This window comes from Cetorhinus maximus, chromosome 10 (genome assembly GCF_964194155.1).
Source record: "Cetorhinus maximus chromosome 10, sCetMax3.hap1.1, whole genome shotgun sequence".
Classification (NCBI taxonomy): Eukaryota; Metazoa; Chordata; class Chondrichthyes; order Lamniformes; family Cetorhinidae; genus Cetorhinus; species Cetorhinus maximus.
The window spans coordinates 18,134,964-18,272,712 of NC_135888.1; the positions used below are offsets into that span (position 1 = coordinate 18,134,964).

At 46.1% G+C, this 137,749-nt stretch overlaps 2 protein-coding genes across 4 annotated transcripts in view; one reads left to right on the forward strand and one right to left on the reverse strand.

The window, feature by feature from the left end:
- Positions 1-33,922: 33,922 nt before the first annotated feature.
- Positions 33,923-94,141, reverse strand: slc27a4 (solute carrier family 27 member 4). Of its 2 annotated transcripts, none has more exons than XM_078550088.1 (12): positions 94,052-94,141; positions 83,030-83,424; positions 61,038-61,199; positions 58,973-59,042; positions 53,660-53,751; positions 51,396-51,505; positions 48,981-49,190; positions 47,735-47,861; positions 44,933-45,070; positions 41,890-42,054; positions 35,255-35,401; positions 33,923-34,455 (listed from the first exon to the last, which is right to left on the reverse strand). In XM_078550088.1, exons 1-12 carry the CDS (start codon positions 94,138-94,140, stop codon positions 34,298-34,300), a joined length of 1,863 nt encoding a protein of 620 aa, XP_078406214.1. In that variant the 5' UTR covers position 94,141; the 3' UTR covers positions 33,923-34,297. The 2 variants fall into 2 exon arrangements, with proteins under 2 accessions (XP_078406214.1, XP_078406213.1); XM_078550087.1 differs by lacking the exon at positions 94,052-94,141 and adding an exon at positions 93,638-93,836.
- Positions 94,142-122,217: 28,076 nt separating this feature from the next.
- Positions 122,218-137,749, forward strand: part of golga2 (golgin A2) — a 75,659-nt gene continuing 60,127 nt past the window's right edge. Inside the window, exons 1-6 of one of the 2 annotated variants that reach the window (XM_078550085.1) lie at positions 122,218-122,356; positions 126,490-126,615; positions 131,039-131,125; positions 135,108-135,251; positions 135,907-135,947; positions 136,766-136,829. In XM_078550085.1, coding sequence (XP_078406211.1) covers positions 122,309-122,356; positions 126,490-126,615; positions 131,039-131,125; positions 135,108-135,251; positions 135,907-135,947; positions 136,766-136,829 — 510 coding nt within the window. In that variant the 5' untranslated portion in view covers positions 122,218-122,308. The remainder of the gene's footprint in view (positions 122,357-126,489; positions 126,616-131,038; positions 131,126-135,107; positions 135,252-135,906; positions 135,948-136,765; positions 136,830-137,749) is intronic. The other variant, XM_078550086.1, reaches the window with a different exon arrangement.

The following is a 137,749-nucleotide window of genomic DNA, read 5'->3' on the forward strand; positions in this document are numbered from 1 at the left end:
TACTCAAAAGAGGCTAGATACTAAATGCTGGCAGAATATTCGTTCTGTTGGAGAGGGTGGGGGCGGGCATCAGAACTGAACTTAGTCCAGTCCTCACCCTCAGACACTTTGTAGCAGGAGTCAATGAATTAGAAGTGGAAACCATCACAGATTTTTCAGTTCCTTTGCATGGGGACAGTAAAGACAGCTCTAATGGCCCCTTATAGCTCTTGGTCCATCTAGGATTGTTCCTTGTGGTGCATTGAGTGAGTTTAGACTATCTTTTTATTGGTTCACCCATGACCCAGTCAATTTGAATTCTCACAGAAATCCTCCAAGGAATCGAACAAATCAAGGCCTTTATTGCAGGATTTAAACCTGGCGGAAGAGAGTACAACGACAATTTGTATTTATATAGTGTCTTCAATAAAATATTCCAAGACACCTCGCAGATGAAGGATGTAGTTTTGAAGGGAGTGTCTTAAAAGAGGAAAGGGAGGTAGTGAGGTTCAGGGAGGGAATTCCAAAACTTAGGGCCTTGACAGCTGAAGGCACGGCCATCAATGGTGGAGCCATTAAAATCAGGCACGCTTAGGAAACCAGAGTTAGAGGAATGCAGAGATCTCAGGGTTGTGGGACTGGGGCTGATTACAGAGATAGGGAGGGGTGAGGCCATGGAGCGATTTGAAAACAAGGATGAACATTTTAAAATTGAGGCATTGCCAGACTGGGAGCTAGCTTGGGTCAGCAAACAAAGAGGGGGGGATGGGCGAACAGTGTGTTGTGCTGTTTAGAACACAGGCACAGTTTTGGATGACCTCAGGTGTTTGGAAGGTAGAATGTGGGAGGCCAGCCACACGTTCGTTCCAGCAGAAGCCACCTAATCACCGTCAGGAGCAGGAACCCGGGTCTGATTTTCCCAAACTTGGGTCGAGTTTTCACTTCGGGGCAGGAAACAGGAGTTGGGACTGTTTCCAGGTCTTGAAATCACCTCAGGGCAGGGTGGTGGGGGAGGAAGCTGCCACTGAACTGGAATTTTGACCGGGATGCGCCCTTAATTGACAGAGAGAGGTTCCTGGTCCAATTAAAGGTGGCAGCTAGGCTCCTGAAGCTGAATGGCCAATCAGAGGCCTTCCAGCTTAAGAGTAGCCACCAGCTGCAGTAAAGGGTAAGTAACTGAGAGGGTGCTTCAACATGAAGGTGCCCTCTCAGCAACTTATTTAAAAACTCAATTGAGAAATAGAGAAGGCAGCCAGACCAACACTGTGTGTAGGGAGGGTAGAGGCGGAATCCCCCTGTAGGGTGGCCTTTGTCTGCAGCCCAAACCAGCCAGAGGGGAGGGCCTGCCTGGAGCACTGCCCCCCGCCCCCCGCGCCCGGCCTGTACCTGGGGGCACACCTCCAAGAAGTTAAACTGCTCCCCGCCACTTTGGTCTCTGTCAACTGCCCTTAACAAGCTTCTTAAGGAGCTTAATTTGTGGCTCACCACGGCAAAAATGGTCAGTGACGGGAATGGGGAAACAGAAAGCTGGCCAACGGCGGAACACCCAGGCCCTGTCCGCCTCCATGTCCAACCTCAGCAGGGCCCAAACATTCTGTTGTAGCACACGTACTGTTCCAATGTTCTCTCTAAGCTGCTGCGTGGGTGTGTGGCCATGTAGTGCAACAAACAGGAGCCATGCAGCCAATGTTCCCCTTTAACATACACAGCTACACAACAATCTTATACAATACAGACTGCAGAGGAAAATCAACTGGCACCCCAGCATTTTTTATTCATTCATGGGATGTGGGCATCACTGGCTGGGCCAGCATTTATTGCCCATCCCTAATTGCCCTTGTTCAGAGGGCATTTAAGAGTCAACCACATTGCTGTGGATCTGGAGTCACATGTGGGCCAGACCAGGTAAGAATGGTAGATTTCCTTCCCTAAAGGGTATTAGTGAGCAAGATGGGTTTTTACAACAATGGTTTCATTAGACTTTTAATTCCAGATTTTTTATTGGATTCAAATTCCACCATTTGCCACGGCAGCATTCGAACCCAGGTCCCCAGAACATTACCCTGGGTTACTAGTCCAGCAACAATACCACTGCGCCATCACCTCCCCTTAGCTAAACTTAGCACCTGGCAGCTTTGTGGCTCACATAGGATCTGGGTGCGATCCACAGAAAATTCTGGGAATGGAATTTTTCTAATCCCAAACCAGGAAGGAGCAAGAGCATGTCAAAGATAACAAGACTAAGGAGGGTTGAAAGCTGGTTTCATGGACAAGGTTTATATTCCCTTGTGTTTAGAAGATCAAAGGGTGAACTAATTGACGTGTTTAAGGATTAATTTTGATAGGATAGATGGAGAGTGTCATGAACCCTGAACTTTACAATGTGATTACGTTTTGAAGTGTCCCTTTAACTTAAAGTAAAACAGATGGCTCCGAAAAGGGGGTGGTGAATTCCTGGTAAAGACGTCAGTTCGGAGGAACAACCATGTGATATCAGGTTGCCCATTGAGGTGTGGAGTGGCAGCTTTGAGCACCTTTCACGGGATCTCAGAACAAAGAAGAGCTGCTGCTGAATGGCAGCGGGAGAAAGACTGCTGCTCTGGAGAAACAGGGACCACTGTGTTAAAGATCAAGCAGGACGCTCTTGAGAGTTTGGTTTCTGTTCAAAAGCAAAGGGAAGAGAACAGATGGGATTCTTGAAGGTTTAAGGAATGGGAAGCCATCGATGTGTGCCTTGCTGGTGATAATCAGATCCAGAAAACTCAGAGTAGGACGATTGTCAAAGGACACTGGAAGTTTCATCTTGGCTTGGCGGGGAGTGGTGACCCTCTGCTGGAGAGCTGGGAGTGACTTTGAGATGGTTCCTTTAATGCTACACTTCTGCCAGAAGTACAAGATAGAGTAAAATGATTTTGTTTGACATATTTCAGTTGCGTTAGTTAGTTAATGCAAAATTTACCTTTTTCTTTAGCTTGCTGTACCTGTTGCCTGTTAATTAGTGTTTGTTCTATGTTGATTTTAGTTTTTTTGTTGCACTAGAAGCCTTAAAAAGTGAAATCTTGTCCATCGGTTTATTTTCATTGTCATTGAAAATTTGAAAACTGCAACTGATAGATTTTAGACAAGCGTATTCAGGGTCACGGATCCAAGTTGGGTAGATATGGTTAAGATGCAGATTAGCTATGATCCCCTTGAATGGCAGAACATGCTTGAAGGCTAAATAGCCTACTTCTGTCCATATATCCCTGATCAAAACTTCGCTAAGGTAGTAGACTCTACAATTGCCTAATTGTGAATGGGACAAAAATAAACCAAGATCCCATCACCTGATGTGTGTCATTGCCTATGAGGGTGGTGAAAGCGGAGACAATCAATTATTTCAAAAGGAAATTGGATGGGCACTTGAGACAAATAAATGTGCAGGGCTACAGGGAAACAAGCGGGAGAATGGGATAAATTGGATTGCTGTACAGAGGGACAGCATGGATTCGATGGGTGGGCTGAATAGCCGTCTGTGTTGTTATAACTCCAATCACAATGTGGGTTTGTCAATGTTTGGTGTCAAGAGGATCGAGTAAGGCTGTGAAGTCACCCACAGCTCAGTAGGCAGACATAAAGATAGCTCCTTGAATGGAATACTGGAGCACAGTTAACACCAGTGGAACTGTAACTGGGGCATGTTGCAGCTCACTGCCAATGGCAACAATGCACTTTTTATATGCATGTTGTTTTCTGGAGTTATGGATAGTGATGGTAGAGGCTCCAATGTCCTTTCCACCACATGGCTGACCAGCAATCTCTCACACTCTTACCGCCTGCCATTGATGAGTGTTGGAAGGATTTGCAGGTTGACACTCAGCCTGTTTGGCTGCGTTATGAATGCATCTTTCTGGGGTGGGACTCCAACCCAAAGCTTCTGGCTCAGAGGCGGGGACATGACCCACTGCGCCAAGACTCTGGGGTAGAACTGTAGCCTAATATAAAATTAAATATCCACCTTACAGCGAGCAAGTGTGAATGTTTTTTCTGTATATTAGAAAGGATTTACTGTGGGGACACAATAATCAAATGTCAAACCACAGCAAATTTGTCATTTTTTTAATTTGACTCTCGATGGCTGGGATCCAAAAGGCAAAAACGGGAAATAACTTCTGTCAGTTTGTGTGGGAAAAATAGACCTGTGTGTTTTTTTATTTCTCTCTGTTTGACCCTGACCATGAGCCATGACAAACAGGGGTACAGTCTCTTTAAAATGTCGCAGGAAACATTTGAATTGCAGATCCCCTGCACCACTGGCTTCTGTCAGAGATGCGGGACCATTTGTAGTCTCCCTGTTCATGTGCTAATTGACAGTGAAGCATGCAATGGGCCTCGCTGACCTCTCCGCTTTGCGCAGTTTAAACTGAATAAAAATAAAGGATTAGAGGAAGCCTTAGAACTCCGAATGACACCAACAAGCCCTTCGAAATGCAGGAAGTGGCTCAGTGGGAGCCTCTTGTGTTCACAATGAATTCTATTTTCTAATTAAAGCAAACTGGTCAAACAAAGGACTTTAAAAAATAAACCACTTAACCCAGGCAGCTTTTTAAAAAAAAAACTGGTGTTCTCAAGGGTCAAGAAGACTGATGTTTAGGGATCTCTGTAAAAGTGTACAAAATAGTGAATGGATAGTATGTTTGTCAGAAATATTTATGCCAAAGTCTAGGCCTGAATTGTTCTTAAAACCAGTTTCACTGAGTTATCATCTAAAGTAAAAAGACTGTATAATGTCAGCTAATCTCTGTGCTCCAGGTAGCAAGTCCTGACCTAGTAGCTCTCCCCCATTTCAATACCCCTATTAGGTCACCTCCTTGGCCTTATTTTTTCAAGAGAAAAGAAACCAGCCGATCAACACTTTCCTGATTGTGTATACCTGTGCATTTCTGGTATCACCCTTGTAAATCTTCACTGTATCAAAAAGAATAAATGACAAGGTTTTGTGACAATGCAAAGTTTCTGGGGCCCTAAAATATCCCTTCGATCCCCAATAAACGTGACTTATCCTGTTCCTTTGCCCCATGTGACCCATTTGTTGGAAAGCCATTTTAATTTTCCAAAATTCCCTGGATTCAGGGAAGGTGCCGTTAGATTCCGAAATAGCAAATGTAACTCTTTTATTCAAAAAGGGAGGCAGACAGAAAGCAGGAAACTACAGGCCAGTTAGCCTAACATCTGTCATAGGGAAAATGTTGGAAGTTATTATTAAAGATGTTAGAAAAATTTAAGACAGTCAGGCAGAGTCAACATGGTTTTGTGAAAAGAAAATCATGTTTAACCAATTTATTGGAGCTCTTTGAAGGAGCCACATGTGCTGTGGATAAAGGGGAACCGGTAGATGTACTGTACTTAGATTTCCAGACAGGCTTGGCTTGTATCCACAGGCATTTAGAGGATTAAAAGGAGATGAAACATATAAGATCCTGTGCGGTTTTGACAGGGTGGATGTGGAGAGGATGTTTCCTCTTGTGGGAGAACCTAGAACTAGGGGCCACTGTTTAAAAATAAGGGGTCGCCCATTTAAGACAGATGAGAAATTTTTCCCTCAGAGGGTTGTGAGTTTTTGGAACTCCCTCAAAAGGCAGTGGAAGTAGAGTCCTTGAATGTTGTCAAGGCAGAGGTAGATAGATTCTTGATAAGCAAGGGGGTGAAAGGTTATCGAGCATAGGTGGGAGGTTGCAATCAGATCAGCCATGATCTTATTGAATGGTGCAGCAGGCTCGAGGGGCCGAGTGGCCTACTCCTGCTCCTAACTTGTTTGTTTGTATGTATGTCCATTGGATGCCATTAAACCCTGGAGGATGTGGGATTCATATTTTAGAATTACAGAATCAGACAATACAAAAAGAGGCCATTCAGCCCATGATGCCCACATTATCTCTTTGAACGAGCTGCCTAGTTAATCCCACTCCCCTGCTCTACCCTTCAGGCCCTGCAAATGTTTCACTTTCAAGCATATTTCCAATTACCTTTTGATAATTACTGTTGAAATGATTTCTACCACCCTGTCAGGAGTGTGTACCAGGTCCGGACAACATGCTCTGCTAAAGAATTAGCCTCATCTCCTCTGCGGTTATTTTGTCTATTACCTTAAATCTGTGTCCTCTGAGGGTGCCGGCCATGGTTTAATGGTAGCACACTTGACTCCGATCAGATGCTCATGGGCTGGAGCTCCATCCCAAAGACAGAAACAAATAATCTAGGCTGACATTTCAGAGAAGGAATGCTAGTGGTGTGCTGCCGGCTCTCCTGGGTGGATGTAAAAGATCTCATTGTGTTATTTCAAGATGAGCAGTGGCATTCCCCTAGTATCCTGGACGACATTTATCCCTTAATCAACATCACTAACAACAGATTATCGGGCCATTTAACTGATTGCTGCGAGTGGAATCTTGCTGTTTACAGATTGCTTTCTGCATTTCCCTACATTACACCAATGACAACACTTCAGAAATATACTTAAACGGCTGTGTAACACTTTGGGACGCTCTGTAGTCATGAAAGGCACTCTATCGCTGAAGGTCTTTCTTTTCCTTTATCCTTCCTTCTGTCTCAGAGATGGGAGGTTGACCACCGAGCTACGGCTCACACACGTCTTTATTGACAAAAGAAAAATTCTTATTTGATGTTTTCAAAAGCACCGTAGTGATTTTGGGAGTTTGGATTTATATCGGCTTGCTATAAACTCCCCTCCCCCACCACCCCCCCGCTCCCCAGCATGGGCACCCTGGTAGCAATACCCATTGTAATGGTGAGTTTTACAGCCCCAATAGCAGCAGGTTTAATAACCCACCTACCGGGACAGCAGTCAGGATGTGAGACAAAAAACACGAGAAAATGCTGGAAATAGTCAGCCGGCCAGGCAATACCTGTGGAGAGAGAAAGAGAGTTAATGTTTCAACTTGATGACCTTGCATCAGAACACAAAAATGTTAGAGATGTCAGAGCTGTGATCTATTATTTCATTCATGGGATGTGGGCATCGCTGGCTGGGCCAGCATTCATTAACCATCCCTAATTGCCCTTGAGAAGGCGGTGGTGAGCTGCCCTTTTGAACCGCTGCAGTCCATGTGGTGTAGGTACACACACACTGCTGTTAAGAAAGGAGTTCCAGGATTTTGACCTGGCGACAGCGATATATTTCCAAGCCATGATGGTGAGTGTCTTGGAGGGGAACTTTCAGGTGGTGGTGTTTCCACGTGTCTGCTGCCCTTGTCCTTCTCGATGGTAGTGGTTGTGGGTTTGGAAGGTGCTTCTAAGGAGGCTTGGTGAGTGTCTGCAGTGCATCTTGTAGATGGTACACACTGCTGCCACTGTGTGTTGGTGGTGGAGGGAGTGAATGTTTGTGGATGGGGTGCCAATCAAGCGGGCTGCTTTGTCCTGGATGGTGTCAAACTTCTAGAGTGTTGTTGGAGCTGCACTCATCCAGGCAAGTGGAGAGTATTCCATCATACTCCTGACTTGTGCCTTGTGGATGGTGGACAGGCATCGGGGAGTCAGGAGGTGAGTTACTCAGCGTGGGATTGCTAGCCTCTGACCTGCTCTTGTAGCCACAAGATTTATATGGCTAGTCCAGTTCAGTTTCTGGTCAATGGCACCCCCAGACTGTTGATAGTCGTGGATTCAGCGATGGTAATTGGCAGTGTATTCCGATTCCAACCACCCTCTGGGTGAAAATATTTTCCTCAAATTCCCTCTAAACCTCCTGCCCCTTACCTTACTGCCCCCTGGTTATTGACATCTCCGCTAAGGGGAAAGGTTTCTTCCTATCTACCCTATCTATTCCTCTCATAATTTTGTATACCTCTATCAGGTGCCCCCTCAGCCTTCTCTGCTCTAAGGAAAACAGCCCTAACCTATCCAGTCTCTCTTCATAGCTGAAACGCTCCAGCCCAGGCAACATCCTGGTGAATCTCCTCTGCACCCTCTCCAGTGCAATCACATCCTTCCTATAGTGTGGTGACCAGAACTGCACACAGTACTCTAGCTGTGGCCTAACTAGCGTTTTATATAGCTCCAACATAACCTCCCTGCTCTTATATTCTATACCTCAGCTAATAAAGGCAAGTATCCCATATACCTTCTTAACCACCTGTGCTGCATCCTTCAGGGATCTCTGGACATGTACACCAAGGTCCCTCTGATCCTCTGTACTTCCTAATGTCCTACTATTCGTTGTGTATTCCTTTGTCGTGTTAGTCCTGAGTTGTAGCTTCACCTCATTTTTAGATATGCCTGGTGCTGCTCCTGGCATGCCCACCTGAATGCTTCATTGAACCAGGGTTGATCCCCTGGCTTGATGGCAATGGTAGAGTGGGGGATTTGCCAGGCCATGAGGTTACAGATTGTGTTCGAGTACAATTCTGCTGCTGCTGATGGCCCTCATGGTTGCCCAGTCTTGAGTTGCTGGATCTGTTCAAAATCTATCCCATCTAGCACGGCGGTAGTGCCACACAACACGATGGAGGGTATCCTCAATGTGAAGGCAGGATTTCATCTCCACAATGACTGTGCGGTGGTCACTCCTACCAATGCTGTCACAGATAGATGCATCCTGCATCAGGTAGATTAGTGAGGATGAGGTCAAGTATGTTTTTCCCCCTTGTTGGTTCTCTCAGCACCTGCCGCAGACACAGTCTAGCAGCTGTGTCATTTAGGACTTGGCTAGCTCGGTCCATAGTAGTACGGTCTGTAGATTGTACAGACACTCTTGGTGATAGGCAACTCCTTCCCAACTGTATGCCACTGTGCCACTACCTCTGCTGGGCCTGTCCTGCCAGTAGGACAGGACACACCCAGGAATAGTGATGGTGGTGCCTGGAACATTGTCTGCAAGGTATGTTTCCTTGAATATGGCTATGTCAGGCTGTTGCTTGACTAGTCTGAAGGACAGCTCTAGCACTAGCCCACAGATGTTTTGCAGGGTCAACAGTTGTCATTTCCGGTGCCTAAATCAAAGACTTCATAGCAGTTTGATGCAACTGAGTGGCTTACTAGGCCACTTAAGAGTCAACCTCATTGCTGTGGGCCTGGAATCACATGTAGACCATTTCCTTCCCTAAAGGGAGCATTACTGAACTTGATGGGTTTTTACTTTTTTTTTATTCCATATTTTTATCAAATTCAAATTCCACCATCTGCTGTGGTGAGATTTGAACCCAGGTCCCAGGCATCCTGGTCCAGTGATGATACCACTGCCACCACCTCCCCACAATCTAAATGGCAGAACAGGCACAAGGTGTGGAATGGTCTACTCCTTATCCTTAATCCAATGAATGTAGCTTGTATGGCTCAGTACTAACCCAGGTCAGACAATTGGCCACTTAGACACCTGGAGAAAATATTGATAAAATCTAGAGGGCTTTGGGATGGTGGGGGAAAGCTGCAGTATTGATTTACTTCCAAGCATTCCCTCTGAATACTGACACACTCCCCTGGATCCCGTGTTAATATTGACACACCCCACTGGTCCTTGTGCGAATACTGCCACATTCCCCAGGATCCAGTGTGAATATGGACATCATCCCCTGGATCCAGCGTGAATACTGACACACTGCCCAGATCCAGTGCGAATACTGACATACTCCCCGGGATCCAGTGCAAATACTGACACACTCCCTAGCTCCAGAGTGAGTACTAACAAGCTCCCCTGGATCCAGTATGAATACACTGACACACTCCTCAGGATCCAATGTGAATACTAACACACTCCCCTGGATCCAGTGTGAATACTGACATACTCCCCAGATCTAGTGTGTATACAGACACACTCCCCAGGATCCAGTGTGAATACTAACACACTCCTCAGGATCCTTTGTGAATATTGATACAACCCCCAGGATCTAGTGTGAATACTAACACATTCCCCAGGATCCAGTGCAAACATTGACACACTCCCCTGGATCCAGTGTGAATACTGACACACTCCCCAGGATCTAGTGTGAATACTGACACGCACCCTGGGATCCAGTGTGAATACTGACACACTCCCCAGGATCCAGTGTGATTACTGACAATCCCCAGGATCCAATGTGAATACTGACATAATCCCCAGGATCCAGAGTGAATACTGACACACTCCTGAGGATCCAGTGTGATTACTGACACACTCCCCAGGATCCAGTGTGATTACTGGCACAACCCCCAGGATCCAGTGTGAACAGTGACACACTCCCGAAGATCCAGTGTGATTACTGACACACTCCCCAGGATCCAGTGTGAATACTAACACACTCCTCAGGATCCTTTGTGAATATTGATACAACCCCCAGGATCTAGTGTGAATACTAACACACTCCCCAGGATCCAGTGCAAACATTGACACACTCCCCTGGATCCAGTGTGAATACTGACACACTCCCCAGGATCTAGCGTGAATACTGACACGCACCCTGGGATCCAGTGTGAATACTGACACACTCCCCAGGATCTAGTGTGAATACTGACACGCACCCTGGGATCCAGTGTGAATACTGACACACTCCCCAGGATCCAGTGTGATTACTGACAATCCCCAGGATCCAGTGTGAATACTGACATAATCCCCAGGATCCAGAGTGAATACTGACACACTCCTGAGGATCCAGTGTGATTACTGACACACTCCCCAGGATCCAGTGTGATTACTGACACAACCCCCAGGATCCAGTGTGAACAGTGACACACTCCCGAAGATCCAGTGTGATTACTGACACACTCCCCAGGGTCCAGAGTGAATACTGACACACTCTCCAGGATTCAGTGTGATTACTGACACAACCCCCAGGATCCAGTGTGAATACTGACACAATCCCCGGGATCCACTGTGAATACTGGCACACCCCCCAGGATCTAGTGTGAATCCTGACATACTCCCCAGCATCCAGTGTGAATACTGACACACTGCCCAGGATTGAGTGTGAATACTGACACACTCCCGAGGATCTAGTGCGAATACTGACACACTTCTCTCGATCTTTTGTGAATACTGACACACTCCCCAGAATCCAGTACGAATATTGACATACTCCCCAGATCTAGTGTGAATGCTGACACACTCCGCAGGATCCAGTGTGAATACTGACACATCTCCAGGATTAGTTCGAATACTGACGCACTCCACCGGATCCAGTGTGATTACTGATACAACCTCCAGGATCCAGTGTGAATACTGACACACTCCCCAGGATTCAGTTCGAATACTGACACACTTCCCAAGATCCAGTGTGAATACTGACACACTCCCCAGGGTCCAGTATGAGTACTGATACACTCACTGGGGTCCAGTGTGAATACTGACATGCTTCCCTGGATCCAGTGTGAATACTGACACACTCCCCAGGATCCAGTGTGAATACCGATACACTTCCCTGGATCCAGTGTGAATACTGACACACTAACTGGGATCCAGTGTGAATACTGACACACTCCCCTGGATCAAGTGTGAATACTGACACACTCCCCAGGATTAGTTCGAATACTGACGCACTCCACCGGATCCAGTGTGATTACTGATACAACCTCCAGGATCCAGTGTGAATACTGATACACTTCCCAGGATTCAGTTCGAATACTGACACACTTCCCAAGATCCAATGTGAATACTGACACACTCCCCAGGGTCCAGTATGAGTACTGATACACTCACTGGGGTCCAGTGTGAATACTGACATGCTTCCCTGGATCCAGTGTGAATACTGACACACTCCCCTGGATCAAGTGTGAATACTGTCACACTCCCCAGGATCCAGTGTGAATACTGATACACTTCCCTGGATCCAGTGTGAATACTGACACACTAACTGGGATCCAGTGTGAATACTGACACACTCCCCTGGATCAAGTGTGAATACTGACACACTCCCCAGGATCCAGTGTGAATACTGATACACTTCCCTGGATCCAGTGTGAAAAATAACACACTCCCCGGGATCTAGTGCGAATACAGACACACTTCTCTGGATCCATTGTGAATACTGACACACTCCCCTGGATGCAGTGTGAATACTGACACACTCACTGGGATCCAGATCCCCAGGATCTAGTCCAAATATTGACACACTCCCCAGATCTAGTGTAAATACTGACACATTCCCTGGGATCCAGTGTGAATACTAACACCCTCCTCTGGATCCCCTGCAAATGCTGACACACTCCCCTGGATTTCCCACAAACACTGATCTATTCCCCTGAGATCCCCACAGCACTCCCCCATCCCCCCGCCCCCTACAAACATGGCAGAACCTCAGGAAACACTGTCCTAACTTGCCAAAGGCAATGCCAGCTGCTCTAAGGAAAGCAGATGACACGATGGATACAAATTGGATGACCTCTGGGATCTCCTGAAATCCCCTTATTGAACCCTGCCTGGTCCAGGGACCCCGCTTTGCAAAGCGATGTGCTAAGGTATTCCAACACCCTCTCGTGTCGAGCTGTTGTTGTACTGAAGGAATTAGCTTTTATTCTGTTTTGCGCAAGAAAGTCACAGCAGAGAGAGGAGAGGCGCTTTCAATGCGTGAAATTGCTGATGAAAAGTGCTGTGTGATCAAGCAACTCTGATAGCTTCATTCGCTCAGTGTTCAATGTAACATGTCATAATGCCATTACGCAGCGTGTAAAAAGGCAAGGGTTCATTTTGCTATAGATCCAACAGAGATCATTTCTGCCATTTATTTCCCCTCCAAATGCTCCATTTGTATCATTAGGCATAGGAGTTGGCCAGTCTGCTCCTTGAGCATGCTCTCCCATTCAGTTGAATCCTGGCTGATTACAGTTACAGATTTATGTCAGTGTTAACGCTCCTTACCAGCCTCCTCCCACCCTGGCTTCACCTCATCCCATCAGCATATCCTTCTATTCTTCTCTTCCCTGTGTGCTTAGCCTGTGAATGCATCTATGCTATTCACCTCAATGACTCCCTCTGGTAGCGTGTTCCACAGCCTAACCTTTCTCTGAGAGAAGAGGTTTCTCTGGAATTCCTTATTGGTTGTATTAGTGACTGTCTTGTATTTATGAATCCTAGTTTAGGATTCCCCCACCACCACTCTACCCTGCCCCCACAAATGGAATTTACCCACCTTAAATCAACAGAGCCAACAAAGCACTTCTGCTGTGTAGTCGCTGTTCTCATGTAGGAAACACAGCTGTTAATTTACACAACAACCTCCCACAACCAGGAATGAGATAAATGACCAGATCATCTATTTTGATTGAGGGATAAATATTGGCTAGGCCACCGGGGAGAACTCCCCTGCGCTTCCTCAAAATAGTGACAAGCTGTGTATGCCTCTGTGTGTGTGTGTGTGTGTGCGTGCGTGCGTCCATCTATGTGTATGTGCATGTTCCCGTCTGTGTGTGTGCTTGTGTCTATGTGTGTGTGTATTTGTGTGTGTGTCTGCCTGCCTGTGTGTATATATGTGTGTGTGCTTGTGTGTGTATTTGTCTGCGTATGCGTGCACTTGTCTGTCTGCATGTATGTGTGTTTACACACATGTGTTTGTATGTGATGATGTGTGTGCATGTATGTGTGTCTATGTGTGTGTATGTATGTATCTATGTATGTGCATGTGTGTGTATGTGTGCCTATGTGCATGTGTGTGTGTCTATGTGTGTGTGTATGTGTGTCCAAGTGCATGTGTGTGTATATATTTGCTTGGCTATGTGTATATTTGTCTGGCTATGTGCATGCATTTGTGTGTGATGATGTGTGTGCATGTATGTGTGTCTATGTGTGTGTGTATGTGTGTCCAAGTGCATGTGTATGTGTGTGTGTGTATATATTGTGTGTCTATGTGTATATTTGTGTGTTTGTGTATGTATTTGTGTGTCTATGTGTGTGTGTGCAATTGTGTTTGTGTGTCTATGTGTGTATGTGTATTTGTGTGTGTGTGTGTGTCTACGAGTCTATCTGTGTGTGTCTGTGTATGTGTGTGTGTATATTGTGTGTCTATGTGTATGTGTGTGTCTATGAGTCTATCTGTGTGTGTCTATGTGTGTGTGTGTGTGTGTATATTGTGTGTCTATGTGTGTGTGTGTGTGTGTGTGTGTGTGTGTATATATTGTGTGTCTATGTGTGTGTGTGTGTGTGTGTATATGTTGTGTGTCTATGTGTGTGTGTGTGTGTATATATTGTGTGTCTATGTGTGTGTGTGTGTGTATATATTGTGTGTCTATGTGTGTGTGTGTGTGTATATATTGTGTGTCTATGTGTGTGTGTGTGTGTATATATTGTGTGTCTATGTGTGTGTGTGTGTGTGTGTATGAGTCTATCTGTGTGTGTCTATGTGTGTGTGTGTATGAGTCTATCTGTGTGTGTCTATGTGTGTGTGTGTGTGTGTGTATGAGTCTATCTGTGTGTGTCTATGTGTGTGTGTGTGTGTGTGTGTATGAGTCTATCTGTGTGTGTCTATGTGTGTGTGTGTGTGTATATTTGTGTTCAGCTCCTTAAGCCTCTTCCACCATTCACTGAGTTCATGACCGATCTGTATCTGTATTGCCTGCCTTGTTCCTGTAACTCCTCGTACCATTGCCTAAAAAAAAATCCATCAATCTTAGTTTTGAAGTTGTCATTTAACAATGCTTTGTGTGGGGGGAGTAGAGAGTTCAGATTTCCATCACCCTTTGTGTGATGATGTGCTTCCATCACCCCTGTGTGGCCGGGCTCTAATTCTACATTGTTTTGAGGAAATCTACCCTTAAAACTGGAGTGAGGGGGATATTCTAATTCCAAACACTCTACTCCTCCAAATATTCTTTGAACAGAACCTATTATTTGTTGCCAGAAATATGATTTTGTCTGTTATTGATTGCAGCAACATAGATGGGTCATCACATACTTTTATTGAAGAGGGCCACCCTCTGGTGGCGATGGACAGGATATCCAGACAGGCACTGCCACACTTCTCACATGCTTCAGCAGCATCGGTCCACCCTTAAAGCCCAGAAACTATTCGAGTTATTGATTATTATTAACAGTACTGTTCATGAGAATCTATAAGTCTTATCATCAAATTTGTTTTATTAAGTCTGATTATTAATTAAAAATAAACAGTTTGCCCTTTACAGAGTCACTCCACACTGCAGAGGAATATTTCAGTGGTTTTTTTTTCATATTTGTCCATGGGATGTGGACATCGCTGGCTGGGCCAGCATTTATTGCCCATCCCTTATTACCCTTGAGAAAGTAGGTGGTGTGTTATCTGTGGGACAGTGGTACCTCTAATGCGTGTTACCTCTATAAATTGGTGCGAAATTAAAATGTTTCACCGGTGTTCTCCCAGTCCGCTCTGTGGGTGGGCTCACCACGTGAAGGATCAGCCCTGATGCTCAGTCAGCGGGGTCAGTGGTGGGGGTACAATGATTGGGTTTAGGGTCCCTGCGCTGAGAATGTTGGGGGAAGAATAATGAAGCCAGTGGCCATCGCTGGGAGATAAGTGTGTGTGTGTGGCTGTCAGATGAGGACAGGATTGGAGTCCTTCGTTTCAGGGGGCTAATAGGGCCAAGATTTGGGTAGAACCCAGAATCAAGTTAAAGATCCTGGGGGGGGCGGGGGGATATAGATGGGGGAAAAAATGTGGAATGGGGGCAGTTGTAGGTGTAGCCAGTGCAGTACTGAGAGTGCTACGCTGTTGGAAGTGCCACCTTTCAGATGAGACATTAAACTCTCCTCTCTGGTGGACATAAAAGATCCCATGGCACTACTTCAAAGAATATGAGTTCTCCCCAGTGTCCTGAACAATATTGATCCCTCAAATAGCATCATAATAAACAGGTTATCTAGTCGTTACTGTTTTTGGCAGCTTGTCCAGCACAGATTGGCTGCCACGTTTCCTACATTACAACAGTGAATACACTTCAAAAGTACATCGTACGTCATTGGTTGTAACGTGTTTTGGAATGTCCTGATGTCATGAAAGGGTGCTATATAAATGCAGGCCTTCCTTTAAGTGTCACATTCTTTTTCAAACAGGTAGTGCCATCAGATTGGGCGCTGCTCACCATCTAACATTAAGTCATGTTGGTACCATAGGCCAATCAGATCCTAGAAAATAGGGCTTGCGCGCTATGTTCAACAGCTAACAAATGTACTTCAATATTTTTAATACCAATTGGGCAGCAGCTCTTCAGTCTCCCAGCTCTGTTGTATGACGGAGTGTGAGAAGCTGTGCTTATGCCTGTAACTCCCCAAGCAGCAAATGAGCTTTCCTGGTTTCCTGAGGTTCGATACCTCATTGGAAAAGCCATTAAAAGAGAGAGAGAGAGACAGAGACAGAGAGAAAATATCAGGATTGCAAAGGTCAACAATGAACACCGCCAAGTTTCACAGCTGGAGATTTTCAAACAATTTAATCACTGTCTTATAATATTGATGCATTTGTTCGAATTGAGTTGGTGAGCGTATGGTTAAAAGGCCGCAGGGCAAGTATTTTGCCAAGATCTTTCCAAAAGCGATTGAGCTACGAGGAGTAATTTTATTCCGTGCTCCCCCTGCTTTTTTTTCTGGTGTTAGCAACCTTTGTTGGTAAAGCACTCCACATTGACAATGGCCTTTCACTTCATAACCGTCAAGAAATAAAATGTTATTACCGGGGGCGGGTGGTGGTGGGGGGGAGGGGTGGGGGGGTTGGTGGGGGTGGGGGAGGGTGGTGGGGGAGGGGCGGGGGGGGGGGGTGGTGGGGGTGGGGGAGGGGCGCTTTGATTGCCACACACTGAAATGAGCCTGGCTGTGAAGCAGGGATATAGGATTGGGAGGTGCAGTGGGTTAGCGGGCTGCCTTGGGACCTCGGTTTGACCCCAGAGCAGAGTCGTGCTGATGAAAGCTTTCTCTCCATCGACCGCGTGGACTCCGAAAGAGGCTGCGGCTGGCCAGTGATCCCGGTGCCTGTGAACTCAGAGCGAGAAACTGCTCCCCAAATTGGGGGTCTCAATGAGGTGGTGAGTCTGGGAACGGGAAGTACCATTCTGCTGCACCAGGGGGTGCTCTTTTGAGTGACCATTGACCTTTATTTAACCCTGTCTAGATACCTGATCTGGAAGTACTGACTCCTGTCACACATATACACACACAAAATACACATCATATTCTGACTACAAACAGCTGCTGAAAAACCCAATACTTGGTAGGGGATGTCTCAAAATGGTTGACACAGAGCTGGACCTGGAGCAGGTAGGGAGAATGGTGCAGAGTGAAGGTTGGCAGAGGGTTCGAATCCCACCACGGCAGATGGTGGAATTTGAATTCAATAAATATCTGGAATTAAAAGTCTAATGGTGACCATGAAACCATTGCTGATTGTTGTAAAAACCCATCTGGTTCACTAATGCCCTTGAGGGAAGGAAATCTGCCATTCTTACCTGGTCTGACCTACATGTGACTCCAGACCCACAGCAATGTGGTTGACTCTCAAATGCCCTCTGAACAAGGGCAATTAGGGGTGGGCAATAAATTCTGGCCTAGCCAGTGATGCCCACATCCCATGAATGAATAAAAAAAAGGGGGATGATATTGGCATAGTCAACAAGAATGGCAGGGGAGATCCAGAAGGCAGGAGGGGTGGGGCTGAAAAAGCAGCCACCAAGAGAGTTGCCAACCCTCCAGTATTTGACCTGGACTCACCAGGAATTGAAAACCAATCTCTAGGACACTGCTGTGTGCAAACCTGAAAAAAAAATCATCGGGACATTAAAAAAGATTGTCTTTTTTGTCACTTTCTTTGAACATTTCTCTTTTCAGGAGGTAAAAATATTGAAAATGGGGAGAAAAAGAGCTGTTTTGGTGTCAGTCAAACATCATCCGATTGGGTAAGGAGTCTTTTTGCTTTCCAATTGGCGTAGGGAGGCAGAGTGTCACAAGGAGGGATGTGTTGGCTGAATAATGGCTGGAGTGTGGGGGGCAAAATCATCTGATGAAACTTCCAGAAATACATTCAATCACAGTTGGCAACTCTAGCCGCCAAACTGAGGAAGTGGGGAGAAACAGAGGAAAGCGGGTGTAGGCCAGCACAGTGAGGAAGAAGGTGCTATAGGGATGAATAGGTCCATGGGGACCAACCAGCTCCACGCAGTGAGTCTTTGGGGCGATACCGTGCCTGTCTCACCATTTCAGTGTGAAAGTGACGATGGAACTGGACGATCTTCATGCCCTTCCGCACCCTAACCATTAATCCATAGTCTGTCAAATATACGCAGCACTGTCAGTCTTAGAGTGAGCCGAGAATACGGAACACAAGAGGGGAGGAGGAGACAGTGAGAGCAGCCTGATACAGACTCCGACATGGTTGAACAGCGAGAGCCAGGAGCAATCTAGAACTCACACAGGAAGGTGGAAGTCAGCCAACTGGTGCTTACAGTCTCATCATCTCAGCTGAGGAATTATATTAATAAGAGAGAAGGAGAGATTCCCACCGGACAGCGGCTGCATTTTAATTCATTTCTTTTTAATTCTAATGGCAGTGAATGCACAGAGGCTCAAGTCAGCACCACAGATCAGTCTGTGGATTGAGTTTGAAGAGGCGTCATTTATCTCTGGAGCTATTCCAAATTCCAAACTCATCTGGTCTGTCTGCTCTTCCAAGAATTATTAGTCAACTTCTTGTAGTTCAGCTGATTGTTCAATGCTACAGGAAGATGGTGGGGGGGGGTAGTTGGAGGGGGGGTGGGGTGGGCTGGGGATGCGACTTTCTTTATCCTAACTCTTTCACCTCCTTACTCAAACTGAGAGCCCTGATTTGTGCTGAGGCACAGACCCACTTCCCCCCACACTGCCAGCTTACGCAAGTCACTGTTCTTCACACACAAGGCCCTGTGCTAAATAAGCTTGTTCCCCCCTCTTCTTCCCATCCCGACTTCCCCTGAGCACGCACACTGACTGCTGTTTCAATACTGGATCAAGTAAGGAGTTACTCTGCAAACTCACTCTGTTCATTCATTAGTGGTGGCAGCGGGAGACGGTGGTGTGGGGGTGGCCAAGAGCCTTGGGAGGCCTGAGCGGGACACAGGTGGAAGACTCACTCCACATTTCAGCCAGTTTGAACCAACTCCTGAGGCCTACCTCACCTCATCCTTCCTGAACACCAAACTTACCATCATCAACAACAACCTCTATTTAGCACCTTTCGTCATTAACACAATAAACTCTCTGAGTCAAATCCCAGAGGAGCCGCCTTCAAATTTGGGTTAAGCAGAACATTGTGATAGATAGCCAAGAGGATGGTCTGACTCTATGTAACCCAATGTGCCTTTAAGAACACATTACTTTCTGTTTTTCAGATTCAAATAAAGGATCACACAGTAAAGGAGTGAAAAAATCTTTATTCCATTTGTTCATAGTTTACGTTGTATTGACCTTGAGAAACATTGGGAGTTAGAACCAGAAAATCTTTATCTGCTTCGTGTGTGGTTTCCGGACGTGCGGGACACAGTCGGCCATGTCACCAATGCAGTCGAACATGTTTTTGGTGTTTTTGTGCTGCAGTGTGAAATCCTGGAGCCACAGCCTTCATAGCATCAACTAGGGAAACAGGTGGGTATTCTTCAGGAATCTTCCGGGTCATTGGCTTCCTCAGCTGAAGAACGTACAGCATCTACGATTGTATCACCTGTTAGTTCCGTCATGTGTCGTATGTAAATGTCCCATGGCTGTCTCTGCCGAATTCCCCATACCGGCCCCCCTGCAGGTGAGCCTCGTCATCGGGATGGCTGGTTTCACACTGCCCCTCCTCATTCTCGTTGTCTTGTGCGGCCGTAACCTGTTTGAACCCAGCGTGGTTGAAGCAGTTTACGATTGTGCCTTCCTTCACCATCTTCCAAGCCTTTTGCAGCATCAACATGGCCCCTGGTACAGTTAGATTGTATTTCTGTTTCATATCGGTGACCTCAATAAGCTGAGAGATCAGCTGCCATTGGTAGTGGATTTCCAAGTTTCTCATCGACCCCTGATCTATTGGCTGAAGCTTGATGGTGTTGGGAGACGAGAACATCAACTTAATGCTCTTGAGACCGGCGATGTTGAATGTGTGGGGCAGTTGTCCATGATGAGGGCAGTCTTCATTTTCTTTCATTGATACATTGTTCACTTTCCTGACCCATTCCTCAAAAATACTGGCAGCCATCCAGGCAGTTTTATTTGCCTCGTCCTGTGTGGGGAGTGTCTGGACCTTGGCAAAGCACTGTGGCGTCTGAGACTTTCCTATCATGAGAAGAGGCAGCTTTTTGGCGCCATCTATGTTGGCACAGGCCAAAGCAGTGAGGCGTTCCTTGCCCCGCTTTCTGCCATGACACATGTGCCTCTTAAACATCATAAGAGTGGTCTGGAAAAAGACGGTAAAACAATGCGGTTTCATCCACGTTAAAAATGTCTCGTGGTGCATAGTTGTTCAAGACGTGATCAAGGCCACTTTGGAGACAAACATCTGTCATTGCAGTCGTAAGGTCAGAGCCCTCACCACTTACCGCACGGAAGATGATGCCATGCCTTGTTTCGAATCAGTCCAGCCATACATTGCTGCAGGTGAACTCCCTGTGGCCTAGCTGCTTCTCATGGAGACTCCCCTTTCCTTCTGATTGGACCGGAGCCGGGAACATTCTCTGATCGGGCTGCCTTGGACCATGTTAGCAGAGTTTCTTTAATGCCTGGATAGGCGGCCGTCCTCATCTTCCTCCTTGCTGGGGAGATATCCGCTTGTCCAAACGTTCCAGGATGTTCTGCTTGGTTTTCAGAATGGTGGACAAGCTCAATGGTGAAACCTTCCGTTGTTTTGCGATGTCTGTTTTCTGCTCCACGCCACAGTTTTCCACTTGCTCTATCAGTTTCACCTTCTCTCTCGATCGACAACACTTTTAACTTGCGTTTAGGTCCAGGCTCTCAGCTTTGATTGTCTGGCATGGTCACATGACCCTTGATTTCAGCATTATTTCTCAAGTTCAGCAAATCCGGATCAACCGCTGTGGAATTTTGGGATTGTTCTATTGCTTTTGCTATTTTGCCGATGGGAATTGCTGGTAACTTTTGTGTCAACTGAATTTGACTCCTCATGATTTCACTGGACCCCAAGGAGCACTTCACAGGCACATTGTAAAACAAAATATGGAATCAAGTCACATAAGATATTAGGTCAGATGACCAAAACCTTGGTCAAAGCGGTAGGTTTTAAGGAGGAAAGTGAGGGAGAGAGGCAGAGAGGTGTAGGGAGGGAATTCCAAGCTTAGGGTCCGGGCAACTGAAGGCACGGCTGCCAATGGCGGAGCAATTATTACTGGGAATGCACAAGAGGCCAGAATTAGAAGAGGGTAGATATCTCAGAGGGTTGTGGGGCTGGAGGAGATTACAGAGACAGGGAGGGCGAGGCCATGGAGAGATTTGAAAACAATGAGAATTTTCAAATCAAGGCGTTAGTTGACCAGGACCCAATATAGGTCCACGAGCACAGGGGGATAGGGGAATGAGACTTGGAGCAAGTTAAAGGAGCCTTGGCAGCCATGCCTCCTAATGTCCACCCAAACAAGCAGGCTTGTCCCCAGTTTAAGGCCTTGTCTACAGGAAGGTATCTCAAACAATGCAGCATTCCCTTAGAAACACACTGAGTGTTGGCCAAATTTTAAGCCCAAGGCCCAGCACAGGGCATGGGCCAATGTAAGATGGATCAGATGCAGAGCTCAGCTGAGGGGGACAGTAATATTCCTGGACTAGTAATCCAAAGACCCGGGCTAAAATTCCAGAGACAAATAAACTCAAATCCCACCACAGCAGCTGGGGAAATTTAAATTCAATGAATAAATCAGGAATGAAATGCTAGTTTCATTAATAATGATCATGAAATTACTGGATCGTCGTAAAAACTAACCTGGTTCGCTATTGTCCTCTAGGGAAGGAAATCCATTGTCCTTACCTAGTCTGTCCTACATGTGACTCCAGACCCACAGCGAGTGGTTGACTCCTAACTGCTCTCTGGAATGGCTGAGTAAGCCACTCAGTTGTACCAGATCACCACAGGATGAAAGAGGGCTTTGGGTGTACCTACATCATATAGCATGCAAAGCGGTTCACCGCTACCCTCTCAAGGGAAAATAGGGATGGCCAATAAACGTTAGCCTTGCCAGCAATGCTCAAATCCCAAAAATGAATCTTAAAAAACGTTTCTTCCACTCTGCCCAGACAGAGTTTTTAAACCTCTATACTCAGCATTGTGCCTGCTTATGCACTTTGGCATCACTTTCTGTGCCACCCACCTTGTTCTGACAACATCAACCTTTGTCCGCTTGGGGCAGCTTTGTGCTGTGGACATGTGTTCAGATCATTTCCGTGCTGTATTAAATTAAGCTGATCCCTGGGATGAAATGATCTTATGAGGAAAGGTTGAGCAGGTTGGGCCTATACTCATTGGAGTTTAGAAAACCGAGAGATGATGTCATTATGGAAACATACAGGTTTCTGAGGGGACTTGACAGGCGAGATGCTGAGAGAATATTTCCCCTCCTGGAGAAATCTAGAACGAGGGGGCACAGTTTCAGAATAAGGGCCCTCCCATTTAAGATGGAGATGAGAAGGAATTTCTTCTATAGAACCATAGAAAAGTTAAGGAGCAGAAATAGGCCATTCAGCCCATTGTGTCTGCGCCAGCCATAAAAAAAGAAAACAGAAGCTAGCCCTCATTTTAATCCCACGTTCCAGCACCTGGCCCATAGCCTTGCAGGTTACAGCGCTTCAGATGCAGATCCAGGTACCTTTTAAATGAGTTGTGCATTTGAGCCTCAACCACCAACTCAGGCAGTGAATTCCAGATGCCTGACACTCTCTGGGTGAAAATTCTTTTCTTCATGTCCCCTTTAATCCTCCTACCATTCACCTTAAATCTCTCAGAGGGTCGTAAGCGTTTGGGATTCTGTTTCCCGGTGAGCAGTGGAGGCTGGGTCATTGAATATATTCAAGGCTTAGTCAGACAGATTTTCGATCGACAAGGGAGTCAATCAAGGGTTATGGGGAGTGGCAGTCAGGAAAGTTGAGTTAAGGTCACAATCAGATCAGCCATGACCTTATTGAATGATGGAGGAGGCTCAATGGGCTGAATGGCCTACTCCTGCTCCTATTTCTTATGATTTTATGATCTAAACATTCCCTGGGCAGTACGGCCTGTGTCAGATGCAGAATTGGGCTCCCTTCCCCTGCTCCATTAATGATTCCAAATTCAGTGCACCACTTCCTGCTGCATCAATGTTACATTTACTGCTTCCAGTCCAGTAATACTCGCAGGCTGAATGATTCAGACCACGTAATAGTGCTGAATTATCGACTGGTGAAAACTAAACCCACAAGAAGCTGAATAGAGAATGTCCAAGCTCATTAACGTTAGGACACTTATAACATCTGAGAGAAGATATACACCCTATTATTCTGAGCTTTCACTTATCACCTATGATTTACCCACACCGAATGAGTAATCATTCCAATCACATTGTACTGACCAAGCTGGGAAAGCTCCTACTGCAATAGTATATACGACACATAAGGCTACATTATTGCTTATTCCTGTGGGGATTTACTCTATATCATGTACTGCTGCATAATCAGTGGCTGCAAGGTCAACAGGGGGCGATTGCTGAGGACTAACTGCAAGCTGCACACGGAAAAAAAATCAGAGGATGTGGGCTAGTGCGTCCACAGTGAATTCGACCAGTCATTGGTAAATTGTGGCTCTCCTCGCAGCCAATGGAAGGGAAGCGTTCTCTTCAGTTGCCATGCAGGATAACATCAGAACAAGCATAGCCAAGACAGAGGATCCTGAAGCCTTACCCCTCTGCGCTTCCCCTTGAATTATTATGAGTATTATTTAAATGGTGACGGAGTATTATTTAAAAGGTGATATATTGGGAAATGTGGATGTATAAAGGGATCTGGGTGTCCCTGTACACTAGTCAATGAAAGTAAATAGACAGGTGCAGCAAGCAATTAGGAAGGCAAATGGTATGTTGGCCTTCATTGCAAGAGGATTTGAGTTCAGCAATAGGGATTTCTTACTGCAGTTATACAAGGCCTTGGTGAGACCACACCGGAGTATTGCGTGCAGTTTTGGTCTTGGGAGTGCAGCGGAGGTTCACTAGGATGATAGCGGGGATGGCAGGACTGTCGCATGAGGAGAGATTGGTCCGACTGGGCCTGTATTCACTAGAGTTTAGTAGAATGAGAGGGGATCTGATTGAAACATATAAAATTCTAACAGGGCTAGACAGACTAGATGCAGGGAGGATGTTTCCCCTGATTGGGGAGTCTAGAACCAGGGGCCACAGTCTCAGGATACGGGGCAGGCCATTTAGGACTGAGATGAGGAAAAGTTTCTTCACTCAGAGGGTGGTCAACCTGTGGAATTCTCTACCACAGAAGGCTGTGGAGGCCGGGTCACTGAGTGTATTCAAGAAAGAAATTGATAATTTTTTGGATATTAGGGGCATCAAGGGGTATGAAGAGAAAGCGGGAATATGGTGTTGAGAAAGAGGATCAGCCATGACCATATTGAATGGCGGAGCAGGCCTGAAGGGCCAAATGGCCTACTCCTGCTCCTAGTTTCTGTGTTTCTACCAATGGCAGTTGGTTTGAAGGGCTAAGTAACTTACTGATGTCCCTATATCCCTGGCCAAAACTTAGCCACGGTAATAGAGGGGACGCTAAAATTGATTCACTGTGGGTGGGGGATAAAATAAGCCAAGATTCCTTCACCTGTTTGGTCTCATTGCCAGAGAGGGTGGTGGAAGTAGAGGCGATGAATGATTTCAAAATGAAATTGGATGGGCACTTGAGGGGAAACAAACCTGCAGGGCTTCAGGGATAGAGTGGGGGAATGCGACTGACTGGATTGCTCTACAGAGAGCTGGCATGAACTCGATGGACAGAATGGCCTCCTTCTGTGCTATAATGACTCTATGTCACAGCACTGAAGGACCTCTTCTAAAAATGCACTGGAAAGAGCAGGAGTAGACCATTCGGCCCATCAAGCCTGCTCCACCAGTCAATAAGATGATGGCAGATCTGAGGTGGCCTTAACTCCGCTTTCCTGCCTGTCCCCTCATAATCTTTGACTCCCTTGTCAATCAAAATCTTTTTTTATTCATTCAGGGGATGTGGGCTTCACTGGCAGGGACAGCATCTATTGTCAATTCCTAGTTGCCCTTGAGAAGGTGGTGGTGAGCTGCCTTCTTGAATCGCTGCAGTCCATGTGGTGTAGGTACATCCACAGTGCTGTTAGGAAGGGAGTTCCAGGATTTTGACCCAGCGACAGTGAAGCGACAATATATTTCCAACTCAGGGAGGTGCGTGACTTGGAGGGGAACTTCCAGGTGGTGGTGTTCCCATCTATCTGCCCTTGTCCTTCTGGATAGTAGTGGTCCATGGTTTGGAAGGTGCTGTCTAAGGAGCCTTGATGAATTGCTGCAGTACATCTTGTAGATGGTACAGACTGCTGTTACTGTGTATCAGTGGTGGAGGGAATGAATGTTCGTGGATGGGGTGCTTTGTCCTGGATGGTGTCAAGCTTCTTGAGAGTTGTGGGAGGTGCACTCATTCAGGCAAGTGGGGAGTATTCCATCACACTCCTGACTTGTGCCTGGTAGATGGTGGACAGGCTTTGGGGAGTCAGTTGGTGAGTTACTCTCCACAAAATTCCCAGCCTCTGACTTGCTCTTGTAGCCAAAGTATTTATATGGCCAGTCCAGTTCAGTTTCTGGTCAATGGTAACCCCCAGGATGTTGATAGTGGGGAATTCAGTGATGGTAATGCCATTGAACATCAAGGGGCGATGGTTGGATTCTCTCTTGTTGGAGATGGTCATTGCCTGGCACTTGTGTGGCACGAATATTACTTATGACTTGTCAACCCAAGCCTGGATATTGTCCAGGTCTTGCTGCATTTGGACATGGGCTGCTTCAGTATCTGAGGAGTCAAGAATAGTGCTGAACATTGTGCAATCATCAGCGAACATCCCCACTTTTGACCTTATTGAAGATGAAGCAGCTGAAGATGGTTGGGCCAAGGACACTACCCTGAGGAACTCCTGCTGTGATGTCCAGGAGCTGAGATGACTGACCTCCAACAACCACAACCATCTTCCTTCGTGCTAGATATGACTCCCAGCCAGTGAAAATTTCCCCCTGATTCCCATTGACTCCAGTTTTGCTAGGGCTCCTTGATGCCACACTTGGTCAAATGTGGCCTTGATGTCAAGGGCAGTCACTCTCACCTCACCTCAGGAGTTCAGCTCTTTTGTCCATGTTTGAACAAAGGCTGTAATGAGGTCAGGAGCTGAGTAGCCCTGGCGGAACCCAAACTGAGCGTCAGTGAGCAGGTTATTGCTAAGCAAGTGCTGCTTTATAGCACCGTTGATGTCCCCTTCCATTACTTTACTGATGATCGAGAGTAGACTGATGGGGCGGTAATTGGCCAGGTTGGATTTGTCTTGCTTTTTGTGTACAGGACATACCTGGGCAATTTTCCACATAGCCGGGTAGATGCCTGTGTTGTAGCTGTACTGGGTAGGGGCGCGGCAAGTTCTGGAGCACAAGTCTTCAGCACCATTACTGGAATATTGTCAGGGCCCATGGCCTTTGCAGTATCCAGTGCCTTCAGCCATTTCTTGATATCATGTGGAGTGAATTGAATTGGCTGAAGACTGGCATCTGTGATGTTGTGGACCTCCGGAGGGGGCCGAGGTGGATCATCCACTCGGCACTTCTGGCTGAGGATTGTAGCAAATGCTTCAGCCTTATCCTTTGCACTGATGTGCTGGGCTCCTCCATCATTGAGGATGGGGATATTTGTGAAGTCTCCTCCTCCAGTGAGTTGTTCAATTGTCCACCACCATTCATGACTGGATGTAACAGGACCGCAGAGCTTAGATCTGATCCATTGGTTGTGAGATCGCTTAGCTCTGTCTATCACTTGCTACTTATGCCGTTTGGCATGGAAGTAGTCCTGTGTTATAGTTTCACCAGGTTGACACTTCATTGTTAGGTATGCCTGGTGCTGCTCCTGGCATGCCCTCCTGCACTCTTCATTGAACCAGGGTTGATCCCCTGGCTTGATGGTAATGGTAGAGCGGCAGGATATGCTGGGTCATGAAGTTACAGATTGTGTTCGAGTACAATTCTGCTGCTGCTAATGGCCCACAGCGATGGTGGAGTCTGGGACATTATCTGTAAGGTATGGTTCCGTGAGGATGACTATGTCAGGCTGTTGCTTGACTAGTCTATGAGACAGCTCTCCCCAATTCTGGCACTAGCCCCCAGATGAAGGAGGACTTTGTGGGGTCAACAGGGCTGAGTTTGCCGTTGTCTTTTCCAGTGCCTAGGTGCCTTTTCCATTGCCTTTTCTGTGACTTTGTTGCAGTTTGATACAACTGAGTGGCTTGCTAGGCCATTTCAGAGGGCATTTAAGAGTCAACCACATTGCCATGAATGTGAAGTCACATGTAGGCCAGACCAGGTAAGGACGACAGATTTCCTTCCCTAAAGGACATTAGTGAACCAGATGGGTTTTTACGACAATCGACAATGGTTTCATGGGTCATCATTAGACTTTTAATTCCAGGTTTTTATTGAATTCAAATTCCATCATCTGCCATGGCGGGATTCGAACCTGGGTCCCCAGAGCATTACCCTGGGTCTCTGGATTACTAGACCAGTGACAATACCACTACACCACCGCCTCCTCTAACTCAGGCTTGAATATATTCAATGACCCAGCCTCCACTGCTCTCTGTGGAAGAGAATTCCAAACACTAATGACTCCCTGAGAGAAGGAATCCCTCCTCATCTCCACCTTAAATGGAAGAGCCCGTATTTTCAAACTGTGCCCCCCTAGTTCTAAATGCCCCACTGGGGGGGAAACATTCTCTCAGCATCCACTCTGTCAAGCCCCCTCAGAATCTTACATGTTTCAATAGGATCAGATCTCTCTTCTAAACTCCAATGCGTTTAGGCCCAACCTGCTCAGCCTTTCCTCATAAGTCAACATCTTCATCCCAGGAATCAACCTCGTGAACCTTCTCTGAACTGCTTCCAATGCTAATAGAATCCCTGGTTAACTAAGGAGACTAGATCTGCACATAGTACTCTAGATGTAGTCTCACCAATGCCCTTTGTGATACTTTAGCATCTGACCTGTGTTTTAATTGCAAGCAGTTAATGTTGACAGTGGGTATTAAAAGTAAAAAGGCCTTCCTTTTCTGAACAGCAAGCAGGACACGTGTTGTTTTCAGAAAAGGCAAGTAGTTAAATATTTGAAAGTCAAAAATTTTAAAAGGGTTTGTGGCCAAGTGTGAGGATATGGGACCAATTGGAGAACTTTTTCCCAGAGCTGGCACAGGTGCGATGGGCTGAATGGTCTCGGGGCTGTAAACCTCAGGGATTCTATCCGACGCGGATGCAAAAGTTTTTGAGTCGGAGCAGGTGGAGCCAGTCCAAAGGAAGACACAGAGCGGGACGGGGAGGGTCATTTTAACCCACGTTAGTGATAGTGAACTGGCCGCTCGTATCACACCGTGTTCTTCACCACAGTCTCTCACCTGGTGGTACCGAGTAACCCCCACCGGATGGAGCAAGAGGCGAACTAGTGCACAGGCAACTGGCTACAAGCTCGAGAGACAACCTCCCTCTGTGGCTTTCAAGGTCCCGGAGGGCAGTCGGTTCGGGCCCTTCTTTAACCCATTGCTTCCTGGACACACAAGGCAGGGTTTTCGGGTCATCGGGCGGGCAGGCCCGGGAAACAGCCGCCTGAGATCGGTCCCCGACCGCGATTTCACGCCGACTGGCCAATTAGCGGCCGGCCAGCGTGAAAGGCGCGCTAAGCTCAGCGCTGCCGGGGTGGGGTGGGCGGGAGCCCCAGGGAGCTGAAGAATTTAAAACACAAATAGAAAGGTTACGAAATGCTAGAAAATAATGTCCCCCACATAGGAATCACTCGCCTGAACATATAGATAATAAAGATTCTGTCAACACGTTTTTATTTTTTAAAATCAATCTTGGAAGCCTCATCCTGCCAGTGGGTGAGGTTTCCTCAAAATCCAAAGGCTGCCGTGATAAATCGCTCCTAATTAGTATGTTAATGGTCTTAATAGGCCTCTTAATTGTTGGTGGGCATGCTGCCGACTCTCCCGTGCGCCCGCCGAGCGAAATATCGCGCGAGTGCGCGACGATGTCAGCACGCTCGCCCGACGTCATAAAATTCTGCCCACGGTGATTCCAACCCCGAAATGATCTGTGAGAGCCGGAGAGGACACCAAAGCGGTTGCCATGGGAGATGGTAGGAAGCCACTCTGCCAGGTGAGGGAGTAGATTTGAGAAGCTGGGGCCAAGGCAAATTACAGAAGTGGAGGAGAGGGCGCTTTTCACGTGTCGTGTGCTGCAGCTGACCCGAGAGCGTCTGATGCAGATTCTGTTGCTAGGGAAGCAGAGGTGAGTTTAATTTGCCCCATGTCTGCCATCTTGGTCAACGCAACATTTACCTCATCCTAAAATAAGTCATTCCAACAGGAGACACACAGGTATAAGCACTGTATTTGGTTTCCAGTGCTGTCACCTCAATCAGGATTATATTCTCTACCCCTTTACTCTGTCTTATTTGTTCATGAGGTCAACCTCGCTGCTCATTTGACAACAGCAATTTGCATTTATATGGTGCCAATAATGAGAAAATGTTCCAAGATGCTTCACAGGAGAGTAATCTAACAAAAACTGACACCAAAGGAGCATTAGAATTAATAGGGCAGGTAACCAAAAGCTTGGTCAAAGCGGTAGGCCTTATGGGGCATCTTCTTTTTAATCCTTTCATGGGATGTGGGCGACACTGGCTAGGCCAGCATTTATTGCCCATCCCTAATTGCCCTTGAGAAGGCGGTGGTGAACGGCCTTCTTGAACCGCTGCAGTCCATGTGGTGTAGGTACACCCACAGTGCTGTTAGGGAGGGAGTTCCAGGATTTTGACCCAGCGAGGGGGAAGGGGGAGAGAGGCTGAGACATAGCGGAGGGATTTCTAGCCCTTGGGGCCTAGGCAGCTGAAGGCACGGCCACCAGTGGTGGAACGATTAAAATCAGTGATGCTTAAGAGGCCACAATTGGAGGCGAGCAGAGATTTAGGACAGTTGTGGGGCTGGAGAAAGTTAGAGAGAAAGGGAGGGGTCAAAGCCATGGAGGGATTTGAAAACAAGGATGAGAATTTTAAAATTAAAGCGTTGCCAGGCTGGGAGCTCAATGTAGGCCAGTTGTGAGAAATGGAGGTTATTCTTTTTAATATTTTGTAGAATATTGTGTTATTCTGTAAAGAAGGCATTATGTCTGTGTAAATGATTTAATTGAGCTGGGCAGAGGTTACTAGGAGACAGGTTGTCTGTGGAGTTTGAAACAGGAAAGGATAGAGGTGTTAGATTTGAGGTACAAGTGAATAGGTTAGACCCAACATTTGAATTTTTAGATAATTTGAGAGTTTGTTTGAATATCAAAGGGAAGTCAGAGGAGACAGGAAATATGTGTGCACCTTGCATGAGTTCCATAGGTAAGTAGAAGTGGGGTATTATATTTTATTGACCCGAAAACAAAGACAAAATAGAAATAGGAAAGATTTTATATTTGGAAGGATTTAAGTTTCAAAGAGGTGTGAGAACAATGGAACCTGAGATGAAAGGGGAGAAAAGGTATTTTCGAGTCACTGTGGTGAGCTGTTGAGGTAGAGCTGGGAGCTGAGCTGTGAGATGTAGCTGTTAGCTGTAGCTACCGGCTGGGAGAAGATGCAGTTTGAATCAACCATCCATTTAAGCCAGAAAAGTCTTAGGCTACAAGAAGCAGATTTGTTCTGAAGTCTTGGGTTTCCACAGCAGAGTGAAAGAGAGCTAGAGATCATGTGGTATGCCTTCATTAAAGCTACAGCAGTGTGCCTTGAGTAATATTACTGATTTTTACAGTTAAAATCTATAAGTAAGTGTTGCCTGGAAGGCGTTTACTTGTGGGTCTGATCAATTAGGGAGTCCTTTGGGGGAACGTTTTGTAAGACTAACTTTATTTAAGCACACAAGCTTACAGTTGCACAAGTTTTCTTTTCTTCTTGTTAATAAAACTTTTACTTTTAATTTTCAAAATCCTAAAAGTGTTACTGGATTTCTTGCTGCTGGGATCGGTACATCTTCTTCTCATTTTCAGAATACAAAAAAAAAAAGTATGGCCTGTAGGGAAAAGTTTCCCCCTGGGGTTTGGTTTGCACAGCAATTAACATCGGCTGTGTTAACACAGTGAACTACACTATAGTGAGGTAAATTATAGAAGGGGTTGAACACCAGTGCACTAAATTTCGCCGGTGCTCAATCCAGACCTCATCATACTAGGTACTCACTGAGCATGATTTAGAACAAAGGCCTTTGATTGCTGAAGAGGTTCTACTGCAGGCTGGCACCCCCATACCCGCACAGTGTCGCCCAGTGGCAAGATTTGAGTAATGCAAATGCATTGGATGATGCAGAAACGCAAATACCGCCTCCTTTAACTGCACCTTCCCTGATTCCCGCTGGGTTGGCTGTCCAGCTGATGGTGACAACCTTCCCGCCTAGTGCTCCTTGGGAGCAGATTTGTGTAGCAGGCCCTTACCCACTAGAATGCCCCAACTCATCTCCCTTTCATCAGAAAATAGGGGATCTTCCATCCCATCAGACCGTTCACATTGAAGCTGCCATGAGGAGTGAAACTCCGAATCTCTCTGCGCCTTGTCCTGGCCCATCCCAGGATCTTGCAATAACTCCAACCAAAAAAGTCCGAGAAACCTTCACCATCTCGGGAGAGATCGAGGCCGGGCTCCACAGTGCAGGAGATCACGGGGTCCCACAGTGCAGGAGATCACGGGGTCCCACAGTGCAGGAGACCAGGGGGTCCCACAGTGCAGGAGACCACCAACAATGAAAGGAAGATTCACAAGAACGAAGAGATGGAGTAGGCCATTCGGCCCCTCGGGCTTGTTTCACCATTCAATAAGGTTGCTAATCTGACTGTGACCTCAACTCCACTTTGTTATCTCCTCCCCCCCAACCCCCGCATAACCCTTGACTCTCTAGTCTATCAAAAATCTATCTAACTCAGCCTTGAATATATTCAATGACCCAACCTCCACTGCTCTCTGGGGAAGAACATAGGAGCATAGAGTGCCACACATTCCTCTGAGAGAAAAAGTTTCACCTCATCTCCGTCTTAAATGGATGAGAGCCCTGATTTTTAAACCGTGTCCCCAGTTCTAGACTCCTGCTTCAAGGGCAAAACCTGTCAAGTCCCCTCAGAAAGATCACCTCTCATTCCTCTAAACTCCAGTGGGTATGGGCCTGATCTGTTCAACCTTTCCTCATAAGATAACCCTTTGAGTGAACAAACTTCTCCTCATCTCTGTCCCAAATGATCGACCCCTTATCTGTGTCCCTGTGTTCTAGACTTTCCAGCCAGGGAATTTCATCTCTCTGCACCTAGCCTGTCAAACCCTCTAAGAATTTTATATTGTGTCACAGTGTCACTGAGATCACCTCTCATTCTTTTAAGCTCCAAAGAATATAGATGCATTCTATATGTCTGTTGGAGTCATACCTAGCACAAAGGAAGATGGTTGTGGTTGTTAGAGGTCAATCATTAGTCTTGGGACATCACTGCAGGAGTTCCTCAAGGTAGTGTCCTAGGCCCAACTATCTTCACCTACTTCTTCAATGACCTTCCTTCCTTCATAAGGTCAGAAGCAGGGATGTTCGCTGATGATTGCACAATGTTTAGCACCATACGTGACTCCTCAGGTACTGAAGCAGCCCATGTCTAAATGCAGCAAGACCTGGACAATGTCCAGGCTTGGGCTGAGAAGTGGCAAGTAACATTCATGCCCAATTGCCAGGCGATGACCATCTCCAACAAGAGAGAACCTAACCATCACCCCCAACACTGAATGGCGCTACCATCGCTGAATCCCCCAATATCAACTTCCTGTGGTTTACCATTGACATACAAACATATGAATTAGGAGCAGGAGTAGGCCACTCAGCCCTTTGAGCCTGCTCTGCCTTTCAATAAGATCATGGCTGAACTGATTGTAACCTTAACACCGCATTCCCTCCTATCCTCGACCAGGAACTGAACTGGACTAGCCATATAAATACTGTGGCTACAAGAGCAGGTTAGAGACTGGGAGTAACTCACCTCCTGACTCCCCAAAGCTTGTCCAACATCTACAAGGAACAAGTCAGGAGTGTGATGGAATACTCTCCACTTGCCTGGGTGAGTGCAGCTCCAAAAACACTCAAGAAGCTTGACACCGTCCAGGACAAAGCAGCCCACTTGATATGCACCCCATCCACCAGCTTAAACATCGACTCCCTCCCCACCGACACCCAGTGTGTGGCAGCAGTGTGTACCATCTACAAGATGCACTGCAGGAACTCACCAAGGCTCCTTCGACAGCACCTTCCAAACCCACGACCTCTACCACCTAGAAGGACGAGGGCAGCAGACACATGGGAACACCACCACCTGCAAGTTACGCTCCAAGTCACTCACCATCCTGACTTGGAAATACATCGCCGTTCCTTCACTGTCACGGGGTCAAAATCCTGGAACTCCCTCCCTAACAGCACTGTGGGCGTACCTACACCACATGGACTGCAGCGGTTCAAGAAGGCGATGGGCAATAAAATTGCCGGCCTAGCCAAAGATGCCCACATCCCACGAACAAATAAACAAAGATCTACTCGATCTCTGCTCAGAGGACAGCTCTCTCATCCCAGGAAGCTACCCAGTGAATCTTTGCTGCACAAGGCAAAATATATCCTTCCTTAGGTACGGAGTCTAAGTTTGGACACATCCCTCCCTGCACCCAGGATCAATAAGTTTAAAGGTGGTAACGGACCAAGACTGAGTGATATTTCAGCGGGAGATCAAATCGTGACAGCCCATCTCCCCTTTCGGATCCTGTTTAATTACATTTTCAAACACTTGAGGATGCTATACAGAGCTCTGAAGAAGAAACAAATAAATAAAACGCTCCATCCCAATTGAAGATCACCAAACCAAACGACACAGACAATAAAAATTAACTGTAATTCTCTTGTGCAAAATTGTGATAACTGCTCTTCATAAATTACTAGCAAATCTGTAATAAACTTAGATAAAGAAAAATAATGGAAATCTCTGTAAAGTTTCTGTACATGCAAATCTGGTCAAGTAACAGAACTGAATTAATTATCCCTTTTGCTTTTTATGGCTACTGACAGCAGTAAGGGTGAGGTAAACATATATTTATAGATATATCCATTTTTAATCACAGCTTCTGTTTCCCTGACTGGATGCTTTTGAAGAGTTCTTCGTCCAAAGGGACATACTTCTGTTGTTTCTGATCCAGGAGATAAAGTCTGTCCTTAATGACTCTGGGGTCAAATCCTTCCTTTCTCATGTCTGTTTTTTGGAATTTGAATGTTCCTGGGAACATGAAGGAAAAATGAAACGTCAGAGTCGGGAAAGCAATTACTTAACGTTAGCTGTGGCTCAGGAGCACGCGGGTCTCAGAGTCAGGAGATTGTGGATGCAAGCCCTACTCCACAGACCTGATCTAGGCTTGACACTCTGAGGGGCACTGAGGGAGTGCCGCACTACTGAAGGAGTGCCGCGCTGTCCGAGGGGAAATACTGAGGGAGTGCCGCGCTGTCCGAGGGGAAATAATGAGGGAGCGCCACGCTGTCCGAGGGGAAATACTGAGGGAGTGCCGCACTGTCTGAGGGGAAATACTGAGGGAGCGCCGCGCTGTCTGAGGGGAAATACTGAGGGAGCGCCGCACTGTCCGAGGGGAAATACTGAGGGAGCGCCGCACTGTCTGAGGGGAAATACTGAGGGAGCGCCGCACTGTCCGAGGGGAAATACTGAGGGAGCGCCGCACTGTCCGAGGGGAAATACTGAGGGAGCGCCGCACTGTCCGAGGGGAAATACTGAGGGAGCGCCGCGCTGTCCGAGGGGAAATACTGAGGGAGCGCCGCGCTGTCCGAGGGGAAATACTGAGGGAGCACCACACTGTCCGACTGGCAGCACTGAGGGAGCGCCGCACTAGTGAAGGAGCGCCGCACTGTCCGAGGGGCAGTACTGAGGGAGCGCCGCAATATCTGAGGGGCAGTACTGAGGGAGCACAGCACTGTCGGGGGTCCAGTACTAAGGGAGCGTCGCACTGTCAGAGGGTTAGTATTGGGGAAGCGCTGCAGAGTTTCCGTCCGTTGGGAGAGCCTGGTACCTGTCTTGCTCACTGCTGGCAGTATCCGCAGGAACACGGGCCGAGCATATGGAGGCAGAGCCACCTCGAGGTCTGTGTAGAAGGTCTCCAAGTCTATCTGATTGTTGGGGTCTGCTATGGCGGCCATTCCAGTTTTACCTTCTGCTCCTAAAGCAGTTGGGTGGAAAACAGAGAGGGTCAAATACTGCATCATTGAGAGATCTACTCAAAAGTTTCAGTGCGGGTAAATGATCAAAACTGACCAATCACAGGATCTGTGTTACTCCTTCAGTTGCAGACGATCAGAAGATCATGGGAACACCACCAACTGCAAGTTCCCCTCCAAGCCACTCACCATCCTGACTTGGAAATATATCACCGTTCCTTCACTGTCGCTGGGTCAAAATCCTGGAACTCCCTCCCTAACAGCACTGTGGATGTACCTACACCACATGGACTGCAGCGGTTCAAGAAGGCAGCTCACCACCACCTTCTCAAGGGCAATTAGGCATGGGTAATAAATGCTGGCCTAGCCAGCAACGCTCACTTTGCAAGAAAGGATAAGAAGGAAATAAGACCATGAACACTTCTGAGTGGAAGTTATGTTAATTCCAAGACTTCAAAAACTCGCAGCACACCACCATCTGCTGGTCAGGGTCCACAACTACAATGAGATGAGTGATAGCAAAATTCAACAAATGCCAATTGATAAGTGTGAACAAAAATTGTCACAACAGCATGTAAGGTGTTGGACAGCGAATGAGAAACTTGCGCGAGTTTATTTTCATAATGTATACAATCATTTCTGCTCAAAATATGTCCCACCTTCTTGTTTTACACAGGAGCTAGCTATCCAGAGAGCAAATATTGACAAGGTGGGTTATTAAAAATGGCAGATTAACAGGGCTGCTTGTTAAAGATGGAGGATTGACATGGGGGTTATTAAAGACGGAATATTGACATGGGGGTTATTAAAGATGGGGGATTGATGGGGGGGTTATTAAAGATGGGGGATTGATGGGGGGGTTATTAAAGATGGGGGATTGATGGGGGGGGTTATTAAAGACGGAACATTGACAGGGTGGGTTATTAAAGATGGGGGATTGACGGGGTGGGTTATTAAAGATGGGGGATTGACGGGGGGTTTATTAAAGATGGGGGATTGACGGGTGGTTTATTAAAGACGGAACATTGACAGGGTGGGTTATTAAAGATGGGGGATTGACAGGGTGGGTTATTAAAGATGGGGGATTGACGGGGGGTTATTAAAGATGGGGGATTGACGGGGTGGGTTATTAAAGACGGAACATTGACAGGGTGGGTTATTAAAGATGGGGGATTGACGGGGTGGGTTATTAAAGACGGAACATTGACGGGGTGGGTTATTAAAGATGGGGGATTGACGGGGGGGTTAGTAAAGACGGAACATTGACAGGGTGGGTTATTAAAGATGGGGGATTGATGGGGGGGTTATTAAAGATGGAGGATTGACGTGGGGGGTTATTAAAGATGGGGATTGACAGGGGGGTTAATAAATACGGATGATTCACGGGGGGGGTTATTAAAGATGGGGGATTGACGAGGTGAGTTATTAAAGATGGGGGATGGACGGGGGGGTTATTAAAGATGGAGGATTGACGGGGGGGGTTATTAAAGATGGGGGTTTGACGGGGTGAGTTATTAAAGATGGGGATTGACGGGCAGGGTTATTAAAGATGGAGGATTGACAGGGGGGTTATTAAAGATGGGGGATTGACAGGGGGGTTATTAAAGATGGAGGATTGACAGGGGGGTTATTAAAGATGGAGGATTGACGGGGGGGTTATTAAAGACGGAATATTGACAGGGGGGGTTATTAAAGTTGGAGGAATCACCGGGTGAGTTATTAAAGATGGGGGATTGACGGGGGGGGTTATTAAAAATGGGTGATTGACGGGGGGGTTATTAAAGATGGGGGATTGACGGGGTGGGTTATTAAAGATAGGGAATTGACAGGGTGGGTTATTAAAGATGGAGGATTGACGGGGGGGTTATTAAAGATGGGGGATTGACGGGGGGGTTATTAAAGATGGAGGATTGACGGGGGGGTTATTAAAGATGGAGGATTGACGGGGGGTTATTAAAGATGGAGGATTGGCAGGGGGGTTATTAAAGATGGGGGATTGACGGGGGGGGGGTTATTAAAGATGGAGGATTGACGGGGGGGTTATTAAAGATGGAGGATTGACGGGGGGGGTTATTAAAGATGGAGGATTGACAGGGTGGGTTATTAAAGATGGGGGATTGACAGGGTGGGTTATTAAAGATGGGGGATTGACAGGGGGGGTTATTAAAGATGGGGGATTGACGGGGTGGGTTATTAAAGATGGAGGATTGACGGGGGGGTATTAAAAATGGGGGATTGACGGGGGGTTATTAAAGATGGGGGATTGACGGGGGGGTTATTAAAGATGGAGGATTGACGGGGGGGTTATTAAAGATGGAGGATTGACGGGGGGGTTATTAAAGATGGAGGATTGACGGGGGGGTTATTAAAGACGGAGGATTGACGGGGGGGTTATTAAAGATGGGGAATTGACAGGTGGGGTTATTAAAGATGGAGGATTGACATGGTGGGTTATTAAAGATGGAGGATTGACGGGGGGGGGTTATTAAAGATGGAGGATTGACAGGGTGGTTTAATGGGCTCACTCTGTCCTCAAAAGGAGGATTTCCACCTCTTGCATTTACAGGAAAATCATGATACCCTCTTTACCCACACACAGTTATGTAAAAATTACACACAAACAGGACATGTTGTGCTTATCCTCCACACAAGCAGTTGTCCTAACCCCATTTGGCCGTTTCTTATCCCTCTTTCCTTGAACACGTATCTAATCTATTCTTAATGATTGATATGTTCTCTGATTCAATCACTCACTCTGGCAATGCATTCCACAGCCTCACTCTCCCTGTAAATAAAGGTCTCCGTCCTAAATCTCTGACATTTCATCTGATATCCAAGGCCTGAACCTCACACTTGGCATGAACAACGAGTTGTTGGGCCCGGAAGCGGACGCAAAATGCCCTTCCGCCTGCCATCAGCCCCCAAACACAACTCCACAGTTAACAGGCGGAGAGTGTGAAACACGCACTGACTGAGGAAGCCTCAGCGCTGCCGAGGGGGAGGGATGAGGGCGGGTGCCAACAGAAATGAGGGTGCGGGTGGGCGATTCTAGCGAGTCCCCTGAAGGCAGACAGCTCCGCTGCAGAGCTGCCTCAGGGAGCTGCAGACCTGGACAGATTCAATGTCAAGAAGAAAATGCAGCAAACTGTGTCTGTGCAGCACATTCAAGCAGCTGACGGCAGAACTCAGCAAACATCAGCCCCAGGTAACTTTTTTTTTAAATTACATTTCACCCCGGGCATTTCATCCCGTCCTCGGATGAGGCTTTGTTAAAAACCCGCCTGCCCCTTTTACTCGTGCGACGATTACTGAATCGCATGGGCAACGTAAAATCGTGGACAATAGGGGTTTTAATGGCCTCAGTTGGCCCTTTAATTGTTGGCACCGATTCCCGTGTGCGCCCGCTGACCTCACTATTGCTCACTTGCGTTATGACATCGGGACACATGCCTGTGCAATTTCACGTGAATTTGGGTTGGGCGCGCGCCCATCCCATCAACATAAAGTCCTGGCCTATGTCTCCTTTCTCCAGCCCCTTTCAGTCTGGAGGTAAATATAACTTAACCCTATTGGGGATTGGTGCTCTGTTTTACCCCCCATCTCATTTTACGCCGCTTTAAAGTCAATGGAATGCGAAACGAGGGGCTTTGGTGACTGAGAGTGTCAAACAGGTGCCTGACTCAACCTGCTCTGTTTCCACTGGGCAGGTTAGGTTAAAGCAAACGTCTCTTTGTAGATATACTCAGCCCTATCCCTTCTTCATTTTAAATACCTTTTCAAGTCCAATGAAAACACACCCAATTTTCTAGGTTACGATTCTGTATAAGAAGGAGAAAGAAGAAATCCTTTAACCTCCCCTTCGCCCCACTCTCCCACCACCACCCACACAAGCATACTTCCCACTGAGGGTCTCTGAGTAGGGATCAGGAGCAAGAGCTCTGCCCAAATGGTCTCCTTTCTCATCAAGATGCACAGAGACCAATTTTGTTACTGTCCCGCCCCTATAGTGGAGTCAGGTAACTGGAGCCTGAGGCCTTCTGGTTGTGTCACTAGCTTAAACCAGCCCAGTCAGAAGAGCAGCATGTGCCTTAAAAGGGCTAAGTAATCAGCACCAACTCCTTTCACACCGGGTTCCTCCACTGAATCTAAAAGAATATTAGGGAGTAGAAGTCCTGCTTCAGTCAGACAAAGCCCTGGGTCGAATGTGCCTGGTGTACTGTGCGCAGTTCTGGGCACTACACCTGAGGAAGGATATATTTTCCTTGGAGGAATGCAGTGTGGATTTACAAGAATGTTACCTGGACTCCAAGGATTAAATTACATGGAGAGATTACACAAACTAGGGCTATTTTCTTTGGAATTTAGAAGGGTAAGGTGTGATATGCTGAAAGTTTTCACGGTATTAAAGGGTACGGCTAGTTTCTCTCTTTCAACCCTATTTCCACTGGTTGGGTCGGGGGGAGGGTCTAGAACTAGGAGGTCATAGTCTAAAAATTCGTGACAGACCTTTCGGGGATGAAATTAGGAAACATTTCTTCATACAAAGGGTGGTGGAAGTTTGAAACTCTCTTCAGCAAATGGCAATTGATGATAGATCAATTGTAAATTGTAAAACTGCGATTGATAGATTTTTGATAACCGAAGTTCTTAAGGAATATGGTGACATAGCTGGAGTCAGGTCATGATCTCATTGAATGTCGGAACAAGTGTGAGGGACTAAATGGCTTCCTCCTGTGCCTATGTACCTATGTTTCCAATGAAGAGGGGGCCTTCGTATTAATCCTCTGCCCAATTTTCTCCCCTCCTCTCCTGGAGGCTGTAACTGATACGAACACATGAATTAGGAGCAGGAGTAGGCCACTCGGCCCCTCGAGCCTGCTCCACCATTCAATGAGATCATGGCTGGTCTGAATGTAACCTTAATCCCATCTTCCTGCCTAGCCCCGATAACCTTTCACCCCCACTGTTCATCAAGAATCTATCTAGCTCTGCCTTAAAAATATTCAAAGACTCTGCTTCCACCGCCTTTTGAGGAAGAGAGTTCCAAAGACTCACAACTCTCTGAGAGAAAAAATTTCTCCTCATCTCTGTGTTAAATGAGCGACCCCTTATTTTTTAAACAGTGACCCCTAGTTCTAGATTCTCCCACAAGAGGAAACATCCTCTCCACATCCACCCTGTCAAGATCCCTCAGGATCTTAAAGGTTTCAATTAAATCATCTCTTACTCTTCTAAACTCCAGTGGATACAAGCCTAGCCTGTCCAGCCTTTCCTCATAAGACAACAATCCCATTCCTGGTTTTAGTCTAGTGAACCTTCTCTCAATTGCTTCTAACACATGTACATCTTTGTTTAAATAAGGAGACCAGTACTGTACACAATACTCCAGATGTGGTCACACCAATGCCCTGTACAACTGAAGCATAACCTCTCTACTTTTGTTATCAATTCCCCTCACAATAAATGATAACATTCTATTAGCTTTCCTCATTACTGCTGTACCTGCACACTTGCCTTTTGTGATGATGGTGTACAGGCTCCGACTGCCCTTCACCTCCTCCCCAAAGCAGGTGATCTGCAAGCTGTGTGTCATATATTAACCTTTGTTGACATTTATTACAGGAAGGATGGAGTATAAAAGTTGAGAAGTCTTGCTACAACCGGTCAGGGCATTGGTTAGATTGCACCCAGAGTGCTGTGTACTGTTTTGGTCACCTTATTTAAGGAGGGATATAACTGCATTGAAAGAGGTTCAGTGAAGGTTCACTTGGCTGATTCCTGAGATGAAGAGGTTTGCCCTATGAGGAAAGATTGAGTAGATTGGGCCTATGCTCATTGGAGTTTAAAAAAATGAGATGTGATCTTATTGAATCTTATTGAAACATGTAAGATTCTGAGGGGCTTGACAGGGTAGACGCCAAGAGGATGTTTCCTCTCATGGGAGAATCTAGAGCTGGGGGTACAGTTGAAAAATAAGAGGTCTCCCATTTAAGATGGAAACGAGGTGGAATTTCTTCTCTCAGAGGGTTGTCAGTGTTTGGAATTCTCTTCCACAGGGAGCAGTGGAGGCTGGGTCATTGAATATATTCAAGGCTGAGCTAGGCGGAATTTTGATTGGCAAGGGAGTCATAGGTCATGGGGAAGACAGGCAGGGAAGTGGAGTTAAGGCCACAATCGTATCACCCATGGCGGCGCACGCTTGAGGAGGCAAATGGCCTACTCCTGCTCCTATTTCTTATGTCCATATATTAATGTGCTATTCCACTATGGCAGGCATCACCACAGGGCCCCTCACCCGACATCGATCCACACACCTCCCAGCAGTGACCAACAGGTGGCGATCAAATGTCATTGGTGTGTGGTGGTGGGAGGGGGGGTTGGGGAGGGAAGGTCAGCGTTCGGCTGCCGGTAATGCGCTGAGGCTAAAGTAGGGCCACAGAAGCCCACCTTGAGTGACACAAGCGCACACACGTGTAAACTAAACGCTTACCTGGCACCTCAACCCCGTACACCACAACGTCGGCCATGCCGAGAATCCGACTGAGAGTCCCCTCGACCTCGGTGGTTGACACGTTCTCGCCTTTCCAACGGAAAGTGTCCCCTGTGCGGTCTCGAAAATACATGTAGCCATAGTCGTCCATGACCAGGACATCACCTGTTCGCAAGAGGGGAAAGTAAGAACCAGTGGTTAGGGTCGGACCCTGATAATCAGCAAGGTGTCGACAATAAATCCAATCCACACGACTGATTCCGATTTGGAACGCAAGGCTGCCTGATCGGGCGGCGGAAGCCAATTCAATAGGAGCTTCCAAAAGGGTATTGGATAAATACTTGAAGGAGGAGGGAGCTCGGGGAAAGAGCCGGGGAGGGGGCTAACTGGATTGCTCTTTGAAAGACCCTGCACAGACTCTGCTGTACTCTTTCACCTTTCTAATAAGGGATCAAAAACAAGGGGTCACAGCTACAAAGTGCAAGCTCGAGCCTCAAATGCCTGTTCATGTGTATTCACCAAGTGTCTCAGCAAACTTTTTCAACAGGCCAAGCAGTCCTTGGTTAGATGCAGCACGTTAGCAATCACCCCGCCCCCCTCCGCCCCCACTCCACTAGATGGGCTGAAAGGACCATGAACAATAAGGTAAGGCAAAGTATTAAGCCAGCACAACAAGATCTAAATGTTGAGAGAGGTCAATGCTCTTCTAAGATGAACTGGGTAACATCGTTCTTACTGTGTTAATAGCTTTAATTTGTCAAAACTATTGAACGCAAGAGGTGCACTTTGTTCATGAGTCCGTTTGTTAACTGTGTGGCTGCTATATTTTTGAAATCCATTTATAAAATATATTTATTATACATCGCTTTGATTCCGTCTCCTTCAGAAGTTAAACATAAGAGATTTCGGACAAAGTGCGGGAGAAACCTTTTCATACAGGGACTTGGGGAATTAGCAATATTTTTCTTTATTTTTTCATGGGGTGTGGGCGTTGTTGGCGAGGCCAGCATTTGTTGCCCATCCCTAATTGCCCTTGAACTGAGTGGCTTGCTAGGCCATTTCAGAGGGCAGTTAAGTGTCAACCACACTGCTGTGGGTCTGGAGTCACATGTAGGCCAGACCAGGTAAAGGGATATTAATGAATTTTCACAACGATCTATGATAGCTTAATGGTCACCACCACTACTGAGACTAAATTTCCATTTCAGATTTTTTTGATTAATTGAATTTAAATTCCACCAGCTGCCATGGCGGGATTTGAACCCTGTCCCCGGAGGATCAGCCTGGGCCTTTCGGGTTACTAATCCCAGTGACACTACCACTACACCACCATCCTCTGACAGGGTGACTACCAAAGCAGCAACATTAGATTTGATTGGTGGGTGACGGAAATGTGCGAATTGGACGAGTAAATGTAACCATTTGCTCACAAGAATTAGGAGCAGGAGGAGGCCATTCGGCCCATTGAGTCTGCTTCACCATTCAATAAGATCATGGCTGATCTGATTGAGGCCTCAACTTCACTTTACTGTCTGGCCCTGAGTAACCCCTGATTCCCTTGTCGATCAAAAATCTGTCCAACCCAGCCCTGGATATATTCAATGACTTGGCTCCACTATTCACTGGGGAAGAGAATTACACAGACCTAATGACCCTCTGAGAGAGAAAAAATTCTCCTCACCACAGTCTTATGGGAGACCCCTCATTTTTAAACTGTATCCTCCAGCTCTAGGCGGCGGCACAGTCGCATGGTCACTGGACTGGTGATCCAGGGTCAATGCTGAGGCGCTACTCCCCCATGGATGGAGAGTCTAGAACTGGGTCCCTGTCCCAGGATAAGGGGACGGCCATTCGGGACCGAGAAGAAGAGAAATTTCAACATTTTTGGAATTATCTACCCCATACCCGCGGAGCTGCCTCGGGGAGATTGAATCGATGTTCCAAAAATAAAATAAAAGGTTTAAAAATTTATTTAAACACGTCCCGCATGTTTTTATATTTACGGAAAATGTTTTATTTGTTGAATAAAAGCTTTAGGAAGCCTCATCCCGCTCGTGGTTGAGGTTTCCCTGAAAATCGTGGAGGCCGCTAGGGCTTTTTGCCCGCCCGCCCGCCTGCCGACCTTAAGGTTGGACGGGCAGCATTAGCGATCACAATGATGACTTCGTTGACGGCCTCAATAGGCCGTTTACATTCCGGCAGGCGCGAAGCCGAACGAAACATCGCGGGACTGCGCGATGACGTCGGGACGCACGGCCGATGTCATCGCGCGTCGTTTTACGTGTCGGAGTGTTGGGCTTGCCCCTGCCCTAAGGGAATGAAGGCGCCTGGGGATTTGGATCGGAGGGCGGAGCTGAGGTGGAACATTAGCCATGATCATATTGAAAGGAGGAGCAAGGCTGGAGGGGGCATATGGCCTACTTCTGCTCCTAGTTCCATTCTACAGCAACAACTTATATTTATACGCTGCCATTAATGCAATAAAACATCCCGAGCGTGATAACACTGGAGCGTGATAAAAAAACAAAGTATGACACCAAGCCATATAAGGAGATATCGGGGCAGGTGAGCCACAGTCTGGTCAAAGAGGCAGGTTGTGGAAGGCGCTACATAAATGAAAGTTCTTCCTTTCTCTCTCTGCTGGGAACTGAGCTGAAATTCCTTCAGACTTGTTTTGCACAGGGTTCCTTTAGAGCTTCATAAGTCTGAGCTGCATTGAAGTTTGAATTACAGAAGGGAATGGGCGGTGCACTGACTCACCTTCCCTCTCAATTCCCCCTCTTCCCGAGGGATTTTTGACACTCACCCATTCTTTCTCAAGCCATTCCCCATTGCAGCTTCTAACTTTTGACTCGACCAAAACCCGCCAGTGAAGATTACAGGCCGACTGACGGTGAAGCACCAAATGGCAGCTCGCCGGAGGTCAGCTTTCAGCCCCCCTGGGGTTGGGAAGGGGAGGGGTGGGGTGGGGGCGAGGAGTTAGTGGAAACCTCCAAATATCACCCACCACCCCCCCACCCCCAACTTCCCCTCGGCCTCTTACCCGAGAGGTAAGCTGCATCTCCCTTCTTGAACACGTCGTGAGCGATCTTTTTGGTTGTTGCTGTCTCATTCACGTACCCGTCAAACCTCCGCAAGGGGTCGTTCTGGACAATCCGGCCCACCAGCTGGCCCGGCTCACCTGAGGAGAGGGAAATAAAAGCTGCCGGTCAGACTGCGGCCCTGAAAACCGCTGTCACTCCTGCTGAAAGGGCGACAGAGGGTGGGGCTTGCCCTGCTTATCAATTCCCTCCTGCTTTAAGGGTCTGTCCGAATCACTGGCCTTATGAGGGTTGTGTCATTTTAAAGCTGCAAGTTAAAGAAATCTTTCTCTTTCAGAAAAAAGGCCTTCCCCTTATTTTTGTTTCTTTCGTTCATAGGGTGTGGCTGTTGCTGACAAAGCCAGCATTTCGTTGCCCATCCCCAATTTCCCTTGAGAAGGCGGTGGTGAGCCGCTTTCTTGAACCGCTGCAGGCCCTGTGCTGTAACTGTGGAGTTCCAGGATTTCGACCCAGCAAAAGTGAAGGAACGGCGATATAGTTAAAAGTCAGGATAGTGAGTGACTTGGAGAGGGGAACTTCAAGGTGGTGGTGTTCCCATAGGTCTGCTGATCCTGGCCTTCTAGATGGTAGCGGTCGTGGGTTTGGAAGGTGCTGTCTGAGGAGCCTTGGTGAGTTGCTGCAGTGCATCTTGTAGATGGTACACACTGCTGCCACTGTGCATTGGTGGTGAAGGAAGTGAATGTTTGTGGATGTGGTGCCAATCAAGCGGGCTGCTTTGTCCTGGATGGTGTTGAGCTTCTTGAGTGCTATGGGAACTGCACTCATCCAGGCAAGTGGGGAGAGTATTCCATTACACTCCTGACCTGTGCCTTGTAGATGGTGGACAGGCTTTGGGGGGTCAGGAGGTGAGTTACTCGCCGCAGAATTCCCAGCCTCTGACCTTCTTGTCACCACTGTATTTATAGGACTGGTCAATTTAGGCCGGGATTTGACATTTGCAAATTGGTATTGCTGCTGTCCCGCGCGTGCATAAAATCCAGTGCGATCGGGTCGCGATCCTGGCGCCAACACGTCAGTTTCCCGGAATACAGTAGGCAGCCCACCCTCCATTTTGAGAAAAAAGCCAATAATGAGCAATTGAGCTTTGTTGACAAGCCAACTGACCTGAACACTGTGCTGCCCGCGCCGTAATGGGGTTGGCACAGGCAGGTGGACGAGAGTGGGGAATCCGCCCTTTTCACCATCTGGGGTGAAAAAGTAGGAAGGCGGGTACATCTTTTGGGGACATGCCCTGTCTGCATTGGGGCTCCTCCCACCCCCCCTCCCCTCCCCCTCCCCCCTACCCCCCTCCCCTCCCCCCACCACCCCCTCCCCTCCCCCCCACCCAGCTACCCTCCCCCCCACTCCCCACCCCCACCGCCCAAGATGATAACCTCCTTTGTGCCTTCCTTGGGGTGCCTGATCCCTCCCTGCCCAAAGCTCCCAAATCTACCTTAGCCTGGGTCCTCCAGGGTCTATTATTCTGTTTTTTCCCTGGGCCTGGTTGCAGTCCCAGCAGCACCCACTACTGTGTTCTGCCAAGCTGCCAGCCAATCAGATTTAGAGGTGGGTGGGGTGCTGACCAACCTGTGAGAGTTTGGGTGGGAGGGGGGGTGGTGGTATGGGGGAGCAGGGTGAGGTGGGTGCAGTGTGGACAAGAGTGCATTACACGCCTGCACAAAAACCAAGCATCAAATATATGGGACAGATAGCGTCCCGGCTGCAAACAACCCAGGACACAAGACACCCGCCTGAGATCCGGGACGGTCCCATAAAATCCATGGTGACCCCGGTTACCACCGTGAGTCAGGCTTTTTTTTAAGTGGTCGGTTTGCGAGTAATATGCGCCCCACCCCCTCAAGATAACTCACCCCTAAGTTTCTGGTTAATGGTCATCGCCAGATGATTCTCTATCATCCTCTAGCCCCTAATCCATTGCCAGGGGGTGGAAAGTGTTCCAATGTTCTGGTACCTAGCTTAAATGTTTCATTTTATCATGTGTGAATCTAGATTGTCTATTCGACTGAGTGTGGCATCATGGCAGACCCTGCTCGTGTCAGCACACATGCACGCACACATACGCAAGTACATGCACACACATGCATGGACACAGATGTGTGTATGCACGCATACACATGGACACTCATACATGTGCACACAAACACACACGCATGCACACTCATGCCTGTGCATACATACACACACGCATGCACACTCATGCCTGTGCATACATACACACACACACGCATGCACACTCATACCTGTGCATACATACACACACACGCATGCACACTCATACCTGTGCATAAACACACACGCATGCACACTCATACCTGTGCATACATACACACGCATGCACACTCATACCTGTGCATACATACACACACACGCATGCACATTCATACCTGTGCATACATACACACACACGCATGCACACTCATACCTGTGCATACATACACACACGCATGCACACTCATACCTGTGCATACATACACACGCATGCACACTCATACTGTGCATACATACACACACACGCATGCACACTCATACCTGTGCATACATACACACACACGCATGCACACTCATACATGTGCACACAAACACAAGTGCACACACACTCAGACAGGTGCGCACGTGGACACTCTAACTCAGCACAATCAGGGGATTTTCTCTTTTAAACGCCAAGACGATTTTAATCATATTTTGGCCAATAACTGATAGACTGTAAAAAGCAGTTGCTAAGTTACTCGATGCTGTTGGGATACCTGGTTTACAGGAGATGCAGACACCATCAGGGCCTCGAATCAGCTCCATTGTGTCCTCATCTACCTTAACTAATCGGATTGGGTAGACAAAGGGAAGAATGCGGCTATTAAATCCACAGGCACCAACCTACAAAGGGAATAAGAGACAATTAACTTTAAAACTACAGCCTGGCATCCCGCGGTTTCCAGACAAACACACAATTCCCGAGGCTCCACACATGAACCACCAATACATAAACCTCAGGCATCCCATCCTATTGCCCACAAACCAAAGGCTGGAACTTCTCAGAAGCCACTTTTGCAGAGTCCCATCAAGCGGAGACCAATTCCCTCATGACAGCAACAATAAAGATATCTGTGCATTTTCACAGCGTATTGTCACTTGGTTGCAGTGCTTTTTGATAAAACACACACACTAATCTGATTGAAAGTAGCCTCGTATTGTGGTCCCACTCCCGTGAAAATGGGAGCAAACTGAAATCCAGAGTCCAGACACAGGCTGAGTTACTTAAAATATTTATTCCCAACTTGCATTTATATAGCGCCTTTAACATGGTAAAATGTCCCAAGGTGCTTCACAAGAGTCGAGTTAGACAAAAATTAACGTTGAGCCAAAAGGAGAAAGGTCACCGGAAGCATTGTCAAAGAGGTTGGATTTAAGGGGGATCATAAAGGAGGAGAGAGCGGTGGAGAGGTTTAGGGAGGGAATTCCAGAGCATTGGGCTTAAGTAACTGAAGGGACGGCCGCCAATCACAGGATGAAGGGAGTGGGGAATGCGCAAGAGGCCAGAGCTGAAGGAGCGTAGAGTTCTCCAGAGGGTCGACGAGATCTGGTTTCAAAGGGTCTGTGTGGGGGAGGAGGGGAAATGCAGTTTGCAGGAAGCAGATTTAGGAGGAGCATTGGGAAGCATTCCTGTACAGAGAAGCACAACAGTTGGAATGAGTTATAAAATATTACAAATTATTTACAGCGCAGAAACAGGCCAAACTGGATGGGCACTCAAGGGAAATAAGCTCGCAGGGCTACAGGGATACAGCGAGGTAATGGGACTGACTGGATGGGCTCTGCAGAGAGCAGGCATGGACTGGATGGGGCCGAATGGCCTCCCTCTGTGCTGTTACGTCTCTATGAGATCTTTTTGGTGAATTGGAAACCTGTTTTTTTTATTTTTAAACACCCACAATCGTTCATTATGTCTGGCCCCTCGCCCAACGCCGCCCCCACGCGTCCCGTCTTTCACAGCACCTTGTTGTCAAAGTTCCCCAGGCTGCAGTTACACTCCGTGGCCCCGTAGAACTCGGCCACCTGCGGGATGTGGAAGCGGGAGGTGAAATCCTCCCAGATGGAGGGACGCAGGCCGTTCCCGAGGGCCATGCGCACGCAGTGCTGTCGCTCCACACCCCGCACGGGTTGGCTCAGGAGATAGCGGCAAATCTCCCCGATATACTGGACAATCTGTGGAAAGAAACAGAGGGGGGAGCGGGGGCACCAGTGAATCGGCTGGCATTAAAAAAACGACAGACACGACTGAAGCGGAACAGCACCAATGTGGTTGACTCTTAAGCTGCCCTCTGAAATGCCCATCGTTTGAAGGGCAATTAGGGATGGGCAACAAACGCTGGCCTGGCCGGCGACGCCCACATCCCATGAAAGAATAAAGAGAAAAAAAAAAATCACTTTCAGGAGCTTGATACGCTACAGCAGGACCCCTGGGATGAATAAGCCGAATCCTGGAAGAGGGGCTATTATTTGCCCTGAGGTTGAAGCAGCACACCGGAAACCTTACTGGCTGGTTTGGTGGAGGATTTTAGAATTTTCAAAAGAATTGATACCATAGGATGGAGAAAGAGTGACTTTTCCCATTGGCGTGGGAGACTCTAGGACAAGGGGACATAACCTTAAAATCTAAACTGGGCCATTCAGGAGACGAGTTAGGAAACACCTCTTCACACGATGAACGGTAAAAGTGGGGAAACTCTCTCTCACAAGAAGCAGTAGATCCCAGCTAGTCCAAGGTTATTAAGGGGCAGGAGCCAAGGTGGGGAAGCGGAGTTAGGATACAGATCAACCATGTTCTCCTCAAGGCTGCTCCGCCATCCAATAAGATCATGGCGGATCTGATCTTGGCCTCAACTCCACTTTGCTGCCTCTCCCCTATCACCCTTGACCATCCCTCCCCCCCCACACACTCCCACCCCACCTAGCCCACTATAGTTCAAGAATCTGTCTATCTCAGCCTTGAATAGTTTCAATGACCCAGCCTCCACAGCTCTCTGTGGTAGAGGATTTCATAGGTTAATGATCCTCTGAGAGAAGGATGGTAGAATGGGGCTGAGGGGCTGAATGGCCTTCTCCTTTTCCCATGTTCCTAACTAAGAGATTGTGGGATAAAGCTGTAACATTCCTGTTCTGTGGCAGCAAAGTGCCTGTAGAACTCTAATTAATTCCGCCCTTACACTGTGCTGTGTTTGTGATATTATAATCTCACTGACAAAGATGATATCTGTTAAATGGAGAGCTGAGGGCCGGCTCAACAATGGTGCCCTCAGGGTGAACTCTACAGACAAGGCGTGAAGTAATGCAGTCTCCTCTACATTGGAGAGACCAAACACAGACTGGGTGACCGCTTTGCGGAACACCTTCGGTCTGTCCACAAGCATGACCCAGACCTCCCTGTCGCTTGCCATTTCAACACTCCACCCTGCTCTCATGCCCACATGTCCGTCCTTGGCTTGCTGCAATGTTCCAGTGAAGCGCAACGCAAACTGGATGAACAGCACCTCATCTTCCAACTAGGCACTTTACAGCCTTCCAGACTGAATATTGAGTTCAACAATTTCAGATCATGAACTCTCTCCTCCATCCCCACCCCCTTTACAATCCCCCTTTTTCCAATAATTTTTTTTTTTTAACAACTATTTTTTTCTTTTCCCTCCTATTTTTGAATTTATTTCGATCTATTGTTTCATCTCCACCTTTTAGCCCATTTCAATCCCTTCCCTTCACCCCACCCCCACTAGAGCCATCTGCCACTAGCTTGTTTCCCTTAATGTCTCCATTAGCACATCTTTTAGAAAATATCACTACCGTCAACACCCCTTTGTCCTTTTGTCTATGACATCTTTGGCAATCTCTTCTTGGCCTCCACCTATCACTGGCCCCTTATCGAGCTCTCCTGTCCCACCTCCTTCTACCAGCTTATATTTCATCTCATTTCTATACGTCTTAGTTCTGATGAAGGGTCACATGGACTCAAAACGTCAACTGTATCCCTCTCCGCAGATGCTGTCAGACCTGCTGAGTTTTTCCAGGTATTTTTGTTTTTGTTGTGAAAGTAATATCGTCTGGTTCACGGAGCACAGAACTGAACTGAGCAGGTCACGAGGGTGTGGGACAATGTGAGTGGCATTGCCATTCCAGTGCCCCCCACCTCAGTGCCCCGGGGTCTGTGTTTATGGGGGTATAAAGGGCAGATAGGGTCAGAGACGCAATAAAAGCCTTCAACAGAGTAGAGGGGGTTTAAGCTAGAGTCCATTTCAAACTGCCCAAGATCAAGGGGCAGAGTGACCTCCCCTCTGTTGTAATTTTTCTATGATTTTGATAAGCCCGAGGGCGTCAGAGTCAAACCGGGATCGCCCTCTGCACAGAATGCTGACTCACCGTGCACCTGTACTTGACACAATCATCCCAAAAGCGAGAGGCGGAGAACTTTTTCCTGATTACAACAGTCAATCCGTGGAGAAGGCTCTGCCCTATCCCCACGATATTCCCTAGAAAAGCAAAAATGACTGGATCAGCGACACGGGATTCAGTTTCTAACCGCGAGGGTGGCTATGCCGGCTGGATGTAAATCCTGCAGCCGTCAGCACATATTTCTCCTGGATAATCCGGTATGCCTTGAAACTCCAGGGCATGGAATGTTGGCAACCCGAGATCCTGTTGGCTGGTCGCACTGGTTGGAACAGAGCGATACAAGCCAAGACGTTCAATCCCCCAGTCAGGAGAATATAAGAAGAGCAGAAGTTGGCCATTCGGCCCCTCGAGCCTGCTCCACCATTCGATAGGATCGTGGCTGATCTGATCTTGGTCTCAGCTCTACTTTCCAGCCTATCCCCACCACCCATGACCCTCCCCCGCCATAGTTCAAGTATCTGTCTATTTCGGCCTTGAATAGATTCAATGACCCAGTCTCCCACAACTCTCTGAGGTAGAGAATTTCAAAGATTAAATTATCCTCTGAGGGAAGAAATTCCTCCTAATCTCCATTTTAAATGGTAGATTCCTTGTGCTGAAATTATGCCCTTTAGTTCTACATTCACGCATGAGGGGGAACATCCTCTTAGCATCTACCCCATCGAGCCCCCTCAGACATCTGCATTGAGTTCACTGTTCTTATCCACGGACTACAAGGACCTGGCGCCCACGGTGGGAGGTTTTATATATTTGGCGAATGTAAATCCCCAAAGCCAAGCGATAGCCTCCTCATTTGCTGAGTTCAAGGTGATTAGTCCACCACTTAGTCTGTAGAGGGGACGCTCCTTAGGAATGTACAGCATTGTTTGAGTCTTTCCACAAGTGCATAAGGGGTTTGTACTGAGACCCCAGCGGTGGAGGTTGGCTGCACAGGGACCCTGGCCTGTCTTGAACCTATTTAGCAAGGACCACCCTCGCTGTGGTGGTTCAAGGCCTGCCATTTCAACAGATGGGGTTTGTCACAAGGAACTTGTTAGTGACTTCCAGTGTTTCCCATTCCTTGATCCAAAGGACGTTCTGCTGGTAGACCTTGCTCAGGAAGGGGGCTCCATCTGAGGCGCTGAGATGGAAGGTGAGCAGTAGGTGGGTTGAACGGGTCATTGTGGAGTGGGAAGTGAGGTGCAGTGCCAATGGGATCAACCAGCTTGTGGGTTTTCACCAGTTGACAGATGTATGGGGAGGGGTTGGGGTGTGATATTTGCGAGGACAGGAAACGGGGGAAGGGTGTTGAGTGGAGAGTTCCAGTTATGATGCACATGTTGCATTGGATTGAATGTCAACAGGATGCGTGTGTGATGATGTGTGGCTGACAGGTGCATAGTACTCTGCTGTGGGCTACGATAGGGCAAGTGCTGAGGCCCCGTGTAGATGCAGCAAGTTTAGTTAGGTTGTTTCTGGTTTTGACCTTTGCTGCTGTTTTCTTCAAATGTCCCTGGAAGGATAAGATCCTATCTAGAGTCACTCCCAAGTATGTTGGGTTGGAATCGTGCTTTCGTCTCTGGCCATCCAAGTAGACAAGCATTTCTTTTTTGGCACTGGTATTACAGAGCTGGAACACACTGGATATGGTTTTGGAGGGATTTGGCGTGAGGTGGGGTGGTGGTGCGGGGGTGGTAAATCAGGCAGTAACTCCACATGAAAAGCACCTGCAGTGGGCCTCAACCATCACTCCTGACTGGGACAGGCATCGCCGTTCCTTCATGGTTGCTGGGATCAGTATCCCAGAATTCCCAAATTCCCTGCCTTGCACCATTGTGGGACGACCATTGTCACGGGGACTGCAGCGGTTCCAAACAGAAGGCTTGCCAGCAACCTCTGCAAGGGCAACAAAGGATGAGCAATAAATGCCAGCCTTGCCAACGTTTCTCGGAACCCACAAACACGTGTTTACAAAAGGCTTTCAGCAGAGGGTGGGAAAAAAAAAAGACAAGGGATAAAAACTTCCATTATTTTTAGAAATCAGTTGAAGTCAGATTTCAGAGAAAGTGGTCTCGGTTCTAAATGGCATGGTGCTATAAATGAGAACGCTATGTTTGGGTTCCAGTATTCGCTGAACGGCTGCAGATTATTTAGGTGAGTGGCAGTGTTTACTGGTAGCGCTGTACTGCCTCCCTTCCTGTGTCCCCCCCAAACCCTCCAACCCCTCCTCCCGCAACCCTCGCCCAGGTTACCTGCCGAGTGGTAGAGAGGCAAACAGTCATAAACAATGTCATCCGCACGCATACGGTAACCATAATAAACCAAAGCTGCCATTCGGTAATACCTGGAGGGAGACAGAAAATTTAGGATGCGATTTAAATTCTCGAATATTGCTGAAAAGAGATACATGTTATCGGAGTTTTTCATCCATTCGTCAGGATAAATGCAAGAATACCAAATTTCAAACGACCACAACAATTTATACTAGAGGAGAAAAGGGTGCTGATTGGCTGGCAAGTCCACTCTGATTGGCTGAGGTGTTGCCATGGTGAAAGCAGCGGGGAACGATCGGCTCCCCAAGCTCCCTGGTAATTCAAAAAAAGACGCAAGGCTTGAGCATGTCCCTTTTGTTTGCAAAGGACGGGTCCCTGTGTATGATTCAAATGATCAAATGCAAATCCTTCCAGAATGTTCTCCATCTGTCTCGGCTGCATCGCATTAGTAGAGTTTGCGCGGTGAGGTGTGCCAATTATAGGGGATGGGGAGCTACAGGCAACATCAGGTGTCAGCTCAATGGTAGCAGCCTTGCCTCCTGAGTCAGGAGGTGAGATTTGAATGCCAAGTCTAGACTGGCATTCCCAGTGGGCTGCTCTAGTGTCTGAGGTGTCATCTTTCAGATGGGACTTTAAACCGAGGGCCTGCCTGCCCTCTCGGGTGGACTTAAAAGCTCCCATGGCCCCTACAGGAAGAAAATGAGGTATCAATGGGGTATACAAGATTGTGACAGATTTAGATGAAGTAAAGTTGTTCCCATTAGCTGATGGAACAAGGACTAAGGGTCACAGATTTAAGGTTTTGGGCAAGTGGGGAATGTGAGGAAGGACCTTATAACACAGCGAGCGGTAATGACCTGGAACTCGCTGCCCGCGAGGGTGGTGGAAGCGGAGATGATCAATGATTTCAAAAGGAAATTGGGTGGGTACTTAGAGTCATAGAGACATAGGGGTCTACGGCACAGAAAAAAACCCTTCGGTCCATCGAGTCTGCACCGGTCAAACAAGCACCTAACTATTCTAATCCCATTTTCCAGCACTAGGCCCATAGCCTTGTTTGCCATGGCATCACAAGTTCACATCCAAATACTTCTTAAATGTTATGAGGGTTTCTGTCTCTACCATCCTTTCAGGCAGTGAGTTCCAGATTCCCACCACCCTCTGGGTGAAAAAATTCTTCCTCTCATCCCCTTTAAACCTCCTGCCCCTTACCTTAAATCTATGCCCCCTGGTTATTGATCCCTCCACCAAGGGGAAAGTTCCTTCCTGTCTACCCTATCTATGCCCCACATAATTTTATACACATCAATCATGTCCCCCCTCAATCTCCTCTGCTCCATGGAAAATAACCCCAGTCTATCCAATCTCTCCTCATGACTAAAACTGTCCAGCCCAGGCAACATCCTGGTAAACCTCCTCTGCACTCTCTCTAGTGCAACCACATCCTTCCTATAATGCAGATTCCAGAACTGAACGCAATACTCTAGCTGTGGCCTAATCAGCGTTTTATACAGTTCCAGCATAACCTCCCTGTTCTTATATTCTATGCCTCAGCTAATAAGGGCAAGTATACCATATGCCTTCGTAACCACCTTCTCTACCTGTCCCACTACCTTAAGGGACCGATGGACATGCACACCAAGGTCCCTCTGCTCCTCGGTACTTCCCAGGGTCCTACCATTCGTTGTGTATTCCCGTGCCTTGTTTTCCTGCCCAAGTGCATCACCTCACACTTATCTGGATTAAATTCCATTTGCCACTGATCAGCCCATCTGACCAGCCGTCTATATCCTCCTGTAATCTAAGGCTATTTTCCTCACTATTTACCATCCCAACAATTTTCGTGTCATTCGCGAACTTACTGATCAACCCTCTTATATTCAAGTCTAAGTTGTTTATATAATACCACAAACAGCAAGGGACTCAACACCGATCCCTGTGGAACCCCACTGGACACAGGCAACCAGTCACATTGAGGGAAATAAATCTACAGAACTAAGAGGATAGCTGCTGGCTGGATTGCTCCACCGAGAGCCAACATGGACTCGATGGGCCAAATGTCCTCCTTCTGTACGGCAATGACTCTCTGACTTGAAAAAGGTGTTTCTCGCTGGTATCCTCGCCAATATTTAACACCATTAACCCTTCCCCCTCACCAAACCCCACTTTCCCCCCCACCGCCCCCCCCCACCGCCCCAACAATAACCAACATAATTAAAAACAGATTATTTGGGTCATTACCCCAATAATAACTCCCCGCTAGCCCCCGCCTCACCCCCCGTGGGAAACATTGGGGCCTTTATGCTTTTCGTTCCCGAAGTAACCAGGCGACAAGCGCAAAGCAGTGCAGATCTTCTTCCAGCCTACAGGTGGCAGACTGCTCCCAGCAACAGGAATAAAGTGGCAAGGCAGATTTGTCAGACCCTTGACATGGTCTGGCCGTCAAGTGAGAGCGGCTTCTCACGCTATCAGAAGAGGCACCTGCTGTTGCCGGACTGTCAACAGTAGCTGTACAGGTGCGCATGGGAACGAAAGCAACCCCTGAGAATTGGCAGCTCAAGGTCACTGAGGGAATTCTGCTGCGAGCTCATCTGCTCTCCCTGTCGGAAGAACAACAGAAGGAGGGAGGCAGCTATGAAGGGAAGGCAAGCCACCGGAAGAGGGAAAAAAATAAAATCGTAGAACGGTTACAGTACAGGAGGCCATTCGGCCCATCGTGTCTGTGCCAGCGCTCGACAAGAGCAACTCACCTAGTCCCACTCCCCTGTATTTTACTCACAGCCCAGCAAATCTTTTCGCTTCAGATTATTATCCAATTCTCTCTTGAAAGCCACGGTTGAATCTGTCTTCACCACACTCTCAGGCAGTGCATCCTAGATCCTAATCACTCGCTGCGTAAAGTGTTTTTCCTCACATCGTCGTTGCTTCTTCTGCCAATCGGCTTAAATCGTTGTCTTCTGGTTCTTGACACTTTTGCCAATGGGAACAACTTCTCCCTATTTCCTCTGTCCAGACCCCTAACGATTTTGAATACCTCTATCAAACCTCTTCTCAACTTTCTCTTCTCCAAGGTAAACAGTCCCAGCTTCTCCAATCTATCCACGTAACTGAAGTTCCCCATCCCTGGAACCATTCTCGTGACTCTTTTCTGCACCTTCACCAATGCTTTCACATTCTCCCGAAAGTGTGGTGCTCAGAATTGGACACAATACCAGACAGATAAACCCATCCTTCTCACTTGACTTGGACAAGAGCGGAGCTGAACTCCTGCAGCGTGTCATTCCTGGCCTCCTTATTTCTATTTGTCTCCCTAAAGTTGCTTCAGTGGCTCATCCAAATGGCCTTCACTGCAGCAGCCTATTCGACTGTGATGGTCATCGCAGAGGAGCACCGTACAGTGGTTGCCTTACAACCCACACCCCCTCCCCAGGTATGGCATCCTCATCAGAACCCCTGTGGGTTTCCCCATCTAAGCTGTAGAGTGCTGAGACCGACTGTGGGACCACATGCCCTTCCCTCCACTATCTCTGGCACCCCGGGTTGGTGATCAGTTAAGCCTGTGTACACTCAGAACCTACAGAACCTGCACGGCTCAGTTACTCACTGTCTGTGCCCAGCTTGGCTATGGCAGTGTGCCAGCCAAGTGCTTCTTTCAAATGATCGTGAGTGGATTGGACAAGTTACCTTGAGGAGACAGTCAGCGAGATGCATTCCCAAAAGATGAAGCATTCCCCCCATCCCCCCAGTGCGGCACCTCCCACGGAAGCTGCACGTCAACAGCCTCAGCGTATCCAGTAGGGCGTGCAGCCTTTTAACCAGCAGAGGCCGTCGAATGAGGCACTGTCTTTATTTCACTTCAGGCCCGTGCTTTCCCAGTCAGTGGCCTCTCCCCTCAGTCTGAGGAAACGAGAGGTGGATTATTGCAGTCGACAACAGCTTGGAAACTTTTCACGAATTATCACCTCGGGGTTTTGTTTTCACCCGTAAGCTGAGAGATTCCTGACCCACTTCCTGTACCCGCTCTTCCAGAGTCGGCAAGCCTTCAGCTTTCAGGAGATGCCACCATTTACCATGTCCTTAATAAAACTCTTCCTCCAAAACCTCTGCGTGCTTTAAAACAAAACAAAACCTCTGACCTGGACCTTCACCCACCTACCAGAATCCCTAACTCGCTACAAGAGCGGTTTTAGATGGACAGGAGTCACCAACTGACAAAGCCGTAAAACATACGTAAGGACGATCTGATAGGGGTCTTGAAGCTTCACAGAATCACACAGTGCAGAAGGGGCCCTTCGGCCCATCGAGTCTGCGCCGACACGTGAGAAACACCTGACCTACCTACCTAATCCCATTTACCAGCACTTGGCCCACAGCCTTGAATGTTATGACATGCCAAGTGAGAAGGATTTGACAGGGTTGGATGTGGAGAAGATGTCTCCACATGTGGGGTGGCAGGGTAGAGACCAGAACTAGAGGTCATCAATATAAGGCAGTTGCTAATAAATCTAACAAGGGAATTCAGAAGAAAAACCCTTTACCCAGAGAGTGGTGAGACTGGGGGACCCGGTACCACGAGGGGGAGTTGAGACGACCAACATATAAGCAATTAAGGGGAAACTCTGGCCGGAATTTTCTGCTCCTGTTGGTGTTGGGCGTGAGTGGACAATATGGTGAGGAGGCCAAGGGTAGGTTTTATGCAGGTACAGACTTATTGAACTTAAGGCTGGTTTCTGTACTGTAGATTTGAAGTAACCTGCATTTATATCGCGCCTTTAATGTGTTCAGGACGCCACAAAGCCTCTCTCAGGCAATGTAGTACTTCTGAAGTGTCATCACTGTAAGGTAAGGAGAAACAGCAGCCAATTTGCACGCAGCAAACTCTCACAAACAGCAATAAAACAAACTGCCAGTTCATCTGCTCCCAGCGATGTTGGTAGAGGGATACATATTGGCCAATAGATACTGGGGAGAACTCCCTCGCTGTTCTTTTAATAGTGCCGTGGGATCTTTTACTGCCAACCGGGAGGGCAGGCATGGCCTCAGTTTAACGTCTCAGCTGAGAGACGGCAGCTCCGACAGTGCGCCAGACGTGTAGTCGCTGTGCAGTGAATTTAAAACAAACCTTAGAAACAAATCTTGTGGTTCAAAGGTTGAGGGGTAGAGTACAGGGGGCCGAGACAGCAGCGGTATTTGAAATAGAGTTGGAGGTCAGGCTGAGTGAGTTCGAGCGCTACGGTGGTGAGCCTGATGGGTCAGTTGGTCTTTTGACATCTTTAAGACATGGGTCCTTACCTGCTGTGGACAACAATAGCTGCCTTGGGCATGCCGGTTGTTCCTGAGGTGTAGATATAAAACAGTCGATCTACAACAAAAGATACACATTCACATGGGAGCGGAAATAACCACTTAAAATCATAGAATGATGCAGCACAGAAGGAGGCCATTCGGCCCATTGTGCCTCTCTTGTAGAGCTGCCAAATTAATCCCACTTTTCTGCTCCTTTCCCAGGTTTGCAACCTTTCTTTCCCTTCAAGTGTTTATCTGGTTCAATTTAGCAAAGTTACTATTGAATTAGTTTCCACTGCCCTTTCAGGCAGTGCATTCCAGATCACAACTCACTGCATAAAAATGCTTTTTGAATTCTTTAATGGGGCAAACATTTGTTGCCCTCGAACCGAGTGGCTTGTTCGGCCATTCCAGAGGGCATTTAAGAGTCAACCACATTGCTGGTGGGTCTGGAGTCACGTGTAGGCCAGACGGCAGATTCCTTCCCTAAAGGACGTGAGTGAATCAGGTGGGTTTTTACACATCACAGTCACCATTACTTGGACTAGCTTTATAAGCACAAATTTATTTTACTGATTGAATTTAAAAATCCACCAGTTGCCATGATGGGATTTGAACCCCTAACCCCAGAACATTAGGCTACACCACAGGAGCACTAGGCCATTGTCATTACCACTATCTCCCCCACTACTTTCATGTAATGCCTCTGTTTCTTTTGCCAATCACCTGAAACCAATGCTTCTGCTACCATGAGCAGTTTCCCTTTTATTTACCAATTTATTTTCCTTCACGCTTTTAAACGCCTCTATCAAATCTCCTCTTCTCTGCACTGAGGGAAATATTCTCCCAGCGTCAGTGGAACCTTACCAAGCAGGAGAGAGCGGCAGGAGATGGGGATTCCCACTCCTGCTTTTATTTAAAGCCCTTTCACACACTGACTGCAAGTTAGGTCAATAAAGTAATCTTCAAGGGTTTGATTTTCCCTTCAGGATGTACAGTCAATCAATCCCCCTTAATTTAGGGTCCCTTTAATTAGCATCTGTTATGTGGGGTTGGGGGGTGGGGTGGGGGAGTTGAGTAATATAATTGATTCTCTTTTCTCTATTTTTTCAGGGTCTGACAAGAGTTAAGCACGTCCCTTTTCAGCTGTAACTCTTTCGAGTACATTCACAGTTCTTGACTTTTTTTTTCCGGGAGTGGGACATGAACCCACAACCTTCTGACTCAAAGGTGAGGGTGCTATGATCTGAGCCACAGCTGACACCTCGTAATATAATTGATGGTAGCCAGTTTAGGGCATCTTGGTAATTAAGCTTGTTATAGAAACAAAGAATTGGGCCGATGTGATTGAGGTTTGGAAGATAACGATGAGAGTTTGTGCTCACGTTGACAATCTGTTCCAATTAAATTGGTGAGGGAAGATCAGGGAGTCACAATTTGAAGATGTTTAAAGCCAGATCTGGGTCAGATATCATGTGGTGGGGCCTTTTCCCAGAGACTGGTGGGCCTGTGGAACAGGCTCAAAAACAGAAAATGCTGGAAAAACTCAGCAGGTCTGACAGCATCTGTGGAGAGAGGAACAGAGTTAGCATTTCGGGTCCATGTGTCATACAGGCTCCAAACGTTAACACTGTTTTTCTCTCCACAGATGCTGTCAGACTTGCTAAGATTTTCCAGCATTTTTGGTTCTTGTTTTAGATTTCCAGCATCCGCAGTTTTTTGTTTTTAATCTGGGGAACAGGCTGTTGGCTTGCACAGTGGACACTGGCGTTCCTTCCGTCGGGAATGGGGGCGTTCCTGGCTGGGTTGGGGATTCCTGTTCACGAGAAGTATGTACATTAATCAGGGGCCAGAGGGGATCTCTTCGACTAGCTTCCATCGCGTACAGGATCGGCCAACCATCCCCCCCAAATTGGCCTGGGATTTTTAATCTGCTTCCTCATCCCTCCCAAGAAGTCACATGGTTTTGGGATGGATATATATTGTCATATACAAGACATCAGGATTGGATGGGATAGGCTGCATTGGTCTCAGGGTCTTTTCCTTTCTGTCGTTGTTGGTATGATTGTACCTGTGAATCCTCGATTCTGGAGTGGGCGGGGAGGGCGCGTTGACGTGGCCTCCAGTAAACGATCAAGGTTTTCCGTACCCGGGAGCACCTCACTGGCGTTCCATTCTCCAGAGCAGTACAGGTACATGGATTTCCCCAGCAGCTTGTGGATCTCCTTCAGGGCTGGTCAAAAACAAAGGGGAAGTCGGAGAGACGCTTAATATTAGGTATTCATCCCTATTCACCAAGTCCTCCTCCTGATCCCGGACATCTCCACAACCCTCACTCCCAGGGGACCAACTGCTGGTTTAATCCTCCTGCCACTGTCTGATCCCACTCTGCACAGTGGGTCACACACACACACCCTACCCATACACACACACACACACCCCCACACACACACCCTCCACACACACACACACCCCCACACACACACCCCACACACACACCCTACTCATACACACACACACACACACACACCCACACACACACCACACACAAACACACACACCCTACACACACACACCCACACACACACACACCCTACACACACACACACCCCACACACACACACCCTACACACACACCCCACACACACACCCTACACACACACACCCCACACACACACACCCCACACACACACACACCCTACACACACACCCCACACACACACACACACCCCACACACACACACCCTACACACACACACACCCCACACATACCCCACACACACACACCCCACACACACACACACACACACCCTACACACACACCCCATACATACCCCACACACACACACCCTACCCATACACACACACACACACACACACCCTACACACACACACACACCCCACACATACCCCACACACACACACACCCTACACACACACACACATCCCACACACACCCTACACACACACACACACACTCACACACACACCCTACACACACACACACCCCCTACATTAGCACTTGTCAGCGAGATCGTTTTTGAAGGAGCAAAATACCGTGGATGCTGGAAATCTGAAAATGCTGAAATTCCAAAGAAGAGTCATTCCCTCTTTCTCCACAGATGCTGACAGACCTGCGGAGTTTTTACAGCATCTTTTGTTTTTATTTCAGATTTCTGACATCTGCAGCATTTTGCTTCTAATTTTAGTGTTTATTTAAGAAGCGCAGGTGGATTATTTGTGCTATTGATTTCTCTCGTCGCTAGCTAATTTTAAAGGCACCTTTATCTTTGCGATCCCAAGAGAGTGGTGTTCAGATGTAAGCTCGTGATCTTGCTGTGTCACAGGCTGGCAGAGGGCCTGCGTTCCTGCTCTTGGAAGAGGTGACGATTAACTTGTTGTTAAAAAAGAAAAGGAACAGATTCCCCCGAGATACTTAGAATGGGGAGTCAGGGTTGCGCACTCTCCAGCGCTGAGTGGTGCAGCTATCACTGAGGCCATTGATAATACAGGAAGGGGGCCGAGAGCGAGGGATTGCTCTTATTTTCAATGGGCATCCTTGAGTGGGTCCCACTGCTTTTGTGGTATATGGGGAGCTGTCAAATATGCACATTCCGGGATTGAGCCCAATGGCCCACAAGACAGCAACAAACAACATGGAGACCAAACTCCAACATCACATGATATAACTTCAGCCAGAAGTGCCGAGTGGATGATCCATCTCGGCCCCCTCCGGAGGTCCCCACCATCACAGACACCAGGCTTCAGCCAATTCGATTAACTCCACGTGATATCAAGAAAAAGCTGAAGGCACTGGATACTACATAGGGTGTGGGCCCTGACAATATTCCGGCAATAGTACTGAAGACTTGTGCTCCGGAATTTGCCGTGCGCCTAGCCAAGCTGTTCCAGTACGGCTACAATACTCGCATCTACCTGGCTATGTGGAAAATTGCCCAGGTATGTCTTATACACAAAAAGCAGGACAAATCCAACCTGGCCAATTACCGCCCCATCAGTCTATTCTCAATCATCAGTAAAGTAATGGAAGGGATCATCAACAGTGCTATCAAGCGGCACTTGCTTAGCAATAACCTGCTCACTGACACTCAGTTTGGGTTCCACCAGGGCCACTCAGCTCCTGACCTCATTACAGCCTTTGTTCAAACATGGACAAAAGAGCTGAACTCAAGAGGTGTGGTGGAAAGCTCCCCGCTGGTTGGAGTCATACCTAACACAAAGGAAGATGGTTGTGGTTGTTGGAGGTCAATCACCTCAGCTCCAGGACATCACTGCAGGAGTTCCCCTGGGTAGTGCCCTAGGCTAAACCATCTTCAGCTGCTTCATCAATGACCTTCCTTCCATCATAAGGTCAGAAGTGGGGATGTTCGCTGACGATCGCAAAATGTTCAGCACCATTCGCGACTCCTCAGATACTGAAGCAGCCCATGTCCAAATGCAGCAAGACCTGGACAATATCCAGGCTTGGGTTGACAAGTGACATTCACACCACACAAGTGCTATCTCCAACAAGAGAGAACCTAACCATCATTCAATGACATTACCATCGCTGAATCCCCCACTATCAACATCCTGGGGTTACCATTGACCAGAAACTGAACTCAACTAGCCAGATAAATATAGTAGCCACAAGAGCAGGTCAGGGGCAAGGAATCGTGCGATGAGTAACTCACCTCCTGACTCCCCAAAGCCTGTCCACCATCTACAAGGCACAAGTCAGGAGTGTGATGGAATACTCCCCACTTGCCTGGATGAGTGCAGCTCCAACAACACTCAAGAAGCTGGACACCATCCAGAACAAAGCAACCCACTTGATTGGCACCACATCCACAAACATTCACTCTCTCCACCACCGACGCACAGCAGCAGCAGTGTGTACCATCTACATGATGTGCTGCAGAAACTCACCAAGGCTCCTTCGATGGCTCCTTCCAAACCCACGACCACTACCATCTAGAAGGCCAAGGACAGCAGACACACGGGAACACCACCACCTGGAAGTTCCCCTCCAAGTCACTCACCATCGTGACTTGGAAATATATCGCCATTCCTTCACTGGGTTAAAATTCTTCACTGGGTTCAAATCCTGAAACACCCTTTCTAGCAGCACTGTGGATGTACCTACACCACATGGACTGCAGCAGTTGAAGAAAGTAGCTCATCACCACCTTCTCAAGGGCAATTAGGGATGGGCAATAAATGTTAGCCTAGTCAGCGACATCCACATCCCGTCAATGAATAAAACAAACCTTAAGCCATGTTCCCACTGGGAGAACACTGTTGATGTCAACCGCACACCCCCTCCTTCCGTCAGCCAGAGAGATTCCTCTGAATCTCCCAGGCAGCCATTAGGACCCTCTTGAAAGGTGAAAGTGCAAAGTCAGTTCTTCGTGCTTGTAATGAAAGGAATCACATGCTGTCAGCTGCCAAAGGGTACCGCACTAACAGGTAAAAGGGGAGAGCCCTTTTCATTTATTCTTTCACCGGGTGTGGGTGGCGCTGGCTAAGCCAGCAAATATTGCCTATACCTAATTGCCCTTGTGAAGGTGATGAGCTGCCTTCTTGAACCGCTGCATGTCCACGTGTGGTAGGTACACCCACTGGTGCCCAGAGTGTGGCACACAATGGCCACAAGCCTATATCTGAACACCCCACTTTGCAGTAGTCAGCAAATATAAAAGTGCCTCAAGAATGTGAAGATTAGGAGCAGCGATAGGTGATTTGGCCTTCTCCATCATCAATAAGATCATGGCTGATCTTCTACGTCAACTCCACTCCCCTTAATCCCATATCCTCTGATTCCCTTTCTGTCCAAAAGAAGTTAACAAGAAAAACTAATAGGACAAAAATGAGATCTCACAAAAGCATTCAAAATCTTGAGAGGTTTTAATAAAGCAAACCAGGGAAATCTATTTCCACTGGTCAGTTAAAAATTATAAGTAAAAGAACAAAGGGAGGGGTCAGGAGGCGAAAAAGCAGAATTGGAAAAGATGCAGGAAAAGAGCAGAGAGATAGGACTGAGGAGCTGGCAATGGGGAGGTCTTGTGGCGCAATGGGTAGTGTCTCTGTCTCTGAGCCAGAAGCTCTAGGTTCAAACCCCACCCCAAGGCTTGATGGCATTGGAAGGTGTGTTCATAAGGTGGCTGAACAGAGTATCAATGTGGAAATCTCTCCAACGTACACACACCAAAGGCAGGTGGTAAGAGTGGGAGAGGTTCCTGATCAGAGATGTGATGGAAAGAATGTTGGAGCCTCTACCATCATGCTCCAGGCTACAATGGGCACGTAAAAAATGCACAGCAACTCATGACTCCCTGGGTGAGCTGTCAGACACCAGCACCACGCTGGTAATGGGTTGTGAAATTCTTTGGTTCCATCCTCATAAGCTTTTCTTTCCAGGAATAACATGGCAACCCTGAAAAATCTCGGACGTTTCTTTTACAAAACGAGCCAGCAGACTGACAGAGAAAGAGAGTCCCGCATAGAGAGGCAAAGATGCAATAAACACGGGAGAGGTTGAGGAGGCCGGCAATTTGACTTCTTGTTTGTAATTCGTAACCCTTACACCCCAAGCAGATGGTTTGTGAAAAGGCAGCTTTTTAATTGGGATCTATTGGTGGGGCCTACCCAATACCAAGCTCTCAATTAAACCCTGACATTTCAAAACACTGCCAACACTCATAAGCAGGCTCAACAGTTTGAGTACTGGGTTGTAGCAGGGAGGAGTCAACACAAGTGCCCAGCTCTCAGAGCCTCCCTGAACCCTCCCATTCTCACCTCAGTGTTGCATGCTCGACAGTGAGGCAGTGGAGGTCAGAACTGCAGCCAATCTTTACACGTTTTATGAGCTTTTATTTACAGAAACACACATTACAAGCATGTGCTTCCTAACCCAACAACCACAGTTTCTGTCTGTTCCTATATATAGCACAAGTGATGCCCAGCACCTTTTTTAAAAAATTCATTGAATTGCCAGCATTTATTGCTCATTCCTAATTACCCTTGTTCATTGCTGTGGGTCTGGAGTGACATGTAGGCCATACCTTATAAGGACAGCAGATTTCCTTCCCTCAAGGGTATTTGTGAGCCAGCTGGGTGTTTACAACCTTTTCCGTGGTGGGATTCAAACCCGGGTCCCCGGAACGTTACAGGGGGTCTCTGGATTACCAGTCCAGTGGCAGTACCACTGCACCACCACCTTCCTCTGAATACAGCTAAACACTAACTAATATACAATTATCATTCCGGGTCAATCCCAGTAGATTTGATCCCTGAACCAGGAAATGCTGGCCTTTGCTGGTGGTGTGAAACACAAGCTAATCGGGCTGGCTGCCCTTTGTGCATCCCACCTGACTTTGAATGGAAGTCAATGGAAAGGTGAGATTGATTGTGGCATTGATGAACGACTGAGCCAATAATGCCCATTTTGCGCCCCTGCTATAGATGAAAATTACCCTCTGTGTGTAAACTAGGCCGAGGCCTTAGTACTGAAAGTGGAATCAATACCACACCTTTCTAGATCCCTATAGAACCAATACTATGGAGCTCCACCATATTTAAACATTCATTCACAGGCAAAGCCAGCTTTTATTGCCCATCCCTAAGTGCCCCTCAGCAGGCCCAACTGACTGACTCACAAAGCCATTTCAGAGGGTAGTTAAGAAACAACCATATTGCTGGTGCCCTGGAGTCACATATAGGCCAGACCATATAAGATCAGCAGATTTCCTTCCTTAAAGAACATTAATTAATGATTCAGATGAGTTTTCAAGACAAGTCGATTGTTTCATGGTCACCATTAATGATACTAGATTTTTATTCCAGATTTATTTAATCGAATTTAAATTCTCCATCTGCGTGGCTGGGATCCAGTCTCTTGATCATTAGTCCAGGCCTCTGGAATACTGATCTAGTAACATAACCAATGTGCTACTGTTCCAAATGTATTTTCTGCATTTTGTGAGAACAGTAAATGAGTACATACTTTACTTTACCAGAAGTACCTAATTGGCTGTCAAGTACCTTGGAACATCCAGAGGTTGTGAAAGATGCTATATAAATGCAAATTCTTTCTTTTTTTTATATAAGAACACAAGAAGTATAAGCAGCAGGAGACCATATGGCCTGTTGAGCCTGCTCCACCTTTCAATACAACCATGGCTGATCTTGCACTTCAACTCCACTTTCCTGCCCACTCCCCATATCCCTTCTTTCCTTGAGAGACCAGGAATCTGTCTATCCCAGCCTTAAACGTATTCAACAATGGACCATCCCCAATCCCCTGGGGGATTCACAACTCTTTGAGTGAAGTAATTTCTCCTCATTTCAGTCTGAAAAGGTCGGCCCCTTATCCTGAGACTGTGCCCCCGTGTTTTAGATTCCCTGACCAACGGAAACAATCTGTGTCTACCCTATCAAGCCCCTTCAAAATCTTGTATCCTTCAATGAGATCACCTCTCATTTTTCTAAATTCCAGAGAATAGTGGCCCAATTTACTCATCTCTCATCATAGACAACCCTCTCACCCCAGGGACCAATTCAATGAGCCTTCACTGTACAACCTCCAATGCAAGTATACCCTACCACTTGCCTGGACAAGTGCAGCTCCAACAACACTCAAGAGAGCTGACACCATCCAGGACAAAGCAGCCCGCTTGATTGGCACCCCTTCCACAAACATTCACTCCCTCCACCACCGACGCACAGTGGCAGCAGTGTGTACCATCTACAAGATGTTCTGCAGCAACTCACCAAGGCTTAGATAGCACAATGGAGCATTCAAAACCCATGACCGCTACCTCCTAGAAGGACAAGCGCAGCAGACACCTGGGGACACCACCACCTGCAAGTTCCCCTCCAAGCCACTCACCATCCTGACTTGGAAATATATCGCCATTCCTTCACTGTCGCTGGGTCAAATCCTGGAACTCCCTCCCTAACAGCACTGTGGGTGTACCTATGCCACATGGACTGCAGCAGTTCAAGAAGGCAGCTCACTACTGCCTTCTCAAGGACAATTAGGGAAGGACAATAAATGCTGGCCCAGCCAGAGGCACCGACATCCCATGAATGAATTTTAAAAATGGAGACCAAAACTGCACACAGTACTCCATATGCTGTCTCACCAAAGTCCTGTACAATTGCAGCAAGACTTTTTTATTCCTCTACTCCAATCCCCTTACGATAAAGCCCACCACACCATTTGCCTTCCTAACTGCTTACCGTACCTGCAAGGTAACTTTCTGCGTTCCTTGTACAAGCGCACCCAAGTCCCTTTGAACATCAACATTTACAAGTTTCACACCTTTTAAAGAAACATTGAAAATATTTAATTTGTACACTGTCCCAACACTAAAGCTGAGAATACATATTAAGGTGTACTGGATGCAGGTGGATATCTGGTATTAAGCAGGAGTTGGGATGCAGCAATGAGGCTTTGCTGCACTGGGTAATGGTCCTAGAGCTTGGCTGAAATGGGGTGGGAGCCTTTGAGTTTTAGCAGCACACTGTCAGGGCTGCTGGGGTTTGGCACTGGGGGGGAAATCCTACCCATTTGTCTCCCTCTCAGTTTAATTATACTCTGGGAAGTATTTATAAGTCAGCAGTCAACAGAAGTTACAGCAGCTGTATAATCTGTATCCTGTCATTTTCTCACCCTCATTTACGTAAACTGAGACAGACTATTCATAGAGCCAACGTGTTATATAATGAACGTGAACTATATAAACTTCGGATTTTCTTAAAAGAGTATTTTTTAAAACACATCAGAAATTTCAACGATTACCACTTTAAACTCATTCAATTCCAGGAGAACAAAGTGTGAAGTGTTAATATATCGATACTGGCCATTCTCATCACAAAATATTCACACAGAAAGGAAATACAGCACCTTCATAATCTCAAGACATCCCAAAAGCTCTTGACAGCCTTTCGAGTATGTTGGGAATGTAGTCACTGTTGTAATGAAGGAAACACTGCAGCACCTTAAGCTCCCCTCAACATCAATATGACAATGACCAGATAATGTTTTTCTTGCCGTGATGTTGATACATATTGGCCAGGAAATCTCCCAAACCCTTCTTCCTTCAGTGCTGTGGCATCTTTTATGTCCACCTGAGTGGGCAGACAGGACCCTCAGTTTAACATCTCATTGACAGACAGCCCTTCCAACAGTGCAGCACTCCTTCGGTACTACACCGGATTGTCGGCCTAGATTGATACACTCAGTTATCTGGAGTGGGATGTAAACTTACAACACTCTGATCCAGACATGAGAGTGTTACCAACTGGGTCACAGCTGACACTCAGCATTTTCCATCACGGTGTGCTGACATCAAGGTGTTTCATTATTAAGGCATGACAGAGAAAGTTAAGGTTTCTCTCTATACAGCTTACACAGTAACTCAATACTTGGGTCGCAGGTTCCTGTGAAAAAATTCCATGTAAACATTACCCTGGAGACTCCAGTTACTATTACTGATCATCACCCTGTAGTGTGAGTTGCTGCCTGCTGTTAGCCGACTAGGTTTTAATGAAGTCCCAGATTGAAAATGGTTCACTTCCTGAGTACAGGCTTTGCGTGGACCGGGAGGGCACTCCACCCACTTTACACCCAGTTCAAATAGAAGCGGAAAATACACCAGCACCCCCGCCACCCCCCCCCCTCCCCGAATCCTTGCAAGCTCAAAGGAAAATAAAAAGGCAATCGAGTCCTTTGTACTGCTCCCTCCGGTTGATTCCCAGCTCAAGCCCGTTCAGGGAGACCTTCAATTCTTGTTCCACACTTTCCCTCCCGGTTTAATTTTGTTTTCAGATTCTTTTCTTGGGAGACAGTGGTGTAGTAAAAATGCCACCAGACTAGCAACCCAGAGACCCAGGCTAATGCTCTGGGGACATGGGTTCAAATCCCATCCTGGGAGCTAGTGGAGTTCAAATCAATGAGTAAGTCTGGAATTGAATGCTATTCTCATTAATGAGGACCATGAAACCATTGTCGATTGTTGTAAAAACCCATCTCATTCACTAATGTCCTTTAGGGAAGGAAATCTGCCATCCTTACCTGGTCTGGCCTACATGTGACTCCAGACCCAAAGCAATGTGGTTGGCTCTCAACTGCCCTCTGAAATGGCCTAGCAAGCCACGCGATTAGGGACAGAAAACAAATGCTTGCCTTGCCAGCAATGCCCACATCCCGTGAAAGAAAAAAATTCCTACTAATTTCCTGAAACGTGTTGCTGCTTCTGCTGCCTTGAGTTTTACTCCAGATTGGGAGTGCTTCACTGCTCCAGTTACACAAGTGTTACCTCTGTCTACAAGTCATTTCTCCCTCTACCCCAATTCCTGCCCCTCCCATCTAACACAGCCGCTTACTGCTCCCCCATTCTGCAACATCGCCCCCCACCCACTTTGTATTCCTCTTGTATCTCAGAGCTTCCTTCCACCCCCACTACAACTTCATGTCCTTCAGGCCTCCTCTCTTCTATGCTCCACAACGATCTCTGCTCCCACATCCCCAGTCTTCTCGCAGCTCTTCTCTCCGGCAATTCAGCAATATTTGAAGACGTATTCCCCACTCCCATTTGCCTCCCTGCCCCTCTGCCCTGCAGTCAATAGCGTGATCCCTTTGTCCTCACAACACAGTATATCATTTAGAATGAACGTGAGTAATGCCATGGCAAATCTGCTGAAGAGAGATGTTTATCTCTTCGAAACCAGCTCAAGCGGAACAGGTGAAACTCCAATTCCTGTCTGCTAGCTGCAAGCTGCCTACTTCAAGTGGCTTTGCAACAATCTCAGCTCAATTCCTACAGGATCTGTTTCAACACGGTAGTACTAGCCAGAATAAATAGGAACTAACACAGAGAAAGACCGAAGGAGGACTGGTGCAGGAAACAGGCAATGTTGCATTCATTCTGAGGCTTAGTGGAACAGTAGTATCGTGGTAATGTTACCAGACTCATAATCCAGAGGCCTGGGCTAATGCTCCAGACACAAAAGCTCAAAGAATCCCATCACGACAACTGGGAGAATTTAAATTCAAATTAATAAATCTGGAATAAAATGCTAGTCTCATTGATAATGATCGTAAAACTACCAGATTGTTGTAAAAACCCATCTGGTTCACTAATGTAATTTAGGGAAGGACATTTGCCAACCTTACCAGGTCTGGCCTATGGGTGACTCCAGACCCACAGCAATCTGGTTAACTCTTAGCTGCCCTCTGCAATGGCTTAGCATGTCACTCAGTTGTATCAGACAGCTACAGAGAAGAGTACTGTGGGTGTATCTACACCATATGGAGTAAGGCAGTTCACCTTCTCAAGGGAAATTGGGGTAGGCAATAAGTGCTGGCCTTGCTAATGATGCTCACATCCCAAGAATGAATAAAAAACAGAGCTCCACAGGCACCAACTGCCCTCCAGTATTATGTATTTTTCCTAGCTCAGTTATATACAACAGTCACAGATCCTCTGAGACGAAAGGTTGAGGGTTCAAGGCCCGCTCCAGAGACTTGGACACATAATCAAAAAAATAATCAGCCTTCGGCTAGGTGCACAAGAAAGGGGAAATAAAACATCATCCTTAGCTAGACTAGTAGAGCAATAGAGAATTGTGTTGCTGCTGTATAAAACCTTAGTCAGACTCCATCCAGAGCACCCTGTACGGTTCTGGTCACCTAACATTATGAAAGATATTATTGCTGCAACCATATTTAGACCAAGTGTAAGCTATAATAATTAACAAAGTTGGGCTTTTTTTTTGGAAAGGAGACTTAGAAGTGATCGAAGAGTCAGAAGAGAGTTAACAAGACTAATCCAGGAAAACAGTCAGCTGTGGGGATGCTCAATTCCCACAAGATAAAAATGAAGAGGCTAGAAGGGGAGTACAGCAAATTTATTTTTGTCAGCCAATGGACACAGACAACCTCCTGCATCTAGTGACACATGAGACAGACAAAGCACATGCTTAAGTCTGTCTTCCACAGCTTCTTTTTAACTGGAACAGGTCACTCGCCTGAAGCTATGGCTTGAGGTACTCCACTCCACATCAAGCACATCTGACCAGGAGTCTCTCCCCCTCTTACAACTGCCATTGGTGAGTCGGAAGGGTTTGCATGTTGCTAATCAACCTGTTCAGCTGCATTGTGGACACGCCTTCCTTGACCACCAAGTCCTGGAGTGGGACTTGAACCCAAAGTTTCTGGCTTAGAAGAGGGAGGCCACCCCACTGCATCACATGACCTCCTCCAAAGGACATCTATAATGGAATAAATTAAAGGCAGTCAATTAGCTGTGTTTCTGGAGAGAGGTTGGTGGATATGGTGAAAAGGTGGGTAGATGATGCCCATCTATCAAAAGACTTATTGGGAAGAACAGCTTTTCCTGATCCTAATTGTGGGAACTGTAGTCCCCTATAAATAGCGTTTCTTCCCAAACAGCATGACAGGAAGTCCAATGATCCAGAGTTAATGGTGTTGCTTGCTAGTGTTTGAAATGATTAAGCAGAAACAAAAGCACAACATTTTTGAAATGCTGCCAACATATCATCACATCTCAAATGTTCCAAGCCCTTTTCAAATTGAATGGTGCAATGGTAACACTGGCAGAATTGCTGGTTCAGCTCTTCACCCTGTGTTGCTGGTGGCACTCTTATCTTTCAATGCAATACTGGAAAGCACAGAAAAAAGTGTAAAAGCCCCAACAAGTCCTTCGTGGCTCAATGCCATCGACCTGTTTTCTTACTATGCCCTTCATTGCTACACGTAATAATTGCCCCTTAAACCTGTTTGCTCCATGGCCTCCTCTGCTAACTCATTCAACTCAAAAACCCTTTGGACAAAAGGTTTTCCTACTCGCAAAAGCAAGGAAGCGATGCAGTTCTAGTTACTTCCATTATGGACAGGATGTTAGGATCAAGGAAAAAGAATGGCTAAGATTCACCAGAATTAAACCAGCATTCAGAGATTATGGTTTTGAAGAATCATGGAATGAGACAGCACAGAAGGAGGCCATTTGGCCCATTATGCTTGTGCCAGCTCTTTGGTAGAGCTATACAATTAATCCCACACCCTCAATCTTTCCCCATAGCCCCCATAAGGCAAATTATTTCCCTTCAAGTATTTATCCAGACGAATGTTATTTGAATCTGCTTTCGTAGTGCTTTCAGGCAGTGCATTCCAGATCACAACAACTCGATGTGTCAAGCCATGTTTCCTCATGTTGCCTCTTTTTTTTTTACCTTAAATCTGCCTATGACTGGATGTTTGGTTCCTCCGGGTCCATAAGGTGGTGTGTCTGTTGTCCATAGCCAGTGGTGTCTCAGTCACAGTTCTTTGTCCAATAGGACACCAGCTCCCATGTCCAATTTGAAGTTTATGAGATGGCCATGAGCCAAGATGCCCCCATTCCAGAACAAAAATCCATGATCTTTGGCTTCACCCAAGAAGCTTGGTTGTGTGTCCACTTGGTGTGCTGTCTCGAGCCCGTGAATCTTCTTGGGATCCTCTGTGCGTTTTGGTGTTTTGGCTTTTCACAGCTTCCCAAAGTGTCCTATTCAGTTACATTGAAAGCCTTGGGCTGAAATTGCAGGACATTGATCACGCCTGTGGGGGTGCTTTTCTTCATAGCGCTAGCATGGTCACTCTGCTAATCAGTTAGGGTATTGCTTCATTTGGCCTGGAGTGTCCCTGTTTCTGTGCTATTTCACTAGCTGGACAGTGGGGTTTACTTTGTATTATGGTTTGCTTTCTCCCCTCAATATGGATCGGTGTTGCAAACGGATTTCAGATTGCCTGAATTTCCAGTGTGTCTGTCTTTTTAACCACACCTGAAGCATTCATGTATCTAAGGAATCTCTTTCTCCAAAGTCCCCAAGTTTGTGATTGATCTGGGGCTTGGATAAGCCCAAATTGATCTGGAAGAGTGAACTTCTGACCATGGTTAAAATTTTTAAATCACTGGATCAGCTTTAAGAGGCTTCTGAAAATCCAAGATGGTGCCGCCATACGCTTCTTCACAAAGGGGTTTCCCCCGCATCCTAGTTTTGGCAGGCTCCTGCAGTAATAGTGTTCACGATCTCTGCCTTTAAATCTTTCCCACAGTGGCTGCCTGGATCGACTGGTTAAGGGTCTTCCCCGCTTCAACACAATATTCTCGGGGTCTTGGGAATGTCGAATCCCGGCTTTTGTTGGGTTTTTAAAGTTGGCTACTCCAATGCAATTAATTTTTAACTAATTATTACTTTCTCAGAGTGAACTTGGCCGTCACGTGTACAAGCGCAGACTCGGGAATTGGGTTTCTCAGGCTGCAAATTAAATGGCAATTTATGACCTCTGCAGTATTTAACTTTTCTCAGGACGTGTTGTCCAGGAATTTTACATTTTTAGCTCACCCCTGCTAGATCTGCTGACTCTGCACACTCTGGGTATTGAAGCTGGACTCCCACGGGATTCAGTGGAGTCTTCTGCTGCAGTGAGGAATTTAATTTTTGCCTTCAGCTTCCAAGCCTTTCTTTGGAGCTTTTCTCTGGTGATTTCTTTCTACAACTTCACTTCTTGAGCTTCCCTTCAGGTCAAAATGAGCTTTGGTTTTTCCTTCCGTTTTCTATTTTTAATTTTCCTCTGCAGTCTCTGCGTGGTTTTAAGTTGTTCCATTCACTGCCACCACGTTGTAAGGTGTTGGTCTTATTAAGGTATTCGTAGTCTTGGGTAGTCAACAATAAGTATTTATTAACTTTTAGAAACTATATACATAGGTATAGTAAAGGTCCCAGCTAGGAGCTGTCTCCATGCTTGCTTCTACACATGGCTCTGTGCTACACTACACTAATCCAAAGGTGCAGGTGACGTGTTCTTTTACATCCCTTTGTGGGTGGTACTATACTCAGTCTCACGTTAACCCTTTATGTGCCAGGCCCTTACACTACATATTTCACTTCCTTCCTGTGTATTTCTGGGGCATACAGACCAGAGGCCTCCAGATTTGAACCTGGGATTGTGTTGTGGTAGCTAACCTGTATATTAAGGCTAGGAGCCGGGGCTGCTGCATTTTGCCTTAGTGCCGCTTGCCTTTGCAAGAGGAAAGATAATAAGCAAGAATCATTCCCTGAATGACTTCCAGTGATGCCCAGACTGGATGGTAGCACAGTGGTAATGTTAGTGGACTAATAATCTCTAACACTTAAACTAATGCTCGTGAGACATGAGCTCAAATTGCACCACATCAACTGGAGAATTTATTTTTAATTAATAAATCTGGAATAAAATCCTAGTCTCATTAAAAATGCTCATGAAGCTACCAGATTGTTGTTAAAAACCCATCTGGTTCACTAATGTCCATCAGGGAAGGAAATCTGCCGTCCTTACCTGGTCTGGCCTACATGTGACTCCAGACCCACAGAAATGTGGTTGACTCTTAACTGCCCTCTGAAATGGATAAGCAAGCTGCTCAGTTGTATCAAACCATTACGGAAAAAAGCACAGCGGGTGTACCGACACCGCATGGACTGCAGTGGTTCAAGGAAGTGGCTCTTCACCACCTTTTCAATGGCATTTATGGATGGGCAATCAATGCTGGTCTTACCAGTGACGCCCACATCCTAAGAAAGAATAACTTAAAAAAAGAGACACCCTTCAGATAACAATGGAATGATAGTCCCAACCTCTCACGATGAGACTCATGACTTTTCCTCTCTGTGTTCACCACTATTTCCTTGTCCTTTATGACAAACGGAGTGCATGGGCCGGGTGTTGGGGGGAGCTGCAGACTAGCTAGTATGCGAGTGGCAAAACTCCCAGCCTCAACGTCTTAAGCTCACAGGCAAAAAAAAAAGTCAAATTTGGAATGGGATCAGGACAGAGCCCAAATAAGAGTTAGCACCTTTGGAAAAGGAGAGTCAACAAAATGAAAGGCAAATTCAAAAGCTTTTTTTTTGGAAACAGTGAGGTTTAATAATTAAATGGACCATGGCCCAGTGCTTTGTAAAACTGCCTGTGATCGATGTCTGTGAATACTGTGCTCTCTCAGTTTAAGATCCTGCCAAGTATTATCACTAGTGAACTGTGTCCCTTTACACCATGATATAGTCATCATGCAGGGCTATCAGGGTACAGCCATTCCCTTGATGTACCATAGAGCGGGCTGACACAAGTCTGACCTGGCCCCACACTCCCACACTCATCTTTACATCCCAGTGCACTGAGATGCCAAGCTCAGGCTTAAATGGGGCGTGTTGACAAGCGTCATGGCTGCTGACCCAGTGCACCAAGGGATTCGGATGAACCCGCCTGCTCCCTCAGTTGCCGATTATAAGCGGCCCAAGTGGAATGAGCCATTAAACAAAGCTGGGGGTGGGGTGGATGATGGGGGGAGAGAAAAGAGATCAACAGCTGCCATCTCCTATGAGACAGGGGGTAGAATAGGGCCAAGGAAGGGGCTGGGATCCAGGGCTGAGCTCAATTCATCCTTAGGATGTGAGCATGACTGGCAAGGCCAGCATTTATTGCCCATCCCTAATTTTTTTCCAAAAATATACTTTATTCATAAAATATCTAAAAGTACATTCCAAAACATTTCAAATTGGACATTACAGAATGCGCTATAATATTCAACTTTTCTCCACAGAGCATATTGCATGCTGAGATGCCTCAATGCACATGGTAATTACAATATACAGTCCATGTCAAGCATACAGCCCAAGGGGTTTCGACACAGCATCCAGCCCTTCGATGCGCTATGGTTGAAAGGCCTTAGACTGTGGCCTTTCCCCACTGCATCTTTGCAGCAACTACAAGCTTTAGTGTATCGTCCACCCCTAATTGCCTCTTGAGCAGGTGGAGGTGGTGAGCCACTTACAACTGGGTGGAGGTGTCAGCTGTGGCTCAGTTCATAGCACCCTCGCCTTTGAGTCAGAAGGTTGTGGGTTCATGTCCCACTCCCAGAAAAAAAGTCAAGAACTGTGAATGTACTCGAAAGAGTTACAACTGGGTGGTTTCCTAGGCCATTGCAGAGGGCAGAGAGCAGTTAAAAGTCAACCACATCATTGTGGGTCTGCAGTCACATTTAGGCCAGACCAGCTAAGGACAACAGGTTTCCTCCCCTAAAAGACATTAGTGAACCAGATGGGTTTTTACAACAATTCCATGGTTTCGTGGTCATGATTAATAAGCGTAGCTTTTTAATTCCAGATGTATTCATTAACTGAATTTAAATTTCTGCAGTAATTGTGGAGGGAAAAGATTTGAACACATGCCTCCAGAGTATTATTCCAAGTTTCTGGATTACAAGTCCAATAACATTACCACTATACTACCAATCCCACATTGTTCATTTGCCTGTTGTTTAAAATTCATTGAAAACTAATGTGTGGTACTGGCACATCAAAGAATACAGGGAACAGTGAGACCTCAGTACTCCAATTACCTACCTCTTTCAACTCCTGCATTAATTTTGCAGGACAAAGTCTTATGTGGGCACTTTATTCATTGTGTTAATGATATGTTAATTAGATTGTAAAATACACATGTGAACAGCATTGTTTAATTGAGTATTTCGAGCATTTGACTGTGCACCCGGGTGTCTCTGGAGAGGGAGCACACAGTGTCCACCAGTACACTTGAGGCCTTGTGTGACTGGTGGGCACCGTGGGGGGCTGGAGTGCTTCATCAGCCCCCAAAACCACATTTTAATTTAATCAGATAAATTTTCTTTGGAGTTCTGTTTCTGTTACAGTGCCCTTTTAAGGAGCTGTTACTTTAATTTAACTTGTTAATTTGTTAAATGATTAATTAGTCCACTTTATTTTGCTTTATTTTATTGGTATACACAAAAGAGTAAAAAGGGAGACTGTGCCCCTGTCATGAAGCTATTAATGTATATAATGTTATTGGAATTTTTTTTTAAATAGAGATTTAGTCTATGTGCGTGTTAATTGGATTAAAGCCAGCTAGTCTGGGTGCTTTGATGTATAGTAGTTTTGAGGTGTATACAGAGGTAGAGGTATGTTTGCAGCTTGTTTAATGGAGCATTCAAGAGTGGGAGTGAAATCTTGCACCTAGCTGGGAAACACCAAGCAATATGTTTATATTACTAATAAAATTGGTACTATGAAAGGGGTTTTATTGTTCGAAGAGCTGGAGTTCAAAGGGCCTGGTGATTGAATGTCAATTTTCATCCTATGAGATGTGTTGGACATAACCTAAGGGGTGTTTGTGTAAGCAGGGCAGAGGCATGTAATATCAAAGCCTGTAAGCCTACAACTGTCTGCAAAGGAACCTCATTTTGAATTTGTAAAGTGAAAATGCTTTGCCTGGTGTCTGGTTAAGTCTATTGGTTATTGTTGCCTTAGTGGAGATTAATTTGGGATTTTGTTAAAATTTATGATAATAGTAATTTGTAGCCATGTGTATGTGTTTAATTTGGTGTAAATTAATAAATATCTCATTTAGTTTGATATAAAAACCTCTCAAGAACTGGTGGTCTTATTCCTGAATTTAGAGCTGCAACTCAAAACATACCAATTGAAAATATAGGTCATGACAGTTGTTTAAAGTTTCCCTCTGGGATTTTAAATAACAGCCTTTACCAGCTGCTGTGTCATAACAGCCCTGGAGAGGGAGCACATGGTGTCCACTGGTATGCTTGAGGCCTTCTGTGACCAGTGGGCACCAAGGGGGCTGGAGTGTGTCATCAGACCTCAAAACAACTTTTTAATTTGGCCTGGAATAATACTCTAAGTTTTCTTTAAAGTTTTGACTTTTGTTACAATGCCCCTTTGAGGGGCTATTGATTTGTTTTATTGGCTATTTGATTAATCAGCCTATTTTGTTTTATGGTGCTCAAAAAAAAAGTACAAAGGAAGATTGTTCAGACACTTGGGGTGGTAGGTGCAAGGGAGACATATGTAATGCTGCGTTCTGTGAATAAACCTATTGTCAAAAAAAGGATTTCTTTCTAGTTTCATACATCATTGTCTCACTTGGGATCCAATTATTGCATTATACAGCTGCTTGTTTTTAAATGCTAAATTCTTTCTTTGGGTGAAACTAAACGATGTTTATACTATTTTCCATATTGGACCTCTCTTCATTCTGGTGCTGAGTGTATTCCTGTACAAGACCTAAACCTGGGCACTAGCCAGCTTTAACTTCCATTAGCCATTGGAGAATAGGGTTAGGTTTCTCCATTATGGCCAGTGTGTGTGAGGGAGAAGGGAAAACAAAGAGAATGTAGCAAAAGAGAGAAACACATCATCCAACGGTATATGAGGTTGCACTGATCTCTATTTTAACTGGCATCAGACATTACTTGTGTTAAGCACATGGAGAATAAAGAAAGACTTGCATTTATATAGTGTCTTTCATAAACTCAGGACATACTAACATGCTTAACAGCACTCTTGAAAGTGTAGTTATGGCAGCAATGCAAAAAGTGCAGCAGCCAATTTGCGCACAGCAAGCTCCCACAAACAGCAAATTGATAATGACCAGGTCATCTGTTTTACTTGTGATGATGATTGAGGGTGTAATATTGGCTAGCACACTGGGAGAACTTCCCCTTTAATCCTAACAACATAGAATGTGGCTTGGCCAGCTTTTGTTGCCCATCCCTGATTGCCCTCAAGAAGGTGGTGATGAGCTGCCTGTCTGAACCGCTGCAGTCCATGTGGTGTAGATACACCCACAGTAGGAGCTTTTACAATCCATTATTGTCTCATCCAAAAGATGACACCTCCAGCAATGCAGCACTCCCTCCGAACTCCCTTCCTAACAGCTCTGTGGGTGTACCTACACCACACAGACTGCAGCAGTTCAAGGACTGTAGTGGGTCAAGAATGGCGCTTACCCCCACCTTCTCCAGGGCAATTAGAGATGGGCAACAAAAGCTGGCCAAGCCCACATCCTATGGAAGGATAAAAAGAAACTGCATGTGAGCTTCAGCCTGTATTTTATGCTCCAGAGACTGGAACAGGACTCAGACCCACAGACCGGTGATTCAGGAGCAAGAATATACAGGCTGAAGCTCACATGCAGTTTCTTTTAACCCTTTCATAGGATGTGGGCTTGGCCAGCTTTTGTTGCCCATCCCTAATTGCCCTCAAGAAGGTGGTGGTGAGCTGCCTGTTTGAACCACTGCAATCCATGTGGTGCAGATACGCCCACAGTGCTGCTTGGAAGAGAGTTCTGAAGGAGTGCTGCATTGCAAGAGTACTACCCACAGCCACCACCCCTGTAACTTACTGCTTTCCCGCCACACTCTAAACCTGCTTCGCACTTTTTCCTTCCATCATGGAAGGATGAGAGTGTGCAGTGAAGCCAGTTGGGAATAGGAGCCCTCTGAAGAAAATAAAACAACAACTTACATTTAAATAGCACCTTAAACATAGCACAGTCCCCAGGTGTAATCAAACAAAATCTGACAGCCATTCACATAAGGAGATATTAGGGCAAATGATAGGTGGGTTAAAAGGAGCACCTTAAAAGGAGAAAAGAGAGGCGGTGAGGATTAGGGAGGGAATTCCAGAGCTTAGGACCTTGGAAGCTGAAGGCAAAGTGTCCAATGGCTGAGTGATTAAAATCTGGGATGCTCACGATGCCAGAACTAGAAGAGGGTAGAGATCTCGGAGGGGTGTAGTGCTGAAGGACATTACAGAGATAAGGAAAGTATTAATTATTTATCAACTGGGCGTTAATTGTATTGAGGTGAAGGGCATAAATTGGGGGTATTAATTGTATTGAGGTGAAGGGCATAAATTGGGGGTATTAATTGTATTGAGGTGGAGGGTATAAATTGGGGTGTTAATTTTATTGAGGTGGAGGGTATGAATTGGGACTCACTTTGCACTCTGCTGTTGGAGGTGCATGGTATATAATGTGTATCTCTGCAAATATAAGCAAATTAAGTGAATAAAGGCTTGACTTTGGCATTCTATCCTTCACTGCATGGCTATTCAAGTTTACACAGGGAGGGTCAGGGAACGCAGGGATTTGAAAAGAGGAGAAGAATTTAAAAGGGATTTTCTTTTTTAAAAGACTTAAATCAAACTTATGCAGATAAAACGGAAATTAAATCTGTTATTAAGGATTAGCTATGTGCAATTTGGCAACAAAAGTGGGATATGGATGAGAAAGGAAGACATTTATATCTGATTCAAACAATGTGAAGTTATCCGGTAAATTCACTGGGAAGTGTAGAAGGGATAAAGTGATTATGAGCAGGATTAGGATTGGGCACTGCGGGTTAAATAAGTCTCTGTACTTAATAAGGAAACATGTTGATGGTTTGTGTCAGGAGTGTGGGGAAGGATTCCTGCAATCGGCAGAGCATGTTTTATTACACTGTACTAAGTTTGCAGCTGAAAGGGGAACTATGCAGTCTAATTTACAACAGAAGGGTCTACAGTGTGATATGGTGGCTAGTATTTTAGCAGTTAGATTTGGGTATTGGGATATTTACAAAGCCGTGTTGTCCTTTTTATATTTCACAGGATTAGCGCATATCATTTACTTTTCCTCTTTTTTTATTTGCATTGTACTTCCTCTGATAAAGTAGATGGCAGTAATACTTCAAAGAGGTGTGAATTTGCCAGAAATCATAAAAGGAAGAAGATGAAACTTATGCAGCTGGCTTTCTATTTTAGAAATTTCCAGAAATCCTGCTCTTCAGCTGCACTTGTCTGATCTAAAACCCTGTAATGCATAAACACCAGCAGCAATCCTGATGTGGTGCACCAACAGATATCTGATCTAAACATGAATAAGTAAAGCGATGTCCACTGACGCTCAGGAGCCACAAGTGAGGCTGATAATTTTTCATCATCAGGTCAGCGAATGAGTCATGAATTGAATGAGTAAAACTTTCTACCAGTATTAAGTTGTGCTACTTCCATGAAAGTTGCCTGATGTAATTATTAATCCTGTCAACAACAACGTCTATTTATATTGTCAGAAAATGCTGGAAAAACTCAGCAGGTCTGACAGCATCTGCGGAGAGAGTAACAGAGTTAATGTTTCGAGTCTGTATAACTCTTCTTCAGAGTCATTCGGACTCAAAACGTTAACTCTGTGTTTCTCTCTCCACAGATGCTGTCAGACCTACTGAGTTTTTCCAGCATTTTCTGTTTTTACTTCAGATTTCCGACATCAGCAGTATTTTGTTTTTATCTTATTTATATTGTGTCTTTAATATAATGAACCATCCCAAGGTGCTTCACAGGAGCATTATAAAAGGAAGCATGACACCAAGCCACATAAAGAGAAATTAGGTCAGATGACCAAAAGCTTGGACAGAGATAAGTTTTAAGGAGTGTGTTAAATGAAGAAAGTGAGGTAGAGAGGCAGAGAGGTGTAGAGAGGGAATTCCAGAGCTTAGGGTCTAAACAACTGAAGGTACGGCCTCCAACGGTGGAGAGATTAAAATCGGGGATGCTCAAGCGGCTGGAATTAGAGGAGTGCAAAGATCTTGGAGAGCTGCAGGGCTGGTGGTGATTACAGAGATAGGGGGGGGTAAGGGCATGGAGGGATTTGAAAATGAGGGTGAGAATTTTAAAATCAAGACATTATGTGATGGAAGCCAATGTAGGTCAGCGAACACGGGGTGATAGGGGAACGGAAGCTGCTTCGACAAGGGCAGCAGAGCTTTGGATGATCTCAGGTTTACAGAGGGTACAACGTGGAGGACCAGGGGTCCATTGGAATTGTCGAGTCTGAAGGCACGAATGAGGGTTTCAGCAGCAGATGAGCTGAGATGGGGCAAAGTCGGACAATGTTAAGGCGGTGGAAATAGGCAGTCTTACTGATGGCACGAATGTGAGGTCGAAAGTTTACCTCAGGGTCAAATGTGACACCAAGGTTGCAAACAGACTGGTTATTGTCATCCTCTTGGCCTTACACATTCCACACTTCTCACTAGCCTGCCATTGCTCATTCCGCTTGCGTGTCAAATAATTGGAGGAGGATAGTTGTATAGTATTTACATTTCCTTTCTTTTTTAGAATTGGCCTCAGGTAAGAAAGAAACTTCTGCCACTGATGTGACCTTGCACTTACCAGTGTTCAATTCACCCCCGAACACGATGGCCTTGGCCCTGGAGACGTTGATGCAGTGCGCCAATGCGTCCACGCGAAGGTTGAAGTTAATCAGTGCCGCCTCCACGCCGACCTTAGCCATCCCCAGCCACAGCCCCACGTACTCATTCCTGCTCTCCATGAACAGCGCCACCACATCGCCAGTGCGGTAGCCCTGTTCATAAAAATAGTTGGCAACTCGGTTGGAATACTCGTCCAGGTCCCGGAAACTCCAGGTGGCGTCCGTCCCCTCGAACACGAGCGCCGTTTTGTCCGGGTGCCTCTGCACGACTTCATGGAAGATTTTCGGGATTGTGTTGCTCAGCTTCAAGTTCCGCTTCACGTTAAGTTTGACTTTGAGGAGGACACCAGCAGCACTGAGGTAAGAGGAGGCAAAAACAAGACAAAGAAACATGAACACAGAGAGCTCTTGGTCCCTCCAACGCCTTGAGCACTGAGGGATGACAACAATGGACAGCAAAACCCACTCCCACTTCCGCTGGGTCCTTTCAAACAATTTCAGAAGAAGACGCACATTCTCCCAGTGTCTTGGCCAACATGTGTCCCCAACCTGCAGCTAAAACAGAGGACCTGCTCATTTGTTTCATTGCTGCTTATGGGACCTTGCTGTGCACAATGTGGCCGCCATGTTTCCTGCACTACAGTGGCTACTTTCTTCTGGTCACAGGAAATTTATGACGCAGGAGGCCATTCAGCCCATCATATCTGTGCTGGTCAGCAAAGAACTAGCCAGTTAATCCAAGCTTTCTGCAAAGAGTCAACATGGTTTTGCGAAAGAGAAATTGTGTTTGATAAATTTATTAGAATTCTTTGAGGATGTAACGAGCAGGGTGGATAAAGATGAAGCAGGAGATGTGATGTATTTGGATTTCCAAAAGGCATTCGATAAGGTGCCACATAAAAGGTTACTACAGAAGATAACAGCTCATGGTGTTTTGGGGGATATATTAACATGGATAGAAGATTGACTAACTAACAGGAAATAGCGGGTCAGGATAAGGGGGTCATTGTTAGGTTGGCAAACTGTAACTAGTGGGGTGCCGCAGGGATCAGTGCTGGGGCTTCAATGATTAATGATTTGGATGAAAGGACTGACTGTATTGCAGCCAAATTTGATGATACGAAAATAGATAAGATTGCAAGTTGTGAGGAGCAGTCTGCAAAGTGATATAGGAAGGTTAAGTGAGCGGGCAAAAAGTTAGCAGATGGAGTATAATGTGGGAAAATGTGAGGTTGTCCACTTCGGCAGCAGGAATAGAAAAGCAGAATATTTATTTAAATGAAGAGAGACTGTAGAATGTTGCGGTACAGAGGGATCTGGGTGTCATTGTACATGAATCACAAAATGTCAGCATGCAGGAACAGCAATGAGGAAGTCAAATTGAATGCTACCCTTTATTGCAAGGGGGATGGAGTATAAAAGTAGAGAAGTCTTGCTACAACTGTACAGGGCATTGGTGAGACTGCACCTGGAGTACTGCGCACAGTTTTCATCTCCTTACTTAAGGAAGGATATACTTGGATTGGAAGAAGTTCAGGGAAGGCTTGCTAAGCTGATTCATGGGACTAAAGAGTTGTTTTATGAGGAAAGGTTGAGCAGGTTGGGCCTATATATTCATTAGAGTTTGGAAGAATGAGAAGTGATCTTATTGAAACACGTACAATTCTGAGAGGGCTTGACAGGATAGATGCTGAGAGGATGTTTCCTCTCACGGGGGTAATTAGAACTAGGGGGCAGAATTTAAAAATAAGGGGTCTCCCATTTAAATCAGTGATTGATTAGTAATTTCCTCTCTCAGAGGGTGAGTTCCCTCACAGAGAGCAGTGGAGGCTGGGTCACTGAATATATTCAAGGCTGAGTTAGACAGATTTTTGATCTACAGGGGAGTCAAGGGTTCTATGGGGAGCAAGAAATTGGAGTTAGAGCCCCAATCAGATCAGCCATGGTCTTACTGAGCAGCAGGCATGATGGGCCGAATGGCCTACTCCTGCCCCTATATCTTATGGTCTTGTATGATCTGAGGCCCTGCAGGTCACGGCTCTTCAGCTGGACGTCCAAGTAATTTTTAAATGTAATGAGGGCTTCTGCTTCAGTGAGCTCCAGGTCCCTACCACCCTCTAACATGAAAAAAAAGTTTCCTCATCTCCTCTCTAATCCTTCTACCAATCACTTTAAATCTTTATCCCCTTGTTTTTGACATCTTTGCTAAGGTAAATCAGTGGTCCCTATTTATTCCATGTAGGCCGCTCACAATTTTATACACTGCAGTTAAGTCACCGCTCGGCCTCCCCTGTTCCAAGGAAAACAACCCCAGTCTATTCAATCTTTCCTCATAGCTAAAGTTCCTGGCAACATCCTTGTTATATCCCTTCTGAGCCCTATCAATGTAATCACATATTTCCTGTAATGTGTACAGAAGAACTGTACACCGCAACCCAGCTGTGGCCTAATTAGGGTTGCATACAGTTCTTGCATAACCTCCCTACTCTTATATTTTATACCTCAGCTAATAAAGAAAAGGATGGCACATGTTTTCTCAATCACCTCACTGAACCCTCCTGCTACCTTTAAGGATCTGTGGACATGCACTCCAAGGTTCGCCTGTTCTTTCTGATTTCTCGGGGGCCAGATATGCTCTGATACTGTTGCTGGAGGGTGGTGGGAAGCAAACAAAGGAGAAGAGTAGAGAGAAAACAAAATAAAGTTCTAGAGAAAAGGGAAAGGATGGGAGACAGCACATTGTACCAACACAGCGAGGCCCCAGCTAGTTCCCCCAAGCTTTGACTTCTTTGTATCTAACAAGGTAAAAGGTGTCAGCGATTGTCAATGCGAGATTTTTTTTCTCACAATTTGACGGTATCAGATATTCCCGGGTTAGATTGCAGCTCTGGTTAGTGACAGGATAGCGCCCCCTCTACTTGGCTCAATAACAGGGTAAATTACCATGTTCACTATTTGCTGCTAAACTGTAAGTTGCTGAAAAGAGAGACATGTCGCTGAAACTTTTCATCTTGCACCCATCAGGACAAACGCAACAATGCCAAATTTCAAACAGTCACAACTATTTATACTACATGAGAAAAGTGTGCTGATTGGCTGGCTAGAAGCGTTGCCAGGGAGAAAGCAATGGAGAGCTATAGGCTTCCCAAGCAAGCGCTAGACATTTATACACAGCAACCCATTCTATGCAAAGAAAATGAATATTTTTAAACCTTTCCCTTTTTTGAATTACCTGGGAGCCTGGGGAGTCTATAATTCCCAGTTGCTTTCTCCAACGCAATGCCTCGGCCAATCAGAATCAACTTGCCAACCAATCAGCACCCTTTTCTCCTGTAGTATAAATTGTTGTGAACATTTGAAATTTGGTATTCTTGCATTTGTCCTGATGAGTGCAAGACGAAAAGCTTCACCAACATGTCTCTCTTTTCAGAAATATTCAAGTTCTGTACTGCCAAGTGACTGTTTAAATTGTAAATGTGTTTTTTTTTTAAATACAAATGGCAAGCAAAGAAAATACCCCATCGGCTGAAGTGACACTGTGTTATATTTAGTAACAAACAGTTAACACATTCCTACGAAATTCCTCTGTCATCGGCATGTCAAAATAGATGTTAGTGTACATGAAAAGCAACGGGATAAATTTGTTATAATGTGAAATCCTACAATATGATTTTAACCCCTGTGTGTCTAAACCTTAATACCAGAGGTCATCTGCGACATTTCCATTTTTGCAATCCTTATACAGTTGACTTCAGGCTATAAGTAGTTTTGCACTCCCACTTTGTTCCAGAGCTAAGTTTCAAACTCCTCATCAGATCTACAATTAAGATCACTAACTCACACTAATTCACACTCCTGTAACACTGCTGACCTGCACCCATAACTCAGCCCCATCACCAGTGAAAATCTTATCTGTGCTTTTGATATTTCCTAGACTGGGCTAAATGAGCTGAATGGCCTCTCGCTGTCCAGTCCAGCTTTCTCCAGTTCCCTCTTTCTGTCGTCCCACCTTTCACCTTTGGACTCCCACTGCTCCAAAAGTCAACCGCGTGACCTTGTCCTGGTATAAATCCCATCACCTCCAACCTTGCTGACCCATACTTCCCTGTTAACTGAATTTAGCCTCTTCATCAGTCTCTTGAAATCACTCCATTGCCTCATCCCATCCTCCCCTGCAATCTCCTCCTTATAGTCTCTGCTGCACTCTTCACCCTGATTCCCTCCTTTTATGCTGTCCCCTCATCTCCCATCGCACCGCCACTGGTGGCAGAGTGTTCAGCCCTCAGGGTCCTACTTTCTGGAACTCTCCAAACCCCATGTTCTCTTTTGGAAACAAAATGCATCTTCCACCCACTCCTCCTAATCTTTCTCTCCTGGAATCTGGTCTCCTCTCTATCTCCAAGCTGAATTATAGAATGGTTACAGCACAGGAGGCCATTCAGCCCCTCATGCCTGTGCTAGGTCTCTGCAAGAGCAAACCGCCTAGTGTCACTCCTCCGTCCTTTCCCCATAGCCCTGCTTTTTTTTTTTCGATTTCAGATCATGTTGTTTTTGAAAGTGTTCCCGAATGTTCCTTGAGAAACACCCTGGGCGGAATCACCCCAGATTTGCACTAAGTGATGTTTTACCCACAGGCTGAAATGGCAGGTTTTTGCGCTGTATCGTCCCAAACCCGCCTCATTAATCATGCATTCCCGGGAAACACGCCATTTCGCTGGTGGGTGGCCTCCGATTTACTCGCCACGCCATCACCTCGCCGCTTCCTCATGCCGGGCACCGTACTTAAAGCACAGCCATGCGCACAGCTCCCAGTACTTCCAGCCCGGGACTCCTGCACTGAAGACATGGCCCCGAAAGGCAAGAAGACTGCAGCCCCCCGATTCAGTGACACATCTCTGGAACGCCTTCTGGACATCATGGAGGTCCGGCGCGATGGCCTCTACCCCCGCTCTGGCTGCAGGAGGCCCATCAGTGTCACCACTCCAGCTTGGGAGGCAGTGGCAGGGGTGATCAGTGCCAACGCTACACAGAATAGGTTCGCCATCCAGTGCAGAAAGAGGGTGAATGATCTCATCCGTGCCACCAGGGTAAGGCAACTATCTCATCACTCTAAACTCACACACTCTCAAGCCCATCACGCATTCACTGGCATCTCACTCACTGCCAGCTCAAGAGACATCACCACTCACTCTCTCACACACACCCTCACATCTCCATCTGGCCTCATCTCCTCTGGAGACTGCCTCCTCAGCCCTCACCATCTTGAGGCCACTTGCACAGATCAACTTGCGTCCCCAAACACACCCTGGGATACCCCCTTTCCCCAGTACAGCCCTCGCCCTGCAGCCTCTTCCATTGCCGAGGCCACTTTAACCCCTTCCCCAAGCAAGCCCTAGCCCTGCAGCTGTTGAAAATCCACCCCCGCCTTACGGCCGGTCTGGTAAGTAGTGACCTCCCTGTGAGCCTCCCTAAAAGTGATGTGGTGCTGCCTGCGAAGCCTGGCGCTGATGACCACAAGTGCTGCCCGAAGCAAGGTAGGCAAACAAACCTCAAAGTCCCGAGTGAAGTGCAGCTCGCCAAGTGCACGTCGCTTATGTTTGGTTGTGAAACATGTCGGCCTGCAATCAGGTCGACATGCCCAGGTGATCCAGCGTGAGGGGTCTGATTCTGGCGGGTAGGGCTTAGAATGATATGCAGATGTTTTAAAATTAAGTTCCCAATGTCCAGCGGAGCAGATGATCGCAAATTATTTTCACGACGGCATGAAGCCAATTTTTGGTCTTCCCGCCATATTCTCCACTCGCGCCCACCATAGACACCCGGCGCCAATGGGCACGGAAAATTTCGCCCCCTGAGTTTTCCAACACAAAATTTTCCAAACCTAAAAAAAAAAAATCTGCTTGGAAATAATTTTGTTGTAATTCTGATTTCAATGCAGAACTGCTGTGCCAGGTCTTAAGGGGTTAACTCTTGGCATTCCTGTTGCCTGTTCACTAGGTTTAGAATTTCAGCTCCAGGCAGCATCAGGGCAGAAAGTTTTGAGTTGCTGGTCAAAGGTTGCATTTTTACTGTAGTTAAATTTTAATCTCCTTCTCTTTGTTGTCTAATAATCCTGACTGAATGGTGAGCTGTTGTAATAAAACGTGTCAGCTGTAGCTCAGTCGCTAGCACTCTCACCTCCAGGCCGTCCAACTCTTACGAAGTAAAATAAGGGACAGTTTAACAGTGGGGGGGGGGGTGTTGCTGGTGATCATAACTCCCCCTGGTTGCCTGTGGCCACAGTGCATGTATTCATAAAGAAACAAAGAGGCAAAGACCAGGCCTAATCTCACTGTCCTAGAATTAAGGAACAAAATGTGCCTCTTAAGGGATGCGGGTCAAGCAGTCAAAATAAGGAACAATTCCTGAAAATATGAGACATTTTGCAGAAATAGAATCATCGAAAAGTTGCGAGACAGAAGGAAGCTGTTCGGCCCATCGTGTCTGTGCCGGTCCACAAAGAGTCATCTAGCCTAAGCCTACCTTTTTGCAAACAGTCAGCATGGTTCTGTGAAAAGGAAATCATGTCTGACAAATTTATTAGAGTTCCTTGAGGATGTAACAAGCGGGGTGGATAAAGGTGAACCAGTAGATGAGGTGTATTTGGATTTCCAAATGGCATTTCATAACGTGCCACATAAATGGTTGCTACACAAGATAAGAGCTCATGGTGTTGGGAGTGACATATTAGCATGGAATTTGCTCCCCCTGCTCACCCCTGAGTCATAAGGTTCCGGGTTCAAGTCGCGCTCCAGGGCCTGCGTACGGTGCCCAGCATGAGGAAGCGGCGAGGTGATGGCGTGGCGAGTAAATCGGAGGCCACCCACCAGCGAAATGGCGTGTTTCCCGGGAATGCATGATTAACGAGGCGAGTTTGGGACGATACAGCGCAAAAACCTGCCATTTCAGCTTGTGGGTAAAACATCACTTAGTGCAAATCTGAGGTGATTCCGCCCAGGGTGTTTCTCAAGGAACATTCGGGAACACTTTCAAAAAGCTGACAATCCAGTGCAGTACTGAACTCTTTCGAGTTATCAACAGATCGCATGTAACTCTTTCGAGTACATTCACAGTTCTTGGTTTCCGGGAGTGGGACATGAACCCACAACCTTCTGATTCAAAGGTGAGGGTGCTATGAACTGAGCCACAGCTGACACCTCAGTGCAGTACTGAGGGTGTACTGTGCTGCTGGAGGTGTTAATGGATGTACCAGATTGATACCTGGAATGAGCAGCTTGTCTAATGAGGAAAGGTTAGACAGGCTGGGCTTGTTTCCACTGGGGTTTAGAAGAGTGAGGGGTGACTTGATTGAAGTACATAAGATCCTGAACAATATTCACAAGATGGACGTGGAAAGGATGTTCCTCTAGTCCAGAACTAGGGTGCACCGTTTTAAAATTAGGGGTCGCCCTTTAAGGACAGAGATGAGGAGAATTTTTTTCTCTCAGAGGGTTGTGCGACTTTGGAACCTTCGGCCTCAGGAGGCAGTGGAAGTAGGGTCTTTGAGTATTTTATGGCGGAGGTAGGTAGATTCTTGACATCGGAGGTAGGTGGGAATGTAGAATTCAAAACACAAACACATCAACCATGGTCTTATTGAATGGCAGAGCAGGCTCAAGGGGCCAAATGGCCTACTTCTGCTCCTACTTCACATGTTCCTATGTACCATTGGGAAGGAAGTTCAGGATTTTGACCCAACGACAGTGAAGGAACATCTATAATGGTTAGTTGATTATGTTGTTAAAGATACACAGGTGATGGGCATTGTTTGGTTAAGGACTGAGAGCATGTAGAAAGTCAGCTGGGACACTGTGGCCTGGTGGGGTGGCGGGGTGTAGTTGGTGGTAGAGAACTGTAATGATGTATCCTGTGAATAAACCTACGAACAAGGAAAAGATCTTGTTTCATACTTCACCATCTGGCTTGGATCCATTTCACAGTAAGAGCTGGGTGGTCAGTATTGTGTACAGTGCTGGTCTCCTCATTTAAGGAAGGATGTAAATGTGTCGGAAGCAGTTCAGTAAAGGTTTACTAGACTGGAATAGGCAGGTTGTCTTATGAGGAAAGGTTGGACAGGTTAGGCTTGTGGAGTTTACAAGAGTAAGAGCTGACTTGATTGAAACTTATAAGATCCTGAGGGGTCTTGACAGGGTGGATGTGGAGAGGATGTTTCCTCTTGTGGGAGAATCTAGAACTAAGGGTCAGTTTAAAAATAAGGGGTCGTTCATTTAAGACAGAGGTGAGACCTTTTTCTCTCAGAGGGTAGCGAGACTTTGGAACTCTCTTCCCCAAAAGGAGGTGGAAGCAGAGTCTTTGAATATTTTTAAGGGAGAGCTAGATAGATTCTTGATAAGCAAAGGGGTGAAAGGTTATTGGGGGTAGGCGGGAATGCGGAGTTGAGGTTACAATCAGATCAGCCATGATCTTACTGAATGGCAGAGGAGGCTCGAGGGGCTGAGTGGCCTACTCCTGCTCCTAATATGTATGTGTGCATGGTCATTCCTAAGGCCTGTGTCTGGACAGTGACTGTTGATGGCTGGGAGCGGTAGGAGGGTCTTCAGAGCTGAGCTCTACCCTGTCCACAGCTGCCATCTCCATACATGCACTTAACTGCAAATCAAAAATTTTAAAATTGGCTACCATTTCTGCTTCTCTGACAGGCAGAATGGAAATAACTCTCAATGTTGGTGGGTTTTACAATGGGCAACAGAAATGGAAATTGGGTGGCATGGAAAAGCGGGTGGCCAATTTGCCATTAACTCTGCTGCAGCTGAAAGCTCTATCCAATGCCTTTGCTGGCCTGCCACTGAAATTCAAATATTTGTGTGAAATATTTGTGTGTTCACCACTGCCAACAGTGGAACATAACAGTAGATATGTCTGTACCAACTTCTCTGATGGTCAACCTTGGCCTAGCAGGTAGCACTCTCACCTCTTAGTTGTAAGGTCGTGGGTCCAAGTCCCCACTCCACATATCTGCACACACAATCTAGGCTGACACTTCAGTGCGGTACTGGGAGAGTGCTGCACCGTTAGAACTGCTGCCTTCTGGACAAGGCATTGAACCGGATTGCTGTCTGCCCTCCGAGCTGCGCATAAAATATCCTATGGCACTGTTTGAAGAAGAGCAGAAAAGTCCTCCCAGTGAAGGAACAACATTTCTCCGTCAACTAATGCCCAACAAACCGATGATTTGGTTAATTACTTCACTGCAGTTTGTGGGGGCTTGCTGTGTGTAAATTGGCCGCCACGTTTCCTACAATCCAACAATAAGGAGACTGTGGGATGCTCTGAGGTTGTGAACTGCAACTTTAACGCTCATATATCTTTCATCAGGGGTCCCGGGCATACATCATAGAATGTATGCAGCACAGAAGGAGGCTATTCGGTCTGTCATTTCTGTGCTGCTGGCCCTCTAAGAACTACTCAGCTAGTCCCACCCATTCCCCTGCTTTTTACCCGTAGCCCTGTAAAAAAAATATTTTCTCTTCAGAAAATTATCCAATTCCCCTTTGAGCACCATGACTGAATCACACTCTCGGGGAGTGCTTTCCAGATCCTAACCACCTACTGTTTAAGGATGTTTCTCCTCTTGTTGCCTTTGCTTCATTTGCCAATCACCTTCAATCTGTGCCCTCTGCTTCTCGGCCCTTCTGCCAACAGGAGCTCCCTTCAGACCCCTCACGATTTTGAACACCTCCATCAAATCTCCACTCAACCTTCCCTTTCCCTAAAGGAAGCCAGCACCAGCTTCTCCGATCCAACTTCAGAACTGAAGTCCCTCATCCCCAGGACTATTCCGGTCCATCTTTCCCGCACCCTCTTCGCGCCATGATGGAATTAGGGAGCAGGGCTTCGAAGGGCCAAATGGGCCACTCATGCTCCAAAGTCCTATTTTCTTATGTAGGTTCTAAGTATTTTTTTTTATTGAATTCAAATTTCAACACCTGCTGTGGTGGGATTCGCACCCAAGAGGTCCTGGGATAAAAGTCCAGTGACAATACCACTAACACCAGGTTCTAAAAGCACAAACCCTGGCTGATTTATATTTTAAACAGCCCCCCAATCACCCTCTATCTTTTCCCTAACCCAAAGGCGTGCAGCAAAATGCCCTTTACTAGTACCCCAATTGGCGGCAGGGTAACTCAGCCCGGACCTGAAGTTGAAAGAGGGGCATTTTCCGCTCACGCAGCGTTTCCTGATTCACTCCGACCGCACAAAAAGCGCAGGCTATTTGGGCCGGTGGCATCTCCCTGGACCAGGAGGGTTGCACAGGCTGGGAGTGTGGCTGCATTGCAACAGTGACCGACGGGCACCTCGCCTGGGAGTTAAGCCGCCTGCCTGCAGTTAAGCCCTGGATATTGTGAAGTCAGCCCACACCCCCTGCATTGGTTAAAGCTATAACGCGATCTCCTTTGCCAAGGACAAATGCAATCGGATCGCAGCAGCATAAAGGATTGGGATAGGGAGGGAGGGGAGGGGATGAATGGATGGATGGGGGGAGGTGGGGAAAGGATTGCTGTACTCACTGCACATCCCGGCGGATGGTCCTGAAGAAGATGCCGAGGAACTTGCGGCCTCCCGAGGCGAGGTAGAGAGCGCAGGAAGCGGCTGTGAGCAGTGGCCAGGGCAGCCCGGTCAGCGAGCGCAGCAGCAAGAGGAGAGCCGTGCAGGAAGCTAACCTCCACATCACCCAACCCTGCTGCAAGCTCCACAGGCAGGAGATGCACAAGGGGTGAAGGGTGACCCCAAAAAATAGAGAGGGTAAGAGGTGGCTTTAAAGGGGGGGGTTTGGGTTGCACAAGCCAGAGGAGAGGAGAGAATCTCAAATGCAGCTGCAGAATACAGTCTGACTGCCAGAGGGAACCAGCCTGAACTTGCCGGCAGAGATCCAAGCCAAGACTTCGGCTGCAAAGCTGCACGGCAGCAAAACAAATAATCACTTTCGGATGTTTCCCATTGCGATGTTTTGCCGTTTAACTTTCAATCTCGTCCAGCCTGGCTTTGCCAAATAGGGAACAACATCATTCATCCAATTAAAAAAAGGGGATGGGTCCCCCCACCACCACCACGATTGTTTCCTTATTTGTAAATCTGTCACTTGTCGGTGTACTTTCCGCTACCTAGCGACCTGCACCGGTCGCTCAGACCTTCCTTTTCCTCTCTGTAAGCGGCTTGACTGACAAGGGGAGGGAGCCCGGGGGGTGTGCGGCTGCCTTTACTGCGCAGGCGAGAGAGCCTCAAGTCTTTTCGGGAATTGTAGTTCTCTCTCTCTCTCTATATATATATATATATATATTTAACAAACAAAAAGCAAAACCCTGCAGACGCTGGAGATCTGAAATAAAAACAGAACGTGCTGGAAATACATCAGTGAAGGCAGAAACAGAGTTAAGATGAAGGGTAATAATCATTGCAACTGCAATGTTAACAGTTAGGGAGGGAGTTCAAGGATTTTGACCCAGGTACAGTGATATAGTTCCAAGTCAGGATGGTGTGTAACTTGGGGGAGGAATTTTTGCAAGCTGTGCTGTTCCCATGCATCTGCTGCCCTTGTCCTTCTAGATGAAAGTGGCCGTGGGTTTGGAAGGTGCGGTCAGAGGAGCCTTGGTGGGCTGTCTTCAACCTGATTCTGCAATGAATTAACTAACGAGCGCATGTTAAAAAATTAAACTTGCAGCTTCCCTGATTAGTCGGTGAGTCAGAGCATCACTCAGTGTGGGGCTAAATCATACACAAAGCCTCAGTATGATTCTAGGTTCAATCCCTACTCTATGTTAGATCAGTTGATCTCAGGTGAGACTGCTATCACTGGGTGAGCACTAACTCCTTTTAAAATGTTAAAATTCAACTCACAATTCCTCACTTCTGATAACAATTCTGCAAACCTTGCTGTAAAAAATTTTTCAGATTAAATTGTAAAGTCTGTGAAGGTCCTTACGTTCATGATGTAAGGTCACAAAAGAAGGATAAATAGTTGGAAATGTTAGTATGTGACTGATGATCAAAAGAGTGAGATCAAGTTAAAATCCCATTTAAACATATTTATCGAGCTAGATAGAAACATTAGTAATATCACAATTATAGTACTGTAAGGAACATATCTTTTTATTTCTGTTGGACAATGGCTGCAGTTTGAAAGACACGTCTACTGGAACAGGGTGAGAGATATATACAATGTTGCAGTCCTGGAACAGAGTGTTCCATGAAAGACAGGATGGTCCTGGAAATGAGTCCTGGACCAAGGGAGCTGCCTGGCAACAACGTTTTAAATGGCTCCTGACCAGGTGACCAGGTTTTGTATGAGGGCAGTGCAGCAGAATAGCTCCTAGCCTGAAAGGAACAAGACCTAAAACCTCTTTCTCCTGTGCGTGGAAAATTCCAGTAATTCCACAGTAATAGCTAGCTTTCTTTTTCTCCTCATATCTCTATAACCTGCTATCTCTCTCTGGAAACCCCTGTCAAGAGGCAAAGGGGAAAATCACTGTTAGAGACATTGAAAGGCAAGTGCACAACCAGTGAACTAAATACTGAAAGTGCTGGAAGACCATCTCGTGTCATCAACAAGAACTGAAAGGAATTTGGAGGACATCGATGGGAATCCTGTACCCCGGATTGGTGCTATTGAACTATTTTATCCCACCCTTAAAATCCAGGTTTTTGAGTGTCTTGTATGTGTATGTATAGGGATTTAAGAAGGGGTAGAGTTTAAGTTATAGAGTTAGAAATTAGCAGTTCATATTTCTTTCTTTTTCCACTAGTTAATGACAGTTTGTTCAATAAACAGTTATTTACTTATTAAGTTTACAAACCTGGTGCTTGTATTCTGTTGACCTAAATTAAACAGTTAGGTAGAATTGGAGCAATCTGATGGTTTGGTCAAACTTTTCACATTTGTCGTGGCTCGGGGAACAGTGGAGCTTGATGTTGCAGCGCAATATTCCCAGTGAGTCATAACTACTGTGTGCAATAACAGGAAGGATGTTGAGTATGTTAAGAGGCTGGAGTGCAGATTCACTGCCCGATATGGGGACATACAAATAAGACAAAAGACTTGAGAAAGTCAATGTAAAATCCAGCATTCACTAGTATCAATCACACTTGCAGTGAATAATTTTAAACTAATTTACAAAAGCAAAAGAGGTACTAATTTCCTGATGTTTTCTGACCTTTGTGTTTGCTGTTTTGTAGTTAAACAAACTGCATAAAACACAAAACAGCAATGAGATTAATGATTAGTTAGAGTCTTTTTGGTGGTGTTAGCTGAGGGATAAATATTAGCTGGCACGATGGGAGAACTCCCCTACTCCTCTTTGAATAGTGTCTAAGATCTTGCACAAGCAGATAAGTAAGTCCATGGGCTAAGGTCACATTCAAAAGACAGAACCTCTGAGAAAGCAGAAATCCCTCAGTACTGTGTGGAAGTGACTAATTAGACTTGTGTTGTGTGGGGTTTGTAATTCTACAAAGCGCTTCCCTAATAATGCAATACAGACTAAATCTACAATTTTTAAAATTCTTTCACGGGATGTGGGTGTCGCTGGCTGGGCCAGCATTTGTTGCCCATCCCTAATTGCCCTTGAGAAGGTGGTGGTGAGCCGCCTTCTTGAACTGCTGCAAACTTTTTGGGTGAGTGCGAATAATTCAGTCGAGTGGAGCCGGAGCAGCTTCTTGTCATCTGGGCTTTGATATCAAATGCTTTAATTGTAAAAAGGGAGATCTATCAAATCTCAGCTGTTTGGATCAAGGGTTAACTTGTTTCAAGGTTAGGTACACTCACAGTGCTGTTTGAGAGGGAGGGAGTTCCAGGATTTTGACCCAGCGACAGTGAAGGAACGGCGATATATTTCCAAGTCAGGATGGTCAGTGGCTTGGACGGAAACTTGCAAAAGTGGTTGTGCTCCCATGCGTCTGCTGCCCTTGTCCTTCTCGGTGGTAGTGGTCACCGCTTTGGAAAATGCTGTCAAAGAAGCTTTGGCAAGTTGTCTTCAAGCTGATTCTGCATTCGATTAATCAACTTGTGCCTCAGCTTCCGCTTCTTTGAAAGGTCAGTGAGTCATAACCTTTTGACTCAGAGTTGAGAGTGCCAAAGGCTAACTTGAAACTAGTTAATCTTGATCCAAACAGCTGAGATTTGATAGGCCTCCCATTTTACAATTAAGAGCATTTGATGTCAAAGTCTAGATGACAAGAAGTTGCTCTGACCCCACTCTTTGGGTGGGTGAAGTTGACTGAATTATTCCCACTCACCCAAAAAATTCGCATTCAGGTAGTAAGAGCCCATAGAGCAGACAGAAATCAGCCCCACAGCAGAAATTTGGAGCTTGATTTTAGTACTTGTCAATTCTCGGATTTTCCAATTATTTAAACTGCCTTAAAATTGGACGGTAGCATCCTCAATATCATTGAGGATATGAGTATAATTTGGGATAAGGGCAGATGAACAGACCAAAGCAACCCAAATTAACTATTTTGAATCTATTCAAATAATCGTGTCAATATGCTGGCATATGTTGAACCTCCTGTGGTCCGCATGGAAAACATCCACCTCAACCAGCTGACAGCTAATGAAGCACTCCCTCTGACACAGGACCTCAAAACAAAGCACATGCACCTGTCCGAAATCCTGTAAGCCCTACTGGAACACACACCACTCCCTACAAATGGATGACAGCCTCACCCCTCAATGGCGCACCTCCTGGTTGGCCGTAAACATCACCAACCGCAACCTGTTAACTGACCCAAGTGGCGAAATCCCTGCTTTCAACCTTCCACGGACTATCTGGACAACCCTCAACCACTTGATGATGAACCAGGGAAGATGTGGCCTCTTGCTCCACAAGTGAAACATGAGGAGCAGCTCAAATTGTGACTGTGGCCATCCAAGCCAGACCATTTCCTATATACTGAGCTCCTGCCTTGAAAGACCCATTCCTGGTGGCATCACAATCATTCACACTGCGTCAGCTGAAGCCATTGAACGGATCGTTAACCTCAAAATCGACATATAAGTGGTTCCCCTAGCCATACAAATAAAAAAAATCTTGGCTCAATGTGGAAAAACACACTTTGCACATGCAAATTATGATATCCCTCTGCAATGGCGCACATCCATTTTGTACATGAACACCATGGTACTATGTAAAGTAGTAGAAACATGAACAGCTGTCCAGGGCCCCAAACAAAAGGGCATGTTCTTGCTTCTTCTTGAACCTGGCACCAGCATTAGCCTGCCACATACATTTATATTAGCAGGAAAGGGATAATTTTGCCAATGCACTGGCATTATGTGATATTTAAGAGCAGCATCAGAGAAGTGCATGGTGCCACCCACCATTCATCTCTTTCCAGTTTAGGACCAGAGAGTGGAACCCAACCTGGGCAAATCAGCAATGACAAAGTAACCCTCATTTGCTCATCAGGGACTTCAGTAGGACTCTGTGGAATGCACTGCAAGAGGACTTAATTGGTGGGTGGTTGCAAGGAATATTATTCATCTTGTGCTTTGCTTCTCCATTCAATGTAACTGGAATCTCACTTTTCTGAAAATTGTTTGGAACATTCTATTGGTTTCCCAAGTCATTGTTTCAAAATCAGACCCTGGCCATTACAGTCTCCAAACTAATATATTTACTATAGTTTCCTCTATGTTCATGGTACAAACATCATTACACAGAAATGACCATTGCCAATGTTAACATATGAAGGCTTAACATATTTGTATGATTTTCCATTGTCCATTATTTTAACACAGACATTTGTCTGTTTATTTTAAATGCGTCAAAATAATGCTTTAAGCCTTGATCTGCCAGCTAATATCAGCTCCAAAGCAGCATTTTATTTTAAATTTTCCTTGGTGCCTTGCTTCCTGGTGGATCCCACTGTAGCCATCCGTATTTTCAATCCTTGTATGTTTGGAGACAGTGTGAAAATACCCGACACAACCAGACATGTCAAAGAATGCGCTAAATTTGTGCTTTGTTGAGCGAATTTTGACTCCTGAAATGTGTTGTCTCTCTCAGCTGCCTTTGGGCTGGATCCCAGTGGAAACAAGCTCTCCCGCATCACTGGGATATTGTTTACATGAATAAACACGAGCCCAGATCTACTGAATCTAAAGGGAAATTCTCCCAGTTTAACCCGGTTCAGGTCCTGAAAGGTGGAATCAGCAAAGTGCCCTTGGTCTGAATTGTGTAGTGAATGAGAATTTTGTTCATCTTTGTAAGTGGAACACCCCCTGGAGAAATGCTTATCAATAAATGGATCTGAACTCTGTGCATGATTTCTTTGGATGTGAGTTCCAACAAACCAAAACTTTGGAATAACAGCTTATTCCCTTTGTTGTTACAATATAGGCCCATTTCCAAGATGTTTTACTTGACAGGAAGCCAGCTTTCAAATGCAAGCCTGAGTTTTCGATGAGCCAAAACTTAACATCATGTAAAAAATCTATGGGATAGCGTGCGTTCAGGACCTTCTACCATTGCAGCAGAACTAATGCGGCCTACACACACTGTGCTCTAGATCACTCCACACTGAAAGAACTATGTCAACTAACAAGCACTCATTTGAAAACAGCAACATAGGACTGAATTTTGAGGTGGTCAGGCGGGCACAGTGGGTGGGTCCGGGAGCAGCTGGTAAACAGCCCGCGATCGGGCCCCCGACTGCGATTTCACGCTGGCTGGCCAATTGACGGGCAGTCAGCGTGAAACGTGCGCCGAAAGGCTCAGCACTGCCGGGGCGGGGGCAGGAGATGGGCGAGCACTGAAGTCAGCGCGGGCGCCGGGGAGCGCGCAATGAAAGTTCCCCGAAGGCGGAGAGCTGCCTCAGGGAGCTGAAGAATTTGAAACCATGAAATAAAAGATTTGGGAATGCAGGAAAAAATGCCCACATGTCAGACTCCCTCCCATGAACATGTAGATTATAAAAATTCTTGTCACACGTTTTTATTTTTTTTAAGATTAAGATCGGAAACCTCATCCCGCTCGTGGGTGAGGTTTCCTCAAAAATCCAAAGCCCGCCTGGCCGATTTGCCCGCCCGCCAACCATAAGATTGGATGAGCAGCGAAAAATTACACTTAATTAATGCGTTAATGGCCTTAATAGGCCTCTTAGTTGTCGGCGGGCGTGCTGCCGACTCTCACGCATGCCTGCCGACTGAAATATCACGCGAGTGCGTGATGATCGCCTGACGTCATTGCGCGCTATTTTATGCTTGGGCACGTCAGGCTGCATGCCAAGTGAAAATCCTGCCCCAAGGTACCATTGTTACTTTATTACTGTCACTATTACTTAATTATCATTGTTACTTTAAACCTGTTTCTCTGGAGCCAAGATAAGAAATAGCAAAGATACACGGGCAGTTCCTTGAGTGCCCTCATCCACAGCATTCTCACATTGCAAGTCACTGAACTCTGCTTGGAGGGAGATGGAAAAAAGGGGAGGCGAGTTCCTCCCCGTCGCCTGGGAGGGCAAACTCAGGGGGCAAGTAAATCCAGTTCTTCCACACAAGCCTCCTTGTGACTCAGCAGCATTCGGGGCCTGTGAGTGGGTTGCTTTGCCACATTCTTGGCAAGGGTACGGCACTTGGCAAGTGGGTACCTTAAAGGGAAATAGGTAGGTTACTGCTAATGATAGGTGATGTAGGGGGGGCGGGTGGGTGGGGAATCATTGGTCAATCCTTCAGAGGTGGAGGTCTGGGATAAATTCCTGACATATTTATATTTTGAGCTACTTTTGACACCACGTTGGGCCCAACATTTTGCATTAGATAATTTATATCGGAGAACTAAGGAAAAAAGAAAGGACTTACATTTATATCACATCTTTTATAGCCCCAGGGCATCCCAAAAAGCTTTACAGCTAATTAAGTACTTTTCGAACTGTAGTCCGTGTTATAATGTGGGGAAACGCAGCAGCTGAAAATGTCAAGAGTAAACCATGTGGTACCATGCTGTGTCTGTTGTGGCTCCTGTGCTGTTGTATCTGTTGACAGTCTTTCATGGGTCAACTTTTTTAAAAAAAGCTATTGAGTTACTCGAGATACACAATCTGCATGAAAATCTTTAATACTCCAACTAAATCTAGGAATGAATTGTTGCACTGATCCAGCTTAGATGCTGAAAGATTTTGCAACAGACAATCCAAGTAACGAACAGTTACTGCATAATGCAGTGCACATCCTCCAATTGCCGATCTCTTGGGGGAGCAACAGTGTCATTGGCTTGGAACTCTTGCGTTTAACCTGCATTTGGCCTATGGTGATGAGATCTCCTTTCTCTCTCTGTCAGCTGTGAGCGTTCAAAGTGAAATGATTTCACCCAGTCTCAGCACAGCTTCAAGTCAGCATTTTTAAAATTAATTCATGGGGTGTGAGCATTGTTGACAAGGCCAGTATTTATTGCCCATTCCTAATTTCTTTTTTGGAAAAATATGCTTTATTCATAAAATATCTGGAAGAACATTACAAACATTTCTAAATCGCCATCACAAAAAGTACAATCATTTTCAACTTTTACACATGGATCATGAGGTGCTTCAATGCAATCAATGAATATTACATGATTATCATATGATATTCATATTATATGAATATCACCCCACCAGCCTCCGCATTCAAAGGATCATCCTCCTCCGCCATTTCCGCCAACTCCAGCATGATGCCACCACCAAACACATCTTCCCTTCAACCCCCTTGGCGGCATTCCGTAGGGATCGTTCCCTCCGGGACACCCTGGTCCACTCCTCCATCACCCCCTACTCCTCAACCCCCACCTATGGCACCTCCCCATGCCCACGCAGAAGATGCAACACCTGCCCCTTCACTTCCTCTCTCCTCACCGTCCAAGGGCCCAAACACTCCTTTCAAGTGAAGCAGCATTTCACTTGCATTTCCCCTAACTTAGTCTACTGCATTCGTTGCTCCCAATGCGGTCTCCTCTACATTGGAGAGACCAAACGCAAACTGGGCGACCGCTTTGCAGAACACCTACAGTCTGTCCGCAAGAAAGACCCAAACCTCCCTGTCGCTTGACATTTTAACACTCCACCCTGCTCTCTTGCCCACATGTCTGTCCTTGGCTTGCTGCATTGTTCCAGTGAAGCCCAACGCAAACTGGAGGAACAGCACCTCATCTTCCGACTAGGCACTTTACAGCCTTCCAGACTGAATATTGAATTCAACAACTTTAGATCTTAAACTCCCTCCCCCATCTCCACCCCCTTTCCGTTTCTTCCCCCTCCCTTTCGTTTTTTCCAATAATTTATATAGATTTTTCTTTTCCCACCTATTTCCATTATTTTTAAATCTATAACTGTAATACCCTGTCAGTCTTTCCACCCCACTCCCACTAGAGCTGTACCTTGAGTGTCCTGCCATCCATTCTTAATTAGCACATTTTCTTAGTTAACTGAGTTTAACTTTCACTGCTGCTGTGGTGGGATTAGAACCCATGTCTCTGAAGCATAAGTGCGGTAACATAACTGCTATGCGACTGTACCCTATGGCATCCATGCACAGAGTAAATCTGCCCAAATATGACCCTAATTGGTTGGTCTATTTGGGCCAAATTGAAATGTAATGTCACATAAGTGACACAGGGGCTGCTCTGAAGATGCTGAGGTAGAGATTATTTGCAGGGGTCATTTAGGCGCTGTTTTATAAAAGCGTAACATAAACTCAAGATCGCCTCCCAATTTTCTGCATCTTTCAGCAGTTGGGATGGTAGGTGGGGAGGGTGCCCAGAAAGCGTCAGTATTTGAAACAGGGTCTCACACACAAGAAGGTTTGAAACCTACTGCTGGTGTGGTTACAGATGGCTGGCCAAAACACATGGGGCGAAATTGTCCCAGATTTCCACTCGGTGCGGTAGTGGACGGGTAAAACAGCCGCGTTGGTGGGTTTTCACGCCGTATCATCCCAAACCCGCCGCATTACTTATGCATTCCTGGGAAACACGCCATTTCCATGGCGGGCAGGCTCTCATTTGCCTGCCACGCCATCACCGCGCTGCTTCAGCATGCCGGGCGCCATATTGAAAGTCCAGCCACACACACACATCTCAGTGCTTCCAGCCCATGGCTGCTGTAGGGAAGATGTCCACGAAAGGCAAAAAGACGGCAGCCCCCAGGTTTAGTGATGCGTTACTGGAATGCCTTTTGAATTCTGTGGAGTCCCGCCAGGATGTCCTCTACCCCAGCTCTGGCCGCAGGATGGGCAGTGGCGTGACCAACCAGGCTTGGGAGGCGGTGGCAGATGTGGTGAGTGCCAACACCCTCCAAAAGAGGACAGCCACCCAGTGCCACAAGAGGATGAATAATCTCCTCCGTTCCTCCAGGGTAAGTCAGTCTTCTCACACTCTCAACTCACACACTCACAAACCCATCACACATTCACAGGGATCTCACTCACTGCCAGTCCAAGGGACATCATCATTCACTGTCTCACACGCACCTTCATCTGTCCTCATCCCGTCCAGGCACCACTCACCACCCACACATGCCAGGCATATTTATCATCTGGCCTGGCAGGCATCCTGCTTACACTCTCTCCATCTCTATTCATGCAGGACAAGCTGGCACACAACAAGAGGGAGAGGAGGCAGACTGGTGGAGGAATGCCTGACATCAAGGTCCTCACAGACTTTGAAAATAGAATCATCCAGCTGTCTGGCGACGATCTGGACCGTTCCTGTGCTAATGGTGAGGTCGGTGTTGCTCAACCAAGGGACAGTCCGGCAGTGCAACATCCATTACATCCATCAGACAACCATGCTGTGAGTGATGTGTCCTGTTTCATAGGCCAATGCCATGCACTAATTATCTCCCCTTGCTTCCACAGGTACATCTGCCAAACAGCAGACAGAGTCCACGACCCAAAGCCTCCAATCAAGCTCCGAAGAAACTTCTGAAGAGGAATCTGAAGGCACCCTCCTTGAAGTCCTGTCACAGCACTCACCTATAACCTCCACCAGAACAGAGACACACACCTTGCTGGGACCTAGCTTTAGAGCAGCCTCGGAATCACAATCTGGTGAGCACATCGCACTGTCTGATCCATGGAAGGCGGCAGCAGGGACTTCCCAGGTGCCTGGCTCTCAGAGGGCTGCTGGAGGCCAGAAATTCACTGAGTTCAAGTCAGATGTCCTGCATCTGGACTCAGTCATGTCACAGTCGCTGGAGCTGCAAAGGCAAGCTAGGGAGCATCAGGATGGGATGTCCACTGCAGTCCTCAGATTGCAGGGCACGATGGAGGAGTCCGTCCGCCTTCAGGCTGAGGTGATAGTGCCAGCATGCCAACGCTCCAAGGTCAACACTGGTAGGATGGTGGCTGCCTTGGAGACCTTGGCCCAGGACGTTGCTCCTACACTGCTGCAAGGGCTCAACTCCATCGCTAATGCCATGGTTGGCCTTTAATAGTGTGTACGTGAGAGGGTGTGGGGTAGCTCGATCTAATTACAGCTACTCCTTCTCCTCAAGGGGTCAGATTGGGGCTCCTGGGACCCATAGAGAGGAGGATCAACAGGTCCCCTCACCAGCCCGGGCTTGTCCATCCAGGGTAACTCCGGGGGTGTCCAGCTCATCTGAATCGCCTCTTCCTCTGACCTCAGCAGCTCCAGCTCCACGGGCCGAGGAAGGTTCCACTGCCACACAACAGGACCCTGAGAGCAGGCCGGGGTCCTTCAAGTCTCGGCCCTCCAGAGGATGCCCACCAAGGTCATTGAAGACATGGCGTAGCAGTCAGCAGGCTGCCTCCACCTCTGCTGTGGATGTCTGGGGAGCACCAAGACGTAGCAACAGGGTTAGGAAAGTTAAGAAGATGTAACTCTTTTTGAGTGTACCAAATAAACTAAATTAACAAATCAAAGGACAAATTAAAAGACAGCCCCTTAAAGGGAAACTGCAAAAACAGAAGACAAAATTTAAAGGAAACTTACAAACATTAAATCAAAATGTGATCAATGGGGCCAATAAAATCACCCCAATCCCCGCGGTGCCCACCAAGCACAGAAGGCCTCGGTGGTGCTGACAGACACTGTGTGCTCCCTCTCCAGGGACACCCGGCCATGAACATAGCCACGGAGGAAGGGCAGGCATTCAGGCCAGACAACCCCCTCGATTGCACACTGCCTGCACCTGTTAATGGACAACTTGGCCAGGCCCAGGAGCAGGTTCACGAGGTGATCCTCCTCCCTCCTGGCCCCCCCTCTGCACTGGGTGCCTGTAGATCAGAAGCGTGGGACTAAAGTGCAAGCAAAACAAAAGTAAAAGATTTTTCAAGTAACTAAAAAGGGGGTTCAGCCTACAACAACTTACATACGCGTGGTCCACAGACTCCACAAGGCCGGAAGAAGAGTTGTACAGCCTGGGCACGGGTGTTGATCACTTATACACACTGTCCACTATTGTCAATAAACTCCCAAGAATGTCTCCTTGCCTATGGCTCCTTGTTCTGATGAGCAGTGTTTGTGTCACTCAGATGTGAAACCTTTCTGCACAAGATAAAGGCAGGTGTCTCAGTCCAGGGCCTCTTCCCTGTGCAGTGTGTAACCTTCAGACCAAAGTGATGGTCCGGCTTCACACTCACTGGACACATTAGTGATGCCTGCACCTCGATGGTGCTTGTCATTGCTGCCAGAATGTCGTGGGCAGGCGTCACTGAGTTCAGGCATCCTCTGTGTGCTCTCAGCACCTTTAAGGTGGGACTGGCCCCCATCTCTTAAGCATCTGTGACCAGTGATGCTGTGCATCTGAAGGGCTCAGGTTCTGAAGGTGGACAAAGGATCAGATGCTTCTAAAGTTTTGTGGCTGCGTCTCTATGATATGACCCTGAGCACAGAACGCAAGCAAGCTTCCCTCAGTCAGACAGGAATCAGACATTTTCAGAAGCAATGTGAAGATCTATGCGTGTCGTCATCATCCTCCTGCAAACGAGCGACTATTAGGGCCTCCACTGTGTCTCCATGACAGGAACATTATCACAGACGGTGTGTGTGCTGCCATATGCCAGACTGGAGTCAAACGTTCACAGATGTGCTCTTCTCCGGATTGCTATGCACACAAGAACACACAAGAAATAGGAGCAGAAGTAGACCACACGGCTCTGCCATGCAGTACAGTCATAGCTGATTCTGGGTTCCAACTCCATTTTCCTGCCTGCTGCCCATATCCCTGAATTCCCTGAGAAACCAAAACTCTGCCTATCGCAGCTTTAAATTCATTCAATGATGGAGCATCCACAGTCCTCTGGGTAGAGAATTCCAAAGATTGATAACCCTCTGAGTGAAGAAATTTCTCCTCATCCCAGTCCTAAATGATTGGCCCCGTATCCTGAGAAGCTGCTGTTGTAAAGGGGGTGTGACATCTGGTGAGGACACAGCCAGCCAGATAGCAAAGGCACATGGGAAGAGGATTAGGCCATTCAGCCCCTCAAGTGTGTCCTGCCCCTCAGATCATGGCTGATCTACATCCTAACGCTCACTGCTTTGGTTCCAAAACTCTTTAATACCCTTACCTAACAAATCTTAGCTTTGAAATTTTTGATTAATAAGATCATAAGAAGTAGGAATAAGATATAAGAAATAAAGACCCCATTGTCCACAGCTTTTTAGGGAGTGAGTTTAGATTTCCACTAGCTTCTGTGTGAGAAGGGCTTCCTGGCATCACTCCTGAGCTACGTAACTCCAATTTTAAGATTAGCCCCTTTATTCTCAACTCCCTCACCAGTGGAAATAGCTTCTCTCCATCTACTCTAGCTACCATCTAATTTAATCATCTCCTTTAATCACCTTCAATACAAAGCAGCAGTGAATCACATCTAACCATTGCTCGGCAACTTTAGAAGAGCCATGTGTAAAAGGGGAATTAAAGGAAACAAGAACACGTGACAAACAGCAGCTAGTATTTTCCGACTGGCATTAACGTGAATGGCAGCCATCCCCATTGTAGTTTTGCTGCGGACTGCCTCTCTACCTCCATCTGCAGGTCGAAACTGGAACAATGGCTTTAATTTTCATCGAATCACTGAACGCGGCAGCACAGGACAGCGAATCTTCACTATTTTTCAAGCAAAGGCCACTTCAGCAAAAAAACTTGCAACATGAGAGCCACACCGACTGCTTTGCTAAATTATCATTGCTTACTACTGCTTCATGATGTAATGTTACAGGGCGACACGTGTAACTAAAACAAAATCATTTTTCTACTTAAAAATAAATACACATGTTCAATAAAAAAATACAGTATTCCTAAAACAATGACCAGAAAAATATAAGGAATTAAAAAATGCAACCAGGCAAGTAAACTTTTTAAAAGCTGAATAATGCAAAACTTACTTAAGTTGTAACATTGATAAATTCCTAACTTGGTAAATGAAATAACCTTTACATGTTTAAACTTGCCTTATTTTAAAAGAAAAATGTAACTTTCTACTTACTGCAGCTTCTGCCTGCCACCGATCCTGCTTCCTGAACCTCCTGCTTCCTGAACCTCCTGCTCCTGAACCTCCTGCTCTCTGAACCTCCTGCTCCCTGATCCTCCTGCTCCTGATCCTCCTGCTCCCTGATCCTCCTGCTTCCTGAACCTCCTGCTCCTGATCCTCCTGCTCCTGATCCTCCTGCTTCCTGATCCTCCTGCTCCTGATCCTCCTGCTCCTGAGCCTCCTGCTTCTGAACCTCCTGCTCTCCGAACCTCCTGCTTCCTGAACCTCCTGCTTCCTGATCCTCCTGCTCCCTGATCCTCCTGCTTCCTGAACCTCCTGCTCCCTGATCCTCCTGCTCCTGATCCTCCTGCTTCCTGATCCTCCTGCTTCCTGATCCTCCTGCTCCTGATCCTCCTGCTCCTGATCCTCCTGCTTCCTGAACCTCCTGCTCCCTGATCCTCCTGCTCCTGATCCTCCTGCTTCCTGATCCTCCTGCTTCCTGAACCTCCTGCTCCTGATCCTCCTGCTTCCTGATCCTCCTGCTTCCTGAACCTCCTGCTTCCTGATCCTCCTGCTTCCTGATCCTCCTGCTTCCTGATCCTCCTGCTCCTGATCCTCCTGCTTCCTGATCCTCCTGCTCCTGAACCTCCTGCTTCCTGAACCTCCTGCTTCTGAACCTCCTGCTCTCTGAACTTCCTGCTCTCTGAACTTCCTGCTTCCTGATCCTCCTGCTTCCTGAACCTCCTGCTTCCTGATCCTCCTGCTTCCTGATCCTCCTGCTTCCTGAACCTCCTGCTCCTGATCCTCCTGCTTCCTGATCCTCCTGCTTCCTGAACCTCCTGCTTCCTGATCCTCCTGCTTCCTGATCCTCCTGCTTCCTGATCCTCCTGCTCCTGATCCTCCTGCTTCCTGATCCTCCTGCTCCTGAACCTCCTGCTTCCTGAACCTCCTGCTTCTGAACCTCCTGCTCTCTGAACTTCCTGCTCTCTGAACTTCCTGCTTCCTGATCCTCCTGCTTCCTGAACCTCCTGCTTCCTGATCCTCCTACTTCCTGATCCTCCTGCTTCCTGATCCTCCTGCTTCCTGAACCTCCTGCTCCTGAACCTCCTGCTTCCTGATCCTCCTGCTTCCTGAACCTCCTGCTTCCTGAACCTCCTGCTTCCTGAACCTCCTGCTTCCTGACCCTCCTGCTCCCTGAACCTCCTGGTCGCTGCAGATCCTCCTCCTCCCCAACCCTCAGCATTGTGGTCTCTCCCCCTCCCCGGCCTTTGAGTTGTGGCCTCTTCCCCCTCACTGACTCACCCTCCCGCAGAACCTCCCACTCCCTGACTCACTCCATTGCCGCTTCCCTCTTCTTGACTTGCGTTCCTGCCACAACTCGGAGGTCGGGGATAGGGGCAGGCTGCAACTCGGATGTCGGGGAGCGTCGAGAGGCTGCTCCAAGGTGGCACATGGGAAACGACGTTAAAACAAATCTTGCGACACTCAACAAGATTACAGAAAAGGGAGAGTCAGGGAGCCCAGCCACACTTAGTGAGGATGGGAGCTTGTGGGCCTTGCAACGAAGAACACTGGCATTGGAGGCCATTCAGCATATCAGGCCTGTGTGGACTAGAAGCAATTCATCCCACTCCCCTGCTCTTTCCCCACAGGCCTAGAATTATTTTCTTTTCAAGTATTTATCCAATTTCCTTTTGAAAGTTATTATTGCATCTACTTCCACTGTCCTTTCAGGCAGTGCGTTCCAGATCACAACAACCCTCTGTGTGAAAAAAAAATCTGCTTTTTGTCTCTGGTTCTTTTGCCACTCATTTGTGCCCTTTGGCTACCAACCCTTCTGCCAACTGGAAACAGTTTCTTCTTATTTATTCTTATCAACTCCTTTCAAGATTTTAAACACCTCTATCAAATATCCCTTAAACTCTGCTATATGGAAAACAGTCCCAGTTTCTTTAGACTGTCCACATAGCTGAAGCCTTTCATCCCTGGTACCCCTCTGGTAAATCTCCTCTGCACTCTGTCTAAGGCCTTGACATCCTTCCTAAAGTGTGGAGCCCAAAATTGGACACACTACTCCAGCTGGGGCAAAAACAGTGTTTTATATAAATTCAGTGTAACTTCCTTGCTCTTGTGCTCTATGCCTGTATTGAGAAAGTGAAATGTCCTGTCAGCCTTTTTAATAATCTTCTCAACTTTTCCTGCCACCTACAGGGACTTGTATACCCCGAGGTCCGCTGTTCCTGTACCCCTTTTAAAATCGACACATTTAGTTTATATTACGTCTCTTCATTCTTCTGACCAAAATGAATTATTTCACACTTCTCTGTGTTAATTTCAGCTGCTATGTGTTGTCAGTCTCTCTATGTTGAATAGATGGAGGTAGTTTGGATTGAGCAAACTGCTCTATGTGACATCAATGATATTATTGTCCATGTCCAAATGCAGCAAGACCTGGACAATATCCAGACTTGGGCTGACCAATGGCAAGTAACATTCACACCACACAAGGGTCAGATGATGACCACCCCCAACAGGTGAGAATCCAACCATTGGCCCTTGATGTTCAATGGCATTACCATCACTGAAACCCCACCATCAACATCCTGGGTGTTATCATTGGCCAGAAACTGAACTGGACTAGTCATATAAATATTGTGGCTACAAGAGCAGGTCAGAGGCTAGGAATCCTGCAATGTGTAACTCACCTCCTGACTCCCCAAAGCCCGTCCATCATAAGGCACAAGTCAGGAGTGTGATGGAACACTCCCCACTTGCCTGGATGAGTGCATCTCCCGCAACACTCAAGAAGCTTGACAAAGTCCAGGACAAAGCAAAAATAAAAATAAAAATACCTGGAAAAACTCAGCAGGTCTGGCAGCATCTGCGGAGAGGAACACAGTTAACGTTTCGAGTCCGTATGACTCTTCAACAGAACTATGTAAAAATAGAAGAGTGGTTTAAGGAGGGGTGGGACAAGTAGAGCTGGATAGAGGGCCAGTGATAGGTGGAGATAGCTAAAAGATGTCATAGACAAAAGGACAAAGAGGTGTTTAAGGTGGTGATATTATCTAAGGAATGTGCTAATTAGTGGTAGAAAGCAGGACAAGCAAGGTACAGATAGCCCTAGTGGGAGTGGGGTGAAGGAATCGAAATAAGCTAAAAGGTAGAGATAAAACAATGGATGGAAATACATTTAAAAATAATGGAAATAGGTGGGAAAAGAAAAATCTATATAAATTATTGGAAAAAAGTGGGGGGGGATCGGAAAGGGGGTGGGGATGGAGGAGAGAGTTCATGATCTAAAATTGTTGAACTCAATATTCAGTCCGGAAGGCTGCAAAGTGCCTAGTCGGAAGATGAGGTGCTGTTCCTCCAGTTGGCGTTGAGCTTCACTGGAACAATGCAGCAGGCCAAGGACAGACATGTGGGCATGAGAGCAGGGTGGAGTGTTGAAATGGCAAGCGACAGGGAGGTCTGGGTCATGCTTGTGGACAGATCAGGACAAAGCAGCCTGCTTGATTGGCACCCATCCACAAACATTCACTCCCTCCACCACCGACCACAGTAGCAGCAGTGTGTACCATCTACAAGATGCACTGCAGCAATTCACCAAGGCTCCTTTGACAGTACCTTCCAAACACATGACCACTACCGTCTAGAAGGACAAGGGCAGCAGATAGATGGGAACACCACCACCTGGAAGTTCCCCTCCAAGACACTCACCATCCTGACTTGGAAATATATCGCCATTACTTCACTGTCACTGGGTCAAAATCCTGGAACTCCCTCCCTAACAGCACTGTGGATGTACCTACACCACATAACTGCAGCGGTTCAAGAAGGCAGCTCACCACCACCTTCTCAAGGGCAACTAGGGATGGGCAATAAATGCTGGCCCAGCCAGCGAAGCCCACTTCCTGTGAATGAATAAAAAAAATGAAATTATTGAATGTAATACTGAAGCTGCATGCAGCATTCACCATTCAGCTTAGCTCTGTTGGTAGCACTCTTAACTCTGAGTCAGAAATTGTGGGTTTAATCATCAGGACCTAAGCACATTATCTAGGCTGAAACACCAGGGCATCATTGAGGAATTGCTGCACTGTAAGAGGTAGCAACCTTCACGTGTGAAATCAATGTCCTGCTTTGCCTGCTCAGATGGCAATCAATGATTTCTCTTTATTTTTATTCATTGACGGGTGTACTCTTTTCCATCTTTTCCAGAGGTTATGAAGCTGGTTGTAGTGTTCTACCATTGCCATATCGAACCTCAACTGAGCTCATGCGGACTGGAGATCGAACCTGTCTCCTTCCAGATATCGAATGTGGGATGGAAATTTCACTGAGTCAGGGTGAACTATTACTGTGCACAGCAAAGGATTGTTTTCAAAGCACTTGCGTTTGTTTAAAATGATTTAACATTTTTACGCTCATCTAGATGAAAGATGTGAGTACTGAGGATTGGAAGACTTGCACCTGGCATTGGGGCCAAGCAAGCATTCCACACGAATGGGTCCAGAACGATATTTCTCAAAATTGGCACAAATTAAAAATCAGAGGAGAAAAATGGACTTGAAGAACTTAGAAAATAAAAGTATTAAAAAATATATAAATTATCGTACAGCAGAAAGAAAACTATGGACGGAATTGTCCGGTTCCATTGGCGGTGGGCATCATGGCAGGGGGCATCATGGCAGGGGGCGGGGGGGTCAATATGGTGAAAAGGCCAAATATTGGCTTCACACCATCATGAAACCAGGTTGCAATGGTCCACTCCACCCGTCAATGGCTGCCGCATATCGGGAACCTAATTTCAATACTTTAGCATCTCATTATAAGCCCTGCTGGCTGGAATCGTCCCCCCACCTCAGTTTACTGCCCACATTGACGTGACTTCAGAACGCTGTGCTTCATGACAGCCTTTAAAAGACGTGCACCTGGTGACCTGAAATTTGAGGGGAACTCAGAGGTGAGTGCACACAACCTTGCACTGGTGAGCAACGCCCATAGGACATCAAGGAAGCAGCACCGCACATTCACGGGGGGCACAGGCAAGTCACTTATTACCGGCTAGTTTTCAGCGCTGTGCTGGGGTAGTGGCTCCAATGCGGGTCAGGCTGGGGGGGTGGGGTGTTGGTTGGGGGGCCAAGGCAGCACAGGCTGAAAGAAGTTCACAAGCACATGCCGGTGGGGGGAGGGGGGAGGGGGGAGGGGGGAGGTGACATGAGGGAAGCGGCCATGAGCTTGGAAAATCTTGTCAGAAGTGAGCATTCTTCCACAGCTGAGACCGTTCAGCAGCAGCTCCATTAACATGCTTGACGGGCCTCTGAAGCTTTTCTGGCCCTTCAAGCAGCACAAATGTATGAAAGTGCCACCAAATGCTCCAGAGCTTTTAACCCCTCGGGCACAGACTGCAAATTAACGTGTGTTTTAGGAAGCAGCAGAGCAAGTGGCCGACTGGGCAAGTTGCACAATCCCCTTGTGAATGGTGGCCATGGCGCAGTCACTGGTGGAGGTGCTCACAGCCCCTTGCAATGTCTTTATTCAGGTTTGGACCAGTATCCATCATGGTTCAAGCTAACAGCACAGCCTTGCAGTGCGGGTTAGGAGAATGTCTGTGCCTGAGCTGAGAGCACAACATGCAGTCCAATGGCCGAAGCTGCTGCCAATCGGTCAAGTGGTGCAGGGCGGAGGACATTGGACAGCCAATGAGCGCACAACACATTGGCCATCCAAGTGGTCTCCAGCAATCTCTGGCATGCGTGAATGGGTCTTCAGACTTAACCAAGTGCGGTTCCAAGGACACATTTTGAACCCACATGTCTCTCCCTTTGATCCTGCAGGAGGAGAACATCAGGATCATGGAGCTTGGTGATTTAGCGGTCTGCCTCATGACTTACAGGGAGCAGAGAAGAAGAAGAAGAGAGCATCTGAGGCACCTGGCTCCACAAAAGGAGGAGCACCTCCCTCAAGATGAAGGGGCGGCAGGGCCTGTTATGCATGCAGCTGAAGATCCACAGAGAGCCGTCACACGTAGGTGCTTTGCTAGACCCAGGGTCTATAAATGCCCTCTGTCATTCCTGCAGATGACTAAGAACCAGTGTCGCTGAAGACTGCGCATGTCTAGGCGACAGAACAGCCACATATGCCACCTGCTGCAGGATTTGACATGGGGACATGGAGGATATCGATTGCCCATGGCCGTAGACGTGACCACGGTGCTGAATTTTTATGCCAATGGCTCCTTCCAGGGCTCCACAGGTGACCTGTGTGGGATCTCACAAGTCTCCACGCACAAGTGCATCCTGGAGGCCACATGCCATCTTCACGAAGGCACAGAACTTTGTGCATTGTGCCCAGGATCAGGAAAGCCAGGAAGCAAGAATGCTGGGATTTGCGCATATCCCAGGTTTTCCACAGGCGCAAGGTGCCTTTGACTGCACTCAAGTGGTGCTTAGATCTCCATGGCAACAAGCAGTCAACTATGTCAACCACAAGGGCTTCCACTCGCTGGATGTTCAGCTGGTGTGCGACAACCACAAACACATCCTGCAGATCTGCACATGATTCCCAGGGACCGCCCATGACTTCTACACACTCAGCAGGCCTCAGATCTCTACATCTTCTGGGGTCCAGAGAGGCTGCAGGGTTGACTCTTAGAGGACAAGGGCTACCCACAGAGGACGTGGCTGATGATGCCTGCATGGCAGCCTCAGGCTGCAGCCGAGCGATGGTACAATGAGGCTCAAGTCGGGACCTGGACTTTGGTGAAGCAAATAATAGGCATTTTGAAAATGATGTTCTGGTGCCTCAACAGGTCGAGTGGAGCCCTGCAATACAGTCCACTGAGGGTGTGGCACATCATCGTCGCTCGCTGCGCACTACACAATCTGGCACCACAAAGTGGGGGAGGACCTGGTTGAGGGGAAGATGGAAGAGCTGCATATACCCTCTGATGAGGAAGACGTCGAAGAGGATGATGGTGAAGAGGTCCTCGAAGGCGAGAATACTGGCGATGAGGCCATCACACTGGCCAGATGAGGCAGGCTTACCCAAGAGGCCCCCATAGGATGATGACGAGATGCAGTGAGGACAGTCCTGATATCTTCACCTTGCATCTGTGAACGTTTGACTCCTGTGTGGCTGATGGCAGCGCACATACCCTCAGTGCTCAGGCTCTTGTCATGGAGACGCAGCGGAAGCCATAATAGTCGCTAGCTTCCAGGAGGATGATGACATCATGCAGTGAGGACGCTCCATAGACCTTGTCATGACTCACTGGGGATAGTCCACTGCAATACCAAGCCCCACTTTCCCCAAGCCACTACAAATGCGAAAAGTTTGATCAACCCATCTAACTGTTTAATTTAGGTTAACAGAATACAAGCACCAGGTTTGTAAACTTAATAAGTAAATAACTGTTCATTGAACAAATTGTCTTTTACCAGTGGCAAAATAAAGAAATATGAGCTGCTAATTTCTAAATCTATAACCTAAACTTTACCCCTTCTTAAATCGCTATACACACACATACAAGACACTCAAAAACATTGTGGGCAGGATTTTCCCATCGGTGAGCAGGGGACAGGGCCCGCTCTCCGACGCGTAAAATGATGCGCGGTGACGTTGGGCGGAACTCCTGACATCACCGCGTCCCATTTAAATTTTCAGGTAGGTGGGGGCTCAGAAAAATCAGCTGTGCACCCGCCGACCTGTCAATGGCCAATTGAGGCCATTGACAGAATCATTTAACTAATTAATGGACCTGCCCGTCCAACCTTAAGGTTGGCGGGCAGGCCAGGAGCCCTGGCGGGAATTAGAAAAAGCAAGAAACCTCATCCACAGGCGGGATGAGGTTTCATGTAGCTTTTAAAAATTTAATTAAAGTTTTTAAAAAAATTATGGACATGTCCCAACTCATGTGACAGTGTCACATGATGGGGCATATCAGGGAAATTTTTTTTTTCTATTTTTAAGATTTTTTATTGTACAGCCGATCTCCCTGAGGCAGCACTTAGCCTCAGGGAGATGAGTGCGCTCTTTCGTGCACATGCGCGAAAGAGCGCACTCTCAGGTTTAAGGAATCCCCCCCCACCGCCCGCGCAGGGAGTGCATAGCACTTCCCGGCGGACGTCATGCTGGGCAGCCCTTAATTGGCCTACCCATGTAAAATGGCAGCGCGCCCACGATTGGGGACGCCGATCAGAGGCACGTCTCCGCGCACCCGCACTTCAACTTCACCCCTGACGGAGGGAAAATCCTGACCTGTGTGTTTTTTAAAGGGTGGGGTATCACAATTTAATCGCAGCAATTCCGGAGTACAGGATTTGATGGATTGATTTTGATCAATGTCTTCCAAATTCCTTTCAGTTCTTTGTTGATGACATGAAGTGTTCTTCCAGCACGTTCAGTCTTTAGTTCACTGGTTGAGCACTTGCCTTTCAATGTCTCTAATGGTGATTTTCCCCTTTGCCTCTTGATGGGGGTTTTCAGAGAGAGAGCAGGTTATAGAGATATGAGGAGAAAAAGCCAGCTAGTTATTATTGTGGTATTACTGGAATCTGACACACAGGAGGCAGAGATTTTAGGTTTTTTTCCTTTCAGGTTAGGAGCTATTCTACCACACTGCTCTCACACAAACCCTAGGCACTTGGCTAGGAGCCAATTAAAATGTTGTTGCCAGGCAGTGCCCCATCAGACCGAACTCCTCCTCGGCACCATCCTGCCTTTCGTGGCACACTCTGTTCCAGGACAGCAACATTGTATTTATCCCTCACACTGATCTAGTAAATGTCTTTCAAGCTGCAGGCATTGTAATTTTAATCCACAGTCCAACAGAAATAAAAAGATATGTTCTTTACAATCTTCACATTGCCTCTGTGAATTTCTGACTCCTATCAGGTGGAGCGCAGCTCACTTGTGCTTCGTGGTCGGGGTTATATCATGGAGATGCAGCTGTGAAACTTTAGAAGCACCTGATCCTTTGTCAGCCTTCAGCTCCTAACCCTTTCGGGAGCACATTGTCACCGGACACAGATGCTGAAGAGATGAGGAGGGGGTCAGCCCCACCTCAAAGGTGCTGAGAGCACACAGGGAGAATGAGGGAACTCTGTGACACCTGCCCACGACATTCTGGCAGCAATGACCAGCACCATTGAGATGCAGGCATCACTAATGTGTCCAGTGAGTGTGAAGCTGGACCATCACTTTGGTCTGAAGGTTACACACTGCACAGGAAAGAGGCTCTGGACTGAGACACCTGCCTTTATCTTGTGCAGGAACCAAAGTTTCATATCTGAGTGACACAAACACTGCTCATCATAACAAGGAGCCATAGGCAAGGAGATATTCTTAGGAGTTTATTTACAATAGTGAACATTTTGTACAAGTGATTAACACCCCATCTTCTTAACCTTCCTAACCCTGCCACTACATCTTGGTGCTCCCCTGACATCCACAGCAGAAGAGGAAGCAGACTGCTGTCTGCTACGCCATGTCTGTGATGTCTTTGGCGGGCGTCCTCTGGAGGGCTGAGACCTGGAGGGCCCCGGCCTGCTTTGGGCTTCCTGCTGTGGGCCAGCTGCAACGTCCTCGGCCTACTGAGCTGGAGCTGCGGGGGGTTACAGATAGAGGGGATTTAGATCAGCTGGACATTTCTGGGGTAACCTGGGTGGATGGCCCCGGGGTGTTGAGCTGCTGGTCCTCCTCCCTATGGGTGCCCGACAGCCCTTGACTGACTCTTTGAGGAGAAGGAGAAGCTTCAGTGAGATCGAGCTGCCCCTCACCCTTCTCTTGTTGACACTATTGGAGGCCAACTATGGCTTCAGCGATGGACTTCAGCCCATGCAGTAGTGCAGGACCAATGTCCTGGACCAAAGTCTTCATGGCGGTCGCCATCTTGCCAGCGTTGACCTCGAAGCATTGGCATGCCAGCGCTTCACCTCAGAGTGAAGGAGAACAAACTCCTCCATTGTCCCTTGCAATCTGAGGAGTACCCCAGACATCCCTTCCTGATGGTCCCGCGATCGCCTTTGCAGCTCCAGCAACTGATCGAGGACCAGGACCAGAGGCTCGTCATCTGACTCGGACTCAGCAGATTCCTTGCCTGCAGCTTTGCTCCGAGTGCCGGCAACATTGGATATCCCTGCCTCCGCCTGCTGTGGGCCAGATTGTGTGCTGTGCTCACCAGATTGTGATCCTGAGGCTACTCTACATCCGGGTCCCACCGAGGTGTGTGTGTCACTGCGCTGGTGGAGAGTGTGGGTGAGCGCCGTGATGGGTCCTCAATGGTGCTGCCCTCAGGCTCCTCGTCCAAGCTGCTCTCAGCGCTGGAGTCAAGGTCAGGGTTGCCTGAGGGCAACGTGTCAGATGTGTCTAGGACAGAAAATGGGGAACATTTGTGCTTGGCAGCCTTGTTGAACACAGAACAGTGGACTCAGAGTAGCAATGAGAGAGGGATGATGTGATGAAGGATCCTCGCGTGGGTGTTCGCTGCCGACCTCACCAATGCTGCAGGAATGGTCAACATCTTCTCCAGCCAGCTGCAACGCGCAACTCTTGAACAGAGTGAAGACTTTGACGTCCCCAGCCTGGGACCTCTCACGTGAATTGGGCACCATCTTGTCCTGCAAAAAGACAGATGGAGAGAGTGTGAGCAATGTGCATGCCCGGCCAAATGCTAGGCATGTGTGTGTGCTGAGTGGAGCCATGGACGGGATGAGGAGGCAGTATAATGAGGCTAGATGGAGATGTGAGTGTGTGTGTGTGAGAGATTGAGTGGTGATGTTCCTTGAGCTGGCAGTGAGTGAGATGCCAGTGAATGTGTGATGGGCTTCTGAGTGTGAGAATTGAGATTGAGGAAATGGTTAACTTACCCTGGCGACATGGATGAGATCATTCATCTGTTTTCTGCACTGGATGGCGGACCTCTTGTGCGCAGCGTTGGTACTAACCACCTGTACTGCTGCCTCCCAAGCCGGAGTGGTGAGACTGATGGGCCTCCTGCGGCCAGAGCGGGGGTAGAGGACTTGGCGGTGGGGCGGGGGGGCCTCCACTGTGTCCAGAAGGTGTCCCAGGGACACATCACTAAATCAGGGGGCTGCAGACTTCCTGGCTTTTGGGGCCGTGTTTTCAGCGGAGCAGTCCTGGGTTGCAAGCATTGAGCAGTGTGCAGGCGGCTGCATTTTAAACATAGTGCCTGGCATGAAGAGGCAGTGAGCTAACGGCATCGCAGGCCAATCAGAGGCCTGCCGCCAGTAATCCGGCGTGTTTGCCATAACTGCTTAATTTATGAGGTGGGAAGGGGACGATACAATGCGAAAACCCGCCATTGAAACAGGCGGGTGAAACAACTTTTCTCACGCCCGTCTCCGCACTTATTGAAAATCTGGGGTGATTCCACCCTATCTCTGACAACAGGGCAAAAAAAGGTTGAAAGAGAAGCTAAACGTCTGAGATACAGCAAGAGAGGAAGTTGCCCGACTGCTTAAAGAATAGATTCTTGAAGGGAATCTTTCCTGGTGATATTTTTTGACCTGGCGTCCCCTTTGTTTTGATGCATCCTATGAGTGGGTTTCCCTGATACGTTGATGCAAGTTTACAGATGTAATATTAACCTCCCTTTTCTCTTTCATTTTCTGTTTGACCTGTTTATATATTTCCAGCATTTTCTGTTTTTATTACTATTTCCCAGCATTTGTGCATTTTTCTTTTCATCTATTACTAATTAATCTCCCGCAGCATTGTACACAGGGAGCCAAATGCAAGTGTGGTCCTTCAAGTTAAATAGGTCTAGTGGGAAGAAGATAATTGGACCAGGACATTCAGATGTATTTCACTTTCCATTGTTAATACATACATTCATTGCGTGCGCATTGTAATAAATTCCTTTGTCCGCATTTATAATGGAGGCTGCCAGTGTCAACCTGTCACACAGTTATTATAACCTCCTGTCAGAGGAGGAATTGCAGTCGGTGCATGATAAGTTTATATATACATTGCCACTTAACATTATAAATGCAAATGTAGGAATATGTTGACAGGAATTGTGTGCAAACGTAGGATTTTTAGTATACCAATACTACTTACTTAATAAAATAGCTAAAACTAAGAATAATATGAATTATTGAGGTACTAGAAATTGATAAGACCCACTGCCATGTGTTTAAATCATTCAAACTTTGTAATGTTACCTTGACATTGCCAGTCCTGCAGTTAAACACATATAGCATTGATCTGTTTGCCATTTGCTATTGCAATATGTACTTTGAATTTGGTGGGGCTGATGATACCATGCAGGTACACTGGGCCATCATATCAGCAAGCTCCCATGGTGTAATCTTTGATCTGGAACTTTGAAATGTTGGAATTATTATTGCAAACTTGGATCTTTATGACTTCACTAGCTGAGTTTTCCACAATCTGTCCTTACACTAGTCTTCCTACTGAGCTGTTTCTGTTTGAGCTATCCCACATGATTTTGGACAGGATAGTGGAGGAAATTGCACACCCAGGACAAAGGGACTTAACCTGAAAATCAGCGCCAAGCCATTCAGGGGAGAGGTTAGGAAATGCTTCATCATGCAAAGGATGAAAGAAGTGTAGAAGTCACCCCCACAAGAAATAGTATATACCATCTAGCCCAATTAATAAATTAAAACCTGGGATTGGAAGATTTTTTGCTAGAACAGGGTGTTAAGGGACATGGAGTCAAGACAGGTGAATGGAGTTAGGATTCACATCAGCCATGATCTAATTTAATGGCAGAAAGGACTCAAAGTGTTGAAAGGTACTCATGTTGCTATGTTCCTCTATTTTACATGTTGCTATATGTCTGTGTTTTTCCTGTTGCTATTGCTGGGCAGCTCATGAACATCATGAATAGTGTTACAAATTATGAATCTGGGAGATGTCCATGGTCCGTGGTAGATTTGGTACATCACATATCCTACCATATCTGAGCAGCAATGAAGGAAATCAGGGGAATGCTCGACTACAAAGCCAAAGCAGCAAATATGGATTGCATCCAATTCTGTTTCCTGAGACAAAAGGGAATAATACAGTTCCGGAAATAGCAGCACAGAAAATCCATGAGTTACAGAACTGGAGACGCTTTGGCTGGATGTTATGGCTGATGTAAATGGACAGGCCCAGCTGGCGGAGTGAAGAAGGCCAGGTTGAAGAAGGTGAGAGAGAGGTGCAGGCTGAACTGAGGAGGCAAGGATCGTAGTGTTTGGAAATGGCGATCAGTCAGTGGTAGCTGAGGCCAAGGCCCAGTAGTAGACTGTCAGCTCCACTCAATCCCATTTCCCACATTACCCCCACCACCTCACCTTATCCGATACCCAGCAATCTGTTCACTATATCCTTCTATTCCTTTCATAAGACCATAAGAATTAGGAGCAGGAGAGGACAATAAGGCCCGTTGAGCCTACTCTGCCGGTCAATATGATTATGACCAATCTTGGGTTTCAACTTCACTTATGCGTCTGCTCCCTACATACCTTCATAGTTTGAGAGACCAAAAATCTATGTATCTCAGCCTTAAATATATTCAATGATGATGCATCTACAATCCCCTGGGTAGGGAATTCCAAAGATTCACAATCCCTTGAGTGAAGAAATTTCTACTCATCTCAGTCCTAAATGAGTGACTCCTTATTCAGAAACTGTGCCTTATTGTTTTAGGTTCTCCAGCCAGGGGAAACAATCTCTCAGTATCTCCCACACATGTTTATCTAGATTCCCCTTAAATGTATCTGTAAGAGAGAAGGTTGTCCTATGATGACAGACTTAATGAATTAGGATATGCTCTCTTGAGTTTAAAAGAATGAGAAACATTGAAACATATAAGACTCTGAAGGGCCTTAACAGGGTAGACTTTGAGAGGTTCTTTCCCTTTGTTGGGAAACCCAGAACACGGGGACAAGATGTGGATCATTTAGGACTGAGATGAGGAGAAATTTCTTCACTCAAAAGGTTTTGAATTTTTGAGATTCTCTACTCCAGAGAGCTGTGGATGTTTCATTGTTGAGTATATTTAATGCTGCGATCAATAGATTTTTGACCTCCCAGGAATCAAGGGATACAAGGAGCAGGCAGGAAAGTGGAGTTGAGATAGAAAATCAGCCATGGCCATACTGAATGATGGAACAGGTGCGAGGGGCCAAATGGTCTACTTCTGCTCCTCCTTTTTTTATGTTCGTTTCCCTTCAACTATTTTTTATGGTAGCCAGTTCTGCATTCTCCCTGCTTCCTGGGTAAAGAAATTTCTCCTGTATTCAATCCCCATGGGATTTATGTTATTAAATTTATACCCCCTTAGTTTATAGTTTATTTTATTTGATTATTATTTTACTTATTAGTTACTTTTACATTGATGCCCCCTTAGTTTATTAGTTTAATAATTATTCGTTTATTTTATTAGTTTATTATCTGTTTAATATTGATGCCCCCTTAGTTTATTAGTTTAATAATTATTCATTTATTTTATTAGTTTATTATCTGTTTAATATTGATGCCCCCTTAGTTTATTAATTATTCGTTTATTTTATTAGCTTATTATTAACTGTTTAATATTGATGCCCCCTTCGTTTTGCTTTGTTTGTATGTTGCTATGGAGCTTTGCAGCAGGTACGATGATGTCAGGAACACAGTGCCACCCTTTGCGTCATTGCGTCATAAAGGCCGCCTGACGTCAAGACGCCGCCCATGCCCGGTGCAGGCCGGGATACCGGAGGAGTCAGCCAGCTGGCTGGTGACGTGTGCGGAGCTGGATACCATGGCTGACGGGAGCAGACGGGCCAAGCTGGCGGCCGCCAAGAAGAAGGTGAGGGACAGGCGACCTGAGGAGGGGGCGGGCAAAAGGATAGGAGGCCGAGGCCCTGAGAAAGAAAGACTGTGGAGGCCTCTTCCCTTTTCCTTCTCTCCAGCGGGTCGCAGTTAGCGGGTGTCTGACGTCCCCGGTGCCGCGGCCCAGGGAGCACCGGGGAGGGAATGAGGCGAGTCCGAGGACTCTGTGGGCCTACTCGCTCCAAAGAGAGAGAGAGGGGGAGAGGTGGGGAGAAGGAGGGGTAGGAGGAGGAGAAGGAGGGGTAGGAGGAGGAGAAGGAGGGGTAGGAGGAGGAGAAGGAGGGGTAGGAGGAGGAGAAGGAGGGGGAGGAGGAGGAGAAGGAGGGGGAGGAGGAGGGAGAGAAGGAGGGGGGGGTGTGGTTCAGACGGGTCGGTAGGTGGCCCACTGCCGGGCTCTGCCCTCCGGGTACCCACTGTCAGGCAGGTTGGCAGCAGCCGGGAGACCCTGCCCTTCTCAGCTACCTCAGGACGTCCCAAAGCTCCTCACGAACAATGAGCTCCTGTTTAAAGTGTCAGATAGGAAGCCAACTTGTCCTGGGAGCAGGAGGAGGTGGGGGAAATGAGAGCTGCAGGAATGTCCCTGCCGGAAGATCAAAAACTGCTGTGACAGGTCAGAAGCGATTGAGTTCCCAGCTTTACTTTATTCAGCCTTGTATTTGCTTTGCAAATGTGGACTGAACCCTCGGCTAATGTGTGAGGACGGAGGAGGCGACTCGAGGATCATGGAGGAGTTCAGTTCGGGCAGCTTCTGAGAGGCTGGAGATTGGCTTTCCTATGGCAAAATCCATGTGCATCCTTTGCTTGCGAATATTTTATCTGACGCCAGTAGTCGTGCACCTGGCTAGGATTTTAAATTTAAGGACCGCAGTAAAATGTCAAGTGTTGAAGAAATAGAATGACTGAATAGAAGTTCTATTTTTTATTTTGGGGGTGGGGGTAAAGTGCACCCAAAGTAGATTTAAGTGCAATTGGGGACCTGGTGTAAGGATGATGTGACAAATTTGATCAAAAATTTGTGCTCCTTAGTTGTCTAATGAGAGTGCAGTGACTGTCCTCCTGGGAGGAGTGCACCTCTGGGCGTCAAAATGACTCAAAAAGGTTTTATACCTGATGAGAGGAAATTGGGATGGAATTCATTTTTTGTCGCAGAATCCTTCAGCCAAGTAAATCTGCATTACTTTAGGCTGCTATTGTTGTTTGAAATCACCAGCCTTGGTGGAGATGACCTGCCTGTTTAACTGGATAACCATTCTAGTCCGTGTAAGCAGGTAGTGGGAGTGACACTCTTTGCAAGTAAGCTGCTTGGCTTTAACCAATTGAATTCTAGGAATAGCTCTATTCTTATGACTGTTACCAATCTCTGTCTACATTTTATGGCCACGGAGATTGTCTTGTTTGGAATATACTAACTTGTATTGATTTTGGAGAGTCATAAGTACTACTTGTGTTTGCACATATGGCATATGCAACTGACTCAAATTATGGATTAATGTATACAGCATCCATGCAACAGCTAACATTGTCAAGAGGAGATTAATCAGTCATTTTCTCATTGTTTGTGGCAGCTTGTGCACAGACTGGCTGCCATTTTCATGTACAAAATAGTGAAGTATGCTTCAAAAGTGAATCATTGTCTGTAAAGGAAGCCTTGCATTTATATAGTGCCTTTCACTACCTCAGGATATCCCAAAGTGTTTTGCAACCAATTAAATATGCTTTGAAGTGTCATCATTAATGTCGAAAATGTGGCAGCCAATTTTACACACCGCAAGCTCCCACAAACGGCAATGTGATAATGACCAGCTAATCTTTTTCCCTGGTGTTGGCTGAGGGCTTGGGGAATGTGACATATGCAAGCTTGTTTGTTCTAAGTAGAAAGAGTTGTCTGCATTTTTCAGTGCTTGTGTTACTGTTTTCACTTTTTTGTGCCATCAGGAGTATCTCAGTAGTCAGGACAGGTTCCCCTAGCTTTTGTACATGTGATTGGACCAGGATTGCTATCAGTGTTGGTGTCTATTTCATTGGCTGATACAAGGAAATGCAGCAGCTTTTGTTTAAAATGAGAAACCTCCCAGATTCCTCAACATCAGCCATGTCGCTGGTAGCAAGGTATACCTGTTCTTTGGTTCAGTTCTTTATCCTGTACACTAAGCATTGGATCACTGCAATAGTAGGTTTGTTGTCTAGAATACTGTAAACTCCTGACAAGCACATTGGACAACAACAGCTGGATCCAAGTTTCTATTCATAACCCCACAGCAAACTCGATAGGATGAACTCAAAGGTTAGTTTATTTGCAGACACTCAAAACGCGGGAAACAGTATTCACAACCGTCACCGCTACACTTGGACAGTAAAGAGAGGGATAGAGGAAATAAGATTTTGCAGTACAGAGACCACAGAATAAAGAATATTGTTTCACGTGGGTTCCAGTGTCCAGAATCAATGTCCAGTGAGGTATTCCTTCACAGAGGTCAGCGGGCTGAAAACTGATGTTGTAGAATTCACTTTTCCAGTGGTGTTGACTTCACAAGATGAAATAACACACCAAGGTGAATCAGCCTTGTAAGCGATTGCACGGAACTTCCAACATAAGCCGTGTGGATGGGGCCAGCTATTCAGCTTGGGCAGAGCTCCTTTCTTTGTGGCTACTAGTCAGATGTTAAAGAGCAGACTGAGCTATACAGTTCAGCAAGGCAATATTACTTGTGTCTTAGGCCTCTGGCTTGTGGAACGTGACCCCCACCTCTCCACCAGGCCTTCAACAAAGGATGTGTGACTGCTGTCTAGAATGCAGCTGGGTCTCAAGACATCTAAATGTCCCAACCATTGAGCTAAAAGGAATGCTTGAGGGGCCTTTTGCCTTAACAGACCCTCTGTCTCCTGTTGGCAAGCCTGGGTTATCAAATGCAAATGGCCTTTGTATAGCTCTCTTTGAAGCCGGGCTGTGCAGTCCCCAGGTTATCAATTGTTAGTGGCTCCTCCAAGGTAATGAGGTGTGAACTTTACCGAAACTGCAAAGTGGCTTGTTTTGTTTTAGGGTCACATACAGACATGGATTCAGCCATTTTTAGGACTGTGTTCAGTCAAAGTCCAGTTTAAAATTTTTAAAAAATCTTTGTTCATGGGATGTGGGTGTCGCTGGCTCAGCCAGCATTTATTGCCCATCCCTAATTGCTGTGGGCGTGGAGTCGCATGCAGGTCAAACCAGGTAAGGATGGCAAATTTCCTTCCCTAAAGGACATTAGTGAACCAGATGGGTTTTTACAACAATCGGCAATGGATTTGTGGTTCTCATCAGACTTTTAGATTTTTATTATTGAATTCAAATTCCACCATCTGCCATGGTGGGATTCAAACCTGGGTCCCCAGAGCATTACCCTGGGTCTCTGGGTTACTAGCCCAGTGATGAGACCATTATGCCACCACCTCCCTCAAGTGCCTGTTTAAGCAGGAAGTTAGGCTTTTCATTTGATTGGACAACAAGTATAATTTTCTTGGTCAACAAAGGTGGTGCAGTCTCCTGTTAAGTATCAGAAGCTCTATTGATCATATGATCATAAATAGGAGCAGGAGTGGCATCAAGACGATAATGTACTGGTACTTGGAGCCTCCTGCCGCAAGATGGTAATTCTCAATTGTAATTGTTTATCATAACTTTTTGACTTTATCAGTGAAACTGTGGCATGCTCTTCATATATAGAGACAGACAATCTGGGGCTGAGACTGCCAGCAGCTGGTTACATTTTGTAAAGCAAGAGTGACCTTAGTGCCAGTGGATGAATGATTTGGAATTCTGAGATGGCAGCTGTTACAAATATCGGACTAGTGCATTAAGTCTGCTGATACAATGCTTTTGTAAAATTTGGTGCATTAATGTAGTCAAACTTGAGCCTTTCCTTGTGATGACTGCCTTGTTGGAAACAACCTGTGGGGGTATGATGCTCTTCAAATTCTTAGTTTGGAAAAACTAAATTAAGTGAAAATTAATATTTGAGCTCTCACTTTATTTTTTAAAAAGTCCATACGGCTAAACTATTTCCTATGTAGAGCTGATCTGTTGAAAATGAAACCACTTCAATATGCTAAATGATGTTTCTCCTTTAAAAGTTGAAGGAATACCAGCAGAAAAAGGTGACTCCGTCGGCCTCTTCAGGAGCCAAGAAGAAGACGACAACAAATGATGGATCCGAAACAGCAGCAACTTCTATCGAGAATAACAATGAAATTTGTGAGGTAAATTCATCTGGAGTAACAATGCCATGGATGGAGTTCTAGTTGTACAAGTATCCACCATTACACTTTTGCAGCCTTTTACACTTCTTTCCCCCCAAAAATGTTACACAGTGACCTTAACTTCCATACTCTAACGCAAACTGCATCAAAATGCAAATCTTAATCCTTAGCTTGTTGTCACATTCGTTATGACATCCTATACATGATAGATTGTAAATAATTTGGAAAACCACCTGTTTTGTATTTCTTTCTCACTTTTGTGAAGCAATTCCTGTTTTTAAAAACTTTCCACAATTGTTTGTAACAATGGTTAGCACGTCCATGGTGAGAGTTTTTATTTGGTATGATTCTGTTTCTTGGACCGCGTGCTCCCGACGTGTACTATTTTAATAATAATTTGTGCTGTTTGACTGCCTTCATGCCCTATCTGTTGTTCCAGACATACCTCCACTGCTAAGCCACTCTGACAATGCCACAAAACTTAACCGTTTTCTTGCATTTTCCATCTTTAATTGTTCTCTTTTCCCTTCTAAAAGCACCAAACTCTCCTGGGTCTAGTCGTTCTGATAAATGGCCTTTGTTCATAAGTGTGTTTTTATAGTGAGCATTGTAGGTTTGAGTTGGGTGGGGAAAAGAGAGGTGGGTGTGGGATTCAACATTGACATGTTTGCTTAACTTCTCCTTCCAAGAACAGGCTAATGATAGGGTCCCTATTGCAACTCAACCGAGATCAGCTAATTCACTGCAGAATGGGAGTGGAACCTGGGAGCATTTCCCTGTATGGCTCGGTTGTACGATATTTTCCAGTAGAACCATTTGTGGAAGTGATTCATGAATGATTAATTAAATATGCATTAGGAAGATGGCTTTTGTAAAATAAATCATTTATGCATTGGCTGCTGTAACTTGCACTGATGAGTCATGTGGCAGGTGTCATTTGATTTGTTTTTGAATAAATCTCCTGCCTTTGTTGTAATTCCTTACGTGAATCAGAATAGATTGAAGGCTGGAAACTGCAATGCACTTTTGTTCAACCTCTCGATCTCTGGTATCCACATAAAACATAGAAACCTAGTATCTGTTGGAGTTTGTTATACATTAATTGGATAATTAAATGCTGTCTCACTTCAGTGAGGATAGCAATTATGTCAATAAAAGATTAAAATGGGCGGTTTGTTAAATAAATTGAGCCTCCCTTTCTGCTGTCACATTTCTGCTCTCTGAAATGCAGGATTTCATTCTTTATGGTTATGGATAAGGTTTTGCAGCAACACCAATTCCAAGCTGGTGTCTGGCCTGCCTGATGTCTCAAGGCTGCCTATTTAGCTTTTAAAACCCCTTATTTCCATCCCTCATCGACTTTTCTGATGTGGAAGAGCTTGGTTTATAGAATGAGGTATTTTACTGTTGACTGTGAATGGGTATTAACAATCTAACCTTAAAGATTGTACTACAAGAGCCATTGAATACAACAACAGTGTAACAAATAGACTGTGGGGGAAATGTACATTCCACCTCTTGCATATTGTATTTATAATAGAATGGAAAACAAAATTAGATGGGGCTTTTGCACTTAGTTTAAAGCTGTAAAGCCATCCTTGGTTAGCAATGACCTTAGATATAGTTAAAATTCAGTGCACCAAAAAAGATCACTGTCACAGTAGAAATTTGAGATTTGTAGGTGTGAATTGGCACTCTTTAAAAATTAACTTCTTTTGCCACATTTCCCTCCTACCTGCTTGAATGCTTGGAGCACAGTACTGTACTCCACTTAGCCTCTGGTATTTAGTTCAAATAGCCATTCTTCAACTTGTGAGCCTTGATGGTCACTGGTGGCATCTTATTTGACTTCAGCAGGGTTGGAAAGGATGTGAGAAAAGTGGATTATTACCAAACCTGATAGTGCCCTTGCCTGCCATCCATACATGGCAATTCCAGCAGGGTAGCCTTAAGGAACGGGAGGCCTGGCTAGTTTTCTTATTTTCCTTTTTCTTAAACTAAAGGCACTGAAACCAGTCTGTCCACCATTCCATGGCTGATATCTGGCTAAGCAAGACTAGTGATTGATCTTGTGAATTGCTTCTAGCTCAGCTTCTCATTCCCCAAATTCACTGAACCCTCGAGGTTAAATGTGAGAAGAACCATCACTGATGGGTACCCACATGCAGAGTTCTTGGCTTACAGTCATTTAAGTTTTGATTTTTGGGAGTCAATGGAGAATCCCTATAAATAAGGCTATATGCTTTAACAGATGCATGTTTTTTGTGGATGGAGTCTGAAGTTCTACATTTGTGCAGGCTGCAAGGAATTTTGCAGAAATCTAAAATCATTGTAAAATAATGTACAAAAGGCTCAGCCTTCCTAAGTAATCTGTGTTAAAATCATACCCAGTGAAAAATGTATAGCCTGCTGATTACCATGCATTTTTGCAGTGTGTATGTTGCACACGTGATGGGATGATATCTTTTAAAGGATTATCATCCAAAATGTGATCTGTCACACAGGTCTCTTTCTTTGTCTTGCAGGGATTAATTAAGGCTGAATATTTTATTCATTATGTTCAGTGGATCGAAGTTAAAGATCTTTTCCCCCGATCAGATTTTATGAGACTGATTAAAGAGAACCCCTTTTCCGTTTTGTGGGCATGATCAGACGGAACCACATTGCAGAAAAGTAAACAAATCATTATAGGAGTATTTTACTTAAATAATTAAATGATCAAATGGGGTAAGAATTACCTATGGTTATATTTTGCCCTGAGTTAGAACGGAGAGGTTACCAGGTTTATTTGCAAATATTGTTTAAACTTGCATGGGCAATAAACAGATATTGAGTGTTCTTGTTCTGTGTAGAGTGAAGCCAAGTGCTAAAGCAGACAGTGTGGTTTAAAGCTAGGAAGGAACATATAATTGGCCTTTGGCACAGTTTGCATGGGCCCCAGCCAAACTCCCCGGTTTGCTAAGTTGATCCAAGCCTGGATTGTTAGTGAGCTGGAGTATTTGACCTGTGTCTCTCAAGTGAGAGCTTACTTCTGTTGGAAAAATATAAGCTCACACCTTCAAAAAGTATTACCGCTGTCATTGATGTTTCTATTAAACGGAGGTGGATTTCGCTGCTTCAGGGTGTTTTCTTCTGGCTTACGCTTGCCCCAAGTGAAACATTGCAGCTACAAAGATTCCTGTAGCTGAATTGGATTGGGTTGCTGGTTTTAAAATTACTTTTGAAAAGAGAGCAAATAAAACTGCACTAGAGTATGGGCCATTAAATTTGAAGACCTATTCAGATTGTCATATATGAACATACAAAATAGGAGCAGAAGTAAGCCATTCGGCCCCTCAAGCCTGCTCTGCCATTCATTAATATCATGGCTGATCTGTTTGTTTCAAATTCCACATTCCCACCTATGCCCAATAACGTTTGATTCCCTTACCTTACAAGAATCCATCTACCTCCGCCTTGAAAATATTTAATGACCCTGCCTCCGCTGCCTTCTGAGGCAGAGTTCCAAATTCGCACGACCCTCTGAGAAAAATTTCTCCTCACCTCTGTCCTAAAAGGTCAATCCCTAATTTTAAAACAGTGCCCCCTAGTTCTGGGCTCAGCCACAAGTGGAAGCATCCTTTCCACGTCCATCTTGTCAAGACCATTCAGGATCTTATATACTTCAATCAAGTCACCCTCCCTCTTCTAAACTCCAGTGGAAACAAGCCCAGTCTGTCCAACCTTTCCTCAGACAACCTGCTCATTCCAGGTATCAATCTAGTAGACCTCCTCTGAACTGCCTCCAACACATTTGTGTCCTTCCTTAAATAAGGAGACGAAAAGTGTGCACAATATTTGAGATGTGGTCTCACGGATGCCCTGTATAACTGAAGCATAACATCCTTACTTTTATGTTCAATATTAAGAGTTTATCAAAAGTTTTTTTTAAACAGAATCTTTGGAGACCAAAGTTTCTCTCATTTATTTTGAACAAAGACACCCCTTTTAATGTGATTAAAACAATACAACATGGTTACTATACTAGTATGGTAACCATGAATGATTTAACCTCTTAATTTAAAGGGTTAGGATGCTTTCTTGGTTCTGAACCATTAGGTACATGTTTGCTAAATTTGGACTGAATTTTAAAATCTGGATGATCTGATACATCAATTCTAAATTTTGCTCAGCAAATAGTGAGTTAACAGTGCCCACAGCTCTATCTCGCCTTTGTAAAATCAGATTTATAAAAACTAAATAAATGCTTTCAATATATAATACAATAAAAACTGATGGTTCCTACCAATAAGATTACAAGAAAGTAAGATTGCAGTGTGTCACTTGTTCCATTTAACCTTGGTTTTGGATTGTTTGCTGGAGACTATCATTTCTTTCTCTTCCTTTTTCTCTGAGTTATCCCTGTCTCTTTACTACTGTTCAGATGCCCCTGCAGAACATTTTGAAGGTGCTGGTGGCAGACCGCAGTAAATCCAATGGGGTAAAACTGCCTTCATTGGACAGGCTGAAGGTGAGGTAGCTTTGGATGTGTAACCTAATTGTTTGGCTGCCTTGCTACCATTGCATGCAATTTTTTTTTTGGTGAGAGTGGAAAATTGGAAGACAAAGGAGCAATTTGCTTGCTTTGTGATTTTTGATGGGTTGCTTCTGCCTGCTTGCTTTCATCCATGCTTTAAGCAATGTTTTACATCCTGTTGCTGTGACTTGTAACTTATGTTCAGAAGCTGGTGCTGCTTCTGTGTGTGTTCTGTTTTGCTCTACTGGTGTATTGTTCAGTGTGTTAAGTTGCTGTTTATTCAAAGTGGAGTGAAACAGTGGTGTTGATGAATATAGAATCACACAGCACAGAAGGAGACCATCAACCTGTTGTCCCTGTGCTGGCTCCTTGAAAGAGCTGCCCAATTGTTTTGCATGCATTTGTTGAAGAAAGTTTCCTTTTTTTTTGATGGTGCATTTTGGCACCTATACTTCTGCCTAGCCTGGCACCTGGAGCCTAAAGCATGGTAACTTGGACTCTTCCCAGGCCTCTCACTGTAACTGTGTGTCCAGTGTGACTGTTCCTCCTATTTTCCACCTCTTCCCCTGATTGGGAGATGCAACAGCTCTGCTCAGTACTTGTCTGCCCAACACAGTTCAGATTGGGAAGTGAGCAGCCCAAGATTCAACATTGCTTCTGTTACAAATGTTAATTTTTAGAAGATTTTTAAAAATCCTTGAAAATGTGTCAACATTAATGTCAACATTAATGACTTGTTTGTAGTACCTTGCAATTCACATGAGCTAAAAGTGGAATAGCTCAGTGAGAAGCGACATCAGTATTTGAGGAATTTCATATTTTTGTCTATAGATATGTTTGTTAGGTGTTTGGCTTATGTCTGTCTTTTGGAATATTGGACCCAGTTTGGTATTACCAGCCCTGTTGACTGTACTTAAATAATTATTTTCCTTCACCCTTAATCTTCTCACCTGTTCAGCTGGATTTTAAAAGTTGGTGATTTTGATGTTAATTGGTGTGTTTAGCAGTTCTGAAAGCATTACAATAAACAACTTGCAGAAAAAGCCCAACCACAGAAGCATAACCAGGCAGAACCTAACCAAAGGAGGAAGTAATGGCAAGTCACTAAAATGGTACTAAGGATAAGTAGATTTAGCTATGAAGAGACTCTAAAGTAAAAAGGGACTATATTTTAATTAACGCAGAGAATGTTAAGAGGAGATCTGATAGACCTATTCAAAATGCTTATATTTTGTTGAGGTAAGTAAATGTAAAAACTATTTTCACTGTTCAGTTGTTAATTAGAAGGCATAAATTTAAGGCCAACAAGAGAATTAAGATTAGGAAATCTTCTCTTCATGCAGAGAATTGTTAGACCATGGAATACCTTACCAGAAGCAATGGTGGAACCAGAATCCATGAAGTTTTTTCAAAAGGGAAGTGGCTAACTATTTGAAAAAGGAAAAAAATAATTGAAAGAACAAGGAAATGGGGACTAAGTGGATAGTTCTGTCAGAGAGCCACATGACCTTGCCTCATGGTGTTCTGGAATAATATACATTGTGAAGGGGGCGAGTGGGATAAAGAAAGTAGAAAGTTGCATTTATTATTTACTGGCACTGCAAAGGTGTGAGGCTTGTTAGGGCAGTCAAAGCAACCCAGAATGGCTGTTCAGATTGCGTTTGTGGTGTAAAATGCAGGAAAACGACCTGTGGGTGCTGTACTTTGGTTTGTTAATTGATTTCTATGACCAGTGCAGCCATCACAGATGCAGATTTATTGCTGCACTAACACCAATGCATGAAAATCATTTCTGCATTTAGAGACAGGAAAATTGAGGGGAACTTGTTTGTGTGAATTTATTAGGATAGGAACGCTCTCTTTAAATGACACCGAGAAATTGGTGTGCTTTTGCATTTGCCTATCACATTGTAGATCCATGGTAAGTTATAACGGATTGGTGCAGTGTTAAGCATGAAAACAAAGGTTAAGGAGCATGGTGTATGGAGCAGATTTGCTGATTGCCCTCCACTGTAATAGTGTTTACAATAACACCGTATGATGAGCTGAGCAGATCTCTTGCAGTGAGGCACAAGTGGATTCCCAGACTTTTTATTTCATTTGAGGACATGATTAATGTGACCACACTCTTGTTTCATTACTGCCTTTGTAATTCTCCAGAGAATTTTACAACCTAGCTATTGAATATCAAGATAATCAAACTGTTCCTGAGGTGGCAGTTTTAGTGTCAGACTGACTGGCGCTGTGATATGAATGGTATTGGAACATGCTGAAAACTGCCAACTACTGACTGACACCTCTTTTTCCAGCAGTCTATTTTAAAGTTCAAGCATAGCATGCAGACTAAGGATGGAGCATGAATGCTGGCACCGATTGGTTGGGCCAAATGGCTATTACATTAAAAATTAGCTATGACTATAATTTTAAGCAAAAGGTGGGGGCGTGGGGGGGGGTTTCATTTGACCAATTTCACTTCTTGTTCTTGGAATTCGTCCTTCTCACCTCTCTTCCCATCGTCCTGCAATTTTTTTCTTTTTTAAGTAGAGATTCAACTCCATTTTGAAAGCTGCTATTAAACCTACTTTCATCACCCTTTCAGGTAGTGCCTTCTGGATTGATAATTCCTTCATTGTCACTGGGTCAAAATCCTGGAACTCCCTCCCAAACAGCACTATGGGTGTCCTTACACCACATGGACTGCAGTGGTTCAAGAAAACCTTCTTGAGGACAATTAGCGATGGGCAATAACAATGCTGGCCTAGCCATCGATGGTCACATCCCATGAAAGAATCAAAAAAAAAAAAATTCTTGACCCAGCAGTTCCTTTACTCTTGAGGCTGAATCATTAAAATCTGATTAGTAAACTGCCTGGTGTTGACAACCAGAAAGAACTGTTTAAATTGTGTATCTGGGTTAGAAAAAGAAGCGCAAATCACACTGAACAGGAAACCAGTGTTGTGTAATATTTGGAATGTTGGCACCTCCAACATCTGAGCATGGGTATGAAATCTGATGGGTAATGCAACCCTATAGTCGGTTATCAGCAGTGCTGTTTATTTTTAGGTATAAGCGATGCAGAGAAACCCTGGGATACTTTTTTTTATCTTAGTTCTTGGGATACTTTGTTTATCTAGCACTGAGGGACTTTCCAACCATGTGACTGGTTTTAGATGCAGCTCCATTTAATATATATATTTTTGTTCGTGATTTTAAACTGAAGGTATTTTCTTCCGAGACTCTTAAGTATAATTCCCCTCAATTCTCATGGATTGACACCTAACAGTCCTTAGTTATGTTAATTGAAAAACAGTGCCTGTTGGATGGACACTGTTCTACTACAATCTTTTCACAGAAGTGAGATATACTTTCATGGGGTGTTAAGAAGTGGGGGCACAAGTAGTTTTAACGGGTGTTTGGAAGAAGAGTTAATGAATGTATCGTTATTTGGCCATGAGATATCCTGGAACCAGTAATGGCCTACTTTTCTACCACTTATTTCAAAAAGAAGTGATTGAATGCTGCTTTTAATGGATGTAATCTTTGATTTGTGACATCCCATAACTAGCTCAAGTTACAAATGTGAATGTCCTGGACTTCTTATAAAACTGAAAGATCCCAATCAGGCTGCTTGGCTTGAGATTAAAGCCACATTTGCATACTGCACCTCAAAAGTATAATGTGATGTGATGGGTATCTTTTGTTTTGTTACATTCTACCCAGAATGTTTTCTTTCTTGAATAACCTGAAAGTGACTGATGAGGCGCCACAGTTGAAATGAAAGTCCATAAATTCACCCAGTAAGGTACACCAATGCCTCAGTTTATGGTAACTTTATGAAATTGTCAGGAACATAGAAAAACCTGCCCTAGGTTACAAGAATATTCACTACACTGAAATTTAAAATAATTTTGCTGGGAGTAGTAAGACCTGGGGTTTCCAGTTCAGCAAATTACCAACCTCCACTGTTTTCTGACAGGCTTCCCTGGAAAATGATGTTGACAGTCTTGTCAGAGGACAGAGGATCGACGATGCAACGCCTGCTCATTTGCACACCCCCAACAGCAACTTGCCAAATACAATGACCATTGATCACACGGTACAGATTGAATCCCTCTCCCAGGTCTGTGTTTTGGATATTTTGTAAAGATATCAACATGATCACTTTTCTAATTTGTAGCTTGCTTTTATGTTGTGATGATTCCACTTTTTAGTGCATCACCACGTAAAAATATAGACGTGTTCAGAAGAATTAATTAAAATGAGATCTTCATGTGTAAGAATGAATATGGTGTTTATTAACGGCTGGCTTTTGAGAAATCTGTTCATATAATAGTAGCAGTAAATCCTGATCAGCATTTCCTTCCCTCCATTTAGATATGAAGTCATTTTAAATGCTATTTTGTCACAGATCTGGGCAGCTCCTTTGTTGCTTTAGAGATAGTTTTGAACCACTCGGTGCCAGAATCTTTGCGTTATATACTATGCACTTTTATTGTACACTTAAATAAAAGACAAGGTTTTGTTCAGAAGGTGCAGAAAAGAATTTAAACCTGGGCAGTGCTCATTGTGTTCGCTGCAGCTTTGGATAACTCTGAATTAAATTAAATTCTCAGCAGCCCTCTCTTCTCATCGCCCCCTCACTCAGGTCACCTGTCTTGATCCAGCAGTCTAGTTGGTAAAATCGTCTGTTGGCTAAATTGTTTTAAACAAACTAGTGATGTGTGTGAGAGCTTTTCTTTGCACAACCTAAATTTTAATTTTTTTTACCTGGGCAGATGAACCTTGCAGCAGATGAAAACCAATCTGAAGAAAGCAGGTAGGAGCATACAAGGGCTATCACTAGTCAGTCTCTCCTACGGTTGTCACTAGGCAATCCAATTGCAGAATGTTCTTGGAACTGTCCAACAACAATGCTCTTTTCTCTAGACTTACAGTAATGCATAATGGATCCAGCAGTAAGGCAGTGGGTTTTGTCCTCTTCAAATGTGTGTTGTCTGGTGATAGGATTTGAAACAGAAAAGCACTGGAGTGAAATGCAAATAGTTAAAAGCTTTGTCCCTGGTGGTGGGAGCAATTTAAGATGATTAATTTGAGTGCCACAAAGAAGTGTAACATGTAATATTAAAACATAAGCACTTCTACCCTACATTGTATCAGAACCAATTTGCTAATTAAACCCAGTGACTGTCCTGGTTTCTGATTGTTTGAAGAGTTAAAATTATCCTTGATATATGTGTAGTTCAGATGAACCTTTTTTTGTCTCCCCTTCACTCATTGAATGGTATTAATTCCTTGCTGGGTTCTGGTTCATGGGTGTTGGCTACCCCCCCGGGTCCTTGACCAAATGACCATTGTTTAGGGGTAAGCCGTGGCTGTAATTCGGCATAATCATTTGACAGCAGGTGTCAAACCTTTCGTGTCCACATGCACATTTCCAGTTGGTATTGGGAATTTTATCTGACTTTTCTTTTTCTAGCCTCCTTTGTCGCTAAGGAGTGCTGAGACTGATCAACTTAGACCAGCTAATGGACATCAAACCTGAGACCACTGTAGCTCACTACTCAGAATAAAATCACTATTGGAAGAGCCTGGGGCTAGCTTTTTAAAACAGTTCTTTTTTGTTGCCTTCTATAGAGGAGTCTCCTCCACAGAAAGCCTTCGACAATTGTCTACTCAATTAAATGGCCTGGTGACACAGGTAAAGTTGTTTGCTAAAATGTAAGCAGTAAATGCTTTACTTAAAAATGAACGCATGTGTTTCTGCCTTTTACTGTCCTTTGAAAATGTTGTTGAGCCCTGTATTTATTGCAGAAAGGATGCACAGGGTTCTTCTGCATATGCTACCTGCCAATCAGTTGGTGTGATCACAGTGATTCTTCCTTTGTTCCCTTATCCATAGTGGTGTGGCTGAAATCAAGAACAATGGCAGATTGGAGATAATTAAACCTCCAGTCTGGTTTTGCTTTGAATTCCTGAGCCAAGCACAAGAAAAGGGCTTGGCTGATGGGGCACCTCTCCCCACCTCCAGATTCTAACCTTCCTCTCCAATGTGATTTTTGTGTTTCTGTTTTGTGCACTCTGCCTCTCCTCACCACCTAAACTACAATTATTGACTTCTGTGAATTTTTTAAGTTGCTAATGTACTGTCCTTCACACTGTTCCATTTCCTGCTTCCTCTCAGTTTTAAATATTGCATTATTACATGTTGCATTTTTCTTATTAACTTCTAAAACTATGGAAATACTCACCACACTTCAGTCGTCTGTTGGTGAAAAATGTCTGCTTAGGACATGGAAAAGCGTTGTAATTATTTATGTAACCTGAGGGGGAGTCACAGAACTAACCTATCCCTTCTCCTAACAGTGCTGTCAGTATTTGTATATTGTGTGGAAGTTGATTTAAGTCCTATGTTGAATGATGATGCATGAACATATACATTCCTGCGGTCAGTATAAATTTATTGTACTTTTTTTTAAAACCAAAGCGCTCCATGTGAAGTAAAACAAAATATTGGATTTTCACAGCATGAAAAGAAAACTTAATGTTTTCACGATGGGCCATTAATCCAACAGGGTTTTCAGAATGTTCTGTTTTCACTTCTGATTTCCAGCATTTGTT

Coding starts and splice junctions, on each gene's coding strand:
- slc27a4 (XM_078550087.1), bottom strand. CDS start 93,798: ATGTGGAGGTTAGCTTCCTGCACGGCTCTCCTCTTGCTGCTGCGCTCG. Junction 51,506..53,659: donor GCCTCTCTACCACTCGGCAG/GTAACCTGGGCG, acceptor TTGCTTTTCTAG/GGAATATCGTGGGGATAGGG. Junction 35,402..41,889: donor GTACGGGGTTGAGGTGCCAG/GTAAGCGTTTAG, acceptor CAACTGCTTTAG/GAGCAGAAGGTAAAACTGGA.